Source organism: Peromyscus leucopus, chromosome 15, assembly GCF_004664715.2.
Source record: "Peromyscus leucopus breed LL Stock chromosome 15, UCI_PerLeu_2.1, whole genome shotgun sequence".
NCBI lineage: Eukaryota > Metazoa > Chordata > Mammalia > Rodentia > Cricetidae > Peromyscus > Peromyscus leucopus.
The window spans coordinates 43,003,628-43,147,806 of NC_051076.1; the positions used below are offsets into that span (position 1 = coordinate 43,003,628).

The 144,179-nt window shown below is 36.0% G+C and overlaps 1 pseudogene; it reads right to left on the minus strand.

The window, feature by feature from the left end:
- Window positions 1-67,198: 67,198 nt before the first annotated feature.
- LOC114696768 lies at window positions 67,199-68,523 on the minus strand (annotated as a pseudogene).
- Window positions 68,524-144,179: the final 75,656 nt, after the last annotated feature.

Sequence of the window (144,179 nt, forward strand, 5' to 3'; positions counted from 1 at the left end):
AATGATGTATTTGTGTGTGTGTGTGTCTGTGTATGGTTATAAGTACCTGTGTACAGGTATCAATGGAGGCCAGAGCCCTGGAGTTGGAGATGCAGCTTGTTATTAGATGACATATGTATGTGTTATGAACAGAGAGCTGGTCCTCTGGAAGAGTAGAAAGCAGTCTTTACTACTGAGCTTTCTCCCTGTGCATCTGGAGTGTTTTTTCTGGGTTCCCCCAAGCCACGGCAGTTCTTTAGCCCACTTACAAAATAAACATACTGACTCTTACATTATTTAAACTGTTTGGCCTACTGGCTCAGGCGTCTAACTATCTAGTTTTTTCATCTTAAATTAACCCATTTTTATAAATTTATACCTTGCCACATGGCTTGGAGCTTACCAGTACCTTACATGTTGGTACTCATGGCAGTGCTGGCAGTGTCTCCTGACTCAGCTTTCCTGTTCCCAGAATTTTCTTTTTTGCTTGTCCTGCCTATACTTTCTGCCTGGCTACTGGCCAATCAGCATTTTATTTATACAGAGCAATATCCACAGCACCCTAGTCTTCAATTCTGTAAGTTCCTAAGAAGGGTGTCTTTATTTTGACTAAATGGCTTCTTTTGAATGTTTCAGAAAACAATTTAAGTGGTAAATGAATTCTACAAATGAGGTGATAGTAATCAATTAAGACATATGTAAGTGACAACAATATGAGAAGCCAAGCTGTATCATACATAAGCAAGGAAATAGGCAGCAACACTGCATTGAGAATAAGTTCTGAGCAGCTTCCCTTTCCTTCAAATTCTATAAGATGTCAATTCTGAAAAGAAATATATTCTAGCGTCACTGAAGTTTAGTATGCTGGAAGTCACTTCTGATATATATATATACATATATATATATATATATATATATATATATATTTCTGTGGCTAATTGATTATAAAATTACTCATATTCTTTTATTTGTCAATTTATATTGTACAACTTCAAGAGAAGAGAATTAATTTTATGAAGTTCCATTAACATTGTAAGTATATTTCTCTAAAGATTCATTTCATGCTCTCTACCATTTTTAATTCTCTACCATTTTTGATTGATTGACATAATGGGCAACCAACTGACTAGTAATTAAGTAAGATGAAAGACACAAGTCACCACTGAAATAGAGGTTTGGAGAATGTCATCATCCAGTCTATGAAACACATAAGCTTTCAAGACATTACACTGTAATGAGGAGGGTTTTTTTATGATTGAAATGTACCCTTCCTCAGTGTCCCATTGTGTGATTATATTTATATAATATATATTATATTATATATATATTGTGTGATTTATAAATTAAAATGCCTCTTCTTCCCTTCTCTGATGCTGGAAGTCCTATAATCCCAAAGCTCATATATGTGAAGAAGACAAACTTGATATGGAGGCCAACCCTGGATACTTAAAAATTTCCACTACACTTGTGCAAATGGAGAAAGCCAACTTCAAGAACAAAGAAACAAAGAAAAAGGAAATACTTCTTTCAAGAGGAGACATAAATCTTAGTGACAAACAGCTCAACACACCTTATTTTCAGTCCTGGTTTGGCCAGAAATCATTTTCAACCTACTGAAAACATAAAGCGATGTGAAGAAGCACTTATTTTTTGAGGAGATAAATTGAGAGAAACAAGTCTATGTTTGGTGTAAGACAATGGGGCTCTTTGTAAGGAAAGAAAATAATGGATTTGACAATCAGAGTGCATCTCATAAAGACATAGTGTTCTTCTAAGTGCTTGGGGGAGAAATATTTTAAATGGGAGATTGTAAGGAGTCTCTTTGTCTGGTGAGCCAGCTCCCAAATAATGACATGGAGACTTCTTATTGAAAAAAAAATAGAGGACAATCATTTACTGTATCACGAAAGTGCCAAATTTGAAGAGAGTAGGGATAAGTAATTCATGTAATAGGAATCTAAGTCTACTCTTTACCAAGGGTAGAGGAAGATCTGTCTTTATATCTAGTTTATTTGCAATCTTGTCCAGAATATTGGAGAGAAACTCCCAGTTTGTCTGTGCCTTGGCTGTGGCGATGCTAAACCTTATAGAAGAGGTGGCACAGAAGGAAGAGCTGCATGTAGGTAGACTTGGGCTGTGAGAAGTCTCTCCTCCATGAGGAAGATCCTCCTCTAGGTCCAGGACTTTAGCCTGTTCTTGCCTCCAATGTGGAATTTTCTGGAATTATTCTGTTACTTTAGAGTTCCATTACTTTGTTAAATTACTGTTGCATAAAGATGAACAGTCCAGACACACTCTACTCAAGAAAGAACATATAGCAGACATAAAATACTTTCAAAAACAGCAGTGAAACAAAACAAAGTAGTTAAAGAAAGAGCACCATAGGGTGGCTATGGCTAAAGGGCTCCTTTCTGCTTTTAACAGAAGGAAGCTTCCTAGTGATAAGCACTGAATTCGTGATGTAATTGTGCTATTTTTTTCATGTCTGAAGATTCCTTTTACCAATTCTTTCTTGAACAATTTTTTAATAATACACCATCTACTATTTCCATTACTAGACTCTCAAATCCAGGTCACTATATCCATCCATATCATTATAGAGACAGGTGCTGAGCAAGCAGGAACCACATGCTTACCCATTAAAATTCACTAAATTACAGATGCGAAGAGCCATAAGTAAGGCCTGTGCTTGCCATGTATCAACTACACCTTAATGTTCAATTAAATGATAGTCTTAGATTATAGTCCAAGTTGAGCCCTTTCCCAAACACCTCTCAATTAGGGATCAATTAGGGAAGTGATGTGTTTCATGTCCACAATGGAGATAACCAGTCAATATGTTAAACTCTATGGATCCCCACAAGAGCATGCCCTGTCAGACATTTTCCAAGAGTAAAACACTAAGAAAGTCTGTGACAAACTTTAAAATGAGTGCTAAGCAGAGCCTTGGAGCATGAGAAACTGTTTCATGCTGTGAAATATTTGCAACAGGGAATACACTCCACGCTGCCACACAGAGTCACATATACATTCTAGAAATGAAGCAATGGAATTCAAAGCATCAGCAATAAAGTCAAGGGTTTTGTTTTCAACCATTTGTTCTAAATATGTTGAATTGTGTCTTTGAGAAAATGTCTGTTGGTATCTTAATTACAGTATCATTGAATGTATCTGGCCTTACTTCAAAATAAGGTCACTGTAGATATAGGATAGATATGGTTACACTAAAATATATGGACCCTCTGTCAAACATTTGTCCTGGTAGGCAGATAAAGGTATATGTGCAGAGATAGAGAGAAAACAGATACCATTATGAACAATCTAAAAAAAATAATAAAGTGTTGGTTGCCATACTAAAAATGAAGCTAAGAATGGGGAATATTCTATCAAAGGCCTTATTAGGAAACAACTCTGCTAATTTCTTCAATTTATGGTAGGAAAGAATTTACAGAAAGTAATTATTGTTGTTTTCAGAAACTTTATTTATGATACTTTGCTGAGGAAATTAAATGATCTCCAGGGTTATCAGTCCTTCTGCTAGCCCTGATATAAAAGAAAAAGTGAAGGAAGAATGGCAAAATTAAGGCTGGTACTTTCTAGGTACACAAGTGCTGGGCTCAGAGAAGGCTTTGGTCTGAATTTATGCAAAACTCAGATACTCATTTTGAGGCATTTCTGTGTTTCTGTTTGTACATGTCTCTATTAAAAAGGACATTTTCAGAAATTTTTATTAAAGGAAAACTTAAGTGTAGAGTAAATGACCATTATTAGACAATTTAATGTTTTCCATGTGTACTTAAATGACTTTTAGTGGTTAAAAAGCCTGAGATAGAGACTAGTCTGGGCATTACTGGGTTTTAATGGGTATTTTCAAGTAGCCATTCTTCAAAGGAATAATGTTCTTTTTGTTTAGCACAATCTTCAGAAAATGACTGCTAAGAAGCATGACTAAAGGGAAGAGGAAGAAAGGAGACATATTTTATACATTTTCACAATGATTTAACACTTTTAATATAATATATATTTTACTTTTTAGAGATTTCTATTTTTCCATGTTAACTGTGACTCTTATTCATATTTATTTTCATGTTGTCTCTTTGACCAAAACTTCTCTCAGTTTCTTCATACTCTAACACATATAAATTGTTGGTATTCTATTTAGCAAAATTAAAACTGTGTTAATCATTCCTTTTAAAAGAAACTGAGTAATTATTTACTGATTATAAACTCTACTTCTCAGTAGATGTAACAATGTGTTCATCCAAGTGTGCAGGCCTTATGAGTAACTGACATTTATATAAGCACAACATAATGAGTTTGTTTGTCTGGCTATGCAGTTTTACATACAAACATATATGTGTATGTATAAATATGTGTTTATATTTATATGTACACTTAAATATGTATATATACATATATTTATATGCATACATATACACATACACATACATATGCATATTATTTATCTGTTTATATGTAAGACCAAAAAATGAGATTAAAATTGACCTTCTACATCTTCCATCAACTCTATTTCACTTCAGAATTTAGTATCTTTTTGACTGCCAATCAGAAATTTTATGAGTGAGCTGTTTTTGATCATAATCTGTCCTGAAGGAAAAAAAAGAAATAAAATCTAACTTTAAGCAAACTATTTTTTAGTAACTTACACCTGTGCCATGGAAATTGTAAAATAGTGAAATACCTCCATTTCTCATTGCAATCATGTACAATCGTCTCATCTAGAGCACTTACCAAAATTGTTTGAGATTTAAGAATTGAATTACCATCTTCCAGCTGTTAAATTCAGGTGCCAAGGATCCTTAGTCCCACTAAGAGTACTTAGATGTAATGAGCATTCAAATGAACACTGACTTGGGACTATGTACTAAGGACAGAGTTGAAAGACTCACCTGGCAAGAATATAATTTATATTTGCACACAGGACCAATGCAAGGGTTTTCAGTAACACCCAAACACCCAATGAATATGAATCTCACTATACTAAGACCAAATAAGAAAATGAATCATTGAACTTTGACATTTGGAGTTTAGCTATAAACATAATTTAAATAGTAGACAAATAGGAGCAAAAACACATGAACATGGAATACTGTTTTGTCCTTATGGTACAGTTCCAAAAATAAATGGAGACATGAATAAAAAATTGGGTTAATGGACTTTATAGAATGATTTGAATATCTGCTAGTGAATATTTTACTTAATGTTTGTGGTGATATATTGTGTACCCCAATATAGTGTGTACCCTAATAAATTTATCTGGGGATCAGAGGACAGAGCCAGCCACTAGATTTGACATAGAGGCCCAACAGTGGTGTCACACATCTTTATTTCTATCACTTGAGATGCAGAGATGCATCAGGATCTCTGTGAGTTCAAGGCCACACTGGGAAAAGAGCCTTTAACCCAGCACTTCAGATCTCACGTCTTTGCTGGAGAAGCACACATGATTTTAATCCCAGGAAGTGACATGGCTGGGTGGTGAATGGTATATAAGAGATAGGAACTAAGCAGCAATTCAACTGAGACCCTCAGGGGTGAGGACTCAGAGGTTTTCAGTCTGAGGAATTTTGAAAACAGGTTCGGCTGAAGAATTGGCGAGGTGAGGTTGGCTGTGGCTTGTTCGGTTTCTCTTATCTTTCAGCTTTCACCCCAATAAATGGCTCTGTTTTTTTTTTTTTAATTAATAAGACTGGTTAACAGTTCATGTTACAAATGTTTAAGATATTTATTTTATAAATTAAAATAAATAAAATGAAGTTCATAATTGGCCAACTTATTGATTACTCATGTATTCTTATTTGCACTTACAGTATTATTTTTAATGCTCAATTATTTTTCTAAGCATATTGACAGACTTCAGCTTCCTCCTTTTTAGAGTAAAAGCTTTATTATTTAATATATTTTCAATCAAAGCATGCCTTCAAGGAAAAGACAATAGAAAGGCACCAAACAGAAATTAGCAAAGGAGAAATGAAAAGATAAAGCATTTATTTTCAGTAGACTAGCACTACTGAGTCTCACTAGACACATTGGCTTCCCTGGTAGCTGGAAAGTTCCAGCCACATTGTTACAGGTAAATAAGACTGCTGGGATTTCATGTTCAGGTTATAGAATTGTCTTGGTTTCCCACTAGACTGGTAGAGATCAGTTCCTAGAAGTGTCTGGTTCTGTAGCCAGTGGTGAATTCCATGGACATTGATTTCTCAGTTTTTCCAATAACTTATAAATGTCAAATTCCCATTAGCTACTATTCTGCATCAAAGTTTGGCTGGTAATGTTATCCTCAGAAGATGAACAAGAACTACTCATGACACCTGCTCACACTTAAAAGCTTAAACTCAAAGAACATGAATGGAACAAGGATAAAGTCTACTGAAGGGCATGAAACATCAGCTGTAAGCTACTGAAACTGCTACAAAATTAAACAATACGATTTTGATGCATTAGAAAGTGTAAAATTTTCTAGTTATGTCCCTTTTCTACAAGAAATAAGAACATTTTCACAGAGAATCTAAGATTTTGGTGAACAAACCTTGTTATAAATATGACTGGCTGATCAAAAAGACACCAATTAACCTTTAAATAATGAACTAAAAAGTCAAGATATATAGAAAAAATACCCAAATCTATTATTAAGGAATGAAAATAGCATTCAACATACCACAAGTTAACTTTATATTATGAAGAGGAGAAACCAGACAAAAACAAATTTAATCAAATAACTAAATAACTAAATGCTTAGTGTTATGTATGTTTCTGAATAGAACTAAATACCTTTGTTTGATGTAAAACACATATATCAATTCTCTTTTTAGGTAATGTGTTAGAATTCCATTAATTAAAAAAAAATACCTTAGAAACTTTACCTTAGAAGTATAAAATACATTTATTTGGGTTTTAGAGTTTTCAGTTCACAGCCTTGGCCCTATCATGACCTTGACCTGTGGTAAGGCAGAGCATCATGACTAAACTTCCCGGTAGAGGAAGCAATGAAGGAGGAGTGAGACTACCAATGCTTCATTAAGAATAGAGCCTCAAAGTAGCTGTACAAGCTTGCATTCCCACCAGCAGTGGAGGAAAGTTCCCCTTGCTCCACATCCTCTCCAGCATAAGCTGTCTTCAGTGTTTTTTATCTTAGCCATTCTGATGAGTGTAAAGTGGTATCTCAGAGTCATTTGAAACTGCATTTCCCTGATGATTAGGGATGATGAGCAATCCTTAAATGTCTTTCAGCCATTTGAGCTAGACTGCTACTCACAACTCCAGGGAGGCTACCTAGTAAAGAGGACCCTAAGAAAGACACAGGGATTGCCCAATGACAGAGAAAGGGATGAGATCTACATGAGCAAACTGGACGTGATATGGGGGTGGTAATGAAGGGCAAGGGTCGGGAGAAAGAGAACTTACAGGAGCAGGAGATCCCAGCCGGATATAGAACAGAGAGGGAGAACAAGGAAAGAGAGACCATGATAAATGAAGACCGCATGCTGTGGATATTGCTCTATATAAATAAAACACTGATGGCCAGTGACCAGGCAGGAAGTAGGTTGCCAGGCAGGAAGTAGGTGGGATAAGGAGAGAGGAGAATTCTGGGAAGCAGAAGGCTGAGGGGAGGAGACACTGCAGCCACTGCCAGGATAAGTAGCATGTAAAGACTCTGGTAAGCCACCAGCCACATGGCAAGGTATAGATTTATAAAAATGGGTTAATTTAAGATAAAAGAACAGTTAGCAAGAAGCCTGCCACGGCCATACAGTTTATAAGTGATATAAGCATCTGAGTGATTATTTTATAAGTGGATTGTGGGACTGCGGGGCTTGGGGAACCTGGAGAGAAGCCCTCCAGCAACAACTGCATGAGAATAGGAAGAAGCAAAGTGCTAGAGAGATCCCCAGAAATCCACAAAGATACCTCCACAATAGACTACTGGCAATGGTTGAGAGAAAGACTGAACTGATCTACTCTGGTGATTAGATGGACAAACACCCTAATTGTCATGGTAGAACTTTCATCCAATGTCTGATGGAAATGGATACAGAGATCCATAGCCAGGCCCCATGTGGAGCTCCAGGAGTCCAATTGGAGAATAAGAGGAGGGATTGCATGAGTGAGGGATGTAGAGGCCATGATTGGAAAAAGCACAAGGACAAATAGCCAAAGTAGTGGAAACACATGAACTATGAACCAATAGCTGAGGAGCCACAACTGGATCAGGCCCTCTGGATAAGTGAGACAGTTGATTAGCTTGAACTGTTTGGGAGGCCCCCAGGCAGTGGTACTGGGACCTGTCCTTAGTGCATGACCTGGCTGTTTGGAACCTGGGGCCTATGCAGGGACACTTTGCTCAGCCTGGTGAAGGAAGGAGGGGACTGGATCTGCCTAGACTGAATCTACCAGGCTGAGCTGAATCCCCAGGGGGGTGCTTGCCCTGGAGGAGATGGGAATGGGTGGTGGATTGGGGTGAAGGCAAGTGGGAAGAGGTGGGGGGTGGAAGGAGGGAGGACAGGGGAATCCATGGTTGATATGTAAAGTTAAATTAAGTTAGTCCAGTTAGTCCACACTGTTTCACTGGCACCTACCTCCTAAAGATTATGTTACCTATATTCCTGAGAGCTGGACTTTGAACCTATAGTGTGTGGCCATTGGAGATCTATTGAATTTCAAACTATGAACGATATATTCTTAAACAAATTCATTTCAAACTTTCCTGAGTATTATTTTTTGAAGCTGCATTCTCAGTGTTTGTTAAGAGCATTCAGTCTTGACAAATGAAAATCTACAATAGGCATTTCTCTTTAATCTGGTATTTCCATTTGGTAAAATTAAAAAATAACAAGTAAAAGGAATACAAACTCACACTTTGTATAATTAGCATATAAGAAAATGACTAACGTAATAGGTCTTCAAAATTTTCCATACAATCTCCCGATAGATAGAATAATATTCCTACTCTCATCCAGTCTTCATGACCTTATGTCCTAATACATGTTAGTCAAATTATGTATGTAAAAGATGTTCACAATGTCCTCCAACAATTAATGATTTCATATTTGAACAGTACCATAGTACTGTTCTATGTATCTAGCTGCCTAATGTTAAATAATTGATTCTATGTCAGACTATCATTACTTTCAGAATATAATTTGGAAAAAATCAGTATATTACAATATTCAAAACTCATTCTTTTCCTTTAGGATTAAAGCATACTTATATAACCAACTTGCTATTAAAAACCATTTTCATTTTCATTTTTTTCTCATCTTGTTATTGGCCACATATTGAGATAAATTTAAACCTGTCCCCTATTTAAAGTGTGAAATCATCCTGTCTGTTTTCTAACAATGTTACTACTCTTCCCTTTCTGTCTGATTCAACATAGAATGAAGGGGTGTACATGTGGCAAACTTGTTATTTATTTTGTTTGCACACGTATTTACTCACAAATGATATAATCTTTACTTTGGCAATTCATCTTTTGTTAAAGTGAAATCTTTCCAATAGAAACACCCAGTTAAATTACTTTCTCTGCCAAAGCACATTTCCTTCAGTACTTACAACATACACTTGGACTAACTGACTTAAGTCACTAGATTTAACATACTAACATGACATTGATTAACACTGAGGATAATTGAAAACACTTGTAACCATCAGTTCTCCAACTGTTCTTTGAATGCTTTTTTATTTCTTTATTGAGATTGTCGGTAATAAATATTTAGTGGTATAAATGAGACAGCAGCAACTCAGAGACATTGCTCTTCCTCACTGAAGCCAGAGTGTGCTTTGGAGTATAAGTATGGTCATGTCACTTGCCTTCAGATGCTTTAGTGGTAGCCTGTTCTTTAGGATAAAATCAGTCTTTTAGCAAAAGTTTCAGACATAGATGTTTAGTTTTCTTCTGTTGCATCTCTTTTCCCATTTCATAAACCACTTGTCCTAGCTTATTGTCTTAACTAAAAACAGTAACCCACTCAGGCTCATAGAAGAAAAGAAAAAAATCTGTTTTGGTTCATCTCCCACAGATGTATACACAAAATTTACTTGAAAAACAAATATAAAATAGCTGAACTACAATTCATTTACTATCATGAGAAAAAAATCAAAACAAGAAATGGAATATATATCTAAATATAAAAGCTAAAACCTCTTTTAAAAAGTACTTGAAAATTGTCACCTTCAAGTATACTAGATGCCGTAGACAAGACATTAAAGCAAAAAAAACTCAAAACAAAAACAACTATTATTTGACATTTTTAAAAGTTAAATAAAGAAAATTATTCTTAGAGCTCAGTGTAAAAGAGTGGAAAAAGAAGTACACAGAAAGAAAATATTTGTAAAAATATGCATCTGGCAAATATTGTGTACCAAATTCTATTGGTCTTTTAACACATTTGTAGGGTCCACCTTGACTTAAAAGAAGTTACAAATATCAAGATGCAGTTCATCAAAACATGAATATGTAATTTGTTTATAAACATTGCATGTGGATACATATATGTATATGTGTATACACACAATCACATATATGATGAATGTGAACATAAGTTATGAAAAGCTAATGGATATTATTAGTCATTAGAAATATGCAAACTAATATATTGTTACACTATCATATACCTGTTCAAGTGGCTAAAGACAAAGCTTGATAATATCTACTATTATTGGAACATACATCAATGGGATTTCTTATTTATTGTTGGTAGAAATAGAAAAAAACTCAGATCAACTGCTTTAATTAATTCTATAGTGATCTAATAGGAATAACGATGTTACAATCAACATTTTACCTTCAAGAGATTTATCTTACATGTATAACTGATAATATATAAATCATACTCAAAAATGTATATTCTACATAGTAAAAGTATTACCATTTTCAGCATGCTTGTCATAGAATATCTCTACAAATAATATATTTAATGGGAAACATTATTAGATATATGAAACAAATCATGCAAAGGTTTGGGACAAGCATTTCAAACTGACCTAGTAGCTAGCACGAAGTTTGTAAGGTAGGGTAAAATTTTGACCAGAAAAAAAGGCAAATAATTTTAGAGACAAATGATCTGGGATTGGAGAGTTGTTTCAGAAATTAATAGCACTTATTACTCTTTCAGAAGACCAGAGTTTAATTACAAACAAACCTGTTAGATGACTCATAAGAGCCAGAAATAATTGCTATAAAAGAATCAAAGCTTCTCTTCATGTGGATTCCACATAATTCAACACAGTTCAGCTACAGTTAATTGGTCTGCATAAGGAGTATTAAGATAAAGCTTTGCGATTCTCGTGTATATAGAAATGCTTCTACCATACTCTCACATAAAATTGAGTGATAGGTTTAGTCTTCTGCCTGGTGATAATGAAACATAGTTTCTTTCTATCGTATCTTGGCTCATTGTCAACTAACATACCTCTTGGCTTTAGAAAATTTAACTTTCACAGCAATAGTAAATGTTGTGTTGACTATACTATTCTTCATTGGGTTTTGTTTGCATCTATTGATGCTTCATAAGAAAAATACAAACAATAACCTTTTGTTGCCTGATCAAACTTAAGTTAAAAAGAATTATTAAAAGCAATATTAGAATGAAAATAATTGTGATATTTTCCTTGATCAAAGAAAGTTAACCAACTTAACCATACTTTACAAGGTACTGCTTTGTAATATATTCAGTTTTATCAAATAAAATTTCACAAAACAGATATTCTGTATTCCATAAAAACATAATGTTTTCTTCACAAACTCTTTCAAATTGGGCTGAGAATAAGCACATAATTGATTAAGGGCTAAATAGAAAGTTGAGTGTTAGAGGACTTGTCCATGTGTAAGGCTGCTTGTTCAGTCCTTTTCTCTATCCTGAGTGGTAGAGGAGGGTATTAATCACTGAAATGTAAACATGCATTGAATTTGAACTTATATTTGTTGATCAGAATGAACAACTCTCTTTTGATTCCTAGCCTTTTTTTAACTTTCTTTTTATTAAAATTTTTTATTCACTTTACCAGTCACAGATCCACCTCTCTTTCCTCTCCCACCCCCCTCCAAGTTCCCCCCAAACCAACACCCATCGGCCTCCATCAAAAAAGCAAGGTCTCCCATGGGGAGTCAACAGAGCCTGGTATGTTCAGTTGAGGCAGGTCCAAGCTCCTCCACCTGTGTAAAGGCTGTGCAAGTGTACCAGCATAGGTAATGGGCTCGATAAAGACAGCTCATGTACCAGGGATAGATCCTGATCCTACTGCCTGGGAGCCCCTTAAATCAAGTTGCACAATTATATCAATTTTGCAGAGGTCCTAGTCCAGTTCCATGGAGGCTCCCCAGCTGTTGGTCTAAAGTTCATGAGTTCCTACTAGTTTGGTTTGGTTGTCTCTGTAGGTTTCCCCATCATGATCTTAATACCCCTTGCTCATAGAATCCCTGTTCTCTTTCATTGACTGGAGTCCTGGAGCTTGGCCTGTGGCTTTGCTGTGGATCTCTGTACCTGCTTCTATCAGTTACTGGATGAAGGCTCTATGATGACAGTCAGAGTATTCACCAATCTGATTACCAGGGTAATCAAGCTCAGATACCCTCTCCACTATTGCTAATAGTCTCACCTGGGGTCATCCTTGTGGATTCCTGGGAACTTCCCTACCACCAGGTTTTTCCCTATCCCCATGATGTCTCCCTCTATCAAGGTATCTCTTTCATTTCTCTCCCATTCTGTCCCTGTTCCAGCTCAACCATCCCATTCCTTTATGTTCTTATTCCCTATTCCTCTAACCTCTATTCCTCCCCCCCCCACCAGTTTACTCAGAAGGTCTCACCTATTTCTCCTTCACAGGGAGATCCATGTGTCCCTATTAGGGACCTCCTTGTTAGCTAGCCTCTCTGGAGCTGTAGGTTGTAGTCTGGTTATCCGTAGCTTTATATCTAGTATCGATTTATGAGTGAGTACATACCATGTTTGTCTTTCTGAGTCTGGGTTACCTCATTCAGGATGATATTTTCTAGTTCCATCCATTTGCCTGCAAATTTTATGATGTCATTTTTTAACAGCTAAGTAGTACTTGATTGTGTGTATGTACCACATTTTCTTTATCCATTCTTTAGTTGAGGGGCATCTCATTATTTTCCAGGTTCTGGCTATTATCAATAATGCTCTTATGAACATAGTTGAGCAAGTGACCTTGTGGTAGGTTTGAATATTGCTTTGGTATATGCCCAAGAGTGGTATCGCTGAATCTTAAGATAGATTGATTACCAATTTTCTGAGAAACTGCCATACTGATTTCTAAAGTGGCTACACAAGTTTGCTCTCCCACCAATAGCGGAGGAGTGTTCCCTTTGCTCTGCATCCTCTCCAACATAAGCTGTCATCAGTGTTTTTGATCTTAGCTATTCTGAAAGGTGTAAGATAGAATCTCAGAGTCATTTTGATTTGCATTTCCCTGATGTCTAAGGATGTTGACCAATTCCTTAAAGGTGTTTTGGCCATTTAAGATCTATTGAGAATTCCCTGTTTAGCTATGTAGGCCATTTTATAATTCGATTGTTTGCTATTTTTGTGTCTAGTCTGTAGAGTTCTTAAAATATTTTGGAGATCAGTCCTCTAACAGATGTGGGGTTGGTGAAGGTATTTCTCCATTCCGTAGGCTGTTGTTTTGTCATATTTACTGCGTCCTTTGCCTTACAGAAGATTCTCAGTTTCAGGGAGTTCCATTCATTAATTTTTGCTCTCAATGTACTCCAGGTGTTATATTTAGGAAGTAGTCTCCTGTTCCAATGTATTCAAGACTACATCCTACTTTCTCTTCTATCAGGTTCAGTGTAACTGGATTTATGTCAAGGTCTTTGATCAAAAGGACTTGAGTTTTATGCATGGCGATAGACAAGAATCTATTTTCAATCTTCTACATGTTGACATCCAATTGTGCCAGCACCATCTGTTGAAGATGCTTTCTTATTTCCATTGTACAGTTTTGGCTTCTCTGTCAATATCAGGTTGTTTATAGGTGTGTGGATTACTGCTAGGGTCTTCAATTCATTTCCATTCATCCACATATCAGTTTTTATGACAATACCAAGCAGTTTTTATTACTATTGTTCTCTAATAGAGTTTGAAGTCAGGGATGGTAATGCCTCTAGAAGTTGCTTTAATGCATAGGATTGTTTTAGCTGACCTGGGTTTCTTATTTTTCCATGTGCAGTTGAATATTATTCTTTTGAGGTCTGTGAAGAACTGTGTTGGGATTGTGATGGGGATTGCATCAATTCTGTAGATTTCTTTTGATAAGATTGCCATTTTACTATGTTAATTCTACCTAACCATGAACATAGGAGATCTTTTCATTTTCTTATTTCTTCTTCAATTTCTTTCTTAAGAAACTTAAAGTTCTTATCATAAAGGTCTTTCACTTGCTTTATTAGAGTAATTCAAATTATTTTATATTATTTATGCGTATTGTAAAGAGTGAGGTTTCTCTGATTTCCTTCTTGACCTGTTTATTATGTGTATATAGGAGAGTTCCTGATTTTTTTTAGTTAATCTTGTATCCTGTCACTTTACTGAAGGTGTTTATCAGCTCTAGGAGTTCCCTGATAGAATTTTTGAAGTCAGTAATGTACACTATTATATTGTCTGCAAAGAGCAAAAGATTAATTTCTTCCTTTCCAATCTGTATCCCCTTGATCTCCTTTTGTTATCTTACTATTGCTCTAGCTAGAACTTTGAGTACTATATTAAATAGATATGAGGAGAGTGGAAAGCCTTGCATTGTTCCTGATTTTAATGGAATCACTTTGATTTCTCCATTTAATTTGATGTTGGCTGTTGGCTGGCTGTAAATTGACTTTTTGTGTTTGGGTATGTTCCTTGTATTTTTGATCCATCCAAGATCTTTATCATGAAGGAGTGTTGGATACTGTCAAAGGCTTTTTTAGCACCAGTGAGATGATTACGTGGCTTTTTTTTTCTTTCAATTGGCTTATATGGTAGATTACATTGACAGATTTTCATATATTGTACCATCCTTGCATCTCTGGGATGAAGCCTACTTGATCATGGTGGATAAGATTTGATGTGTTGTTGGATTTGGTTTGCCAGTATTTTATTCATTATTTTTGCATCAATATTGATGAGGGAGATTGGTCTACACTGCTCTTACTTTGTTGAATCTTTGTGTGGTTTGGGTATCAGGGTAACTGTAGCCTCATAAAAAGAGTTTGGTAATGTTCCTTTTGTTTCTATTGTGTGCAACAATTTGAGGAGTATTTCTATTAGCTCTTCTTTGAAATTTTGGTAGAATTCTGCACCAAAACATCCTGTTCTTGGGCTTTTTTTGTTATTGCTGTTGTTGAGAGACTTAATGATTGTTTCTATTTCCTTGGAGGTTATAGGTATACTTAAATTGTCAATCTGGTCTTGATTTAATTTTTGTATGTAGTACCTATTCAGAAAATTGTCCTTTTCTTATAGATTTTCCAATTTTGTGGCGTACAGGTCTGAATTATGACCTGATGATTCTCTGGATTTCCTCCTTGTTAGCTGTTAAGGCTCCCTTTTCACTTTTGATTTTGTTAATTTGAATGTGTTCTCTTTGCCTTCTGGTAAGTTTGGATTGGGGTTTGTCTATCTTGTTGATTTTCTCAAAGAACCAACTCTTTGTTTCATTGATTCTTTGTATTGTTCTCTTTGTTTCTATTTTTATTAATTTCAGCCCTCAATTTGATTATCTCCTGGCATCTATTCCTTCTGGTTGAGTTTTGTTGATGTAACCAACCATCTTATTAAATAAGAAACACAGAACCAATGTAAAAGAGAAAGCCAAGATGTCAGAGCTCAGAGATAAAATCTCACCCTTCCTCCTGCAGTGGTCCTAGCTCTCCAAAAGAGAGCTATTTCCTGTGTATAAGTCTTTTCATAGTCTTTTGTTCTGCCTTCTCATTGGTTGTAAACCCAAACATGTGACTGCCTCATCACTGTTTGTATGTACAGCCCCCCAGGTCTTAAGGGCATATGTCTCCAATGCTGGCGGTATCATTGAACACACAGAGATCTACCTAGCTCTTCTACCAAGTGCTGGGATTAAAGGCGTGTGCCACCACTGCCACACTCTTGCTATGGCTCTAATAGCTCTGACCCCCGGGCAACTTTATTTGTTAACATACAATCAAAATCACATTTCAGTACAATTAGAATACCACCACAGAGTTAGTTTCTTTTTGTTCTAGAGCTTTCAGGTGTGCTCTTAAGTAAGTAGTATGAGATTTTTCCAAGTCTTTATGTGGGCATTTAGTTCTATGAATTTTCCATTTAGCAATGCTTTCATGGTGTTTCAAAAGTTTGGGTATGTTATACATTCATTTTCTTTGAATTTTCTGAAGCCTTTAATTTCTTTATTTATTTCTTCCTTGGCCATTGGTGATTCAGTTGAGCACTAATTAGTTTCCATGAGATTGTAGGCTTCCTATAATTTTTGTTGTTGAAATCTAACTTTAAGCCATGGTGGTCTGATAGAATACAGGAAGTTATTCCAATATTTTGTATTTGTTGAGATTCACTTTGTGACCTAGTATGTGGTTGATTTTAGAGAAGGTTCTATAGAGTGCTGAGAAAAATGTACATACTTTTGTGTTAGGGTGCAATGTTTTATAGTTATCTATTAAGTCCATTTGAGTCATAACATCTGTTAGATCCATTATTTCTCTATTGAGTTTCTGTCTGGCAGACCTGTCCATTGGTGAGAGTGGGGTGTTGAAGTCTTCCATTATTAGTGTATGGGGTTTGATGTGTGATTTAATCTTTAGTAATGTTTCTTTTACATATGTCAGTGTCCTTGTACTTTGGGCATAAATGTTCAGAATTGAGACTTCATCTTGATGGACTTTTCCTCTGATGAATATGTAAGGTCCTTCCCAATCTTTTTTGATTGACTTTAGTTTGAAGTCTACTTTGTGAGATGTTTGGATAGCTATACCAGCTTGCTTCTTAAGTCCATTTGGTTGAAAATCTTTTTCTAGCCTTTTATTCTGAGGTAGTGCCTGTCTTTGAAGTTGAGGTGTGTTTTTTATACATAGCAGAATGATGGATCCTGTTTTTATACCCATTCTGTTAGCCTGTGTCTTTTTACAGGCAAAGTCCATTGATATTCAGGAATATTAATGACCAGTGGTTGTTAATTCCTGTTATCTGTTGATGGTAGTGTGTATATGTGTATTTCCCTTCTTGTGCTTTCTGTAGCACTGAATCTGTGGATAAGTATTGTTTAAATCTAGTTTTGTTTTGGAAAATCTTGTGCTCTCTGTCTATGGTGGTTGAAAATTTTGCTGGGTATAGAGTCTAGGCTGGCATCCATAGTCTCTTAGTGTCTACATTACATGTGTCCAGGACCTTCTGGCTTTCAGAGTCTCAAATGAGAATTCAGGTGTTAATTTGATGGGCCTGCCTTTATAAGTCACTTGTCATTTTTCCTTTGCTGCTCTTAATATTTTTTCATTATTCTGTATGTCTATAGGGTTGATTATTATGTGACAAGGGGTCTTTTGGGAGGGGTCTAGTCTATTTGGTTTTCTGTAAGCTTCTTGTATCTTCATAGGTAGTTCCTTCTATGAGTTGGGAAAGTTTTGTCCTATGATTTTGTTGAATGTATTTTCTGTGCCTTTGAGTTGGTCTTCTTTCTCATTCTCCTTCTACTTCTCATTCTCCTTCTTCTTCTATCTCTATTATTCTTAGGTTTGTTCTTTTCATGGTGTCCCAGATTTCCTGGATGTTTTGTGTTATGACTTATTTGGCTTTAGTGTTTTCTTTGACTGATGAATCTATTTCCTCTATTGTATCCTCCACTCCAGAGAGTCTCTCTTCCATCTTTTGTATTCTGTTGGTTATGCTTGCATCTGTAGTTCCTGTTTGTTTACTCAAATTTTCTGTTTCCAGCATTCCCTCTGTGTAGCTAGAGTTTTCCTGCTTTGCCCACAGTTAGGACAAATCTCTGTCACCTGCCAGTCCCACAGCCGCTCAGACTCAATCAAGTAAACACAGAAACTTATATTGCTTACAAACTGTATGGCTGTGGCAGGCTTCTTGCTAACTGTTCTTATAGCTTAAATTAATTCATTTCCATAAATCTATACCTTGCCATATGGCTCGTGGCTTACCGGCATCTTCATATGCTGCTTGTCATGGAGGCAACTGGCAATGACTCCCTGCCTCAGGCTTCTGCTTCCCAGAATTCTCCTCTCTCCTTGTCCTACTTCCTGTCTGGCCACTGGCTAATCAGTGTTTTATTTATTGACCAATCAGAGTAATTTGACATATAGACCATCCCACAGCACCTCTGTTTATGTCTTTATCTTTGCTTCTATTTCAATTTTCAGGTCTTAGTACTTGTTCCTTCACCTGTTTAGTTGCTTTTTCTTGGGTTTATAGATTTATTTTCTTTTCTTTAAGGGGTTTATAGATTTCTTCTAATTTTTTGTTTTCCTTTTCCTAAAATCTTTAAGGGAATTTTTCATTTCTTCTTTAAAGGATTGTCATCTTCATAGTTATTTTTAAGGTTGTTTTCTTCTGCTTCTTCTACATTGTGGTATTTGGGTCTCTCTATTGTAGAACCAAAAGTTCTGGTGGTGCAATATTGCTCTTTATGTTACTGTATGTATTTTTGCACTGGCATCTATTCAGCTCTTTCTCCAAGAGGTGCAAGAGGTGTTTATGTCTGAGGGAGCTGTTCTTGGTCCAATCTGTGCTTGCCCTGTCTGTGTCCTAGGGAACCACTCTTGGTCCAATTGGAACTCTTGTTCTAATTGGAGTTGGTCAATTCTATGTCTCTTGGTCCAGTCAGATCTGGCAAATTCTGTGTCTTAGGGAACTGCTGAAATTACAAGGATGGGTGGGCTTGGGGTAAGGAGTTGGTCTTGTACTTTGCAGGGTCTGATGGGGATTGTGTGTGGGCAGATCATAAACACACAATTGACATTGTTCCCATGTGAATGCTTACTCTTTTCTAATGTAGCAATTATAACAAAGTGCGAGTCCCTCACAAAATTATTTTGCAAAAATGGTCATAATGTGACCAAGGATTTTAGAGTCCTGGTCTTTCCACATTTTTTTTTTCAAAATTTTTACCTCTTAAATATGGGTATTAGTACTTAACATTAATTTACTAGTAAGAATATTTTTATAACATGCAAAATACAAGGTTAGACAGGCTGTAGCTCTGAGCATTTCTTAGTTGCTTGTAATTCTTGTAATGTTGAGACCACTTGGGTGTTCCCTCATCCAAATTAGCCTGTCTATTGCTTTTGTTCAGCTCATATTTGAGCAGTCATGATGGTGAGATTATAACCTCTAACATTACTAGGACATACTAACTCTAAGCAAACTCCCTGATCATCTGCATATTAAAATCTTTTCACCCATGGGGACAGGCACACCAAGTATTCACACAATACCAGTGGTCAGCCCTGAAAACATACATATAAGTAAAAAGATATAAACTGAGCAGGTTCATTTATCCATGTGGGAATATATATGCATATGCATATAACATACATATAAATACATCTATAAATATATGATGTTTGAAATAACTAATGAATGAAGAGGCCATGAATTTAAAAGATCAAGGAGTAGTATGTGGGAGGACTAGAGTGGAGAAAAGGAAGGAAGATATGGTATAAATATGTTGTAATCTCAAAACAAGAAAGAAATAATTATAATTAATTCTAATTATAATAATAAATAGGTTGTGGGAGTTCATACCTGTAATCCCAATGATTGAGAGACTGTAACAGGAAGATTGCCATAAGTTCAAAGAAAAAAATTGGCTACCCTGTGAGTTGCAGCACAGCCTGGGCTATGATGTGAAACCTTGTCTTGATCTTGACTTCCCAAAATACATCTAAATGTTTATCAAATTTTAAGCATTTTTCTGCATTTATTTATTTATTTATTTATTTATTTATTTATTTATTTATTCTGGAGCTGAGGACCGAACCCAGGAGCTTGTACTTGCTAGGCAAGCACTCCACCACTGGGCTAAATCCCCCACCCATTTTTCTGCAATTATTTTGAGCACACTTTATTTTGATATTTAATTTTCTAATAACAATTCTAATGATTTTATATCTCTTCAATTCCTTACACTCATTTAAAATGTATTATGAATACTTGGGCAATTGTCATTGGTATGCATCTACTGCCTTTTTTCTGACTTCATAGCTAAGTGGCTCAACAGTAGATGGCCATATACAGAAAGCAATGGTACACATTGGAACGCTACTTAGTTATAAAGAAAAATAAAATCCTATCATTGAAAAAAATGCATCTAACTAGAGATTATTAAGAGTAGTAAACTAGATCATAAAGATGATGGCTTTTATATGCGAAAAATGTAGCACAATGATAACAGTACAAAAAAATCAAAGTGAAGTTTGAGCAGTGATTACTAGGATGGGGAATTGAGTGGGGAGGATGAAAATTGTAGTGATGAGAGAAGTGAATCACTGTACAGTGCATGCTCTGTATGTGTTTGAAAATGTCAGCCTGAATTCCAATAATATCTAAAATAATTGTGTTAATATAAATCTTTCTTTAATGATTTTTCATTTTACTTTAATATCCCATTTTCATGAGTATCTCCATGACCTGAATGCATTCTAATAATCATTTACTCCTTTCATTACTGTTTCTAATGCAAACGTATTTTATTTTTCTATTTCTTCTGGATTTCCCTCGCCATACTATTTGAGGAGAATGTTTCAACATAAAGGTGAAATTCCAACCCCTTTTCTCACAACTCCCCGCTATACACACCATTTGTTGTTTTTACCTTTACAATAGTTGGTTTTAGTGTTTCTGTGATGCTCAGGATAAAAGGAAGGGACTTCTATGTGCTGGGAAGATCTCTAACAGAGTTATATCATCTGGCTCTAGATTTTTGTTTTTATTTAGATTTCCCTAAGCAAAGAGTTTAATATTTACCTAATGTTCATCTTTTTTTTGATCATATTAATTCACTCCTCATTTTCACTGTATATTTTAGGGTTGGTCAAGTACCCCCTATGATTTATGGATAGTTCCCTCTGTACTGTTGCATTTTAAATACTGAGAATTAGTTCTCTCTCTCTCTCTCTCTCTCTCTCTCTCTCTCTCTCTCTCTCTCCCTGTCATCATCATCATCATCATCTGTCACCTATATCTATATATTATATTCCAAAGTTCTACTTTATTCTTTTTTCCTAATTTCCCCAAACCTGTAGATCCACTTTTACAAATGATAATTAGAACAAAGATATTTCTTAATTATACTAAAATATAACTTTGGCAGAACTGATTAGCCAGCATTGTTGTAAAGATTGATGACCTGAGTTTGACCCTTGGTACCCATGTGATGGGGAAAATAGCCAACTCTTTCTCATTGTCCTCTAATCTCTACATGTTTACTGTGGCATGCGTACCCATACACAGACATACACAGAAACTCATAAACATAAGAAAAATTTAAAATTCATTTTGTCAATAATCTTTAGTTTTAGTTGGTATGAATCCTCAATCAATGTTTGCAAATTACAGGTGTTCATCTTCAGTTGCTTCAAATATTGCTCCTTTCAGACAATTATATTTTAATTCACTCTACCCTCTTTGAATCCACGTATATTTATAAAATGTTGGTATATATTTACATATTATAACACAAAATATCAATAGTATGTTTTGGAGTTTTTGAAGATTAATATATGATTTAGTTTTAAAATATGTTATAATTGGTGTTCAATAAAAAAATACATCTGTCCTAAGCTCTAAAAATAAATTGTTTTCATTATTATATAATTTCTTAAAAATATGAACTTGAAAAGAATTCTAATTGTTCCATAATCTTTATCTTCAGTCTACAGTTCCATATAGTTAGTCCTAACAGGTTACAGATGGGAAATACTTTTTTCTTTCAGGGTGAGAATGCATCTGATTTAATCATATCCTCATGCAATATGGACATTTTACTCTTTTCCTGTTACTTTAAATTTGATACCATCCAATTCTTACTCTCTCTCACTCTCTCTCACTCACTCTCTCTCTCTTGCATTAACACTCATATATATGCCCATGTTGACTGATTGGATTTCTTCTACTTTCTTTGAAAACTAAAAGATTTCAGAAAATATGAATAGGACAGAAAGATATAATATAGTTTGCAGAAAATAATAAAAACACACTTATACTAGTTCAAAAAATTCAATAGTAAGTGTCCCTATATACACAGAAAATGTACTAAAATATTCTTGATTTCATTTGATGTAAGAAAAATACATAGGATTCAAAAATCTTTGGACTAGTTGCTGAAAACTTGGTGGTCATATACCTACCATTTTATTTCTTAAAAAGGATAAGCATGCTTAATAATGTTAGAACTTAGCTTAACCACAGTAGTAACTTCAAACTGTCTTGCAATATATATTATATATATATATATATATATAATATATATATATATATATATATATATCTGTCTTAAATCAGATTCCCATTCGTTTTCTTTTTTTCCTCAACATATTTTTAAAGATTTCAGATTTTGCAATTGTATTTTCTTCAACACATTTAGAAAGCTTTCTCCTTCTTTCTAAAATTGGGAGAGTAATTTTCTTTAGTAAGCACAAAATTGGTACGAGTCTGTGCAGTAGAAGAAAGCTATGCCCTGAAGGCAGCAGTAAGTGTACGTTCAGTTAATATGCCATTAAGTGAAAGTGTTCGTTTACTTTTGCCTCCACTATTCCCCTCCCCTAGCTTCAATCACTTGTTTTCTCCATTTTAATATTCACTGTAACAGGCTATTAAATTGGATCCTTTTACTTAACTTTCATAAAGTTTTTTTTATAGGCCTATTTGTACAGGTGAGAGTAATTAGTAATCGCCAGTCTCCAATCAGCAATTAGCTCCAATTAAGGCTTGCCAGCTGCTCAGCCTTGCCTATGCTGGCTTCCTTCAGCTGCTTTCAATGCCAAAGCTGGATCACAAGTCAAGAAAAAATTTTCCAAATCATTCATATCTCATCACTCTGATGTATAAACTTTTTGATTACACTGTACCTCCCATTTTCAAATTTAATGGTGTACTGTGTGGGATCTCAAATGCACACAGCTGTAGATCCATCCCTATCCAGGTGCAAGAATTAGAGAATAAAGTATCTATTTCAGTTTGATGGGAACAATCTAGCAGAAAGAATTCAAAGAAAGGCAAAGGTCAAACCTTTGATAATTTAGCAAGAAAATTGGAAAGAATAAACATTGTCTGAGTTTCTAATGAAAATAACCCAAAGCAAACAATTTGTTACTTTTGTTATTGTGTTAAAATATCTAGGAAAATCAACTTAAGCATAGGGAAAGTCTGATTTGGCTCACTGTTTCAGAGTTTCAACATGTAGTCTTGGGATAGTCTTGTTAGTTTGATACTTGGTGAGTCATTATGTCATGGCAGCAATGTAGAGTAGACCAAAATTGTATACATCATGTCAACCTGGAAGCAGAGAAAGGAGAGGGAGGAACATGATTCCCATTATCACCTTGAAGAGCACATGCCCTTTAAATAGTGTACATCCTCCATCTAGGCCTGATCTCATAGAGGTTCCATCCCTTCCCAATAGCAATTGAGCCTTCAATCAATGTGTATGCCTTTGTGAGATACTTACGTATTATAGCACTGCGTAAGCGTAGAACACAGATTCATGCATAAAAGTAAATCACCACTACAAAAATTCATGTAAATATAAATAAATATCAACTGTTTTATTGCTATAGAGGTGAGCACACTAGTAGAAAGACAGAAGGCAAAGAAGAACAAATAAAAGAAAGCAGGAAGTCATTACACTTTAAGGTCAAAATATTTTGGCATAGTATTTTTTAAATATTTAGTTATCTATGATAAAAATCACATGAAAACAATAATGAACACCATTTTCAGTGAACTTTATATACCTCTGCACGTATTATATTATATTAGTATAAAAAAGGCCACAAGAAATTCAATAAATTTTTTGTAATTTTTACTAAGTGGCTACATTTGGGATGATTTAATGTTTTCCTCACTATATTTACTTCATTTTAAATATTAGGGATTTAGTTTTTATTATTTTTTCATTTATTGATATTTTACAGTGTTTAAAATAAAATGCAGACCTACATCGGTATGTCTCCATCAAAGCCCTCCCCTCAGGGCTCAGGATACTGCAGAAGGAAAGTCTGAAAGATTTTAAGAGGGAGGACACCAAGAAAACAAGGCATTCTAACTTGGCATTTCTAACCAAGAAAACAGGACTGAAGCACATATGAACTCACAGAGACTCTGGAAGCATTGCCAGGGCCTGAATAGATCTAAGAAAGGTGGGATCTCTGGTCTGCAAGCTGATTATGAATCTCCAATTCACAATCATTTGCAAAGGAAAACAGTTTTCTCCAATGGAGCCTCATTGGGTATACAAACAACTGTGAACAATGAATCACAGGCCACAACACAACTGAGTGACATTTTTTAGAGATTCTGTATCTCATAAAAGCTTTTGTTAGAGCATATATATCTGTCTTTTTTTCTTATTTGTGTGTATGTTAGTATGTGTGTCAACATGTGTGTGTTCCTTGTTCTTCTTCTTTGGCTCTTTATTCTGTTTTGTCCTATCCTTTAGCTTATTTTTTATTATATTATATTATACTATATTATGTTATGTTATGTTATGTTATAGTTACTTTTTAGATGCCTGTTTATTTTGCCCTATTCTATTTTTTATTATTTATTTTTAGATACCTGTTTTGGTCATTCTTTTTGTTGTTTTCATGTCATTATACTATATCATATTTCTTTTTTAGATGCCTGCTTATTTTAACAACAAAGAGAAAGAATGTGCAGCTTTGGTTGGTGGGGAGGTGAAAAGGATCTAAGAGGATCTGGTGAAGGAAAAACTGTGATCAGAGTATTTTTATGAAAAATAACAAATTTTAATACAAAATAAGTTATAAAAAGTAAAAATTAAATGAAATGCACTGCTCATATCAGGCCAGTGCCGTGCCACAGAGCTCCAGATCTCTAAAAGCCTGAGCCATGTGGTGTCACTCACTAGGTGGATAGGAACAGTCAGAGCTGAGTGTTTTTTTGGTAACCAAAATGAAATACAATTCCCACTTTCTTCACTAATATTTTACATTTTCTATTTATTGTCATTGTCAATAATTTTACTGTACAAATTAAAATATATGCAAAAAAAAACAATTTTTAGATGTTTAAAATAAAGACCTGTTTTAGTATTCCCATGATTCCCATTTGTAAATGCTGACAAAATCCAATTCTTTTAATTGTTTCCTAGACAAATATATTGTATCTAAATATTTTAACACTACTCATATACACTGTTTTTATTTCAACTTTTCAGGGGAAATGCTGTCATATCAACAAAATTTGTGAATGAGATGTTGAATGACTCCAGGTTATTAAAGATTCAATCAAACCTCCAAATCAAGAATCAAGCTAAACCTCTTTATTGATGTCCTCTCTTTGCATAAATAATAGATTCACTTCACAGACAAATAATAATTAGTCATTTATCATTGTTATGTGTGGATGAAATTATTCATGCAGAAAATATTAATACAATTGTGAGAAGATGATTCCCAAGCAGCAGTAAATCACTGGGAAATGTACTAGAATTGCATTATTTTATTCTAGCCCAGGCCTGTGAGTGGTGAGAACCATTCTCTTCTGTTTCTGTCAGTGGAAACCTGAGAATCATGAAACCACATTTATATTGAGATTGTTTATTGTTTATGCAAAATTTACAAGGATTAAGAATATTGTACCATAATCTAATCTAAAAACAATGTAAATCAAATTGCTTTGAAATCATTCCTCAAATGTCTATACATAATGGCATGTCCTCATCAGTGGAATAATGATCCATTAAAATTATTATGATATTTCCTATGATTGATTGGTTCACACAGTGATGGTGTATGTTCCATCTTTAAAGCAAAATGATGTAGTAAGATACAAACTTTTCTTCTGAAAAATCTAAGACAGAAAAAAATCTTTGAAAAAAATGAGGATATATCTATAAGAATGAGCTCATCTCTAGAAAAGGAAGAACACATCTGTCAGTAGTAGATTTGTTATGCAAGGCCACACAAGCAACAGACTGAAACTCTGCCCTTCTCTGGACTTCCCAAGGGCATGTATAAAAAACAAAGCATAAAGCACAGTCTTCACACAACTGGAAAGGGTTCTATGTAAATTAACATCTTGTCCAGGAAATCGGAGCTCCTAACCTTCTGTAGAGAACTAGGAATAGAGCAGTGCGTGTAAAATATTGGGTGATATAAGAGATGACAGCTCATGATTCCATATCCTGTTAGAACACCCTTCAAATTAAAAGAAAAAACACTGTCTCAGAAAAGCAAAATAGAATAAATGATAGTAAAAAACATCCAAACAAGGAAAACAAAACAAAATAGGACATTTATATTAACAAAACTATCTTTCAGTAAATTTGAAATAAACATTCAGAAAATGGCATAGACACTCAAAACTTTAAATATAAATTAAAATTATTATAAAAAAGAAGAGAGAATAAAAATTATTTTGCTAATTAATCTCAAAATATTACTGTAACTAAGTATTTAAGATTTATTACACAATTTTAGCATTTAGGGAAAAATGAATAATAGAAATTTTTTTTTTTGGGTTTTTTTTTTTTTTTTTTTTTGGTTTTTGGAGACAGGGTTTCTCTGTGTAGCTTTGTGCCTTTCCTGGGACTCACTTGGTAGTCCAGGCTGGCCTCGAACTCACAGAGATCCAATTGGCTCTGCCTCCTGAGTGCTGGGATTAAAGACGTGAGCCACCACCACCCGGCATAATAGAAATTTCTTAAACAAGTAATAAGAGTCTAAATATCTTGTAACATGTGAAGTAATATCACAAAACTTAAAGGTATCTTAAATTAGTTAAAATGTGTTCTACATACTCTAGGAAAGACACCGAAAAAAGCAATAAAAATAAATGTACAATATATGTAGGAACAGATCAGATGACATGAGGGAAACTTAATTAAAATAAGGTATGGCAAAGATATTATGAAAGAGAAATAACAGGAGCAGTAGGAAGAATATGAAGTATCTACTTAGAGTAATAATGATCAAACTACTATAAGAAAAGCATCATATGTATAAGTATGAATTATATAACAATTCAGATGTAAAAGGATTATCCAAAAATTTAAAAATGGATGTAGAAACTTATAAAAATCTAAATATAAAGTTTCAGATATTTAAAATATAAAGGGAAGTAAGCCATAAAATGCATAGAGTTAGTCAAAAGAACGTCTTAGGTGTTAAGGAAGACACAAAAGATTTTAGAGAGAAAAACATTATAGGTACTAAAAAAGGGAGTTAAAGAATTTAAAAGAGGTAAGTTTTAGAAAAAAAAAATATATATATTCTTCAAAATATAATCACTGTACTTGGGAGCCTGAGACAAGAACACTGAATTCTTTGTCATTCATGGGTACAGTGGGAGTTTGAAGCCAACATGGACTACTAAGTAAGATATAGATCTAAAAAATGAAAACCAGGCAAACAATATCAAACAACTTTTAAATATTGTGGTGATATTTTGATTGTATTATGACAGAAAGCTTACTTTGAGCTAGAGGGTGGAAAAACCACCAATGACCTTCTATCTGTCTTCTGTCCTCTGTAGATGTAATCATCTTATTAAATTGCAGTTAAAAGCCCAAGAGGTCAGTGCAATAGCTAAGAACTAAAAACCCTTTCATAGCCTACTGCCACTGCAGTCCTTCCTCTCAGCAAGAGGCCTACTTCCTGTGTGTCTGTCCTTTTATAGACTTTCTGTTCTGCTTTCTCATTGGTTGTAAACCCAACCACATGACCTCCTCATCACTGCCTGTCTATACAGACCTCCAGGTCATCTATGGTTGGTATTGAGATTAAAGGCCTGTGTCTCCATGCTGGCTGTATCCTTGAACACACAGAGATCTGCCTGTCATGTGATCAGGATTAAGGGCATGTGCTACTACTGCCAGACTTCTGCTACAGCTTGCTATTATCTCTGACCCCCAGGCAACTTTATTTATTAACATATGAATAAAATCACATTTCACTACAAATAAAATATCACCATAGTCCTCCATCCAAAAGAGATGAGAACCTCTTTCAGCCTCTCCTTTCTACTCCTGTCACCTATTTGTCCATAATCCTCCAATACTTCTATGGTTAATTTTGGTCAGCTAGTGACTAGCTCTGCCCTGTGAATCAAAGCAAGCTTTCTTGTCAGAATGCAATCAAAATATCACACATTTCCCCCTTTTATATAAATAAAAAAGGAAGGTTTTAAGTAACATTGTAAAACTATATACAATAAGTATAATAACTATATAAAAATGTATGCAGGTAAGAATTAAATTAACAACCAGTCCATTTGCATTTGGCAAACTCAGAGAAAATATCCCATTATATATCCTATCTTGGTGAGTCCAAAGTTTTGTACCTAATTCACTTTCTCTCCTGACTTGCATTACTAACTCAAAACTACATTTCTATCTCTCTCAGCCTCATTAACTTTACATCTATTTGTGAGTTTCTTTTCTGAATTTTGGTAACAAAGAAAACAACTCTAACTATCTAGTCTTCAACTCCATCAGAGATTTGAGAAGGATATAATATTATCTGAGTAAACAGGAAGTACAGAGGAAACAACATCCAAAGCTAAGTTTTGAAATGAAAGAAATGAAAGAAAAAGCTGGCTGCCTGGAGAGTCACCCAAGGTTCCTCTGTAATGTTGACACATCCATCTTCAGTCTACAGGCCTAGAATGTCTTACAAACTTTTCTGTGAAGCAAGAATTTTGAAGAAATATCCTTCCTTGTCTTGGCAAATTTCAACAGTCTCCTTCTCTCCTTCTTTTGTGTCCTGCTTGTCCAATTAAGACAGCATACTGTCATTGGTTGAGGCAAATGCAATTTCTTGCCCAGTTACTAACTTTGGCCACAAAGAAAGAAAACTCCATTTGGAGGGTTTTTTTTGTTGTTGTTGTTTTTTTAATGCCCCATCATCTTCTCTGAAGTAGATTGATGCCACCAGGAGCAGACTTGTCTCATTGTCATAAAAAGCATTACATTATTAAAACATTTTAAGTGTCACATTCTAGAGATCTTTGAAGTGTTTGATGACCATCTGTCTATTGAAAATATATGTATGATCTTGAAAACATACCTAACATGACTACAAGTTTTATTAAAATAGGCAACTAACTACTAACCAGCATTTATTGTTATCTTAAATAGTTTTTTAATAATAAATTTCAAATACTAGAAATATACATTGTTATATGAGCTGCATAGGGATAATTCCTTAAACAAGAGTAGAAATTTATATATAGTCTATTCAAAAATAGCCTTAAATTTGTATCAATACACAAAAATATCTTAAACAAAAGTACAAGCATATATACAGTATAATAAAAATAACCTAAAATTTATAACAATGTACAAATTCCATACCAATGAAAATATTTAAGAATGGTAGTTGCTTTTCTGGTTTAAAAGCAGATTCAATAATTAGCCTTTTATCCTATTATTTCTATATCTCTCCTTTTTCCTTTCAAAATGAGATCCCTGAATCTCCTTTATTCAGCTTTTTTTCCTGACCACGATCAATAACAACTTGTAACCAACACACCGAAACAATGAAAAATATCCATAACCCATTAAATGACTAAATATCATCAACCTTCACCTTTGGGAAATGTGAGTGTTGTTTTCTTAAAATTAGTTCTATTGCTTGGGCGTGTTGGCATCTTTGGTGTCCCCAGAGAAAATTGGGATAAATATTTAGTCTTGGGAAAGCTAGCTATATCATTTGTTATCCAGTCTTTGTGTAATGGGAAAGTGCAGGGCTTATCTCAAGCCTTGGCTTGAGTAGTCTGTGAAGCTGGACCATCTCAGCTAGCCACCTTGAAATTATCGTAAGCAATTTGTAGTCCAAGGCAAATTTTTGAGTGGTGTTTGTCAGCTTAGTAGCATTACCACAACCCAGGTAGAATCATTATTTTAGGACCCCCTCACCACTTTGGAAACTTCAAAAGACATTGTTAGGAATGACATGGTTAACTGCACAAAACATAAACATTTTAAATATCATATGCAGCAGATCTCAGAGAAGTTAAAGGACCACAATTTGTTAGGTACATCTGGAACACAAAAACTTAATTCCTGTTTGCCTGATAGAGACTCAAACCCAAAAGATAGATGAAGCCTTTTTCTAGAATTAGTTAGTACCCTACATGACCATTAATATCACAATAGAAAGTTTAATATATACTAAATATATGTATATATATATATTAATCTTAAATTTTGAGATAATATTTATATCTTAAAAAAAAGTTTTAAGGAGTCAAAATAAAACTAAAGAATTATGAGATTAGTGTCAATAGAATAGTCCCTTAATTTTGGTTTTTCTTCTATTCCATATCAGATGGCTCTTCTGATAAGAGACAGAAATTTTAAGTTTTCCTTTAGCCAGTATGATTGGGTTTAGAGAAGGAGAAAGTCATACTCCACTTCCAAAGCCAGTTTTAATTGAATTAGGATTACAAGCAGATCATTTGCCTAATATACCTGTAGAGAACAGCAGAAATAAACATATGGGAAGATTTATGAAATTTTATCCTGTTGGAAATATGACATAACATTAGGCCAATTTACTCTTTTTCTAGGGAAATTTTTTCTGGATGATTTGTCCCTTTTCTTCAGGTGTCTCGTTTCAAGTAGTATCTACTTTATCTTTTATCATAACTAAAGAAAACTATAACTATGGTACCCAGATATGGTGGTGACAACAAATGATATCTAGACTTGGTGGTAAGAGTTTATACCTAAAACCTAAGAGAGTTTAAGAAGAGATTATAAATGTAGCTAGAAGCAGCTGCCTACCTCAAGGGGGCCACTGTACAGAGATGCTGCTGGACAGAGACACTCTGGCATTCGAGCTTGAGCACAGCATGGTGGATTCCTGCTATGGTAAGCTGAGTAGCATGGTGTGTGGTGGATTTAGCTTTTTCTAGTAAGTAGAGACCAAAAACAAACAAACAAACAAACAAACAAACAAACAAACAAAAAAGGTTTCTGGGCTTGATGGAGGCATAGACCCACTGCTTTCCAGAGTTGGCATCTGTTTTACGTATGTGGAGTGTATCCCATACATAACTACTGCTTCCTTTATATTTTTAAAGTCCCTTGTTGAAATTGGTTGTAATGTATATGTCACATATGACTCGGGGTGTGTGTCATCTGCTGGCTTCTCATGGATGATAACAGGATAAGTCATTGTATGAGAGCCATTTGGAGATGTTACAACCTCTATGGTCTTGACCTTCTGCTTATTAGTTCCCTTGTCATGTTTACTGAGAGTTTCTTCTAGGACTTGCAAATGAGCACCTAGGGTCTGTTCTAGGGAGTGAACCTCCTCTCTTGCAAGGGACTCCAGATTTCTCATGGAATCATAGAAGTTTTTATGTTCCTCAGAAACACATGATTCCATGGACCTTATCTTATCAATTAATGATAATCTTTCTTCCTTATATACTGTTTGAGTAGCCACAACTTCACTCTGGAGAGTTAGTGTTCTATCCATTAAATATTCATAATTATTATCAATAAAATCAATTTTGGATACAAGCCTGTTTTGTAAATCTTGATTAGCAGATTCTAGAGAAAGAATCTTTTTCTGTAAGCCTTCATTGCTATCTTTTAAAGCCTGTATCAGTCCCAATAATGACTCATCTTTGTTCTTGTCATTAAACCAGTGTTTGAATACTATGTGAATTATTATGATGAATGTCAAAATGGTACAGGCCAGATATGCTTTGGGAAGTTCGTATATTTCCAGGAAGATGTCATTCATCATACAGGCAAAAAGGTTTTTAAATTCTGGTGAGGTACTGTTGTTGGCCATATTATAAGAATTACTCAAAATTTGCTAGTCAATTTTAAGGTGTAAAATTATCAAGTACTTTTACTTGAAATAATATGCTTGTTTGCCTCGCTTACCTTTTCGTGGTTTGGGGGGTGTAGTAGCACTTTTCAGCCAGCGGGTGCCATTGGTACAGCTCCAAAGCAGGGCCTGCTGGCGACCTTGGCTGACCTAACCAAGCCAGATCCAGCAGTCAGGAAGCAGGGGAATGTCTCATGCACTGCAGTTTTTCCTTGGTCTCAGGGCTAAGCTAGGGAACTGAGACCGGACTAGCTGCTCCCTTTTTCAGGAATGGAACCGTATAGGCGTCCCTGGTTATATGGAACTTTGCAGGCAGGTTTAGGTACCTACCAGCTGGGGAGGAGGCTGAGGGTGGGAGCTACCAAGGCCTTTGGAATTTGCCCCACGTGAGTGACAGATACTGATGAAATTATTAAGGCTACTCCACGTAGTTAAAAGGAGATTTATTTAATGGCATAACTTACAAATGAAGGGATAGGTAGGTTGAGGTTTCTGGCAAGGGCACAGCATAGTCCAGTAGTGTTCTCTGGAGGGCTCTGTCCATCCACCTCTAGTGTACGGTTTCCCAGCAGCAAGAGAGCATGGCAACATCCTGATCTAGGATATCCAGGGCCCTCCCTTGGCTCTGCCTAGTAGGTGTGACACTTACCGAAGCCTCAATGGGGGTTGGAACTTCCAGACCAAAGCTGGAATGGCTACCCACTACACTTATAGTCATGTTAGTTAAGTTTTCTAGGTGTATATAAATATATTTCAATTAGGTCAAACACTTCAAAGAACTATAGAATATGACATTTAAAATGTTGTAAGAATTTAGACTTTTCTGGGCATTGAGACATGTCTGTTCCTGGCAGCACCAACTACTTCAAAGAAGATGATGGGCATGGAAGAAACCCATTTTGGTGTTGGCTTTCCTTATTGCAAAAATTAGCCACTGGGCCAAAATGTGCCTTTGCACTGCTTGACAGGATGCTGTATAAATTGGAAATGCAGGACCTAGAGAGAGGTGACCATTGAACTTTGAAAAGTGAGATGGTCCTTCGGTTCCTGCTTTGTAGAAGAAATTGCTAAACACTCTAAAGGATGAAGTGACTGATGAACTTTGTCAGAATGGACAGAATAGTCCATAAAATTTCCTGCTTCACTGGAACCTATGCCAGAGACTCTAGGCCTTTAGACTGAAGATAGATGCCCAACTTTGGATGACTGTCCAGGCAGCCAGATGTCTTTGTCATTTCTAGAATTCTAGAACTTGTTTACAATACACTTCTTGTTTATTTAGGTAATATTACATACTTCTGGGGTCTTTGATGGATTTGAAGACTAGATTGTTATAATAATAGTTTTCCCTAGTCATTATAGAAGATAAATAAGATATATAAGACTTTAGACTCACAAAAATAGGCTAGATTGTAGAATATTTTCTTTAATTTTGCCAAATATAAGTAGACTAGATATTGTAATTGTAATTATTGCTTGATAACTATTTTGTTATATATAATTTTACTATGTTAAAGTTAAAACCTTCCTTTTTGATTAGACAGAAAAGGGGAAGTGCTATGGGATGCTTTTTGTATGCAGTGATTATGTGTGGTTTCCACTGGACAATAAATAAATAAAGCTGTTTTGGCATATGGCAGAAAGCTTACAGCAGGGCAGGAATCCAACCAGAGATACAGAGAGAAGAAGGGCAGAGTCGGGAGAGACGGCAGCTGCTGCCAAAAGAGCAATAAGATGCCAGCAGACTGGTAATGCATTAGCAAGCCAGAAGCTGAAACTATAGGCCATACAGCTTGTAATTAATATAAGCCTCTGTGTGATTATTATATAAGCAGCTGCAGGACCATGGGGCCAGGTGGTAATGACAAACTTCTGGCTACACTTTCTAAACCCTAACTTTGGGGAGTTTCCTTTTCAACAAGTTATATCTGACCAAATTAAAGAAATTTGTTTGTCTTATGTGTCAGTTTAGATTGAATGGCCACACTGCTTAATGAACTTCTGCCTATTCTAATCAAGAAATTTCTCCTGTTTGAATCTAGTCTTTATCAAATTTGATAGTATTCATTGCTTTTCTTGTCCCATGGAAACAAAAGCTAAACCTCTTCCCAATGTAACACATATCCTGCTTTCCATTCTGAGGTCAACATAACTTTAAAAAATACAGGCTGATTTAATTTAACAATTTTTTTTCTATTATCCAATGTCTCTCTGTAGCTGTCATACTTTCTCAATAGCATTTAAAACCTAAAATAATAAAACATTGTGCAATCTATTTCTGGTGAGTTTTGATGTTGTTGTTAATGGTGGTGGTGGTAGTGGTGGTGGTGGTGGAAATACAATGGGATTTACATCTAACTCACCATCAGAAGCCTTACTGATTCTCTTCTATATGAAACACCATACAACCTGTAAGAAAACATTAATATAAACAGAACAATCCATCAGTCTAATAAAACTAGGGTTTAAAGACTGCTTCTTCCAGCAACATAAGACTCAGTGGATCTAATGACCTGAGTTAGACCCAATGACCTTCTGAGGTGGAAGGAGAGAATTGATCCTGCAAATTGTCGCTTGACCTCCACTCTTGCACTGTGTACATATGTGTATGTACATATGCAAGCACACACATACTGTAAATAAGTATAGTGATATTTAAAATAAGAAATAAACAGTTCTCTTGGAGAGAGGGTCTATGGAAAAGCATATAACTGCCCAACAAACAAAAGCAAATTTTTTAAAAATCAGCAATAAGTAACTCTGCAAATCAAGAAGATACTCATCATCAAACCACACATAAGCAGTTATCAACACTGTTGTTGTCAAGTAGATTATAAACATCAATTTCACAAGCATAATGACATTAACTGGGCAATGTGGAAATAGCATAAATCATTCTAGCCAATAGTTTGATAGCTTTGGTAAAGTTAACTCTTTCTTTGAAAGATTAGCTATCAAAATTCATGTAAGAAGAAATTAATAATCTGTATAAATATCATCTTGGAAACTGTGTAAAAATTAATAACCTTTCAAAAAAGGAAATATAAATTTTTGAAGAGTTGAACTAAGCATTAAATGGTGATGAGATAATGAAGTTTTCAATCTCTTGTAAGGAAAAGAAATGGTTAAATAGTGTCTTAGTTACGGTTACTATTGCTGTGATGAAACAGTGTGAACAAAAGAAACAAAAATTAACCTAGAAACAAACATAATTTTCATTAAAATTATTATAAAATAGATAATTTTTTTCATTAAATCTATTTCACAAATTTTAAGGATTTTTAAATGAAGAATGGAAGTGGCTTTAAAGACAGATGAGTTTTTAAATTTGTTTCTATAAGGCAACTTATGACTGAAAATTGATAAGATAAATTTTAGTAAATTAATAGCTCACAGTATACAAAAGACACTAATGCCAGAAAACAAAAACAAAGAATCAGAGAAAAAATTTCAAACAAGTATCATATTGAAAACAAGCACAAAAACACTTAACAAGGAAGATCAAAACAGTATCTTTATGGAATAAGTATGATATACCCATAAAATCACATGTCAATTGGTAGGAAAGCTGAATGAGCCTCACAAAAAGACATGCATAAATTTTAAATGCATATTGGTAGGTGAACAACTAAAGCTCTTAGAGACTACATAACATATTATTTAACCTACATGATTTTTTCGGAAATGGAAAAATGGTAACACTGAAAAAATATATTAGTTGTTTCTGGAGGTGTAGAAGTGAAGAGAATGTTTGTCAGGTAAAGTATGGGTGACATTTTAAGGGTTCAAAACAATACATTATGGTGAAAATGGACACATAATGAGGATATCAAAACCCAAGAACAATGGAGCACAAAGATTGAGTATTAATATATACAAGGTTTTAAAACATTGAGAGCACTGAAAGTACTTAGAATAAATGAAAGCATTGACAAGAAATTATAGGTGGTTATAAATATATGAGAGTGCTGAACTTAGTAACCTTAGAACTAAGTGTATTCCTTAAAACTTAGAGAAAGTTCACAAGTGCACCAAAGCATTTCACTTCACATGATAGTGCTGTTTTCTGTAGGAATGCAGGTTAATGGTTCAGATATTGCTAAAAATAAATTCAACAATGAAGAAGATGAATGGTAAGTGGTGGAAACTGGGTTTCTTTTGATTGTGAGAGAGTTTGCAGCTACAGAAGTGAAAGAAATAAAACATCTGCTTTAAGACTTAGGGACAACAGAATAAACTCATATTTAACTTTTCTTTGCATTGTCATATTAGAGCTGCTTAGTGTAATAATACTATAATAGCAATGAGCATACTAGTAAAATATTTTGGCTGCTATAGCCATATACCAGTAGAAGGAAACATGACATATTGTAGAAATGGACAATTCTAGAATTGGACTAGAAATTAAACAAATGAGTGGAGCACTTTGCATCAAGTGAAAGGAGTAATAAGAAAAATACTAATGGAAGATCCAGACACCAATTGAAGGAGCAAGAAACAAAAGGCCAGTTTAGGTAATCACTGCTCAAAGTAGCATTAACTTCTAGCCTGCGCTGTAAATAAATATCCATGAATCCATGCTGGTGTGAATAAATTGTTGCTAACTAAATAAATGTGCGAGAAGTTATAAATTCATTCATTCTAAGCAATTTTGAATTATGTATTATTGCTTAAGCACCTCCCTAAAGGATCTGATGCATAACCTCTTATTTCTTGTGTGTAGAGTATGCAGACCACCCTTTCCAAATGTGAAGTGTATAAACAAGAAAAAATGGAAGCCAGAGAAACTCTGTGGAGGGAAATCTGACAAGCATTTCTTCTGCAAAGTGATCATACTTAATATCAGCAATGGCAAGTCACTAAAATACCTACAAAACACCTGTCATGTTGTCTTCAAAACTGTCAAATCTATAAACAACAAGGAAAATCTGAGAAACTGTCACAGCTGAGAGGAGTCTAAGGAGATGTCACAAATTTAATATGGCATCTGGTGTGGGATTCAGGAATGGAGATGGACATAATGTCAAAATTATTTAAAGAGTTAAAAAAACAGAATAATGTATGACCTTTGGCTAAGAAAAAATGTATGAATCAATTTCCACTAATTGTATCAAATGAACTACATGACCATGCAGAATAAATAAGACCATCTTGGTGTAGGAGATCTGATAACTCTCTGGGATGGCTAAATTGTTTTAAGTTTTTAGAAAATGCTTATGTCTTTAAAAAAAACTAGGATTATTCTCATGAAATAAAACTATGTGTTGAAAGCCTATGCCACATTTAAAGTTTCCCTTTAAATGGTATTCCAAACTGAATTTCAAAGCTCCATCAAAGCAATATTCTACCAAAGCAAGGACATTCTTTTTTTTCTCATTATCTTTTAATTAGCCTTTGCAGAAATGTAGCTAAGAACAAGGATAAATGGCTGCTTGAACAATGCCGCAATGCAGAATAAATGATACTCACTTTGTCCTCTTCTATACTGAACTGTTCCACATGTGCTGAATTAGTGTAAAAAACGTTATCTGGAACTCATTATAATAAAATGTTCACACTGTAAAAATAATTGTGGCTAAAAGAAAATCTTTTTTTAAATTACAAATAGAATGTGTAGTAGTACAATCACTATTGATACATGTATGAAAGCTTCTCAAATGATTGGATATAGGATTACATATAGCCATGCAATCCTCCTTCTTGTCTCACCAAAGGGTTCTGAAGTCAGCTCACCGGAGAAGTGCCCCCGCTGCCATATCTACTGTAGTGCTACTGACAATAGTGGTTGTGAAATTAACCCAGACGCCCAGCAATGGAGGAATGGATCGGAAAATGTAGTACAAGTACACACTGCAATATTTGTGGGCTGGAGAGGCCTTTTTCTGTTATTTGCATCAGAATATATCAAATTGGAGAACACTACCATATGTGAAATAACTAGGCACAGGCAGCCCCACATATTTTCATTCACAAGCAGAACTCAAAGGTCATAGGAGCAGACTTGCATGGAGGGGCTGATACAAATGGGAAGAGTATGTGTGTCAGATAAATAGTCTCCAGCAGGAGAGTTTCATTTGTGATGCATATCCACTGAATAGCACAGTGAATATTGAAGTGAGTAAAGGGTTTGATCCTAAACATTTGCAGGCATTGATGTATTGACTATTTGAAGACAATTAAGCACATTGTATCCATAAACCACAATATCAAGCTTTGTCTCAAAAATAAATATATAATAATAAATTGAAAATGTGGAGTAAATATTTTAAAACAGCGAATAAAGATACTGATATGCCATGTTTAGAAAAAACTTTCGAGATTTTTTTTTACATCTTGACCACAGTTTCTCCTCTTTCCTCTCCTCCCATTCCCTCATCCTGCCTCCCCTTTTGACACCATCTCTATTAACTCCTCTTGTGTTTCTGTTCAGAAAGGGGCAGACCTTCCATGGGTATCAACAAAGCATGGAATATCAAGTTGCTGTAAGACTAAGTACCTCCCCTCATATTAAGGCTGCACAAGGCAACCCAGTATGAGGAAGAGTTTCCCAAGAGCCAGCTAAAGCATTAGCAAGACCCCCTGCTGCCATTGTTAGGAGTCCCACAAGTAGACCAAGCTATACAACCATCACATATCTGTAGAGGACCTAGGTCAGTCCCAGGCAGGGAACATGGTTGTTGGTTCAGATTTTGTGAGTTCCTATCGGCCAGATTAGTTGTCTTTGTGGGTTTTCTTGTGATGTCCTTGACTGCTCTGACCCTACAATCCTTCTTCCCTCTCCTCAGCAGGATTCCCTGAGCTTGGCTTAATGTTTGACTGTGGGTCTCTGCATCTGTTTCTATCATGATTCAAAGAAAAAAGTTAATGTCCAGGAGGTAAAATATCAACAGAAAGCATTAGATATATTCACTATTTATTGTTGATACTGGTTATGATTCTCAGTGATACTGTTAGATCTTTTCACTGATTTTATTAACTACCAATGTGTTTTTTTCTCCAATACTTTTATTCTCATAAGACCTACACATATTGAAGTTCATAATTGTTAAAATTTTTCATAGTGAAAAATGCTACAAAATTCAAGCTTGAAATCACAATGTCCTGTTTTTTGGGAAGGTAATTTTGTGTTCATAACGAAAGAATTATTTTTTAGACAACTAATACAATTGATTTTTATGAGTGATGTTTCCATCTCTGATTGCTGCATCTCTGACCATGTGGTAGGTGTTCATCTACATTTGAGGGAAAGTTATTTTCCATCATAGTAGAGACTCCATTTAATAGTAACTACCAAAATTATAAAGACATTTAGCATAATTTTCAAAGTGTCATACTTCTGGACTATTATTGTGATCTGGTTATATTTTCTTAATTACATATTTTTTGTTCTGACAAAACTTCAATTATCTTTCTTTCTTCTATTATCTAAAAGATACATTCCATTTTCATTACCGTATAGCAACATACGCTTATGTGTAGACTCTATACATTGAATTATCTTGCATACCACAAATAATAATCAGTTTTACATATGTTTATTGATATATTTGTTGATACAATAATGAGGTTTTGTTGGTTGAAGAATAACATTTTAACAATCTACAATATTTACTTTGAGATATTGATATAATACTAATTTATATGCTATTTTTCTGAACTTCTGTATCTTCACCATAAAGAATAAACAGTTTAGAACTACTTAAAGTTCATTTTCCATTCAATGTCTAAATAGATCTTGAAATCAACTGTGATAGGATGAGGTTTGAGAAATTCCAACTATGGTTTAAAATATTCACTGAAGATTGTGTTGCCTCCAAAAAAATGCTGTAAATAATCTGTTTTTCTACATTTGATTATTCTGTTACAAAGAATTTCTAAGGGAGTAATATAATTCCACTTAAAGCTTTGGTTTCTATTAAGCTTTAAGTTTTCATAGAAAAGTAGAGTCCCTGACAAGTTAACATTCTAAAAAGCTAATATATTGTTTGAAAAGTGGCTGTTACAGTTAAAAATAAATTATTAAATTAAAATAATTTATTTATAAAGCTGGCTCACAATAATGTGACTCACTAACCCAGGCCTCTTTTCTGGAGTTTACCTGGCTTTCCTTTCCATTATTTCCTCTCTTTCACATGCTCTCCTCCTACTTACTTTCTGGAAAACCACTCCTTTGGGCTGTTTAATATGTTGTCACAGCCAAACAGCTAAAAATAATATAGAACACCATACAATGAAAAGACTTCCTTTAAGCATGATCTTACATGTGAAATAGAAAATTTGAATGGCATGAGTTATATTCAACTCATCCTGTCTACACATATCCAGTCATTTTTCTGAAATTTGGTCAGTTGTATCAAGCAGCTACTCTGAAGTTATTTATCTGAAGTGATGTTCTATGATGCTTCAGCCAGTCAATAGATGAATGGCCTTTAGCCCTCTCAGGATGTTCTTATGATAGGAAGACAAAAAGAAAAAGTAGAATCACATGTACTTTACCAAATGTATTAGTTATTTTTCCTCTTACTTGTGACAAAATTCATACCAAAGTGACTCAATGAAGGAAGGATTTATTTGGCTCACAGTTTAAAGGCATAGCATGTCTCAAAAGGAAGTGACCTGCAGATGTGAGAGAAGCTGTAGAAGTGGGAGCAGGAACATGAAGAGCATCTGATCATATTCCGTCTTCAATCAGGAAGCAGAAAGGGGTGAAAACCTTCTGTTCTCACATGTCCATGTTTTATTCAAATTATATGGTACTGCCACGTTCAGGGTGGGGTTTCCCTCCTCAGTTCTGGAAATACTCTCATAGTTGTTCCTAGAGGTGGGTGTCCTGGGTGATGCTTAATCTTGCCAAATTGATATTATAGAATAACTATCATGTCAAGCTTCTGGTAGGTCAAAGGAATTTACCAGGCAAAGAAATAAGTAGAGAGGATAATGTGAAAATGTGAAATATGAGGAAACAGTGAGAAAAATTAGATGATCAATGAGGTGAATTGATAATATCTATATGACTATGTGCGTCTTTATCCATATAAACATATACCCATATGTGAATAAAAACAAAATGATGACATTCTTCCCTAGGCCTTTCATAAAATTTTTAACATTTCAAATATGCATAATTCTATGCTAGCAAAATACCTAAAGAATAGACTTTGCACAATATGAAAACACTTATTTTTCTTCTGCATTCAAGTTTAGAAGTTTGTTGAACTTTGGCCTCTAGTTTCCCATGTACCACTTTAAACATCAAACATCTATCTCATACTTTAACTTTTAAACCTTCCTGAAAAATTATTTTTCTTCTCCATGGTTCATTTAAATTAAAGTATCTTCTAGTGCACTATAATTATTTGTTTAGAAAATATATCATCTTCATACTATCACTAGGCTGTATGCTTTGTAATTGTAAGTCAATACCTAATTAGTTTTTATGAAATTGCTCTTATGAATCATATTAACATCAATATTAGAAACTATTATTACTGCTATATAATTACAGATATGTTGTTATTTGTCATTAACACTGTAAAATGTTAGTGAGAATTATTCTCAATGTATAAGTATTTGTAGGTCTAAAATATAATAGAATTTTATGGTATTTCTAGAAGTGGTTATTAATCTGTTATAGAGTAGAATCTTTCACAATGCTTTGTAAATTCAGATTTCTGTTTCTGCATCTGATAGACCATCATATAGATATAGTAGTTGATATTCTAATTATAATATACTTAGTTTAAGAAGTAATGCAGTTGATTGGGAGGCAGCTGTGCGTTGGTGCCGGGTCCTGGGCTCGTTGCATGAGTTGGCTGTTTGAATCTTATGGGACTTATGCAGGGACGCTTGGCTCGGTCTGGGAGGGGGGGACTGGACCTGCCTGGACTGAGTCTACCAGGTCGATCCCGGTCCTCGGGGGAGACCTTGATCTGGAGGAGGTGGGAATGGGGGTGGGCTGGGGGGAGGGGGAGGGGGGCGAGAGGGGGAGAACAGGGGAATCTTTGGCTATTATGTTGAACTGAATGGTGTTGTAAAATAAATTTAAAAAAATTAAAATAAAAAAAAGAAGTAATGCAGTAATATCATGCTTTTAAATTCCATAGAACATAAGACATATTCATATGATGATGATGTGAATTCTAGCCTATTTTTAAGAAGAAAAAGATAGACAATTAAAAGCTGGAGAGTGTCATAGATGATCTAAATAGAAGTTTTCATATAGAGCTGAAGAGTACAATATTCTTAGTAGAAAGCTATTTATAAGGCTTATCCAACCCAAAGTCTACCATAGGTCCTCCTGAGACTTATGCAGTTCAGACATATTGAAATGCTATCCCAATGCTATACCTCCATATCTTACGTTTACTTATTCCACTTGTCTAACAACTCAGAATTGTTTGAATGGTTGAAGAGTGGCTATATGTCAACCAGAATAGGGAGATTTGGTTTCAAATTCAGTGACTCATTTGTTCATTGCAAATATTCAGGCTGTTGTCTAGAAGCTTAGCAGAGAATTTATGCATGCTTCTAGCTGTCTGTTGGACTCTGTGTCTCTGGGATATGATGATTTAGGCTTGCTCACAGCATATTTATAGTTCTTATGTTGTTGTTTGTTTCTAGGACTACAGAATCATAAGTGGGCAAAGGCCCAGAAGCAACACAAGGCTCGGTTAATGCAGATCACAGACCATCTGGATTGGGAAAGCCAGAGTTGAAGTGTTATAAACATGTAACTGCCAGGAAGTCTTGCTTGAGAGTCATTTCTTACGATAGGCTGCTCATTTGCCCCTCTTATTATGCAAAACACATTCAACATACAGCAAATCAATTCTTAATCTATCATCACAGAATTAAGTTCAGATTTAAAAGTCTGACATACTATGTAACTAAGGTTTATCTTTCTCTCCCATCCTCTCTCTTGTTTTCTTTTTTATCTATCCTGCCTCCCTCATCCTTCTTCCTCTCTATCATTACCTACTGCTTTTTTCCTTTCTTCTGCCTCTTTCTGCTTCTGGTCCCCATTAGGTTAGCAGCATTTGTCTACAACCTCTTTTGCCCCAATCTTCTACCTCTTCATAGATCCAAGGAGAAACCAAGACACCATGGCTGAGAATCCTTGAATATAAGCGCATCCTGTTCCCTGTGATTAAGTGCAGGATCAAATTGAACTAAGAACAGCCAGCTTTCTTCAGACTGCAGCTCACATGACCCTCCATCAGATTTGCAGCTCAACTTTCTCAGCAGTGAGGAATCTCTCTTTTGCCAGTGAAAAATACCATTAATGATCTGACCAATAAATGAGATATCGGGTTAAGATACTCACACATACTCCGCTAGGGCTCTATCAATAAAAACTCAGCTCCAGTGCCTAACGTCACTATAAAAGCCTGGGAAAAGGCAGCTATTGCAACATTTAGTATGAAAAGAAACACAATACTCCACCCAAATTTTCTCCACTGCTTGGACTATTTGTCCAAATTTCCCAGTTGTGTCTCTAATTCTTCAAGAAATACCTCAGGTCAAAATAGTGTGCAGTTGTCCTCTAATGAGACTGTGAATGTGAAGGTATTTATCTTCTGCCTTTTCTTCTTGGATGATATGGTTTGTGATACCCCCTCAATGTAATTTTCAAAAGTCTTTTTAGAATCAAAATACAGAGTTGTAGAGCACACTCCCCACAGGTACATCTACAAAGTAATGCCTAGACCCAACTCTTAGGGATTATTATGGAAGAAAGAGCAGAAAGATTGTAAGAGCTAGAGGAACAGAGAGTTTGCTATAAAATTGTGTCTCCTAGGAAGATCAAGAGCTTCATTTAGGTCCACAGTCCACTGATTCTGTAAAATGTTAACTTCTGATTGGGTGTAGTTGAAGGCTAAATTTCCTGCCAAGACAAACATGAGGACAGGCAGGGTTGAGGACTATATAGTCTCTGAGGTTTCATATAGCTGATGCTTAGGATGAACAGGTGAAGAGTTCACGCATTATAGAAATATAAGCATTGAATATTAAGTCTGATTGGGCCTTAGTATTAGACTCAGAAGCAGGCCAGAAGGGTATCTGGCAACAAGCTTAGGCCATAAGATTGTACACTTACCCCATGGTTTGTGTACTAGTCAATCTAAGCCTTAAGTTTATTATTTCTGTCTATCTGATCTCAAGTTTTTCCATAATAGAAGAGTTGTGGTCTCATAAAAATCACTTTGGCATTTGGAAAAGATTGATGTTGATCATATCATCTTTCTTTTACTACTAAAGAAACTGTTCAGCAAAATCTTGTTGACTACTTTATCAACATGGGAGAGTGTGGTGATATTGTGTTCCCCAATATATTGTGCACACTAATAAACTTATCTGGGGTCAGAGAAAAAACAGCTACTATATAGACATAGAGGCCAGAAAATGGTGGCACACACACACCTTTAATCCTAGCATTCTGGAGGTAGAGATCCACCCAGAACTCTGTGAGTTAAAAGCCACACTGGAAACAGCCAGGAGTGGAGATACATGCCTTTAATCCCAGGAAATGATGGTACAAAGCAGAAAGATATATAAGGCATGAGGACCAGGAATTAAGCCTGGTTAAGCTTGAGGCTTTTGAGCAGCAGTTCAGCTGAGATCCATTTGGATGAGGACACAGAGGCTTCCAGTTTGAGGAAACAAGATCGGCTGAGAAGTTAGCGAGGTGAGGCTAGTTGTGGCTTGTGTTCTGTCTCTCTGATCTTCCAGTGTTCACAACAACACTTGGCCCTGGGTTTGTTTATATTAATAAGACCTTCTAACAATTTGTGCTACAGGAGAGAGGTGATACTGTCACAGAGAGATCACACCTCCTATTCTATTAATACATAACAGATTAGATCAGTGGTTCCTCACCTGTAGGCTGCAACTCCTTCACTGGGGTCACATAACAGATATCCTGCATATCAAATATTTGCATTATGACTCATAACAGCAACAAAATTACAGTTATGAAATAGCAGCAAAAAATATTTTTATGGTTACGGTCTCTATAACATGAGGAACTGTATTAAATGGTCACAGCATTAGGATGGTTGATAAACACTTAGACAGACAGATAAAGTTTAAGTTCTATGGTCTACATGGTGCTTCAGGTTCATTCCTGAGTTTTGTATTTCCAGAAACTTGTTTTCACAAGTTAATAGTTGCTTGTTGTGTGAAGTTATGGGAAGGGAACTAGTAAGATGGTTCAACAAAGGTTCTCCTTGGAAAGAAGCATAAAGACCTGAGTTTGTTCTCCAGAAGCCACACAAAAAAAATCTGGCATGATAGTATGGCTTGTAATCCCAGTCCTAGGGAGGTGAAAACAAGCAGGTCCTTGGAGGGGAGAGGGGGTACTGGCTAGACAGCCAGCTGAGCTTCCTTGTTGAGTCCCAGCTCTCATTAAAAGACTATCTCAAAAGTAAAAATTAAAATAAAATAAAAATGGAAGAAACCTAAGGAATGACATCCAAGGTTAACTTCTGGAACATGCATGAAAAGGGACACAGACAGACAGAGAGACACACACACACACACACACACACACACACTTATTAAATTGCAATAGTTGCTGTTGTGTCTTCGGAGTAGAGCAAAAAGTTCAGACAAGAGCCTTCTCTATTATTTTACTGATATTCCAAATGGGATCCTAATTAGATTGTCTTCAATAAATATTCCAAACTATTCCAAACTAACTCAAGTTGCAAAATCCAAGTGAAAAAGTTTTATATCTATTTGTACGTAAATTGATTCTCTAGTTCAAGTCTACTCAACCATTTTCTGAAAATAAAGAAGTCTATAAATTTAGATTCTTAAATATATATATATAATATAGTCAGTAGCTCTATTTAGATACTAAAAATTAAAATGACCTGCTGTATTAAATGAACTAAAATATTGACTTATTGTTGTTATTTGAATTGCCAAGTATGCCCAGTTGCTATCTATATTAATTGTTGAAGTCATAATTTCTCAGATACAATCCATTAACATAGAGCAGAATGTAGATATTATCTTTGTAATTTTACCTGAGTGGCTACACATAGTTCATCAATGTACTGAGTAAACATAACATCTACCAAGTTAAAGGTATTGGTGAAATGTGTGTTTACTAGCTTCTATCACAAAGTATCCCAAAGTGAGCATATTAAAACATGGTGGGTTTATTTTCTCATGGTTCTGAAGGCTAGATGTCTAGAGAAAAGTGTTGACAAGATTATCCTTTTCCTCTGTTTTGTTTTAATTTTCACATTTCAGACTTTTGCCTGTGTCTCTTTAAGTAAGATTTAGTTTTAGTTTATTTATGTATCTGGGTGCCTGCTCAGACCAAAAGAGGATGCTGAATCTTCTAGAGCTGGCATTGTAGGGAGTTCTGAGCCACTCTATGTGGGTACTGGGAATTGAACTCTGGTTCTCTGTGACAGCAGTGCATTTCCTTACCCACTAAGCCTTCCCTCTGTACTTCTACCTTTGCGTGTGTGTGTGTGTGTGTGTGTGTGTGTGTGTGTTTTATTTATTGTGCATATGCTAATCAACTTGCCTGATTTTAAAAAAAATATCACCTTCCAAATTTGTTAGGGTCAGTTGGAGTACTCTTGTTTCACGAGAATGACCTTTCATAAAGGCCCTACCCTCAAATACAGTAGTAGTCAAAAAGTGAATTTTGAGAGGACACAGTTAAGCTCACTAAACAATCTGAGTCATTTAGGATTTTTTACACAGCACAAGCATCTCCAATGTGGCTGATAGGATAACCTTGCCTCACAACTTAGTTAATTGCTTCCAGTATATGAGGAACTCTTCTTTATTTTCCCTAAGCTGGAGATGTTAAAATTAATCTTCTTCCATCCTTCTATTAACAGAGGTGTCTTTAGAATGGAAATGTTTATTAGATTATTAAATATTAACATTCATGCAATGTGTAAATCAGGAAAGTTTCTTAGGCTTAGAATCAGAACATGTATACTTCCATTTCTGCCAATTAGTCATTAACCAAGGAAAACATAAAGAAAAAGATAAAGGTAGTTGAAGGGTGAAGTGACGGGCAATGTACTAGGTATATAAGATGAATTTCATCACTTCAGAGCAAGATAAGCTTTGGGGACTCCTCTTGTAACTGATCCATGGGGCTTCACATCCTGTGACTTGAGCATAATCAAATCAAAAGATAATTTCTCTCACCAATGGGAAAGGAAAGGTAGTGTATATGACTAAAATTCAGGCATCTCACTGTAGTATTTATAGTGATTGGAATGAAATTAAATAGTCTATGGAGCAATTTCTGTGAAATAATTAACAGAAAGTATATACATCTTACAATGCTTGTAGTGTCACAGAAGAAATAATATAATTAATGAAACCTAATTTTAGGAGGCCAAAAATAGCACTTTATTTGGTGGTATTAGTTGGGGTTCTGGTTTAGTTTCATCATTATTGTAAGTAAAGATTCTGCAGTAATGCTTACTGACAGATGTTTTTAGATAACTTCAGTTTTAGATTTTTTTTTGTAAAAATAAAAACATAAAATGGTTTGCTATTTTACATTAAAGAAAACAGCTACCATTGAAGTGTTTTGTAACCATGCACATCCCTACTCTTCATGAATTAGAGAGCAAAGAATATTTGCATAATACTCTACTTAGGATTCCTCCTTATGCCTATGTTTGTTTTTCATTAAATATGTAAGATCCTCTAAAACCAACATGCTGCAGGCTGAATTCCAAATTTTTATTTTATTCCTAAGGTGCATGCAGGTAAGCATGTTCTTAAGAGAAGTATTGAATTCAGTCACTACTGAATCAGAGAGCCTACTTCTCCCATTGTTACTACTTCACTATTGCTTATATATCAGTATTATTGTCTCCAAATCCAGTGTTCACTACCCGTTATTTGTAGCATATGTTCTATTAGAAATTAGAAAACAATGTATTATTGTGATTCTGTGAATTCCTTGATATCCACGACCCCCTGTGGATTTAATTTCATGCCATACATTTTACATATTATTGTGGAATGCATAGATTTTGCCATTATTCATTTATCCTTATTTGCTTTCTTGTTGGTAAATTATCTTTTGACTTGATTGTGTCCAATTCACAGAATGTGTAGCCCTTTGTATCAATCAGAAGAGGGGTCCCGATTTTTTGTCTTGCTCATGATATATATTAGTGTTTGATTTGTCAGAATGTCAAAAAGAATTTCTAGGAGAAAATAAACTGAGTTTGTAAGAGTAATTTCTTGATTTTCAAAACAAATACCTTTTCTGTGTCTGTGTATCCCTGTCTCTCCCTGTTTCTCTGTCTTTCTGTCTCTGTTCTCTCTCTCTCTCTCTCTCTCTGTCTCTCTCTCTCTCTCTCTCTCTCTCTCTCTGTGTGTGTGTGTGTGTGTTATCAGTAGTAATCTAAAATTCTCTATCTTCTACCACAAATTCACATAGCGAGGCATGCTTGGTTTTAACTTCGAAAATGTAGGATTGACTTCATAATTTAACACTCTCTGAGGACAATGTCTTGACTGAATTCTGTCCTCAGGATGCTCAGCTTCTTGACTGTTTTCACAAAAGAACAGCTTCGGGTACCCCTTTGGGTACTCAAGTCTGTTTGGACACTCAGCAGGGGTGCTCAGGAGACTATAGTGCCTGAGCCAATGTCCCTGTGACCTCTAATGCTGCTGTAGTTTCTCTCCCTGGCAGAAAGATGGCTGACTTTCTTCTTTTACAGCGTGGCTTGCTGACTGCTCAGTCATTGCAATGACTGCTGTTCTGCTAGCTCTGCCATTCAGCTGTCTCAGCTGCCACTGTGCTCTGTATATCTGATGTTTTTTGATCAGCTGGCACTACAGCAAGTGTTGAAGGAACAATCACACCAGAGAAGACTCTTTTTGAGACCTAGCATTGGAACACCAAGGGAGACAGCACTGGTAGTGTCTCTCAGCTGATTCCCTAAATGAGCATGGGCATCTGCTTATACAGCATGAAGTTTGAATACTCACAGCCATTTATCTGAGCCAGTCACAGCCTTGCCTCTTCACAACAGGCACAGGAGTCCCTTTCCTAGACCACCAGAGGAAGAGTTTTCCCTCTTGTCAAGATGGTAATGGTTTCAGAACCATCTGGATTTCATCCGAGCTTGACAGCAGAAGGTTTGCTGCAAATGTTTTCAGGCGGCCTGTGCTGAGGCTCTAGCTTCTCAAGCCAGGCAAGCAGCAGCAATCTTCTTTATGTGGTTGACTTAAGGTATCCATGGAGTGTTCAAGAAGGCTAGTGCTGGCAAAAGGGCAGTGCACTGGGTGCTAAGACTTTTTTTTGTTTGTTTTTTGTTTTTTTCACTCAAGGAAGCCTAAGTAGCAACAGAGAATCCAAGGGGTTATAATTGCCCATCTCTAACATATTAGCTTATTTACAGGCAAGTGAGAATCAAAGGAAGACTTACTATACAAATTTAAAGAACTCAGCATTAGTACCATTTGCCATTTTCACAAACCTTAACAGTGCTTAAACCTGTCCAGTATCTCAAGGACAACGACACTGATCCAAAAAACTAGCCTAAGAGACGATGCTTTATACAAAAGCTTCCCGAGGCTTGTTCAGTGCCTTGTGAATTAGTTGCACAGAACAAACTCCATGAAAACTGGTTATTACTAAATGTTTCTGTTTGTTTCTTGGTAATTTGAACTTCAAAATGAAAGTAGTTCACCTGTCAGTGTATAGGAATATTTTCATTTGAAAAGATACTTTAATAAGGTTGCAATATCTGTGGAGCAAAGGAAGTTGAAGCTATGAAGTGTTGAGATGACAGAAAGCAACCTTTGAGGGGAAATAAAGGGTGAAGATGATGAGAAATATAGTGAAGTGAAGGAGAAAGAAGAAGACAAGAAGGTGAAGTATAGGACAAAGAGGCAAAGGCAAGAAAAGAAGAGGGAGGAAAAGGATAAAAAATTTAGGTAGCAAAATTATGTATTAAGTCAACAGTATACTGTTGCTATGACACAGAAAGATGTTCTCGTGTCTGGTACTTGGGATTCATGGTTGTAGTGGATTGTTGTACCACTTTAACATTTGCTGCTGCTAAAAGAAGACTGAAAGACAGTGTGAACAAAACTTCAGTTATCTTTCTTTTCTACTCAATAATACCTACAAACCCAGGTACCGTGAAAGGAGGTGTATATTAAATAAATGTGTGTATACTAAATAATGTGTGCAGTTAAGACAAAGAGTATGGCTTAATTGGATATATAGTTCTGTACTGCCATTGTTTGGTTATGTATCAGGTTTCAACAACATTACGAGCACATGTGAGCTGAACAAGGATAACTTCAATGGACATGCCAACATGGATCTGGAAAGCCCATGAGACTTCAACCCTTAACAAAGAGCTATAGGTATCTGGGGGGCGTCAAGAAATGGGAGGAGAGGTCCTCTTCAGGGAAGAATACACCCATTGGTTGTGCAGTGTCAAACATCTCTGAAAACATTATAAGTAGCATTATATATACTGAACAGGTTATATTTAATATATATATATATATATATATATATATATATATATATATATATAAATACATACAGGTTTATATGCAATAAAAATACTAAAGAAAGACGCCATGAAAGAGTTCAGGAAGAAGTATATAAGAGGGTGTGGAAGGAAGAAATAGAAGGAGACATGTTATAATTACATTATAATATCAAAAAAAGGAATGGAAAGGAATTTCGAAAATCAAATGCAGAGGTATTGACAAATTATCGTACAAAACAATTCACCAATATTAGTATTATTATTTACATTGTAAGTGTGTGTGTGTGTGTGTGTGTGTGTGAAGAAGCCAGAGAATGATGTTAGATATCCTAATCTAATACTCCCCCATTTTAAATCTGGGAAATAGGGTCTCTGAACCTGGAACTAGAATATAAGCCAATAGGCCTAGGCATCCCTCTGCCTCTGTGACCCACAGGGTTGGAATTGTACCTGAACAATTCCCAACATTTCATGTGGGTATGGAAAATTAAACTCAGGTCCTTTATTTCTTTTTGTTTAGTTAGGTTTTTTTCCCTGAAACAGGGTTTCTTTGGGTGGCCCTGACTGTCCTAGAACTTGCTTTGTAGACCAGATTGATCTTGAACTAAGAGATCTTCCTGCCTCTGCCTCCTGAGTGTTGAGATTAAAGGTGTATGCTTACCCACTTGATTATACTGGGTAAGTGCTTTTACCCAGAAAGCAATTTCTCTGGCCTTAGTCTTTACACCTTTAAAGCCTCTTTCCCTCACTGTCATTAGGATGTAGTTGAAAAAACAAGTGATTCAGAGAAAATGAAGCCCTGGGTACTGTTACTGAAAATGTGAAATAGTAGAGTCCCTATGGAAATGAGTATCATGGCCTCAGATATATCAAACATAGAAGTTTCCTATGAAGATGCATCAGCAGGCAAACTAGCTGCCTAGTGAACCTGTTCTGAATTCAGTGGTAAAAGGATAAAACCAACATCTACGTATTTCTCTCTGACTTCTACATGGACACAATGGCACATGTATATGCCATATATGTACTATCTTGCATACAGATATATAAATGTGAATTACATACATATAAATACACACATATATGCATACACACATTAATATTAAAAAATAAAAACACTCATCATTCAGAAATTTTCTGTTTATACCTCAAATTATTGAAAACGGGGACTGGAAGAGGTATACCTATGTTCATAGCAGCATTATTACCAAGTGCTGAGGAATGGAAATAATACATTTGTGTACTAGCATATAAATGGCCAATTGGAACATGATCGGTATTTATAACAGAAAGTTATTCAGGTTTGAAAAAGGATATTCTGACACACATTACAACAGTGATGAGTCTTGACAGCACTGTGGTAACTCATAGAAGACTTTCACAAAAGGGCCACTGTAGCAGGGCCCAGTGTTGTTGTTCCCTTTGGGGGAGGGGGCCAAGTAGGCACAGAGTCAAACCACACAGACTGCAGGAGAATGTTCAAACAACAAGCTCAGTTTATTCCAGGAGAGGCAAGCCTTATATACCCTCCACCCCACCCTGGAGGGGAGGTCTGATGAATATACATCTGCTGGTGTGACGTGGCTGTCTCTCATTGGTCCAGGTCATCTCCAGATCATGTTTCAGCTGCTGTTGCTAAGGCCCTTAGGCAGACCCAGGTTGGCTCTCAGAAAGTATCTTTTTCATTTGTTTGGGCAGTCTGGCCCTCAAGCCTCTTAGGGATGAGTCATCTCACAGGCCACTTCATTATGGTATTTGCTACCTGCACCCAAATCCATATAACCAAACAAGAAAACAAAGAAGAACACAAAGATGACTAGAAGGTGGGAAACAAATGACACATTTGTAGCATTTCAAGATCATGGGACTACAGAAGTGACTCAAGTGTTTGAGAATGCATACTTCTTTTACATAGAATCCAAATTCAGTTCCCAGCACCCACATAGAACCAGTTGCTTAGAACTCTAGTTCTGGGACTCTGGTACCCTTTTAAAGTCTCTGAAGACATTTGCACTCATGCTTACACACACACACACACACACACACACACACACACACACACACACTGAAAAATAAAACAAATTTAAAAAAAAGATCAAAGTACTTCTAGAGGATCACAAACAGTAGTTGTAAGACACTATAAACGAACTCATTTCTTAGGAAAGATTAATGTGGTGAATATCAGGGTACATGTATTTTCCCACAATTTCCTTTTAAGAAGTAAGATTGAGAAGCTTCTTTTTACATAGGGTAGTGATTGAAGCAGAGACACATTTTCGTATAAAGTACTCAGAATAGGCAACTGTGAGTGCTCAGTCATAGACAGAACATTTCTATCAACCTCCCCAGCCAAAGCTCAAGGAAGACCCAGGAGGAAGAGGAGATTAGAAGATATGGAAGACAGGAAAGAATGCTGTGAAAGGCTGTCCTCTGAACTTCCATGGCTGTTATACACAGAACCCACACCATCTGTCATTACATGTGCAATATTAATTTGGTTAAAAATTTCATCACAGAATAGGGGGAGCTCCTGAGGTCCCACCACTAAATAAGGAGCATTTGGTCATTGATGACTGCTTAAGGAAAGGGAGTCCCTTTATTTTAACAGTAGGGTCACTAGTAATGTCTCCTTGACACAGTGGAAGATGCCACATCATGCACATATGGCTGGAATATTGGATTCAGTGTGGGCTAGTATAATTGATAAATTAGTTGATTCATTAATTGTGGAAGGAAGATATGGAGTTTGGAGGGCGCTGTACTGAGAGGTCTTGTAGGGAGTAGGAAACTAAGATTCAGGGGTGGGGTGAATATGATTGAAAGAAATTTTATACATTAATCAAATTATCAAAGAATACTTTTGTTTCAGAGTGTAGAAATAAGCCATAGGGCTATAAAAAAAATCCTACAGCATAGGCTGAATAGTTTTTATATTTCTAATTGATAGGTTCCTATAAAATCAGTGTAGTAATCATTTGTTCTATTTTTCAAAGTGCCACATGTTATATAACTATTAAAAGTGCTTCAGTGGTGGAAGGATACGTTACAAATTTGTGCAGCACATTTTGTTATCAAACACTGTTTCTAAGAAGAGCCAAAGCTAACTTTGGACAATATTTAGCAACAGACTGACATATCTGTTCATGGGCATGCCTTTTGGGGTTAATAATGCATAGATGTTAAAGACCAGGTGCTAAGATCATCACCCGTGCACAGTCTGCAAATCCAGATGAAAGCACACATCTGTCGCTTTGATCTTAACTGAGGGAGAAATGCCACACTGTTCAGACTCCAGCCACTCATTGGATAAAATGTCACTTCCTCTGTGGAGGCAATTTATTTATTACATTTATAATCCACAGACTATATGGAACCCACAATGTCTGCAAGACAATATAATCAAGTTTTTAGTTAGAAACACATTGTATAAACTTATGATGATAGTTTACATCTCATTTTCAATGTGCACCACAACACTTGAAGCTTTGTCTTCAACAGTTCATAAGGGAATATCCATTGTTTGTATTTAATTAAAAATGTTGCTCTTTCAAGTAAAATATTTCCTCAGTAGAAAAAATGTGAACTTTGTATGACTTATTTAGTATAGAAGTGCATCCAATTGTCATTGAATTGAATTATACTACTTATCAGTATAAGCTTTATATAGGTTTGGAATTTAATGAGTTATAACTAAAGGAGTTACTCATCGAACATTATAGTTGTATATACAATACTTCTCAAATATAAGCATGTAGTAAGATCCATCTTAGGTATAATGGGTTTATTCTCACAAGAAAAAATTGTATTGAATTGAATGATTTTTCCAATATAATTTAATGTGAGTTATACTTAGCAACATAATATTAACAACAAAATAAATAGAATTCACGATAATGATGACATATTTTATTTTATTATGTGAATACATTCCTGTGGGTGTTTATGTTGCTTATATTTATGTGTGTACACATATGTACATGTGTGCCAAATAGCCTACATATTTACTAACCTGATGCAGCATACCTTCCTCAGTCTTCATACCTTATTGTTTGACAATGAATCTTGCTTGAACCTAGAGTTCAATAATTTGGGCAGAGTAACTGGCCAACAAGTCTTCCGAATTTTCCTGTTTCTGCCTATGCTCTTTTGGGATGACAGACACATGCCACCACATTTAGTTTTATGTATGAGGAGTAGGGAGATGAACTTAGAGCTTTACATTTGCACAGTGAGCATTTTACTCATGGGGCCATCTCCCCAAACAAGTGAAACAGTTTGAATGCAATTTGACTGTCAGATTCACAAAGAAAAATCATAGCTACACTACCACATTGACTTTTAGTTATTAGACTAGAAATATTTTCAAATAATGGTCTTAGGACGCTGTGCTATAGTTTTGAGAAGAATATGTGTACAGCAGAAATTCTTTGTTATTTCAACTTATTCTTTCTTTGCCACTACAACCCTGACTTTGATCAGTTCATAGCCCCAGGCCTGAATTGGTTTTTAAAATTAATCATTATACTCTCATTCCTTTTTGTCATTTTGAGAATTTTCCCAGCCTGCTTTGCAACCACAGATGTCCAAGTCTATGTGTTCTAACCACTGGTTTGTAAAATTGGATTTCCTATGTGTTTCAAGTGTTAAAAGGATCTCAAAAAGTAGGGGGAGGGGTCATGTAAAAGGAGTTAGAACATAGGAAAAACTTTTATCCCAGTAGCTGTGTTCCTGATCACGAAACTTGTTAGTGAGAGGCAATGGCTAAGAGTGCTCAGTAAGGAGTCTTTTTTGGATACTGGAATCCAGGGAGAGGAACTATGCTGTGTTTTGTCTAAATAAATTGGAATTAAGCAATAACCTCAGCATATGATGCTCACAAGATTCGAATTTAAATACTGTAATTTTTCAAGTTTCATCATCTGTGTTTAATGAACCCTAAAGAACAAATATGTTAGCAAAAAGTCTAGTGAGCCTATCAGTATATGTTAAAAATACATGAATTAATGTTTTATGAAATTAATTCTAATTCATATGAAATTTAATGCAAATATCTTGTGGCTACTTTGATTTTGAAAAATGCATAATTAAAAACAGGATACATTTATAGAGAAAAATAAAATATAGTTTCAGTAGCCCTACCAGACTTGTTCAAGCATTATAAGCGAGAAAATATGAGGTTCAGTGGGATGTAACATGGTTTTAAAAGCTGCATTACTAAAATTAACACAGTCCTAAATGGAAATGGGATGTCTGCTCAGTTAGCAAAGGGTTTGGCTTACAACCATGAGCTCTGGAGTTTCATAACAAAACAGCAATGTAAAAAGCCAGGTGTGGAAGTATGTGTTGTCCTAGCCATGCACAAGTGTTTGACCAAGGAAACACTGTTGGGCTTCTTCCCTGACCTCCACACACATGCTTACATATGCACATTGGCACCTGTACACACATACATGGCCATGAATATAAATATACATACACACATACATTCTCTCTCTCTTTTTCACCATCTCTCTCTATTACACACACATGCACACACACATATATATATACACAAAAATCTCAAATTAATTCAAATACACCAGTGAAAAGCAATTAAATGGACAAATATTTGTGTATATGATATAGTTCATATTTAAGCTTTACATAATTCTGATAATCCTGAGCATGAAGTTATTCACTCCTAAAACTAGAAAAACCACAAACTTGTTTTCCAACATTATCTTAATGTAATACATTTGCCATGGTCAATGGTTGATTCTAATATGTAGAATAGTTTTATTTTTGAAATAGTATAATAAGACAATCTTTTTGTTTTTTCCCTAAATTTCTTACATCTGTCATAATGGGAAATATATTCTTCCATGAAACATATTTTAAAATATTTAAAGAAGACATCCACACTCTCCATCTTCCCTCTGTTTACCTAGAAGCAAGAAAGATCAGGGCTACAGAGAGATAACAAACACCATTGTGGCCCCTTCTTGCCTACACCCGGGATCTAAACTCTCTTTCACAGTCACTGGTTACCAGGACAGACTAAGGACAGCAGCAAATTCCTTGCCTCACTTTCCCTACATTTAGAATTGCTTTCCTCTTGTCCTACTATGTTCCTGACATGTATTGTTCTTCAATGAAAGTCTTCAAAAAGCCAGAATTCTAAATCAGTGTTTTGGGATACTTTATTTTCTTTTAATTTTTGAGATTATAATATAAGTAAATTATTTCCCCCTTTCCTCCCTCTAAGACCTGCTGTATAATCTCTCTTTGATCTCTTTTAAACTTGGATTAATTTTTTTCATTAATTCATATATATCTATATGAATATTTAAAGTTCATATATATACACATATATATGAATATTTAAAAACATAGATATTCCTAAATATAACTGCTCAGTATAAATAAATTTATTTTTTTTAATATTTATTCTGTAATTATTTAAGATATCAATTAACTTTTTTTTTTTTTTTTTTTTTTAGTATGATTTCACATATGTTATATAAAGAATGAGATTGTAAAATCATCATTTACTACAATAAAAATAAATCAAAAAAAAAAAAAAAAAAAAAAATATATAAAAAAAAAAAAATTATAATCAAGATATGCTCTTCAGTAGTTGAAGTCCACATTGGATATCATTAAAATCAATAAAACATTAAGATCAGATTAAAGGCAAAAATAATTTGGGAGAGTCCACTTTTTTAAATAAGTAAATTAATAAGTAAATAAGTCTTAAGTCACTTGCTGAGTATTTGTTTCAAACTGTCATATATATATTACAAGGACCTATAGTCATTCCTGTGACTATAGGAATTTTTTACTATATAACATATACCAGAAAGCATGGCATTAATGCATTTTTATAAAAATAACTTATTTAACATCCTCCCTCCTCTTATCCCAGTCCCCCTGCCAACACTTTTCTGTTTCTTCCCCAAATCCACTCTCCACACCCTTCCATTATGTTTAGAAAAGGGCAGATCTCCCATGAATATCAACAAAACATGGCATGTCAAGTTGCAGTAAAACTAAGCACCTCCCCATTTTAAAGGTGGGCAAAGCAATCCAATATGAGGAGCAGGGTCCAAGAAGCCAGTTAGAGTCAGAAACAGTACCTCTTCCTGTTGTTAGGAGTCCCACAAGAGGACCAAGCTTTACTAGAGTCTTTTCTAAATTCATCTTTACTCCTTTGTCATTTAATAATAGGAGATCACTTGAGAGCATCAGGGTCTCATGTTAGTCCTATTTTAAACTCAAGTTGGGTAGATGATCTTGTTTCCCCAAGGAACTTTTTTTTATGTATCATGAAAATTTTGCTCCTTCCAGATTTATTTAATGTATGTGTTTACCATTTGCCATGTGATATGGTATGATTTGCTTCCATACTGCAACAAAAATTATAACCTCCCGACTCTGATAATACATGAACCAAAGGCTGATATATTTGATCATAGGGGTCATTGGAAGGAATCCCATAATGGATGTCTTCTGCTATGTGGTTGGGATAGTTGACATATTTTCTTGATAAATGGGCTTCCATGAGAATAAAAAGAAGCATCCAAAACTACTGATAAATTAAAGTATTTATTGCAATCCCTGAACATATTATGTATATATGTGATGGGACTGAAAGTAAACTGTGGCAGAATGCACAGCCTTTGCTACCTTTGATGGGAGTTGAAATTGGAGATCAGCTATCAATAAACACAAACAACCAACAAAACATTCCAATCAATGTAAAAGAAGAATTACAGAGAGAAAATAATAATATACAAACACTGTCATTTGCATTAGCCACTGTTGGAAAATGTAGAACACAGGAGAGTGAAATAACTTATTTTGATAATTATTTCTGTTCTCAAAATCCACTTTTGGAAGCTTAAGATTTAGATCATGGGAAAAATCATGCAGTGAAGATGGAATAGGGAAAGTAGAAAGGATAGAAGTTAGCCACCAGGTCCAATCTTCAATAAGGGAAAATCCATTATGCAGCATTCAGATGTGGCCAAAAACTATGGAAAAGCATGAAAAAACATGATAGAAATACTGGTATTCATGAAATGGAGAAGATTTACATACAACAAAAAATCGTAAAGCTTGTTATAGTCTGACTCATCAAACTGTGGGACATGGGGAAAAAAGAAACAGTATGAGTACTGTGGAAACATAAAAATCCCTTATTAAGACAAAAGAGGCATAACAGAGGCAATATAAAAAAGTCAATACCTCTTGGGATGGCTCATAATAACCATTAGCAGCACTTGGCTGTTACTAGCTGAGATGCCTATTAATACCAGGGACTAGAAGACTACAGAGGAAAGACAGACTTAGTCAGCTTTATTGAGGGCACTGTGTGTGGAAGAGATGGTATTTGATGCCCAATTTACTGGGGCAGAGAGAATGACCTTCACAACTGTGAACTTAAGAAAAGAACTTAAGTAACTTGGGCCTTAAGGATTTACTAATTCTCATGGTTTGATGTGAAGTTTACTCCATTGGAAATGTTCAGACAAATATGTCAAGTAGGTTTGAATGGTAATAAAGTATTCAGTAAGGGTTGAAATAAAGGGAGACCAGATGATGGGACATATTCCAGATGTTGCAAAGCATGATGTGTGTTGAGCCAGAATTTTTAGTTACAGATTTGTCAAGAAGCTAAATTAAGTACTAGAGAAACTCTGGGGCACTTTGGCATTGATAAAAAAGACTCAATAAAAGGATGAAAGTAGGAGTGTCAGACAATATATTGCAAATGAAAAAAGGTAAGCATGTCCAGTGAGTAAGCAGTTACTCCCCACTCCCAAATAATGCTGTGAACATGCTTTGTCTTTTCTTTTTCTTATTTTCTTATGAAAGAAAGGAGGGATGAGAAGTGTTGGTTTTTATGTAAAAATGAATAAAAACATTCTTAATAAAGAAAAAATAAAGAAAGTAGACTGAGGGTCAATATTGCTTTCTCAGTAGGTGACCCTTTAAGTAGCCTGGTATGACTGATTAAGAGATACTGACACAGAACCATCTCACAGAATGTCAGAATAAATTTCTTGAGCAACAGGTACACCAAGCAGAAGTGTAGTCTTGCTTCTCCTTCAACAGACTTGCAGAGGCAAATGGTGGTGGAATATGTGTGGTAAGTTGTAATCACTGCTCTAGCCTAGCAATGAAGGAAGATAACTCATCCAGAATGGCCGAGGATTTCAGAGAACTAAGACAGGCTATGCCTACCATCCATGCCACTGCACACACCTTTGATTTTTCACTAAACTAATGGATAAAAGTGATGAGATGTATTTTTTATTTTTCACACTGCTCTAATCAAATAATATTTTATTTTTTTAATTTTAAATGCCACCCCACCCAGTCATCGAATCCCAGGGTAAAATCACACTTGCTCTGCAGACATGATGGTGGGCCTTCAGATAGGCTCCCTGCCCTGTGTCCTGGGGATTAGTTATATAATGTTCACCCATGAATGACTCACAAGCTTGGAAAAACATCTGAATAAAAAAAGAGCAAAACCAGACATTATAAAACTTTGACAGAGGAAACGCTCACTTTGGGTAGAAGACAGATATTTTCAGAAACCATAGAGTTGTTGGATATCATTCTCCTGTAAGTAATACTGCAGCAAACACCCCCAAACACATTTCCAACAGACTCACTGATTTGACCAAGGTAGACTTAAGTGAAAGCATCTCTTTGGTCTGTCATCAGTGCTCTCTGTGGGGTGTATACACATTTGTTCACCTTTCTCCAGGAAAACAATCATACAATGAAGTAGGTTGTCTTTGCATTTTAAATTAGCATTTCCTCCTCATAATAACATGTCTCTAGTCTTGTCTGTGCAAGAAAAATACCTTCTCTCTCCAAAAATGTAATCGTAGTGACATATTATTGTTACATTTAATGTAACCCAGTTGTGAGATGGATTGTTTTAATACAGTAAAAGTGACATCAACTACTGAAAATACCATTTGCAAAAAGGTTACAGACCATAAACTATTTGTGTCAGACAATGTCAGTATGTTGGCATTTGTGTCACAAACCGATTCACTAACACAGGAGGCACCCTCTGCCACGCTCCCCGCCATCCAACTATCATTCCACTCTCTTATTCCAGAGGACAGACATATAGATATTTACATGTCCCAGAAGGTGCTTTGGAAGCAGATGGCTGCAAATTGCACTGTTTATCCCCTTTCTCCCCTTGTAGCATCCAGTATCATTAGAACTAGGAAAAATCATGAGTCTGAGAATTCTGAGATTTTCTTAGACTATCATATGTTTTGTCCTCCACCTCACAACTAGGTTACATTAAAAATCTTAAAAGAAGCGGTTACTCTTCTCTCTCTTTCTCTGTCTCTCTGTCTCTGTCTCTCTCTGTCTCTCAGTCTCTGTCTCTAGTCTCTGTCTCTGTCTCTCTCTGTCTCTGTCTCTCTGTCTCTGTCTCTCTCTCTGTCTCTCTGTCTGTCTCTCTCTCTCTCTCTCTCTCTCTGTGTGTGTGTGTGTGTGTGTGTGTATGTGCATGGGTGCCCTATACATATATACATATATGACCTTAAATAAACTAAGGTATATGGTTTGGAAATTTAATAACAGTAATTGTTTTAGAAATTAAAGGCAATACACTTGAAGGTCTTGTGGCAAACATGAAGTAAAAGTCCATTTTAAACCCAGGACATAGAAAACTTACTGCAATCTATTAGACAATGGACAGTTATAAAACTACATACTACTCAACATACTCATTCTCCTTTCCTATGTGTTTGTTTCAAATCATCCTTTGTTATCTTTTCATATGTGCATATAATTTATAAAAGGGATGAAAAATAATTCATAAATAAATTCTCCTAGTTCTCATAATAGCTTTTATTGTTCTATTCAAAGACAATTTGCCTTCAAAGATAATTACAGAATCACATTCATTCTTGACTCAAAAATTTGGTTTTCTCTTAGTGAGTGATTAGCTTATTTGCACAGTTGTGTGTTAGGGGATATTTATTTCTTCTTGTTTTTATTCTCATTTTTTACTTTCCTTCCTGAAAGGCTGTGGAATATTTTATTTTGATTTGGCTTTGGGATTATGATGAATAAATATTTAAAACTCGATACTTCACTGGTGAATTTGTGCCCTGACACAAATTATTCTGCCTTCATTACAGACTCAATGCATTTTCACATGTATTATCTCAAAATAAACCTCATGTTCTGTTATAGTTGTGAACTTAATGTCTTCTTAATTTATCTATACCCTAATTCTGTGCTATAACTTCTTCAAGTTACCCTTTTATTTCTATGTGTTATTGCATTTCCTACATCAGGATTTTTGAAATCTGTGATATTTACCAGACTATGAAATTTATATACCTTGAGTCACCAATGTAGAAAACAAATTTAAAATAATTAAAATTTCAGGCCATCTAAATAGCTCAGCTTGTAAAGGAGCTTGTTGCTAAGCCTGACATCCTGAGTTCTATCTTGGCATCCCACACAGCGGGAGGAGGAAACAGACTCCCAGGAGTTTGTCTTTGGTCTCTATATGTGCATTATGGCATGCATGAATGTGCATATGTAGTCAAACATCAAATAAATTTAATGAAATGTTTAGTACATTATAAAATTTAATTATAAAATTCATTAAATAAAAAATGCTGGTTCATGGAAAATGGAGAATCAGGTCTCTTTAGTGATGTAGACCCTAAGATATTACCTATACTCCAGTAGATATTCCTACACCCTGATACATATTTAAAGCACTAAGTGGACTCAGTGAGTTAAAAGAAAAAACACAAGAAATTGTAAAGGAATGGTGGTAGACGGCACAGGGAAGGTATTGGGAGAATGGAATGGAGGGTTATATGTGGTCAAATCATGTTGTATGCATGTATGATATCCTCAAACCAAAAGAAACTAAAAGATCAAATAACTGAGGGTTGGTTTTCTTTTTTCTTCCTGTTGAACCCAATGACTGTCTAATAATCAATGAATTGTTAGCTTTTATAGAATGATTAAGAATGATATGCTTCATTTTATTCATATCAGTTATGAATTTCAATGTACTACTTATTTTGGTAAGAGATGAAGCCAAACGTGTTATCACTATTGGAAGTAGCTTAAACAACTTTTTAAAAGGTAACATGATTTATTTTTTGAATTCTAAAACATTCAGTTAAATTCAGTATGAAGGCATTACAGCTTATATCATCCTTTGCTTAAGGTAAATATGGGATAATAAATGTTCTACAATGACAAAGAAGCTTTCAAACCAGATATTTGTATATGAAATATAAGTATGTAGTAGTGGCAAGCAATGACGTGCTTTAAGTCTAACTATTAACTTTGTATACCCATTCAATGTATATCAGTAATAACAAAGTTCAATTCTGTCAATCTATACTTAAAAAAACTCCTTAATAACACCTTGCCAGTCTCCTGGAGAGACACAGTCGGGGTAGTGACCACAGGTGACAATAATACACTGTGGCCTGAAATCTTACCTTGACCTTGACATTTCAGTTTTCAATTGTAACAGAAGCAGTCAGTCATGTCAACATCATTCACCTGGATATGGAGTAATTTAATGGAAAGTAACAAATTCATTAAAAGTCTTGATGGCCGTTCTAGAAGCTTTTTCTGAAATAGGTTTGATAAAGGCCTTTTAACAATAAACTCACAAAGTAAGTAGGACATGTGAGAGGAAAGAAAACATTCTGTAGGGGATGATTGATGAGGTGGCTGTGAACATTATCCTTGGGAAACTAGGTACAGAATGGACAAATCATCAGACCCTGAAGTTCACAAACTAAAGGAGTTAAAACCTCTGTCTCTGCAAATTGGAGGTTACATGTTACCCAAACCTTATGAGCTGCAAAATTCAGTTTTCTTTTTGTCAACAGCAGAATTTGCTGTACATCCAGATTTTCCCTTTTGTAAGTAAGTGTGTAAAATCACATTATTCAGACTTCCATAGTACATTTATAATACAAAGTCTGAATGTATTATTTTGCCTTAATATTTAATTTTTTGTTTTAAAGAATGCCCAAAATATAGGAATTTAATATGAGAGTACAAATAATGGATTACTGTTTTGCTATTGAAAATTATAATAAAAAATGTTTTCAAAGAATATATTAGAGTTGTAAAAGTAAATAAAATATTTTCAAAATTCTACATCAGAATTCAGGAAATTACTTTGTTCTTTGGAATATATTCACAGTCATTGAATTTCCTACTTTGTGATTTCAGGCACATTTTTATTCAGTATGAGAGCAATGGAAAGAAGGGTCATTACAGTTTCACTACTACATTAAGATACAGTTGTGTTTATAAGTCTCTCTGTGTGTGTGTGTGTGTGTGTATGTGTGTGTGTGTGTGTGTGTGTGTGTGGTATTTGGCTGCTTAGCTACTCTAGGATAGCAAGATAGTTAAAATGGTGAATTTTTTTTAAATGATGACCAATAAAGTCATTTCAACAACTATTTTTGGCAGTCCTTATGAATCAGCAATTAACAGAAGTTTAAATGAATGCCATGAATATCAAACACATAATCATGGTGTCAATAAATACTCATTACTTTTTCATTTTGAAAACAATATAAAAAACTCAAATGTTATATTGATAGATTTTTCCAAAGCTGTTTTTGAATAATATCAAGTACAATTTGTTAAATTGGAACAAGACTATCAAATGAGGATTTCATATATATATATATATTATATATATATATATAATTTTTGTTTGTGTTTCCTCTTCTTGCCCCAACTCCTCCAATTAACCCCCTATTCCCCACTCAGCTTTGCATCCTCATTTTCATTAAATCCTTTGAGTTAACTCATGCTGGCTATAAACTCTCGAGTTCTGTATTAAATCACTGGAGCACAGTCAAAACACAGATAATGAAAGTAGAAAATGAAAGATTTTTTTTTTCAAATCATGTTCTAAGCGTGTAATAGAAACATTAAAAAAAAATCAGTGATTCCTCTTATTCCAAAGGAGTTGTATAATATTTAATCTTTTCTGTAAATACCTGGGAGTAATTTTAGATAAATGAACCATTGTAATAAATATAAGAGAAAATAGTCTTATAATTTCATCATTCTGATGTAGTATATTTCAGAGAGGTTAACATGACCAGATTTTAATCAACGAGCTGACAGGTAACACAATCTTGACTGTAATTTCAGTTCTAGCTGTGCAGTGAATCTGATGTATACCGTGCCATACAGTAACAGTAGCTAGACTTACACATTAAGTCATTACTTTAGTGAGATAGTTATGATACTTAATAATTCAGCATCAGTAGTAACTACTAAGTCTTCACTCCTGAGTATTTATAGCAGCTCAGTCCCTTAAAATTAATTTGTTCCTGGCCTTTAAATTTTGATAAAAATAATTATACATACATTCAATATCATCTTCAACTTAAATTGGAAGTATATCACACTTTTTCTTCATTGGGATTTGATTTCTTATTACTCTACACATGAAATATTCTTTTGTAGGCATATGTAACATTGTTCAAATGACAGAATTTAAATCTTTATGTTTTGATGATCAAAATCAGTAGATAAATTTATCCACTCTAACAGCTTCCCTCTTCAAGTATTGGGTAATATTTCAATTGCAAAAATTAGAAATTAACTCATAATGAAGTCATGAGTCATCATGAAACCTTCTTAGATTGATAACACAAAATCCTCTTTTGCTAATGTTATGGTAACTTGTTATTTCTCCTATTTTTGAGACCACAATATAATTCTATCATTTCCCATTTTTCTTTACTCCCTCTACACTCCCATATACCCCTATTTGTTTTCATTCAAAGTCATGGGCCTCTTTTTCCTGGTTTTACATTTTTTATTCATTTTTAATGCTTTTAGAAGTAAATTATCAATCTAGGCTATCTGTCATCCCCTCCATTACATTCTTCCACTACACCCCTTCACCACTATTCCCTTTCAAATCCATGTAACTTCTCTTTTTTTTCCACTTATGTACTCAGTCCAGTCTGTGCACAAATGGAGGAGCATAGAAGCCTCCTGGAGTATTAGAAATCTCTCAGGGCTAATCCATGAAGAAAACTAACTCTCCCTCTCCAAGCAGCCACCAATTGCCAATAATGCCTCAGCTAGGATGTACTTTTAAGAGTTCATCTCACTTTCCTGGTCTGTGAGAGAAAGTCATTTATTAAATAATACTGGGAAAATTGGTTTTCTAGTACGCAGTGGCCAGAACAACATCAATTGTTTGGTTACCTTCTATGCGTCCATCTGACAAACCCACCAAAGTACTCCACTGGTATGAGATATGTGCACGATGATACATGAGAATACATATATATTTGGCCATTGGGGTTTGTTAATGACAAAAAGATTGAAAAAAAAATCTACATTCCTCATTAGCAAGTAAAGTCCTGCAGGGAGAAAGCAGTGTTGAAATCTTGTGTTGTCAGTTTCTTTCTTCCACCTTTCCTTTGCTGTGGAGTCACCCAACTCAATACACAATAACCTGAAGGTGCTGTCTTAGCCATTATTACTTCAGTCCCTGAAATGAAACTCAATAAAATACTTAGGACAGTAGCAGACACAAAGAAATCTGCATTCCTTTCATATATCATAAACACCTCCAGTTACAGTTTAGCTTCTCTGTTGTTCACAAAAAAAAAAACCTCTATCAGAGGGAATCCCTAATAAGGGGGCACCAGGTATGAAATTTCATTCAAACATTTCCCTCAGTTGAACTGGATGCCTACATAGTTCCTTAGGAGTCATTCTGAGGGCCGAGGATGTCTCAGTTGGTAGAGCGCTTATCTACCCTTGGGTCCAATGCTCAGCACCACATAAATGGTGCTCGCCTAGCTCTGGGTTCAGTCCTCAGCATCATAGAAACCAAATGTAGTGGCACATATCTGTAATCCCAGCACTCAGAAGATAAAGGCAGAAAGATTAGGAGTTCAAGCTACATAGTTTTTAGCTACATAGTGAGTCTGAGATACATGAGCTCCTGCCTTGAAAAAAAAAAAAGCCATTCTTTATGTTCCTAGAAGGAATCCTATTTGGCACACTCTTTTATAAAGGAGTGCCTATGAAGATTTTTAAAAAGAGAAGCCTTTGCTGAATGAGCACTAGTAAAATCCTAATGGAGTATTAACTCATCTGGGGAATAGCTTTCTTTAATAATGGGGCCTTCTTCTTAGCCACAGTTTCTCATTTGAGAAAATATCCCATCTACTTTCACAGGTAAAGGTACCACAAGAGTCAGACTGTTTTCTGGGATGTTCTCATTGTTAGTAAGCAGTCACATCCTCTGACCAGTCCAGATGTGTCATGGTAGAGTTCAGATTAGAATGGAGAAACTCAATAATAACTCAAATAAAATGAGCAAAGCTGGAAATTCAGAGCCTCATTGAGGTAGCCTGAAGTTATTACAACTGACTTGTGTAGGAGGGTGATGAACTAAATAAACAGTGTCTAGTGCTGGTACCTGAACATAGTAATCAATCATAAAGAAGTAAAGCCTATTAGGAGGTCAGTCTTTCTTTTGATAGGCTTACTAGAAGAGTTGAGAAAATGATCCTGGGAGTACACTGTCTCCTTCAACTTCACAGTTGCTCTTGCCAACCCCAAACCTACCCTAAAATGTTCAGAAGAAAAAGAATCAGAGAATACTTTGTCTTGTTCCAGCCTCACAAGATGACTCTGAGGTCTTAGCCCTTGTGTGATGGTGTCTATGGCAGCAGAGGAGAAAGTCTATCACATTATGAATGAAGAGTGAGCGCAATGGGTGAAGGCACTGGAAGAAAACAGCATGAATCCAGTGGAAATCAGATAAGCAATGATAAGCTGCACATCAATCAAGGAATGGCTGTAATTCAGTAACACTTCGACTCCAAGGAACTGAAAAACCAAGACCATAATCACATTTTCTACCAATCTCACACTACTGTGCAGTCCCATATGTCCCCAGTTCTGACCTTTGTCAACAAGGTCTCTGTCTCTCAATTCCAACTTCATGACTGACCAGTAAAAGAAGTTGAAGCCAGTGTAGAAGATGGTGACAGAAATCTGTACCACCAGAGTGCCACCTGGCTGAAATTCTTCTCAATATTGTTTGGCATTTGGGCACCACTCCTCCAGAACTTAACCCAGGGCTTAAAGAGGATGATCAAGAAGTTGAGTACTAAGAAAGGCATGGCCTTCAAATTCGAGGTGGTTGAGAAGAGCACCAGAATCACAAGGCAAGAAGTGACTTCCAATGTCCTCCAGATGTTGATACAAAGTACTTCCAGTGGCCCAAGCTGAATCTTATAGTCACCGTACTGGATCTGGATAGCCAACGTATTGCAGAGAGTAGATCCAGAGGTGACAGATATCAGGGAGAAAAATCATTAGCATATCTCTACCCAGAGGGATCTCTGCAGAGATCAGAGTCACATAAAGCTGATAGGTCAGCTGGAGCACTGAGGCCAGGAAGGCTTGAATCTTTGACATACATTTGTAGGCATTATGGTGCATAGGCATGTCTGGATGGAGTGGCCCGCCTCACATTCTATCAGCACCCCTGGTCATCTATTAGCATCTTCTTTCTGGTGAGGCTGACACAGGGCTCCTCTTGCCCTCTTTATTCCACAGTGTAAGATACTTAATCATGGCCTCCAAACATCTAATAACAGTTTCCAAGATAATAATAACAATAGTGTTCTATCTTTGGCCAGGTGTTTGTGGTCAAAAATGAGGGCCAACTGAACCATAATGAGTGAAAACACAAAGAAGGAAAAGGTGTATTTCATCCAGAAGGTTTTGCTATTCTTTTGATAAATCCTATCCACACACAAGGCAGATGCAGCCTCCCACAGTACAGAAAGGTGGAGAAAAGGATACTGATTGGAAAGGCAAAGCGTGGGTTAGGTCCACGGATGACATCTCCAGAGATGAAACTGGAAGTTCATTTGGCTCCTCGGGAATTTCATAAACTCTGTCCATTGTGGAAAATCCCTTATGATCTGGAGTTCAGAACTCTTCCCCGTCCATCCCCAACAAAACCCGAAGCCACTGCTGTTCAAGGATCAGTCAGATGGACAGTGTCAAGTCAAGCTCCTGAATGAAGACCAGCGAGTCAGAACAGGAGTCTCCTCTCTTCTAGACTTAACTTGTGTCTGGAATAGGGAGTCCAGAAGTATCTCTTTGAACTTCACTCTTGATTAGTTGGATGCAATCATCAACATAGATGATGAGATACAGACAAGCATCCCAACACTGAGTCTGGTGTCCAACTTCAGTTGTGTGAAAAGTCAAGGAACAGCTGTTTCCACCGAGGCTCCTTTCACAGTTCCCCAGGCAAGGGAGTAACCCCTCTGGGGTGACACATCAGTCAGCAGCTTCCCCTGAGGAATTCTCATCAGTTTGGCCTCTCAAGTCAGCAGAAAACTGAACCAAGGCAGAAGGGGCACAGCCTGGAGGATTAAGTTCAGCCTCTGGAAGAATCAGTTCAGCACCTAGGTATCCAACTAACCATAACATAACCATCCATCCAACCGGCTGCTAGGTTGTGCTTATTAGCTTGCCTGCTCACACTGGCTCACCAGAGCACCCTCAGGACCTGCAGGGAGGCAAGGGTTCTCAGGAAGGTCCCCCAAGCCCCACCCCCAAGACCGCCTGGCTCGGGGCTGGAGTAATGCCACCACTTTGGGAAGAAGCAAAGTGAGAGCATTACAGAGTAGAAGAGGCAGTAGGGGTTTCTTCACCGAGACACTTTCCTACGAAAAGCACAGTTTGAGAAGTGCGGCGGATCCTGGGCTTTGCTACCTACGGCACCTGGATGACTTGGGCTTGGTGGAGGTGGCATGGGCCAGGCTAGTGGGAGAGACAGGTGGGGCTAAACAAAATGAGCCAGAGTTCCAAGAGGAATGGCCAAGGGATACTCCAGGTAGCTACATGCATCAAAAAGGAGTCTGACATTTAAAATGATTTTTTTTAAACTCCTGGTATTCTGACTTACATTTTATTTTTTTTTATAATTTAATTTAATTTTACATGGCAACCCTGGATTCCCTTGTTCTCCTCCCTCTGCCCCCCACTTCCTCCCAGCCCAGTCCTCATTCCCATCTCCTCCAGGGTCTCTGTAGGTCTTTGAAGTGTTTGAAGATGATCTGTCTATCTAAAATATATCTCTGCTTGACCTTGGAAACATAACTAATATGACTATAAGTGTGATTATCATGAATGACTACTTATTAGTATTTCTTAATTATACATTACAATTTCAAATGAGATGGGCAAACATAATACCTTAAACAAGATTAGAAATATATATACAATATAACAAAATTATCTTTAAATTTGTATCAATAAACTAAAGTCTATATCAATGTAAAAAAAAAAAAAAAGGAGCCTGAGCCAGTCTTTTGCAACATTTCTCACCATGACCTCGGGAGCAAGGAAGGAACCACGGCTTTCCTCTTTTCTGGGAGCAGCAGCAGGCACCTACTTAACGACTCCTTTCACAGCTAGGTGTGGCTTGCTCTCACACTTGCTCAACCCCCTTGGTTAGGCTCATGGCCTCTTTTTTCATCAACTAAGTAAGTACATATCCACATATTTAGGACAAAGTTCCCAGAGGCCCCTGGGATGTTACCTACATGATGGCCTCCTCCCTAAGGACAAGCTTTCAAGGTACCTGAAGAGGCCATAAAAGTCTCCAAATGAAAATTAAAAAAAAAAAATCAACCAATAGTTGTACCTGAGTATTATACCCAAGAACCCTAACAATGATCATCACTGTATAATAACTCTTAGGGCACAGTAGCTGCACACATACTTTGGTGGCAGTAACCAGCAGTTCTCTAGTTGGACTTAGGATTTGTTCAACAAGAGGGAAAGCCTACCAGGTACTGGAAATCTAGCTTGTCCAGGCCTAGTGAAGTCATGGATCTTGGAGGAGAACCTACAAGTGACACTTTACTAAATCAGCACACCACACTCTAAATGTTTGTCCTTATATCCACAAGGAAGTGGCTGTTGTGATGACTGAATTTGGTTGTCAATCTGTCTATATTTGGAAGAAAATAAAACCCAAGTAGATTGGACAACTTGTGAAAAATTTTTCTACATTGGATCATTTGAGCTGTGAAGCTCCACCCTAATCCTGGATTTGTGAACTTAGAAGATCAACGTCAAATTTGGGTCTGAAGGTCTGGTGGCAGCCTACATAAAAGGACATGTAAGAAAAAAGCTTTTGCTTTTTGTCTACTTTCCCACACCTCCTTCCTTGATTCTCTTCAGCATATCTGCTGTCCTGATACTGACGCATAGCTTCCCTGATATAAGAATCTACTTTTTTTTTTTTTTTTTTTGGTGATTCGATCATGGAATACAGATCAGCTGAGACATCCAGACTTGGTCTGTGGAGTAAATATCTACTGGGGTCTTTGCCTTTCTGCCAGGAGATCACAGCCTCTAAGCCATTCTAATAAATCCCAGGTATAAACTGGGATATATACTTGCACACACACACATACACACACACACACACACACACACACACACACACACACACATATGATAAGTAATGTAAGGTTTATATATGTGTGCACACATTATATATATATATGTACACACATTATATATATATATATATATATATGTGTGTGTGTGTGTGTGTGTGTGTGTGTGTGTGTGTGTGTATTCTGTAAGTTCTGTACTCTAGACAACTCTGGCTAATACAGAGCCCCAATTCAATTTCCCATCCAGTGAAGTCTCATGCTGTGACATAATTTTGGAAGATGGAAGGAATAAAGGCAAAAATGAGGATAAGACATTTGAGTTGCAGCCTCAAGCTAGCTAATAATCACCAGCAAAGAAATCCTGAAGGTTTAGCCCTTATGATTTAAAGAAATTAATCTTAATTTATTAATAGTTTGCAAACCTCAACTTTGAGACCACTTCCTATCTATTTTCTATGCTTTTTATGTTTGTTCATCTGCTGGCAGAATTTTTAACAACTTAGTTATTTGATCATTTGATAAGATAGTGTGTGTAACAGGATTCATACAATTAACCTGAAACCAATAACATTATTGACATACTCATGCACTTAAAGGATCACTTTATATTTCTACATGCTCAAGATACAATTTTAGCATTATCCTTGATCCATCTCTTTTATCACCCTGAAAACAATTTTGCTTCAGCATGTAAAGCATATACAAATAGGACTTTTCTGCTATGATTATCCTTCACCTTCTTGATTTCATATGATGATCTCAGAACTTACCTCTTTTCTATCCTGTCCTCTGAGGTTTAATGTTCTTTTCAAATGAAAGTTGATCACTTGAGTGTTCTAACAATTAGGCTGTATTGTCATTCCGTCTACATGGAAGATCAGAAATTTCAAAGGTAATTATATCATTGAAAGAGATTAAAGTCATCACATCTTATATTTATAGTGAAAAATTAAAAAAGAAATGAACAAACTGGAATTTCATTATGTCTTACTGGATTCACCAGATGAGTAACATTGTGAACAGAACACCACCTTTTATTTAGAGAGATTGGCAAATTCCATGAATCACAAGCAAAATAGGGTTCCTGAGGAAATATTGAATGTGGAGCAACATAATATTCAATATTGCACCCATGGACAGGGAAAAGCTAAAGTAAATAATGAACATTTCTGCATTTACTTGCTATGATTATAATACAATATCACAAAGTAGAAACAGGTTTATTGTTTTACCTATGAAAATATCCAAGGTCAATTTGGAATTGAATTCTTCTCAGACATCTTTGCTTCAAAGACAGTCTCCTATATGCAATATCTTCAAAGGTCTTTCCTGCCAGAAAGTTCATTCTTAGTTTTTAAAACTAAATTTACTTGTGCGTATGTGGCAGGGCTGGGAAAATTTTGCCCTATGGCACATGGTTAGAGTTCATTCTTTGGGGACATGGTTTTCTCCTTCCATCATGCCAGTCCCAGGCATAGAACTAAGATTGCCAGGCATTGTGGCAAGTACCTTCTTTACCCGCAATTATCTCACCAGCCCCAAAAGTTCATGATTAGTTTCTGTATGTGTTAATATTTCTTCTTTAAGGATGCCAGAAAGTAGTGATTAAGATTAATCGTTAAATATGTAATCTTTATCACTTAGCCACTACAAGGGCTCATTTCCATTTTGAGGCATGGGAATTAGAAGCTATAGCACATGAATTTAGGTAAAGGGGCACTGCTCATTAACATACAGCAGCTTCTATGTCCACTAATTCCACAATTCAGAAATAATGGAGTGATTCATCAAAAGAGATAAAATACTAAAGATCACACCAGGAAAGTTAAATAAACTGACTAGGTAAACTTTAATTACAAAATATGCAGCAATAACAACATTTAATAATAATGAAATAGCACCTTGTGTAATTATTCTCACTGTCACATTCCACCAAATATTTAAGAAATTGTGTCATAGTTTCTTCCAGACTATAGAAACAGGAAATACTGATCTCATAAGGATAGCATTCCCAAGATGTAAAGCTAGATGAACACCTTATAAAATAAAATTGTAGACCAGTGTCCTGTTTATTTTCTATTGTTTTAATAAACAGCATGATCAATAACATGTGAAGAAAATGATTTATATCGTATTATGGATTACCCTACATCATGAAAGGATGTCAAATCAGGGACTTAAGGCAGTCACTGAAACAGACTTCATGTACTCACTGGCTTTCTTCCCAATGCTTGCTCAGTCTGCTTTTCCATACAACTTAAGACTACTTGCCCAGGGATGTAACTGTTCACAGTGTGAAAGGGCCCTTCCACATCAGTCCTTAATGAAGAAAATGCCCCATAGACCTGTCTAGAGGCCAATATTATGGAGGAATTTTCTCAGTCAAGGTTCGCTTTCCTCAGATGACCTTAGCTTGTATCACACTGACAAGAAAACTCACTAGGACAAATGATGTATTTTAAGAAAAAAAATTAAAAATTTTCACAAAATAACAAATCAAATGAAATGTGTATTAAAAAGTATGAAATTTATATATAAAAATGAGGCTCATTCTAAGAATCCAAAATTGCTTTTACATATGATATGTCTATTTTAATCCCCTTGTCTAGAGGCTATATACAAATATACTCTCTGTAACCATACCATAATACCGCATTAGCTCAGTTTAGACAAAGATGGAAGAAAACCTATGATTTAGAGTCTTCTAAAGAAGTAAAAATGTCTGTCTATATTTTCAGGTGACATAATTTTTCGAGTATAAAATCCAAAATAATCATAAGAAGTCTAGAACCAAGTAGTGAAGGTCATGAGATACAAAATTGATGCACAATAATTTCTGTCTCATAAACAAGCAATGAAAAATGAGATTTGATATTAAATAATACTCATAGTAAAAATGCAAAACATTGAAAATATGAATATAATACAATACAAAAAATCTATTGGTTGAAAATACAAAATTCTGATTTAAGAAATCCAAGAATAAGAAAGTGCAGAAACTTAACTAAATGAAGATGTGTTCCAAATTTATGTCTGGGTAACTCAATAGTCCTCCAGCTTGGTCTACAGCCAGAACAATCATAATTAATTCGCCATAGCTCTTTTGCATATATTGGAAAATTAACTCCAAACTACAAGGAAATACAAAAGACCTAGAATAGCTTATGTATTGAAAACTGATGTAATCAAGACAATTTACCAATAACCTACAGGAATCTAGAAACCATATGTTGGTATATATTTTCAAAATTCATGTAGATTGATGGAACAAAATTGAGAAACTAGATATGAGATAAGACTGTTACTGGTGGTCATGGTGAAAATGTGGTGTAATTATAGCAACCAGCAACAGATGTGAGACTACCAGAGCCATTCAAAGACCTGTCTAGTCTACATTGTAAGTTCACTGACATGGATAGAGAATTAAAGCCCACCTCAAATTAAAATGGAAAAAAGTCACAGAAAAACATACAGACTTGGAGGAAGTATGTGCATATTACTTATTTAATAAAAGATAAGCATATGTGTGTGTGTGTGTGTGTGTGTGTGTTTCCAACTATTATAATGCAGCAATAACCAAACAATCTTATTTTAAAAGTAGACAGATATGAATACACTATGAAAAAAGACATACAAATATACTCAATATCATTTGTCATTAGAGATTAAAGCATCAATTAAACACAGTAATGTGTAGTTGAATAGCAAAGAGCAAAAATACCTCACAAATCACATCTAGGGTGAGGCTTAGGGCATCAATGAGTAGCATTCACTTGTGCAAATGGTAATAATGAAGTTAGTTTGCTGGGCATTGTAACACTCTGTCAGGATAACAACCATAATCCCTGAGGTCTTGCTCCTAACCAGTCATCTATTGAATTTTAAAGCTTATACCAATATAAAAACCACAACAAATATTTTAATTGCTTTATTCTAAATATCCTCATTTTGAACAAGTGTTAAAGACAAGCTATGCGATATCAGATATTTAAATGAGTAAAGATTGGAGGACAGGAAGAAGAGTAAAGGAAGTTAGTTTAATTTTGATTATAATCAGACTGTTAATGCTGGTTCCTTGATTTCATTCCCATCACCAAGCCCCAGGAATACCACCAGCCTTGCTTACTTGGGAACACTCCACACTCAACTGCAAGTGATTCAGAAATAATGAATATTTCTCCTATAGAATAGCCTCTTCAAAACTTTTCTGTTTTCATAATGCACCATTTCTGCTATCTATAATCAATGTAGGTTACAGACTCTTCATTCCCTAGTTTATTTCAAAGATCTGACCTCTGGGCAGTCATTTTCCAACTGCTGTCTGACCCGGCTGCTGGAAATTGTGGGAACTTATCTTACAACACAGCACTTTCTCCCTCTCTCCTCTTTCAGTAGTTTCTTTAAAGGGTGGATAACTCTTACTTTTAAGTCTTTCTCCTATTTTCATTTTCATACATTGCTCTTCCAAAATGAAAGTGATCGGGTATACTTAAATCCACTGTTTTCAAATGTTTTAATCTACTATAACTCACTGTTTCCAAAAAAATGTAAACAAATTAAAAACCTGTAATAATTATACCATAGAATTTTATTGAACAATAAGAAAAAATATACAATAAAGCTAAAACAACACAGAAATTCTTATTAATTTCTGAAAGATGTCAGTAAGAAAGAGCCTAAATAGTTGTTTTAAATATGAAGTATTCAGTTTGGCTTTGAACTAGAGAAGTTCTGAAAAAAATTGCAGTTGAAACATTCTTTAGTAACCTTAGCCACATGTGGTGGGCAGGAGAAGCTGGGACAGGAGATCTACCATATCCCACAAACAAAGGGAAGTTCTCACTTTTGTAAACTTTTAAAGGAAGGCTCTTTTTTATTTAAACCTTTAATGAAGATGCCATGTAGGTCATCTGTCCATAATTCATGCTGACTTAGACCCGGGGCAGATGAAAATTAATCCTATCTTTCACCTACTATGGAACTACTACATGTTAGAGTTTGAGCAGCATAGTGTAGGTACTAGATAGCATGGAAGGAACTCAGGTAGCCTCAGGCCGCCGATAAGAGAGAAGCTGTAAAGAGATTGAGCAAACGATATCTGCAGTAGCTGTACTTCTGGTGTAGCAATAATGATTATGTTAAGTGCTATGTTAGTAAAAAAATTAAAGAGAGAATAACTATTAGAAATTTCTTGATACATATGGGGAGGAAAAAGCATATGGGTGGGTAAAAATCATCTAAAGCATTAATACCATTTGGCATAATATTACATTAGTGGAAAATTGCATGTACCTTATTGAAATGGTGGGAAATATTACCAATTTTCCTTTAAGAATATAAGAAAATAGTTCATTTCATGACAAAAGAGTTAACTAGGCCAGAGATCACAGATTCAAGTTACTTAGAATGTCATGTTCCACTGGAAAAAAAAAAATTGTATGTTCTTTTGTAGTCAAAGAAAAGAAAGTCAAAGAGTCAATGTATATACAAAATACTGTGGAGAAGTCACAGGTAGGCAGGATACAGCAAATTTAGAAATCTGTACAGTTTTAGATGTTGTCTGTATCATATTTTAGCTTTAGAGTTGATGTAAATCAGGTGGTGTCACATTTAGCCATACATTCCAAGAGATGGATTTATACAGCAACGAAAGAAATATTGATTTAAAGGGTCTAATGCTTACTAAAGACAAGTTTTTCTCTTTACCTATAATACATTATCTCTACTCAAACATGGGATTCTACTCAGGCAAGGTCCAGTAATATGTAGGATCTTTAATATAGATGTAGCTTCTCCAGAGAACTGCACGAGATTTTTTAACTCTATGGACCTTATATTATGGCACAGAATACATTTTAATGCAAATAAATACAATTATTTAGAAGATTAACATCAGGAAGCAATGAAAACGTTGTCAAGAGAGTGCAATTGTATCCATAAATATATGAAATGTGTTTAAGAAAAGGATTTGAGGGAAGGTGTTGAGCTAATCCTCAAGGCACATGAGAGTTAGATGAAAATTAAGAAGCAAAAAAAAAAAAAAAAAACTTCTGTAAGTCTCTCTTGAGATTTTATATATTATTTTATTTGTTTGTGCATATGTACCTACTCTGGAATTGAGCTATGAAAGGAGAGTATGGTAAACAATGAGAGTCAAGTTTCTCTCCTTTTAGAATCAGAATTTATATAAAAGTTAGAAAAGGTTAGAGTAATCTATATTTGAGTAGAGTTGAGCTTGAAACATTAGTATGATGCATCAATATGCAATGGGATACTGTTAGGCCATAGATTATAAGCTTCATATAGAGATATGCTAATATCGATGTATAAGCTGTGTGATTATCAGAAAACTATAATCCCACCACCTGGGAAAATGGAGTAGTCAATATGAATTTGAGGTCAAATCTGGGCTACAAAAGTACTATGAGGTCAACCTTGGCTATGTAGCAAAATCTTTTTCAAGAAAAAATGTAGATGAAAGAATAAATAAAATTTCAAAAGGAGTAAAGAAAAAAACAAATTTTTACAGAAAAAAACATAGTATTTGTACTTTATTTCATCAATTAGTATAAAGACAGAGCAAAAAGAAGAAGAAAATCTTGTAATCTTTTGTGAGGAAATCATTTGAGTAAGGCAGGATTAGATGGTAACTAAAATGAAAAATTATAATCATGAGTGTAATGTTTTCTGTAGTTTGGATAACTGTTCCCAAAAGATTCACTTATCAAAGTCTTAACCTGAAGTCTGAGGCACCCTTGGGAGGTGGCACAACTTTAAAAGGTAGGGACTAACTTCAAGTTTTCCAGTCCTAAGAAGGGAAACTTTAATAATTATGTTAGAGCTCTAGTCAACCCTCCCTCTCTATTTCCCAGACACCATGAAATCACCAGCTTCCTTTGCCATGTCCTCATTCAGTGATGACCACCTTCCTATAGTCTCAAAGTCATGGAGTTAGCAATTGTGAGCTGATGTCCCTGAAGCCATGGGAAAAAAAAAAATAATTGTATCATTCCAAAATTTATTATTTCATGTATTTTGTCATAGTGAAAGAAAGCTGATGATCTCATAGACCTCTATAAACAAATAAATAGGAATGGAAAATGTACCTCTGGATTAGAATTCCAAATGATGTGTGTAGTTTGCCCATCATCAATCGAGAAGAGTAACAGTCTCCACTTCATGTCAGATAAATTTAAGAGATTCCATTCAGAATTCGGGGTGGGAAAAGAAGGGCTAAACAGAAACCATACAGGAGAAACCGACACAGCTGCTCAGTTCTGGCTTTCAGTGGCCACACAAATGGTCACTACTATGTTGATGACACGTTTACCTTCTATGGTGTGTTGAAATCTTCCTCCCTGAACAGAATCTCAGTTCATGAAAAATCATGAAAAAAGTAAACAAGATAAAGCTCATGAAAGACCTACCCAATGGACCTGAAAACACAGCCTGATCAAAAGTCTGAGAAGTTGAAATGGCTTATCAAGAAACTAAAAAGATATGATGATTGAATGTACTGTGATATTCTCAGTGGATTGCTTCTTTTTTAAAGATTAATATATTTATTTTATACACAGAAGAGGGTTCCGGATCTCATTACAGATGGTTGTGAGCCACCATGTGGGTGCTATGAATTGAACTCAGGACTTCTAGAAAAGCAGTCGGTATTCTTAACCTCTGAGCCATCATTCCAGCCCCTGGGTGGATTTCTGAAACAAAAATAACATTAGGTTACAGAATGAGATGTGAGGAACTGTGAATTAATTAAAAGATTTAATTAAAATACACAATTACCTGGTTAATTATTGTCATCAATGGGCTATGCTGACTATATATTTCATGAGTAGAATATATATATTAGGCATGTGGAAGTTTTCTAATATCCTGTACACTTTTCAAACTTTTCTAAACAAATGCCCTTGTAATTAAACACAATGTTCTACAAAATACATATACGATACCATCTTTATATTTTACTGCCCATCCTTTTTTCAGTCTTCCCTAGTCAGTCTGTCTCCACAGTGGTCCTTGTATACCCCATACCTGTTCAACTCACAGGAGCTTTTGAACAATTTTTCCACATGTGTCTGCTTGGCTCATATTATTAGTTCTCTGAGTCTTCCTCAACAATAATAAAATGTTTCCTTTTCAGAAAAATATCCTGATTACTACATACAAAATAAACATTCTCCACAATTGCATACTGGGAATACCCATATTTCTTGCTCAGTTTTACTATCCTAAATAAAATTTATCAGAATTTGACAAGTTGTGCATTTCTGTGTTTAACTTAAGTATGTCTGCTTCTGCTATATAATAAATAGCATGGAGAAAGGATGACTCATTATTCCTTACTCTATGTATGCCAAACTTAAACATAATCATGCCAATGGATAACCTTCTTCAGTCTTTAGAAAGCATAAGCCTGATGAGTTTGTATAGAATTTCTATTGATACACATTACCATGATATATATGTAGAAAGTGTTTCTTATAGCAAGACTTGTTCTTTTCTTTTCTTTTTTTCAACTTTTATTCTTGTCTCATACATTACATCCTGACTACAGTTTTCTCCTCTTTCCACTCTACCATTTCTTCCCTGCACCTCCCTCTCCCTCCCAAGGATACCACTGAATATGACTTAACAAAATACATTAAGATTGGGCACAAACTCTCATATCATGTCTGAATGTAGTAACCAAGTAGGAGGAAAAGGGTCCCAATCACAGGCAAAAGGGTAAGCTATATCTCCCATTCCCATTATTGGCAGTCCCACAAGAACACCAAATGACACAACTATAAGGCATAGGCAATGGTCCTAGATCAGACCCATCTAGGGTCTATGTATGTCACTTCGCTTTCTATGAGCCTCAATAAGTCCTTCTAAATGTTGGTCTAAACATTTGTGTAGAAAAACAAAACAAAAACTCTTTATCCCCAGTTTATATTCTGAACTCAAGAAGCTTATTTATTTATTTATTTATTTATTTATTTATTTATTTATTTATTTATTTATTTAAATGCTGAAGGTTGAGTCCAGGGTTGTGAGTGTACTTCTGTATGCTGTCTGAAAAGAGTACTTCTAGTGAGACTTCTAATGCTAATTTTCTCCTTGATTATCTTTAACTTCTACGAATTTTGCACAGTTTAAGTTTGCATTTTATGTCTGAGCAGCACTTTATAATACTTCCATTATGAAATCTGCATGAGGTATAATGCCACTTGCAGAATAGTGTGAATCACAATCTGGAATATGTAATGTTTAAGCCTGTGACTGAACTGGAATATTCAGTTTAGCAAAATGTTGCGAAAATGTTCATGAGCTTGACAATAAAATCACAATAAAATATTATTGTCAAGCAGACTTTTAGGATCCATCTCAGAAGCATCTTGAGTGTATGCTAGAAAGAAACATTTTACTAATACCCAGTTCATGAACTTTATCATGCACATACACACAAAAAAGACAATTGGGTTACATATTGGCATGGCAATTTGGATGTAATATAAAAGTCCTGGAGGATATGAGAGATGTGAAATAAAATAATATGTTTCCTACTGAGTACTTAAATGTGCTTTAAACACCAAATGAATCCATAAAATTTCATTTACATTTTTTTCCAACTGTATAAAGTTGGAGAAAAGCTGTGCTGTAGATTCATTGTTTTCCAATTAGCCAATGAACAGAATGAGATGTAAAATAAGTGACCCCAAAATACTTGTTGGGATTCAGACCTGGGTGATATCTTGAATATTCTCTTATATATTCATTCCTTGTAACTAAAATTGGCACTGTGAACAAACAGAGCTATCACAACCTTGTACTGCAATTCATGTGCTTTGTACATGTCAAAATCATCTTATATATCCTGAATATCCTTCAGTGTAGCTGAGTTTTTCTGGTCCTGCCCAGCTCCTGTGTCCCTGTGGCCACTTGGACCCAAGTAAACACAGGGAGGCTTATATTAATTAGAACTGCTTGGTCATTAGCTCAGCCTATCTTTTGACTGACTCTTACACTTAAATTAACCCATAACTCTTATTTACGTTTAGCCACGTGGCTTGGTACTTTTTCTCAGTTCTGCCTTCACATCTTGCTTCCTCTGTGTCTGGCTGGCGACTCCTGACTCTTTCCAGCATTCTCTTCTCAGTTTATCCCTCCTATACTTCCTGCCTGGCTACTGGCCAATCAGCATTTTATTTATTAACCAATTAGAGCAACACACTCACAGCATACAGAGCGATATCCACAGCACTTTGCTGGTGAGCTTTCCACAGAAATCCACAACTTTAGAGCTATCCAGGCATTTAGTGTTAACTTATGAATCTGAAGCCACTTACTTGGCTTTGGTGAAAATATAGGGCATTGGCAAATACTAGTTATTCAAGAAATACTGATGGAACACATGCATATGTTTAAAGAAATATTATTAGACAAGAAATATAAATAAGGTATGTACTCTATGAAACTAGATCTCTAAGTATCTATTTGGAAAATTATGAGGTAGATGAATTTCATTTAAAATATTAAGTGTTAACATACCCTTTGTAGTAGTTTGAATAGATTTGGCCCCTAGCAACTCAGGTGTTTGAATCCCTGGGCCATGGGAGTGGCATCATTAGGAGGTGTGGCCTTGTTGGAGAAGGTGTGGAGTTGTTGGAGAAACTGAGTCACTGTGAGAGTGAGCTTTGAGGTTTCATATGTTCAAGATACACCCAGTGTGACACACACAGTCTCCATCTGCTGCCTGTGAATCAAGATGCAGAACTTTCAGCTCCTTCTCCAGCACCATGTCTGCATGCATGCTACCCACCATGATGATAATAGACTAAACATCTGAACTGTAAGCCAGCCCCAATTAAGTCTCTTTACCACAATAAAACCCTAACTGAGACACCCTTTTAATACAATTGATAAAAGATCTGTCATTCTATACATGATAGATAACAAGTATAGATTTTTGGTAGGTCTTACTCTACCTATATTTAGGGATATTTTTAAAAGGAGAAGTAATTATCAAAATTTAAACCAGTACTTCACATCAGTAGAAAAGTTTTGGGGCCTCAGTCCATCAAGGAAAGACGGACAGACAGAAACACACACACACACACACACACACACACACACACACACCACACACGCGCGCATGCACACACACACACCCCACACACACATGCACGCACCCCCCACACAAACGCACACACACACACACACACACACACACACACACACACACACACACACACACACACAGTCTCTGAGGAGAATCCTAATGTAGGTTTCTAATTTTCAGATCCCATTTGCTTATTGAATTTGGAAGGCATCATAAATTATATGTAGGCTAAAGATAGTAATTTGTGTTCTAAACTAAATAGTAGTTATCCTAACTTATTTCTTTCTTTTGACTTTGCTCAAGTCATTTATTTTCATAAATCTTTAAAATTTTATTCTATTCAATATTCACATCTTTTATTTCAGAGATTCTATATAGAATGCAGCAGAAGTCAATAAAAACAATAGGGCAGGTTAAGTAACAGACAAAAACATAGTAAGTTATTTGTTATAATTCAGAATAATATTTGAGAAGAATGAATTGGTACATGCCAGTAAGTCCAGCATTTGGAAGTCTCTGCAGTATGATGGAAAATGTGAAGCCAGCCTGGACTACACAGTGTACTCTAGGGTAGCCTTAATTACAAATGAGATTCTCTGGGATTTTGTTTTTGTGTTGTTTTGTTTTAAAAATAAACTAAGGAAACGAGAGAGAGAGAGAGGAGAGAGAGAGAGAGAGAGAGAGAGAGAGAGAGAGAGAGAGAGAGAGAGAGAGATCTAATAATCTAATGCTCTTACATACTTATAGAAGTTACTAAGAACTTGTTGGAGATATGATTTTAGTTTTAGAAGTCTTGTCCAACAAAGACATTTCCATCTTTGGATTTAAAAAAATATTTATACTGATTTTTATGAATATGATCTGCATGTAGTCTGTACACAATATGCATGCCTGGCACCCATGCAGGACAGAAAAGTGAATTAGATTCTCTGGAACATAAGTGACATGTATGTGAGCCATAGCATAGGTTCTGGGAACTGAATTCAGGTTTTCTGAAGGACAGCAGTGGTCTTAAACATTGAGAAATCTCTCAAATCCCTCAGCATTGGACTTTTGTGACTATTTTTCCAGTACAAACAAACAATTCTTATTATGTCAATTACCTTAAAATTATGAGTTTACTTCTCAATTATATTTGTTAGATTTGGAATATTAAGTAGATGTGAGAGAGAGTTCTTAATATCTGGGCAGAAAAGAAGCATGTAACTCACCAGGATAATCGAGTTCTCAATGAATACATAAAATTTTTATAACAGAAGACAATGTGTAATAATTGATTTTTCAGATTATAGAGCAATGGCATTCCTCATTCCCTGTGAAAAGGTTTTAAAGGGATCACTCTTTTAAGAGATTTATTTTTAGTTTCAGTTTTGTGCAAATTATGTGTTTGTATGCATATTTGTTCATGTGACTCTAGGTGCCTACAAAGGCTATAAGAAGGCATTGAGTTCCCTCGAACTAGAGTTACAGGCAATTAGGAAATTCCCTATGTGTGTTCTGGAAGCTAAATTTGGGGTATCTGCAAGAGTAATTCAAGCACTTAATCATTGAATAATCTCTCAATCCTGAAGAGATCATTTTCAACAGTATATTTTTTCTTCAAACAACCAAACAAAACAGGACTGAGGAAAGTTATAATACATTTTTGCATCTTTGCATTATTTTAGAATGATTAAAATTTTCTTGTGATTTTTTCTGTAATTATTACAATTAATTCTATATATTTTCATAAAAATTGAGAGACAAATACCTCCTAAAAAGGAGTTTCAGTTTTATTTATTTTGAGACAGTGTAAATTCTTAACTCTGTAATTTTCATGTGATTCTACTCAATTACTATAGACTCAGGTCAAGAATGCTTATCAGAGTTACCATATTACTTTAGACTTTTTTTTTTTTTTTTGGTTTTTCTAGAAAGGGTTTCTCTGCATACTTTTGGTGCCTGTCCTGGATCTCACTCTATAGACCAGGCTAGCCTTGAACTCACAGAGATCCATCTGGCTCTGCCTCCTGAGTGCTGGGGTTAAAGGCACGCACCACCACCACCCAGCCTACTTTAGACTTCTTGTGTAAGAGTTTGTTGATTCCAAAAATTCAAGTATTTTCCCCTGCATTATAATTAATTTTTATTGAATTTAGAACAGAGAAGGGAAAACAAAAACTTTCCTCATCTTTTGTTCCACTATATACAGTTCAAATTATTGAAGGTTATCAGTAAAATCACTGGGTAAAATATTTAGATCAGGTCAGAGTATCATACCAATAAATGACAGAATGAATACAACCCAGAATTTAGAGGACTACACTCTGGACTCCTTTCATCTTTTTCTCCAGTTTTTATAGATTCTGGGAAAAACAGATTATTTTAGTGAGGACTTATTGGTAGAATGAGATAAGGGAAATAACCAGAGTTTGTGCTTCGTGCATCTGCTTAAAAGGCTCACATTTGAATTCCATACACCTTGAGTCTTGTATTGTTTCATTTATAGGCTTGAGGGGCAGAACTTAGTTGAGTTCTCTTGGGCAACTGAAGCCCAGGCAGCTCAGAAGATGGAGAAGCTCTCTGGTGAAAAAAATCAAGAAAGCCTCAGCTTTTGATATTACCTATACATGGGAGAAGGAGAATGTGGGCACCCGTCACACTGCAATGTATGAAAGACCATAGTGAAAAATAAAATGCCAGCATACATTAAAAAAAGTTTACAAAAACAGGAAAAGGAAGAGACATAATATGAAGATAACTTGACCTACATTCTACGTTATAGACCATAGACCAAACTACTGCAATATCAGTTACATATTCTTTGTAAAGATTTTATATTTTGAAAGACTTTGTTTTTCTTGCTTGTATTTCTCTTTATGGGTATCAACAAAAAGCTCTTGGGAAATTTGTGCTCTAAAGTATGGTTTTCTTATATATGAGACCTACTTTTATTTCAACTCTGAAGCTGTTTAATAAAAGCTTGTCTTGAAGAGACTTTTCACACTAACCAGGATTCAAGATGTATACAATATGGGTTTCTTAACCCGCTAGAGAAAACAAAACAAAACAAAACAAAACAAAAAAAGCATTTTATATCAGTTACCAGCTATTGTGAAGTCTATTTTCTTCTTGTTGCTTTGTTTGGTTCAGGTTTGGGTTCTTGCAAAGTATTTTTCTTTTCTTTTCTGGTCCTTGAATAGATATTTAGAAACGGAACCTGCATATAGGTTTCTACTAGCACCCAACCCTAGCTTCCATATCTGAGGCACAGCATTGGGAAAGACTAACTTTTCCTACACATCCTAGACATGTATTCACCAAGGTCAAGCAGCCAAGTGCGCTATTTGAAAAATAAAAAAAAAAAAAAGAATTTCTTGCCAGGTCAAAGAGATAAATTTCTGGACTACTCCAAACACAGCAACTTAAAGTTATAAACTCCTCTCAAAGGGACAGTTCAAATAATCATTATTTGTAACTAATAAAAGTGTATCTACTTTTTTAGTTGATGCCTGATTGCTAGCAGCATTTAAACACTGCCTTATTTCTCCTTCTGCCTGCGTCACTGATAATTGACAGAGTAGGACATTCATACAATATAGTCCTTATCCATAACCAGGATGCCTCACCTAAACCTTTTATCCCAACATCAATAAAACCTAAGTCTGCAATTCTCGCTTTGGGCTGGGGGAAGGGGGAGGGGGGCGAGAGGGGGAGAACAGGGGAAATCTGTGATTATTATGTTGAACTGAATGGTGCTGTAAAATAAATTAAAAAAAAACAAACCTAAGTCTGTCTTCTACTCTCTTGCCACAGTTTAAAGTGTCCCCCACAAGCTAACCTATTGGAGCAGTTCATCCTCAGATGCTGGCACTCTTCTATAAGTGTATACAACCTTAGATTTAATGGCTCAGTGTGGGTCAGGACTTTTATTTATAGTCAAAGCCCACTTCCTGCCCTATGGGCTTCCTGTCCAGTGAGATTTAAGCAATCAGTTGCATGACTGTTCAACTACATTAGAGTTTTAAGCTTCCAAGTCTTCTGTCTTCTGTACTATGGTGGAGTACATTCTCTCACACTATGAGCCTAAAAATGTCCTTCCCACAAATTGTTTTGTGATGGGTACCTTTTTTTTTTTTTTTTTTTTTTTTTAAAGAATAAGAATGTTAACTAATACATTGCTGAAGAAATTTTTTGGACCAACTTGGGAGATTTCATTTGTTTTTTTTTCTAAAAAAAAAAAACATTAAGTAGGTGATGAGCCTTTTGAAACCATTTCTCTCTCTATGTATGTGTGATATGCAGTCTCAAAATGTAATGCCAGTTCTTGAAGGTGATCCATTCTGCAACTACAATGTGGTTCCAATAGTAATTTTTAAAAGTTATTTCTTGTATTTAATTTCTTTAATATTAATGACTGTTTGCCTGTGTGTATATATGTGCACCCTGTGCATGCCTGCTGCCAATGGATGTCAGAAGAATATTTTCAAGCCAAATAAATTAGCATTTGGATGTTTCACGTGAAAAACCATATCAGGACTAAAATGTACTACTATGTTGTCTAAGATTGCAATAAGGGAGATGCAAAAGATCAGGTTAAGAATTCCCCAGGTTTCATCTTTGTCTTCGCAACAGCAAGAGTTTCTTTCATCGCTCACACTAAGATCGCTGAGCATGTTGACAGACTTGGTCTGCTTTCCCACTATTAACAAAGTATGTCATTAATCAAGAAAAGGTAATTCTACTAACCCTATCCAAATATTGGAGAAGGTTGTCTTGATGGTTTTGTATGTATTGCTAGTTCTTATGAGAAATTATAAAAATGTAATGAAAAATAGATTAAAATGATACACATGAGCATATATATACAGATATAGATACAAATGATATATACTATGTGGAGATTCATATTTTTATATTTAAATTCCTGAGAAGTATGAACATACATACATGATAATGCTTTTTGTAATTATTTTTAATAATTCTACTAATATTTCTAAATATTCTTTCTAGAATATAAAATAGTAACAATTAAATTTGGGATTATCTTTGAAATTAATACATTATTCATTTGTAGAAGTTACCAATTATTTCATTTGTATGAATAATTCCATGCATTCATAGAAGTACTTAGTGCTTTTCAGTTTTTAAATTGTTACTAGTTCAACTATTTTGGTATTGAATTGACTTTCATTTTTCTCTCTTGGTACCAGTGATTTTCATTATATCAAGATATATTTATTAACATTTGGTGTTTTATCTGATTTACAGTTTTATTTATTTATTTATTTATTTATTTTTGGTTTTTCGAGACAGAGTTTCTCTGTGTAGCTTTGCGCCTTTCCTGGAACTCACTTGTAGCCAGGTTGCTCGAATCAAGAGATCACTGCTCTGCTCCAAGTCTGATTAAGCGTGCGCCACCACCGCCCGGCTACAGTTTTATTTTTGATGAGTGCTCTCATCCTAAGTTTAGGCAACAGATGTTCAATTAGGTTCAAAAAGAAATACATAAATAAAGCGCATTACCTTAAATTCAGTGGTTATACTATTTAACAACATTGTCACATACTTTTAAAAGTTAGAAAATGTCTCATAAGATGGAAAGGCTTCTCTGTTTTCCTCCCAGAACAGATTCTAACCTTTAAATGGCAAAATTTCAGTTGTCAAAATACACAGTGCGATGGTGCCCTATTAACCTAGAGGGAAAATAATTGCCATTGGCTGGAGATCAGCAGCAGGAGTGTGGCTGCCCTTCCACCACCTTTGAGTTAGACCAGCATAAAGCCCATGTGGAAGTCCATGTGAAATGACTACCGTATTGATGTTTCACTTTTTAAGGGTACAGGGAAGACTTTAAAGTGCATTTTAAAATAGGTTTTGAGACACTATAATGGTATTCAATTAATACTTTTCTTCACATTTACAATTGCATTGCTAACTTTAGAAAAATATTTCCTAATAAAATCTGTCATGAAATTTATTACTAATGTGTACAAGAAACAGGATGAAATATTTTTTCTTTTAAATTTCAGACATGTGTATTTAGATATAATTAATATAACATTAGTTTATTCATTGATTAGCTTATTGAATTACTCAGGATTGTGTAGAGGATTAAACAATAGAAGGAGTTTCTATATATGCTAAAGAAAGGACAGAGTAAATCCTTGTACACTTCACATGCCAAGAACCTGGTATTTGCTCAATTCACAAGGATGGGACTCTCAGCATTCCTGATCTGATAGTGAAAGTCTGGATGATTTCTAGAGAATGCCTGGCCCTCTGTCAGTGTTGGAAGCCTAGAAAAGTTAGATTTGACACCTCTAAAGGAGGAAGCAGCAGCAGTAACAGGGATAGTGATATGGACAGCAACAAGGAAGGACAATAGAGCATGAAGCAAATATTTCCTTTGTCTGGATCCTTTCTAATCTGAACTGCTAAAACCCACTGGAAGTGGCTCCCACATGTAGGTTTGATCTTTCCAATCAACTAACGCCATCAAGTGAGTTCTCCACAGATGTACCTACAAACCAAACTGATGTAGACAATTCCTCAATTAAGGTTCCCTGCTTGGGTGATTTTACTTTATGAAGTTTTGATTCAAGTATGCATTACAAAATATTCGTATCATAAATTTATATGTTCCCTCAAGTACTTATTATTTCTTAGAGTAAAACATTCAACATGTTGTTAGCATTTTGAAAAAAAAAAGTTGATTATCATTGCCTGTAGATGATTAGCAAAATTACTTTGTGTTATTCCTGAATTCATAAGCAAGTAATATGTCTTCAATACATTGAAGTATTCCTTTTATATTTACACAACAGGCTGGTGACTTAATTGACTTGTTTTGTACAATAACAAGGTCAATGATTTTAAAGAGAAAAATGTTAACTCATCTTTTTTCTTCCAGCTGTAACCTTCTTGTTATTACCAGGTAGTTCTGTTTGAACCAAAAAAGGAGTTGTCACACCTGAAAGGTCTTTTGTCAATCCTGGACCATGTCTGGTTTATGTTATGAGTTATTACTTCTGCATTTAACAGCTATGTTAATATTTTTGTTAAAATTGAAAAACTGATAAATATAAATGTGTAAATGCCAATGGTATGGTTTTCATATGACTGCACACTTCTTCTTTGTTTTAAATGAAAATCATATTCCATAAAAGTGAAATTTTGTTAAAATTATTGAGATCTATATATTTCAGGAACCTAGAATAACACCTAAAACTGTAGATTTCAATGACTTGTTGCTTTAATGGAAAATATTGTAAACACAGGGCAAAGTTTCTGTTTCGTGTGTAAAGTGAATAAATATCAAATTGAAGATGAGAATGATTATACTTTTTCAACTGTTTATTCTCAATACAGGAGAAGCAGATTCAAAGCTAATTATGTACACTATTAATGTATAAACCCTTTCAGATATTAGAATTATATTAATTTATGGTAAATATTAATTTGTTACTTCCAAGGATAGCATGGCCACAGTGGAACAGGCATAATACTGATTCTGATTTAGTGGATAGAAGGATGAATTATGTTACTTACTAGTGGATTAAAAAAAAACAAACAAACAAACAAAAAAAGAACAAAAGAACACTGTTTACCTAGATGGGGGAGAATAGAAGGAAAGAGATCTTGATGTTTAAAAACAAAATTGAAGCCAGAAGACAATATTCCGAGTGAAACAAACCAGACATAAAAATAAAAATACTTCATGAATTCACCATTTATTTGAAATATAAGAGACATCAAAATCTCTCTCCCTTTCTTTATCTCTCTCTTTCCCTCACTCACAAGTAAAAGATCATGCAGCATAGAAAATAAATGAGGTTTTCATCTTGGGTATTCAAGTATAGGATTTAGAAGTTAAACAGGGCAATAAATAAGTTATTGAGTTTACAAATCCCAGTGTGCAGAACAATTGAAAGAATGTAGGCTTGGAGAATGATAGGAGAGGAAAATGGTCTGAGTTCTTGAAGCTCTTTCTCACTTTTTCTCTGCTGAACTGAATAAATCATTTAAGAAAATGTAGAAAGTTTAGCAAATGCCTTTAAATCTCTATGACACAATACATTGCAAGGTCATTGGGCTGATCACTCAGAAATATGTGGTTGGCAACTAGTTAATGGGATTGGGTTTAAAAATTAAAATCATGAGTCTTATGACTAAAGATTATATTCTAGCAAAATCCAGTGACCTAGGATTTAATATTGGTTTAGAAATGGCTGTCTTTTGTAGTAGTTTGAATGAGAAATGTCCTGCTTAGTCTTAGACACTTGAATACTTGGTTCCAGAGGGTGCTCTTGGACAGTTAAGATGAGAAAGTATGGTACTGGGGTTGTCGTCATGAGATTAAAGCCAAGAAAAATTTTCAGTTTTCTCTCTCTACCTCATGCTTGAAGTAAATGATGTAAGCACTCTGCTTCCTATTCTTATTGTCATGACTTGGTGCATTGTTGCCCCCACTGTGATGGACTTTTAATCCTTCTGGAATTATAACCCAAAATAGATCCTTTCTTCCTTAAGTTACCTAAGTCTTAGCATTTTGCCATAGCAACAAAAATAACCCATGTATTTATATACAGGAAAGCATCAAAACTGTGGGACAAAACTGAAAAGTTAACAATACAAAAGAATAAGACAAACACATGGTTTGAGATAAAGAAAGTATACAAGGTCTAAAGAGAACAAAATATTTAAGAAAATGGTTGGTCAAGGGTGGGGGAGATAGTTCAGTGGTATAAGGGTCTGCTGTGCAATGATGAGTTTCTATTTTCAGGTACACAGAGCTATGTAAAATTAAATACTATACCACACACCTATGACTGGGAGGATGGGGCAAGGAGGGTCCTGGAAACTCACTGGCCAGCCAGAATAGCTGGAATGATAAGCTCTAGGTTCAGTGGGAGAATCTTTCCCAATAATTGATATAGAAAATGATGGAAAGAGAAACGTGTTGCTAGTCTTTGGCCTCTATGTACACACACAGGCAAGAACACAGAGATATAGACACTCACCTATAGAGCACACATGCAAACACACACACACACACACACACACACACACACACCACTTTCTTAAAAAGGAAAGGAAGAAAATAGCTGTTATAAAATAAAAATCTGTTTTCAATTTCCTTGCCTAAACATTAGAGTTAGAAGAACAGGGAAGAATAAGATTCCCAAATATATATGAACCAATTTTGGTCCTGATGCTGGAGCTTGAAGTTGTCTTTCGGTAATTGTAGCAGCCTAACCTGCATGCAATGTGGAGGTATCACTGCGCAATAAACATCCCATGCCTGTGGGGCTGTGGGCATAAAACTCAGACATTACGGAATAGAACATGCAGAAGTATCACATAAAAAAGAAACTAAACTAAACTGAACAAAAACTTCCTTGGAATTATTCTGGTTTTAAATAACAAAAGTTGATTTTCACAGTTAGGGTTTGCATTGTTGTGATAAAGAACCATGGCCAAAGGAAACTTGGAAAGGGAAAGGTTTACTTTAGGTTACAGTTCCACAACACAGTCCATCATTCAAGGATGTCAGAGTAGAAACTCAAGGTAAGCACCTGGAGGCAGGAAGTAAAGCAGAAGCCATGGAGGACTGCTGATTACTTGGCATTCACAGCCTGTATTCTTATTACACCCAAGTTTCACCTGTCCAGGACTGGTATTACCTACAATGGCTAGGACCTCCCTCATCAATCACTAGTTAAGAAAAAGTCACAAGAGACCAGTTGTATGGAGGGATTTTTCTCAAATGTGGTTCCATTTTGTCAGATAACTCTAACTTATGTCAAGTTAAAAAACAGCAACAGGACACCATGAAAAGACCAAACCTAAGAATAATAGGGATAGAAGAAGGAGAAGAATACCAACTCAAAGGCACAGAAAATATATTCAACAAAATCATAGAAGAAAACTTTCCTAACCTAAAGAAAGAAATACCTATGAAGATACAAGAAACTTACCGAATACCGAATAGGCTGGATCAAAAAAAAAAGTCCCCTCGCAACATAATAATCAAAACACTAAACACGGGGGGCTGGAGAGATGGCTCAGAGGTTAAGAGCACTGACTGCTCTCCCAGAGGTCCTGAGTTCAATTCCCAGCACCCACATGGTGGCTCACAACCATCTGTAATGAGACCTGGCACCCTCTTCCATATACATAATAAATAAATAAATCTAAAAAAAAAAAAAAAAAACACTAAACACACAGAACAAAGAAAAAATATTAAGAGCCGCAAAGGAAAAAGACCAAGTAACATATAAGGCAAACCCATCAGAATAACACCAGACTTCTCAATAGAGACTATGAAAGCTAGAAGATCATGGACAAATCTTATGCAGACACTAAGAGACCAGGGATGCCAACCCAGACTATTATATCCAGCAAAACTCTCAATCACCATAGGCCGAGTAAACAAAATATTCCAGGATAAAACCAGATTTAATCAATACCTGTCTACAAATCCACCTCTACAGAAAGCACTAGAAGGGAAAATCCAACCCAAAGAAGCTAAACACATCCATGAAAAAACAAGCAATAGATAATCCCACACCAACATACACCAAAGAAGGACAACACAACACAACTACAAAACATAACAGGAATTAACATTCACTGGTCATTAATATTCATCAATATCAATGGTCTCAATTCACCTATAAAAAGATACAGACTAACAGAATGGATAAGAAAACAGGACCCATCCATCTGCTGCATACAAGAAACACACCTTAACTTCAAAGACAGACACTACCTCCAAGTAAAGGGCTGGGAAAAGGCTTTCCAAGAAAATGGACCTAAGAAACAAGCTGGTATAGCTATCCTAATATCTAATAAAATAGACTTCAAACTAAAATCAATCAAAAGGAATCAGAATTAACATTACATATTTATCACAGGAAAAAGCCACCAAGATGAAGTCTCGATTCTAAACATTTATGCTCCAAATACAAAAGCACCTACATTCATAAAAGAAACAATACTAAAGTTTAAAACACACATCAAACCCCACATATTAGTAGTGGGAGAATTTAACACACCACTCTCACCAAAAGACAGATCTACCAGACTGAATCTTAACAAAGAAATAAAGGACCTAATAGATGTTATGACTCAAATGGACTTAATAGATATCTGCAGAACATTCCATCCTAATACAAAAGAATATAACTTCTTCTCAGCACCCCATGGAACCTTCTCAAAAATTGATCACATGCTTGGCCACAAAACAAATCTCAACAGATACAAAAAAAAAAAAAAATGGGAATAACCTCCTGTATCTTATCAGACCACCATGCCTTAAAATTAGACCTCAACAACAACAAAAATTATAGAAAACCCACAAACTCATGGAAACTGAATAATGCCCACCTGAAACATCAATGGGTCAAGGAAGAAATAAAGAAATAAATTAAAGATTTCCTAGAATTCAATGAAAATGAAAGTACAACACACCCAAACTTATTGGACATCATGAAAGCAGTCCTAAGAGGAAAATTCATAGCTCTAAATGCACACATAAATAAGATGGAGCAATCCCATACCAATGAATTAACAGCACAACTGAAAGCTCTAGAACAAAAAGAAACAAACTCACCCTGGAGAAATAGATGCCAGGAAATAATCAAATTGAGGGCTGGAATCAACGAAATAGAAAACAAGAGAACAATACAAAAAAAAATAAATAAATGAAACAAAGAGTTGGTTCTTTGAAAAAATCAACAAGACAGACAAACCCCTAGCCAAATTAACGAAGAGGCAGAGAGCAACCAAATTAACAAAATCAGAAATGAAAAGGGAGACATAACAACAGACAACGAGGAAATCCAGAGAACCATCAGATCATACTTCAAAAACCTGTACTCCACAAAAATGGAAAACCAGGAAGAAATGGACAATTTTCTGGATAAATACCACATAGCAAAATTAAATCAAGACCAGATAAACCATATAAATAGACCAATAACCCCTAAAGAAATAGAAACAGTCATCAAAAGTCTCCCAACTAAAAAAAGCCCAGGACCAGATGGTTTCAGTGCAGAATTCTACCAGACTTTCAAAGAAGAAATAATACCAATACTCTTCAAAGTGTTCCACACAAGAGAAACAGAAGGAACACTACCAAACTCTTTTTATGAGGCTACAATTACCCTGATACACAAACCACACAAAGATGCAACAAAGAAAGAGAACTACAGACCGATCTCCCTCATGAACATTGATGCAAAAATACTCAACAAAATATTGGCAAAACTAATCCAAGAATACGTCAAAATAATTATCCATCACGACCAAGTAGGATTCATCCAAGGGATGCAAGGATGGTTCAAAATACAAAAATCAGTCAATTTAATACACCATATAAACAAACTGAAAAAAAAACCACATGATCATCTCATTAGATGCTGAAAAAGCCTTTGACAAAACCCAACACCCCTCCATGATAAAGGTCTTAGAAAGATCAGGAATACAAGGAACATTTCTAAACATAATAAAGGCAATTTATAGCAAGCCAACAGCAAACATCAAATTAAACAGAGAGAAACTCAAAGCAATACCACTAAATTCAGGAACAAGACAAGGCTGCCCACTCTCCCCATATTTATTCAATATAGTACTAGAAGCTCTAGCTAGAGCAATAAGACAACAAAAGGCGATCAAAGGGATACAAATTGGCAAGGAAGAAGTCAAACTTTCAGTATTTGTAGATGATATGATAGTATACATACGTGACCCCAAAAAATCTACCAGGGAACTCCTACAGCTGATAAATGCCTTCAGTAAAGTGGCAGGATACAAGATCAACTCAAAAAAATCATTAGCCCTCCTATACACAAATGATAAAAGGGCTGAGAAAAAAGTCAGAGAAACATCACCCTTTACAATAGCCACAGATAATATAAAATACCTTGGGATAACACTAACTAAACAAGTGAAGGACCTTTTTGACAAGAACTTTAAATCTCTAAAGAAAGAAGTTGAAGAAGATATCAGAAAAAGGAAGGATCTCCCATGCTCTTGGATAGGTAGGATTAACATAGTAAAAATGGCAATCTTACCAAAAGCAATCTACAGATTCAATGCAATCCCCATCAAAATCCCAACACAATTCTTCACAGACTTGGAAAGAAAAATACTCAACTTCATATGAAAAAACAAAAGACCCAGGATAGCCAAAAGAATTGTATACGATAAAGCAACCTTTGGAGGCATCAACCATCCCTGACCTCAAACTCTACTATAGAGCTATAGTAATAAAAACAGCTTGGTACTGGTATAAAAACCAACATATGGACCAATGAAATCGAATTGAAGACCTTGACATTAAACCATGCACATGTGAACACCTGGTTTTTGACAAAGGAGCCAAAACTATACAATGGAAAAAAGAAAGTATCTTCAACAAATGGTGCTGGCATAACTGGATGTCAATATGTAAAAGATTACAAATAGATCCATATCTGTCACCATGCACAAAACTCAAGTCCAAGTGGATCAAAGACCTAAACATAAATACAGTTACAGTAAACTTAATAGAAAAGAAAGTAGGAAGCACTCTTGAACGCATTGGCACCGGAGACCATTTCCTAAATAAAACATCAACAGCACAGACCCTGAGCACAACAATTAATAAATGGGACCTCTCAAAATTGAGAAGCTTTTGCAGGGCAAAAGACACAGTCAATAAGACAAAAAGACAGCCAACAGAATGGGAAAAGATCTTCACCAACCCCACATCAGACAGAGGATTGATGTCCACAGTATATAAAGAACTCAAGCACTCCGGGAAGACCTGCCCAACTTGGCACCAGGTTCTGGCCACCAGACAGCTCCCCTTCTAGCCCCACCAGGAGGGATCCCCTTTTCCAAGCTCCCCGGCAGCCCCTGCAATCTTCATGCCCTGCCCCCACGCCCATCTGCCCAAGACCACAGCCACTTCCTGAGACTTAGAGACCAGCCCCCAGCTCCCACCCTGTCCCCGACTGCCATTCTGGACCAGAGCCTGCCCCTGAATTCCCTTCTGGACCAGAGAGTTGGACAAGAGAACTCCCTTTTGGACAAGAGAGAGAGTCTTCCTGAATCTGTCAGCTCTTTCTGAAACAAGTACACTGATAAGACCAAGAAGGAACCACAAGGAGATGGGCAGACGTCAAGGCAGAAGTACATACAACAAAATGAAGAGCAATAAATACAGCATCACCAGAACCTAGCCCGCCTCCAACATCTAGACGTGAACACCAAAAATTGGAAGAAGCAGAAGAAAGTAGCTTTATGAGTAACTTCATGAAGAAGGTAGAGGCTTGTGTAGAGGAAAAGACAAGAAAATTGGAAGAACGCTGTAAACAACTAGAGGAAAGGGCAAACAAATTAGAAGAAAACAATAAAGCCTCCAAGAAAACAATAAAGTCCTGGAAGAAAACAATAAAGCACTGAAAGGAAATCATGAAAAAGCAATGAAACAAACAAAGGAAACAGTCCAAGAACTGAAAAGGGAAATTGAAAAAATAAAGAAGACACAAACAGAGGGAATGCTGGAAATAGAAAACCTGAGTAAAAGATCAGGAACTTCGGATGCAAGTATAACCAACAGAATGCAAGAGATGGAAGAGAGGATTTCTGGCATTGAAGATACAGTAGAAGAAATAGTTTCATCAGTCGAAGGAAACACTAAAGCCAACAAAGTCATGAACCAAAATGTCCAAGAAATCTGGGACACCATAAAAAGGCCAAACCTACGAATTATAGGGATAGAAGAAGGTGAAGAATACCAACTCAAAGGCACAGAAAATATATTCAACAAAATTATAGAAGAAAACTTTCCCAACTGAAAGAAGGAAATGCCTATGAAGATACAAGAAGCCTATAGAACACCAAACAGACTAGACCCCCCAAAAAAGTCCCCTCGACACATAATAATTAAACAACTAAATGTACAGAATAAAGAAAGAATATTAAGAGCAGCCAAGGAAAAAGGCCAAGTGACCTATAAAGGTAAACCCATCAGAATAACACCCAATTTCTCAATGGAGACTTTGAAAGCCAGAAGGACCTGGACAGATGTAATGCAGACACTAAGAGACCATGGATGTCAGCCCAGACTAATATACCCAGCAAAACTTTCAATCATCATAGATGGAAGGAACAAGACATTTGAAGACAAAGCCAGATTTAAACAATACCTATCCACAAACCCAGCCCTACAGAAAGCACTAGAAGGAAAATTCCAACCGAAGGAAGTCAGATACACACTCGAAAACACAGGCAATAGATAAAGCCACAACAGTAAACCCCAAAGAAGGGAAGTACACACACACTACCACCAAAAATAACAGGGATGAAGAATCACAGGTCATTAATATCCCTTAATATCAACGGACTTAATTCACCTATAAAAAGACATAGACTTACAGAATGGATACAAAAGCAGAACCCAACTTTCTGCTGCATACAAGAAACACATCTCAAATTCAAAGACAGACACTACCTAAGAATAAAAGGCTGGGAAAAGACTTTCCAATCAAATGGTCTTAAGAAACATGCAGGGGTAGCCATCCTGATATCCAACAAAATAGACTTCAAACTAAAATCAATCAAAAGAGATAAAGAGGGACATTACATACTCATCACAGGAAAGATCCACCAAGATGAAGTTTCAATTCTGAACATTTATGCCCCAAACACAAGGGCAACCACATATGTAAAAGAAACATTACTAAAGCTTAAACCACATATAAAACCCCACACATTAATAGTGGGAGATCTCAACACCCCACTTTCACCACTGGACAGATCTCCCAAATCGAAACTTAACAGAGAAATAAAGGACTTAACTGATGTCATGACCCAATTGGACCTAATAGATATCTACAGAACATTCCATCCTAACAAGAAAGAATATACCTTCTTCTCAGCACCCCATGGAACTTTCTCTAAAATCGACCACATACTTGGCCACAAAGCAAATCTCAACAGATACAAAACAATCAGAATAACCTCCTGTGTTCTATCAGACCACCATGGTTTAAAGCTAGATTTCAACAACAACAAAAACTACAGAAAAGCTACAATCTCATGGAAACTGAATAATGCTCAACTGAATCACCAATGGGTTAAGGAAGAAATAAAGAAAGAAATTAAAGACTTCCTAGAGATCAATGAAAATGAAGACACCATATACCCAAACTTATGGGACACTATGAAAGCAGTGTTAAGAGGGAAATTCATAGCACTAAATGCCCACATAAAGAAGTTGGAGAAATCCCACACTAGTGAATTAACAGCACATCTGAAAGCTCTAGAACAAGAAGAAGCAAAGTCTCCCAGGAAGAATAGACGCCAGGAAATTATCAAAGTGAGAGGTGAAATTAATAAATTAGAAACTAAGAGAATAATACCAAAAATTAATGAAACAAAGAGTTGGTTCTTTGAGAAAATCAACAAGATAGACAAGCCCTTATCCAAACTAACCAAAAGACAGAGAGAGAGAATCGAAATCAACAAAATCAGAAATGAAAAGGGGGACATAACAACAGACATTGAGGAAATCCAGAGAATTATAAGGTCATATTTCAAAAACCTCTACTCCACAAAACTGGAAAACCTAAAAGAAATGGACATTTTTCTGGATAAGTACCACATACCTAAGTTAAATCAAGACCAGATAAACTATTTAAATAGCCCAATAACCCCTAAGGAAATAGAAACAGTCATTAAAAGTCTCCCAACCAAAAAAAGCCCAGGACCAGATGGTTTCAGCGCAGAATTCTACCAGATCTTCAAAGAAGAGTTAATTCCAATACTCTCTAAATTGTTCCACATAATAAAAACAGAAGGAACATTACCAAACTCCTTCTATGAGGCTACAATTACACTGATTCCTAAACCAAACAAGGATACAACAAAGAAAGAGAACTACAGACCTCATGAACATTGATGTAAAAAATACTCAATAAAATATTGGCAAACAGACTCCAAGATCACATCAGAACAATTATTCACCATGATCAAGTAGGCTTCATCCCAGGGATGCAAGGGTGGTTCAACATACGAAAGTCCATCAACGTAATACACCATATAAACAAACTCAAAGAAAAAAAACCACATGATCATCTCACTAGATGCAGAAAAGGCATTTGACAAAATCCAACACCCCTTCATGATAAAAGACTTGGAGCGATCAAGAATACGGGGAACATACCTAAACATAATAAAGGCAATATATAGCAAACCAACAGCCAACATCAAATTAAATGGAGAGAAACTCAAAGCAATTACACTAAAATCAGGAACGAGGCAAGGCTGTCCACTCTCCCCATACTTATTCAATATAGTACTTGAAGTTCTAGCCAGAGCAATAAGACAACATAAGGAGATTAAGGGGATACAAATTGGAAAGGAAGAAGTCAAGCATTCCCTATTTGCAGATGACATGATAGTATACTTGAGTGAGCCCAAAGATTCCACCCAGGAATTGATAAAGCTTATAAACACCTTCAGCAACATAGCAGGATACAAGATCAACTCAAAAAAATCAGTAGCCCTCCTATATACAATGGACAAAGAAGCTGAGAAGACAATTATAGATGCATCACCCTTTACAATAGCCAAAAATGACATAAAATACCTTGGGGTAACACTAACCAAGCAAGTGAAGGACCTATATGACAAGAACTTTAAGTCCCTGAAAAAAGAAATTGAAGATGTCAGAAAATGGAAAGATCTCCCATGCCCATGGATAGGCAGGGTTAACATAGTAAAAATGGCAATCTTACCAAAAGCAATCTACAGATTCAATGCAATCCCCATCAAAATACCAACACAATTCTTCACAGACCTGGAAAGAATAATACTCAACTTCATATGGAAAAACAAAAAACCCAGGATAGCTAAAAGAAACCTGTACAATAAAACAACTTCTGGAGGCATCACAATCCCTGACTTCAAGCTCTACTATAGAGCTACAGTAATAAAAACAGCTTGGTATTGGCATAAAAACCGACATGTGGACCAATGGAATCGAATTGAAGACCCTGACATTAACCCACACACCTATGGACATAAAATTTTTGACAAAGAAGCCAAAAGTGTACAATGGAAAAAAGAAAGCATTTTCAACAAATGGTGCTGGCATAACTGGATATCAACGTGTAAAAGGCTGCAAATAGATCCATATCTGTCACTGTGCACAAAACTTAAGTCCAAGTGGATCAAAGACCTCAACATAAATCCAGCTACTCTAAACCTGCTAGAAGAGAAAGTAGGAAGTAGTCTTGAACGCTTTGGCATAGGAGATCACTTCCTAAATATAACACCAGTAGCGCAGACACTGAGACAAACAATCAATCAATGGGACCTCTTGAAACTGAGAAGCTTTTGTAGAGCAAAGGATATGGTCAACAAGGCAAAGCGACAGCCTACAAAATGGGAAAAGATCTTCACCAACCCCACAGGTGACAGAGGACTGATATCCAGAATATATAAGGAACTCAAGAAATTAGACATCAAAACAACCAACAGTCCAATTGAGAAATGGGCTTTAGAACTAAACAGAGAATTCTCAACAGAGGAAACCCAAATGGCTGAAAGACATTTAAGGAATTGCTCAACATCCCTAATCATCAGGGAAATGCAAATCAAAACAACTCTGAGATACCACCTTATGCCTGTCAGAGAGGCTAAGATCAAATCACTGAAGACACTTTATGCTGGAGAGGTTGTGGAACTAGGGGAACTCTCCTCCACTGCTGGTGGGAAAGCAAGCTTGTACAACCACTTTGGAAATCAATATGGCGCTTTCTTAGAAAATTGGGAATCAATCTCCCCCAAGATCCAGCTATACCACTTTTGGGCATATACCCAAGAAATGCTCAATCATACCACAAAAGCACTTGCTCAGCTATGTTCATATCAGCATTGTTTGTAATAGCCAAAACCTGGAAACAACCTAGATGCCCTTCAGCTGAAGAATGGATAAATAAATTGTGGCACATATACACAATGGAATACTACTCAGCAGAGAAAAACAATGATATCATACGGTTTGCAGACAAATGGATCGATCTAGAAAAAAATCATCCTGAGTGAGGTGACCCAGACTCAGAAAGACAAATATGGTATATACTCACTCATAGGAAGATGCTAGATGTGGAACAAGGATGACTGGACTGCTACTCACATCACCAGTGAGGCTACCTGGAAAATGAGACCCCAAAAAGACACGGAGAAATGGATGAGATCTACATGAACAACCTGGTCATGTGTGGGAACAATGAAGGGCGACGGTCGAGGGAAAGAGAGTGGGAGATCCTAGCTGGATCAAGAAAAGAGAGGGAGAACAAGAAATAGGAGACCATGTTAAATGAAGACCACATGAGAAGGGGAGGAAGCAGAGAGCTAGGGAGGCCCACGGAGATCCACAAAGATACCCCCACAAAAGACTGCTGGCAATTGTCGAGAGATGGCAGGAACTGACCTACTCTGGTGATTGGATGGCCAGACACCCTGTTAGTTGTGCCATAAACCCCATCCACGGACGGTCTGATGAATCTGGATGCAGACATCCACGGCTGGGCCCCTGGTGGAGCACTTGGATTCTAATTAGTGAGAAAGAAGAGGGTTTATATGAGCGAGAATTGTTGAAGCCAAGGTTGGATAAAGCACAGGGACAAATAACCAAATGAATGGAAGCACAGGATCTATGAACCAAAGGCTGAGGGGCCCCCAACTGGATCAGGCACCCTGAAAGGGTGAGATAGTCATTTGGCTTGATCTGTTTGGGAGGCAGCTGTGTGTTGGTGCCGGGTCCTGGGCTCGTTGCATGAGTTGACTGTTTGAATCCTGGGACCTATGCAGGGACGCTTGGCTCGGTCTGGGATGGGGGGACTGGACCTGGCTGGACTGAGTCTAACAGGTCGATCCCGGTCCTCGGGGGAGACCTTCATCTGGAAGAGGTGGGAATGAGGGGTGGGTTGGGGGGAGGGGGAGGGCACGAGAGTGGGAGAACAGGGGAATCTGTGGCTATTATGTTGAACTAAATGATGTTGTAAAATAAATTTACTAAAAAAAAATAAAAAAATATAAAAAAAGGAACTCAAGAAACTAGACATCAAAATACTAAACAGTCCAATTAAAAATGGGCTTAAAAGCTAAACAGAGAATTCACAAAACAATAACTACAAATGGCTGAAAGACATTTAAAGAAATGCTCAACATCCTTAATCATCAGAGAAATGCAAATCAAAAAGACTCTGAGATACCACCTTACACCTATCAGAATGGCTATGATCAAAAACACCAATGACAGTCAATGTTGGAGAGGATGTGGAGCAAAGGGAACACTCCTCCACTGTTGGTGGGAATGTAAGCTTGTACAACCACTGTGGAATTCAGTATGGTGTTTTCTCAGAAAATTAGGAATCGAACTACCTCAAGACCCAGCCATCCCACTCATGGGCATAATCCCAAGGAATGCTGATTCATACCATAAAGATACATGCTCAGCTATGTTCATAGCAGCACTATTTGTAATAGCCAGAACCTGTAAACAACCTAGATGCCCTTCAACTGAAGAATGGATGAAAAAAATGTGGTACATATACACAATGGAGTACTACTCAGCAGAGAAAAACAATGAAAGCATGAAATTTGCAGGCAAATGGATGGAACCCAAAAAAATCATCCTGAATGAGGTAACCCAAACCCAGAAAGACAGTCATGGTATGTACTCACTCATAAGTGGATTCTAGATAGAAAATAAAGAACAATCAGACCACAACCCATAGAACCATAGAGGCTATATATATATAGCATGGAGGTCCCTAGGACGACTGTGGCTTATAATAAATTTCGATTTTATTCAATTACTGAAAAAAAATAGCCAAACGAATGGAAACACATGAACTATGAACCAAAGGCTGAGGGGCCCCCAACTGGATCAGGCCCTCTGAATAGGTGAGACAGTTGATTGGCTTGATCTGTTTGGGAGGCATCTAGGCAGTGGGACTGAGTCCAGTGCTCATTTCATGAGTTGGCTCTTTGAAACCTGGGGCTTATGCAGGGACACTTGGCTCAGTCTGGGAGGAGGGGACTTGACCTGCCTGGACTGAGTCTACCATGTTGATCTCAGTCCTCGGGGGAGACCTTGATCTGGAGGATGTAGGAATGGGGAGTGGGCTGGGGGGAAGGGGAGGTGTGGGGGGGGAGAACAGCGGAACCAGTGGCTGATATGTAGAACTGAGTGGTATTGTAAAATAAAATAAAAAGAAAAAAGAAAAAGAAAAAAATGCTAGTTACGTAAATCCTTAGCAGTCAAAAAAACAACAACAAAAGACAGTTGAATCCTTGCTAATTTGAAACAAACACATACCTCTTCAACAACAGACTTTCCTTTCATTTTCATCCCCCAAATCTATTATTAATAGTAATATTTCATTATAAAACACATTCCAAACTATAAAAGTCACACAAACTTTAAAAATTCTCAGACTTTAAAAGTTAAGTCTCTTGTAAATATGCAAACACTCTCTCAAATATCTACAGTCTCTTTAAAATTCAGTCTCTATAAAATTCCAAAATCTCTAAAATGTAGGCTCCAATAAATTCAAGAATAAGTTACACAATCCTTATTTTACAAAGGAAGAGCCAGGGCACAATTACAGTCAGATAGAAGGAAAAACAGTCTAATTATGTAAAAATAGTCATTGTAGGATGTTGGGATTCACTCACAATCTTCTGAACTCCTCCAGTGAGCTGATTGCTTCAGCTCTACCCTTGGTCTTACACACAGCTTGTCTCATAGGTTCAGGCAAGCTCCTCTCTACTGATGCTGCTGCCTTTACTAAGCATCCCATGGTACTGGCATCTCTGAAATACTGGGTTCTCTGCTGCAACTGAGCAGCATCTTCACAAAGAGCCTCTCCAGGGCTCTCTTCAGGGAAGGTAACCCTGCCCACAGGGGCCATAGCTTCAACCTCTCACCATGATGCCAGCAATTCTGGGGCTTCTGCTACAAATGAGACTATAACTACATCATTGTCTTCTGATCTCTCACAACATGAAGCCTCATGAGCTTTTTAAAACCCCTTCATGTCTTTAAAACCAGTATAACCTTGGAGACTTTTACATATTACTCAGTTACAATGCCAGCACAAGGTACAGGTTTGAAGCTCACTGTGACACAGCTTGTGTATGGGTAAACATTCCTCAGATTTTGAATCAATGAGGCTTGTATATTCATAATCAATTTCTGTCTTAGTTTGGATTTCTATTGCTGTGATAAAATAGTGTGTTTGAATGTAACTCAGGGAGGAAAGGTTATATTTCAGATTAGAGTTCTACATCACTTATCAAGGAAGATAAGACAGGGAATCAAGACAGCAACTAGGAGGTAGGACCAACTAGGAGAGGTAGGCCGTGCAAGCATGATAATGTTTAGTGCCTTACTCCACTTTCTTAGTCTGGTCTCTTACAAGACATAGGTACAAGAAAAATTGCCACAGAGAGGCACCATCCATGATGGCCTGGGCCCTCCCACACCAATCACTAAAGAAGAAAATGTCACATAGGCTTGTCCACAGACCCATCATATGGAGGCATTTTCTCGATTGTGATTCATTCTTCTTAGATAATTCTAGTTTGTTTCAATTTGAAAACAAACAACAGCTGCAAAACACAACCAGCATTTTGATTTTCTTAAAAAAAAAAAGAAAAAGAAAGAAAGGAAGAAAATATTTTTTTTAAATATTAGACTATCATATTGTTGACAAAACTGTAAATTAGTAAAACCATTATAGAAATCTTTATAAAGTTTAACAGAATAAATTAAAACAGAATTATGTAATGGTATGACAAGTCTACAAATGAGTAAATGATCCAAAGAGATGAAATCAGCTTATCAGGTACAACAGAACCCCCACATTTTCTGTATAATTGACCACAATTGCCAGGAAATGGTAGCAATTTAAATATATACTAGATAATGTGTAGATAAAGAAAAGTAATGAACATATGAAGTAAAATAATATTCAAACATCTAAAGAATAAATTCTGTTATTTGTGATCATATTAAAACAACCTGGAAATCATCATGTCATAAAAAGGCATATAAAGAAAAAATGCCACAATATAGCTATGTATAAAAAAGTGATCACATATAAATTGTGGCTATGGGTGTCTGGGGTGGGTAGGAGGGAAGACAAGATGAAAAGGGTCTTTGTTGTTGGTTGTTTTATTGCTCTTTACTCTTTTCTCTTTGGGAAGCTGCCACACTGTCCCAAATAAATTAGAGTCGTATTCTTCTTATAAATGCCCAGCCTTATCTTGATTTGTTTCTTGCCACCTTTTCTTAACTTAAAATTATCCTGTCTACCTTTTACTTGTGGACTATTACCTTTATCTATTTCTGTATCTTCTTATTCCATTTCTGGCTGTGTGGTTGGGTGGCTGGCCCATAGAGTCCTCCTGTCCTCCTTTTCTTGTTCCTTGATTTTTCTCTTGCTCCTTCTTGATCCCTTTCTCTCTTTATTTCTTTCTATTTATTCTCTCTGCCTGTCAGCCCCACCTATCCTTTCCGATGCTTAGCTATTAGCTGTTCACCTCTTTATTAGACCAATCAGGTGTTTTAGACAGGCAACTAACACAGCTTCACAGAGTTAAACAAATGCAACAGAAAAGAATGCAACATATCTTTGATTCATTAAAACAAATGTTCCATAGTAAAAACCAATGTAATACATCTTAAAATAATAGTCTAAAAAACAGACCTTTATAATAGGCATTAAAATAGAAATAATTTCCAGAATGCTACTGTACCATAATGTGATCATAGATTAAATACACTTTATTTTTCTGAACGATGGAAGAAAGGGATTTGAAAAATTTTAACCACAAAGAAACTATAAATACTTGAGGAGATAGTTATTTTAAGCTCATTTAAATGTTGTACAATGTATTCACATATCAAACAGCTCATGTACTGATAACTATCTTGGGACTACCCAGTTTCCTACTCTGTAAGCTATTCAAATGAACTCCTTCACACGCATCTATTATATTGGTTCTGTTTCTCTAGGTAACCCACTAATACACTACCTTATCTTATATTAAAAAGTCAGATCTAAATGAATTTAAGACAGCATGAATGTTAAAATGGGGGAATAACAAAGAACTCCTCTTTGCTTTATGTAGGCATTTTAAAAAGGAAACACTGCAGAAAATCCCAAATGAGAATTGATGATCCCATTGATTAAATGATGACTTTGGTTTAAGTTTTACTAAAATAATGAAAGGAAAGTTATATGATGGTAAGTGACAGCTTTATTGTGTAAAAAACAATGAAGACTATTTTATAGAATATATCCTTTGTAGAAGGAAAAGACTAAAAGTCAACATGGACTGAGAGAGAAGACAGCTCTACTATTAATCACAAGGCAGGAGCACACGCAGATAAAGCTTGCTGCAATTTAATTCTGTTTGTCTCAATGCTACACAACAGCTGTGAAGTGTCCCTTTCTTTAATGATTATTGCTTTTTTTGTCAGCGACACCCCAGAGACATTTTGCCCATTCATCTATTACTAGTGATGCCTAATCAGTAAGCTGCCTTTGCCTGGGGACAGAGCCTCATTTCTTGTTTCTCTCTCTTCTAAACCCACTTTTGAGATAGATGCTGATCAGAATTGACTCACAAGTCCATTACCATCATCTTCGAAATATACCAGGAGATGCTCAACTTTATAGGAGATGGTTCACTAACTGTTCTTTTTTTTTTTTTTTTGGTTTTTTTTTTGAGACAGGGTTTCTCTGTGTAGCTTTGCGCCTTTCCTGGGACTCACTTGGTAGTCCAGGCTGGCCTCGAACTCACAGAGATCCACCTGGCTCTGCCTCCCGAGTGCTGGGATTAAAGGCGTGCGCCACCACCGCCCGGCTCACTAACTGTTCTTATAGAGTGTTATTTTATGCTACCTATGGAGTACTTTCTCTTATATTATCAATTCAATAAATCTGTCTTTGTTGAACTATGTGTTTCTATCTAGTACTCTTTGATTCATTGGGTTCTTGCAAATAACAATCACTAAAATTTAGCAGTAAACATATACACAACAAAAGAATATTACCTAAGAAAATGTGGCTCATATTGGATAACCAAGTATGAGGATCATCACCAAGAAAGAGTTACTTCTCCTCTCTTGACAGTCATCATTTGATGTCATCTATAGATCTTTATCAAATTTGAGCCCTTAATGATATTTTTTCTAATCCATATGGATATTGGAAATATGGTAACATAGCAACGTGAACATCCATGTTAACATTTGTAGCAATATCGTTCAGGTATTGTTGAGATTCTCAATTGTATTCTGTGCTATATATCTGTATTCCACTGAGATTATTTACTATTGATCACATGTACATGTGTATGTAGTTTGTAAAACTGACTACATGAGTTGTAAGAGAAAAATAATTAAACAGGAAGAGACCGTGATTTTGATAGGGAATCAGTAGGAAGGACACAAGAGGAGTTAGATGGAGGAGAGGTAGGGGATAACATGTAAATACAGCACTCCTCTAAATTAAATAAATAAATAAAAAATTAAAGAAAAAAGTGTAAGTATCCACCTTAAGATAAGATAGGCATATAATCTCCAAATGCTTAATATTCAAATAGATCTGTGAAGATATATAGAATAAGCTTGTCTTCCACCTGATCAGTGAAAGGCTGAAAGTTTTAACCATGTTTGCATTATGCTATTTAGCAGTATATTCACATCTACCCTTTACTTGGTCATATAAATCAATATGTGTGTCACTAACATTTTACATCTACATTGCTAACCCCACAGGTAGAAATAGCATGTGACATAACCTTGGCCAGGGCTGTGTTGGTCTAGTAAGGGAGAACCCTGGTTTTATCTTTTCTTTATCATAGATATGATTGTACTCAAATGAGTTCCTTCAAGGATTTTGAAACCAAAAGTTGAGTTTATTCATATTAGCAGAGAGAAAACCTAGACCTCTGAATCCATGCTATGTATATAGCATGCAGGACAAGAATAGATACAAGAGTAATATAAAATTCTATTAAAATGTTGACAATGCATATTAGGAAAAGAAAATAGATTCTTAGTTGTAATGACCTCACAAATAGATTACTGGACTTTTTCTATATCCTGTGTTATTTTCTCTCTGTAAGTTACAGCTGCCAATATGAAAGATATGATAGGAAATAATTAATACAATCCAGTGGTGGATAATGTAGGTGTGATAATTTTGTTCATACACTTTGATTTTGTTTGTTTTCACATTAAATATCACAAACAGTTTTTGAATAAAAAAAATCACAAAGGCTATTTGACAGATACAAATCATATGGCTTCCATTCTCAAGTGCATACTTTTGTAGAATAAAAGAAACTATAATGGAGCTTGTATTAATCAGACTCTCTTCTTTGCCATGGGAATCTACCTTGACAATAAAATCACCAGTTTCTCATTTGAAAAACAAGAATAAATCCTAACAGGAAAGATGAGAAACATAGATAATGCATATGATTCAGCTGCTTAGACCTGGTTAGATCATGGTGAATATATATGTTAACTGGACTAAGTGATTCTTATCATAAATATCGTATGATTAAGTGAATACATTTTAGGAAATGAAAGAAATGATAAGACTCCCAAGCAGTACAGATTTCAAATAAAAAGAAGCTGTAAAATAGATGAGGACATTTTGATTCCTGGACTTTTCATGTAATTCCACATGGAACTTTTCTTCTTAGATATAGCAATATATTTCAGGTAATAGATTGAAGTCCTAATAATACTTAATTTTAGTTTCAAATATCATTTTAAATAATGTATGTTCCATATTATCAAATTAATAGGATTCAAAATTGAGTACTAGCTCACATCACACAATTCATCTTATATCGGTAACATATAAATATACTTCTCATCATGGTATTCTGTTTGGAATCAGCAATAATCACTGACAGTACTGTCCCTTCAAGCATATGGGTTAGGTTGTATAGTATTGTACTTTTATTATGGCAGTTATTAAGGCCTTTATTATTTCTCAAATTTAGAAAATTTACTATTGTACTATTTCTTAAGAATAATATGTATGACACATGGAAAGCTTAAGAAACACTTTCTTTTTAATTTTCTTGCAATATAAAAGAAACCAGGGGCACTGAATAAAAGACTTGGTACTTAACAGCATTTGTTCTGGAATGGTACCCAAGCTCAGTTCTCAGCACACACATGTGGCTTGCTGCTTTCTGTAACTCCAGTTCCTGGGGATCCAACACCCTCCCCTGACACCTTCAGGAATCAGGCAAGCATTATCTTCTTAAAAGTAGTTATGAATTGTTGGGACACAGTCCAGGAATGGAGTCCAGTAAAGAGAATTCTGAGTGCTTTTGAGCACACTCGAAGAAATCAATACAAGAATACGTGACCTCGGCTTCTTGAAAACAGGAAATTATGTTGGGAATGTGTTTCATGCTCCTCCCAGGTATAGCAGATAGGAGTGTGATTACTTCAGATTAGTTGTTATTGCATGCTGTTGTTATTTAATTAAGTGTTTAAACTATCCTTTGCATGTCCTTGTTATTCTAAACAGCTTTAACTCACAAAAACTTTATTCCTGTGATCTTTCTTAAAACTCAGAGTATAAATTGCTAACCTAAGAGTTAAGTTGGCTATTGAATGAGACTAATCTGCCCCTTATCAGCTCCATTTTCTGAAGTCCCACTGCCTCTAGAGTGGAGAGTGGAGACAATAAACTTCCTCAAATTATGTAGATCCTCAAATTATAAAATATTTAATATATTCTTCAATATATGGGGGAAATCATCTAGCTTGTCAAACAAAGGAACTGATAAAATACTTTGTTGTCAGTTATTGACAAGGAAGACACAATCATTTCCACCCCTGCTTGACTCCCACCTAATCTTCTGAGTATTCTTTGGGAACAACTAATTCCTTCTCTATTTCTAAGCTTGTTATTCCAAGAACACTGGTAGTGAAATTATCTAAAAAGTAATCTTTGAGGATTGACCTTTTATACTTACTGTAATTCTATGACAGTTCATTCAGATTTCTGCCTGTATCAGTCAACAGCCTCTTGTAGTATTCTATGAAGACAGAGTTAGAGAACTAACTACCCTGTTTAGTCATTAACCCATTGAATGACATTTCAGTGTTTTCAGATTTGGATTATTAGATGTGACTGTATTTTAATATTTCTATGCACAGATATGCCTATAGTTCTTTATTTCTCCAGAATAAATCCCCAACTTTTGATTTTTAATTGTAAAAAGCAAAACAAAAACCATTTCAAATTGCTATGTAAACCTTTGCTTCATTACCAGTATTCTTTTGGAAAAGAAAGATAACATTTCTGTTTTCTTCATTAGAAAAATTCAATATATTAGATACGATATTTGAAGGATTTGTTATTCATCTTCTATATTACAATGAGGTTGGTTATATCAAAAAACAATACCATGTGGATAGACAAATGATTCACTGAGCAAGAACATCCACTTAATAAAAAAGATTATAAACATCCGAAACTATGTATCACCTCAAATTTTAAAATAACCTTTTATATAGTAATTTATGCATTTTTCATTCACACTTAGTCATAGAATAAAATATAAGGGTAAATAATAACCCAGTAAACAGTGACTAAAAGATTCCATCAGAATCTACTGTTCAATTCTAGTTTATTCAAATTTTAAGCACTTGTCTACTAAATGTACTTTTACACGTAAAAAGGTGGACAGGATTACTTTTACAGAAATGAGATGATGGCCATTAAGGTAAATTACTTTGTTCATTAATTTTACATTCCATGAATTGTCACTGATTTCTAATATTAAAAGTGCTGTATTGTAACTGAAACTTTTTTTCTGTATATTAGTTTTATTTTGATTGCATCATTTGAAGAGCGACAATGTAGCTTACAAAGCAGCACACTTTCCATTATAGGCTTTAAAAAGATCTTTTTCTGGATAAACACCTACAACAATTAATAATTGCACTAAATACAACACATCTTACTGAGAAGATTGCTTGCCAACGCCTCCCTTAGATTTTACCTTATGAGGTGCTCTAATAAAATTTTCATGGTTCAGATTTGTTTTTCAAAATCCTAACTGACAATATCACCCTGGCTTAAATAACAAAAAATATGGAGATACAAAAGGAATTATTTGTATTTATAACACACACAGTACTTTTTCTTTTATAAATATTTGCTTGACTGATCTGGCTTTCCAAAGCCTACACTTTGTCTGGAATTGCCTCTGGTGCTGGATCCTCTGTCATCTGACCTTTATCTCTAAGAACACAGTGAAATTTCCCTGAACAGCAAGAAATAAAGCCACCTTTCACTCAGACAAATATTAGTTTCAAGCATGCTTTTCTGGTAAAATTTGGGGCAGTGATAAAACTAGGAGAGGTCAGTAGGTGACCTCTTTGCTCCCAGAGTGCTTTGTTAAGGTGCAGTTTGGAGCTAAAAAGCTCCCAGGTATATTGACATTTCACCTTGGAAATTCCAAGCTTCTTTTGTAAAAATACTTCTCTAAATATCAATTAATTCACAGATACCTAAGGTGTGAGGACCAGAAACTAGAAGCATTTGACCTATTCAAGCATAGCAAATAAATTTTCGAAGTAATTGTTGGTGACCTAAACTTAATGATAAAATAACCCATTAAGATTACTGTCACAGTTGTAATAGACCATTAAATTTTTTGAAGGATTTACAACTACAGGTGATGTAGAAAATCTCCAAAATTTCTAAGGAAAAATGTCTTTTAATATTAAAGGAAATTGTCTTTGTAAAACTAAGTCATTTTCTCTTTAAAGTTAAAGTTATAATCTACCAGCTTTGGCCACTGAAGCATTCTTTCTGCATTGGTCAGTAGTTGATATGGAGATCTGTAACTCTTTAAAATGCTGAGAATAATTCATTAATGATGCCATATATGATACACACACACACACACACACACACACACACACACACACACACACACCACCTCTCCTATACGCCACCCAGTTTCAGGTAACATCGAAGAGTCAAAGAGGGAGTGGAAACAATGTAAGAAAGTGTATGGTGATATGTTTTTCAGTATGACATAATACTTGCTTTCATGATGTCTTTGCAGCTCTGGTTATGCAAACAAGACTTACACAAGTTTAACTTCACAATCTTCCATCAGACAGCATTAGCTGACATCAGGAGTTACTGAAATCAAAAGAGGACATAGTATACTAGAGAAGGACATGTTAGGGAGTCTGTAAGGTAAAAGGGAGGGGAGAGTTGGAGATGGGGTGTGACAAACATGTAATACATATATATATATATATATATATACATATACATATATATGTATATGTATATATTGAGTGTACATATTTAATAGTGGAAAAGAATAAGCAAAAACTTGCTTGAGGAAGTAAAAAAATAAAGCTAAAATATTTTATGATTTGAAATGAAGTCAGAGTAGGGCTATGCTACAGAATGCTTACAAACTCCAGTCCTCTTTTTATATGTTAAATTCAGTTAGTGATGCAGGAAAGAACTTACAATGGATGAAGCATTTTCATCTTATGCTGGGCTTTCTGAACAACAGCTACAATGGGGCAGGGTTGAGTGGTGGTCCTCAGATGAACCACTGATGGGAAGCATGCCAGGTGTCTTGCTGCCCAGAGAAGGCTAATGAAATGTATCAGCACCTGCAGCATCCATCTGCAGAGCACATTTCATTCTACCCCAGAGTCCTCCTGGAGAAGAGCTCTGGAGGTCACATATGTTGGCCTGTCTGACTGCTACAGCTTCACTGATGCTCTTTCGGGGTTATCCACACTAGGTACAAAGAGGATGCTGAGCATTCGTATATGTTCTGCATATTGATTCTGCATCATTATTTTGCAACAGAAATGTGGCAATAGTTGCTTGAATTCCAAAAGTAATTTTGTAGTCACAAAAGCCCCAGTGTCACAATATTTCAACAAAGGAAAAGTATAAATACTTAAAAAAAAAAAAAGTTCAACCTTAGTTCATATTTGATGAAAAGTATTCCATCATGTTCTGTGAACAAACGGTAACAGACATAATTCTAGCAGACCTTGTATGTTTGGCCCAATAACTATGAAGGTTCACAGCTGTGTCTCTCATAGAAAATGACACTCTGAGGCTGGGAATAACCTTACAAAAAAGACTGCCATCTTTTAGGAAGCCTCTGGATTACAGTTAATGGGGAGTGCAATAGTACCAAAGCACTCTAAGGTTTTCTTCAATCTTCAGAGTCCCCTGGAAGAGAAGAACCTTCATAGACTTCCAGACTACAAGTCAAACCTTCCTACTCAACTTTGTTTTCTTCCTTTACTTTGATTATTATTATTTTTTGGAAATTGTTCCCCTATGAAATTTCCAAGTCACTATTATTTTTGCCAGATTGATAGCTATCTGCTCACTAATATAAAAATATAAAATGTTTATTAATTAAAAACAATAACCTTGCTTAAGAGATTTGACAGATATCCAAATAAAAAATAGCTTAGTGCTGTGGTAGTGTGTATTTGGATTTTATAGTAACTCTTGTCTTATTTAATTACCAATACCATATCCTGTCTATCAAAAACATAAGAAGATATACTTCTCCAAACATTTCTTTTAGCCAAGTAAATTAATGGCTACTTGGTTTACCTGTGCTTGAGTTCTTGATAGAAGAAAGTTATTGATAGATGAAAGAGTTTATTTTAGAAACTATTCTGTTGGCAGAAGTGAATGAAAGTGGATCATGTTTCTTTAAGAAATGGTGTTGCCTAGCAACTTTTTAAAATCAAGCCACATCTTCAAATATTTTTACCACCTTAATTGAAACTTAATTATTTGCCTGCTTCATTACTTCTCAGAAAGTTTCTGTAGCTATTTTATATCATTTCAACAAAACTTTTAACATTTTACTATTATAAGACATCTGCTATTACTGTCAAATAAAAACTTATTTATAGCTTTGCTTTTTTATAAACATCATATTCATGGTATGATTACCTGTCTTACTACTAGTAATATTGCAATTTTTCACTATGGAATGTAGCATGAATCTTAAAAAGTTCTTATATATAAAATCAAACCCGGGCCAGGTATTGGGGCAAACTGGAAGATCAGAGAGCCAGAACAAGCCACAGCTACCTCAACTCACTGGATCCTCAGCTGGTCTTGTTTCCTCAAACTAGAGGCCTCTGAATCCTCATCCAGAATGGGTCTCAGGTGAACTGTGCTGCTCAAAACCTAAAAACTTAACCAGCCAAATGCTTCTAGTTTCTGGTCCTCATGCCTTGTATACCTTTCTGCTTTCTACCACCACTCCCTGGGATTAAAGGCTTGTTTTATGGGATTAATTGCGTGATGAGTCACCATGTCTGTCTGTATCCTTGAACACATGGATTTCTGCCTCTGGAATGCTAGAACTAAAGGTGTGTGCTACCACTGCCTCTCCTTTATGTTTAATATTATGGCTTTTCTGTTCTCTGACCCCAGATAAGTTTATTAGGATACACAATATTTTGAGGAACAATGGAAACATAGTATAATGTCCAATGTTTGAATTGCTTTTATGACTAAGAGCATTTTCCTGGAACAATAACCTAAATTTATTCAATTCTGTAACTTTGACAAGTCTGAATATAATTATCAATAATTAACTTGTAAGAGTTACAACTATGCATTTGCTCTTAATTTAAGTTTCTCCAAATATTTAATAGTGTATAGGCAACCAAAATGTCCAAGTATGTGATGCAGTTATAGGCAACCAAATGCAGTGGAATTTATCTATATGTTGAAAATATTTTAGCAATCAAAGGCCTGGGTAAGATATATAAATATTCATTGTAGTTTTAATATAAACCTTTTCCAGATGCTATTTCATAGTAACTTACTTTAATCATGCTGTAGATTGCATAGAATGACAAATCTTGTTCTTAAAGGTGTTAAATAAACTCAGGTGTACTAATAACGACAAAATTTTCTAGATGTTACATTTTAAATCAAAGCACATTGATTTACTTAATTATTGTGTCAAACAGTGTCTCCTCTGTCTGAAGCATCAGTATAGTCATTTGGAGTGGTGCATAGAAGAGAACTGTCAAGCTGTCTTACAGAGGAAACAATTGCAGTGGTCAGAAACTGGTCAAAATGTAGATGGTAAGTGGCTAGAAGATCATGATGCCTAAAGCTGGGTAATGTCTCTTAGACATGAGAAAAGAAATGTGCCCACAAAATCTTAATGATTGGGTGCATGTGTTGCTGTATCCTAATGGCTCCCTCAGGGGAGGGGATGAGAAGGTGTGGCATCCATGACACAGACACCGGTAGTCAGGTGAAGGCAAACAACAAACTCATTTATTCAATAATGGGGAAGGCCTTATATAGCCTCCTCCCAGCACCCAAACTGTGTTGCAATCGAGTGGCATTGCCTTGTCATCCCTCATTGGCTGGGCAAAGTCAGGTACTCTGGCAGCAATCAGGAACTCTGATAGTGCCCTCAGGCACACTTCAGGTTGGCTCATGAGGAAGTATATTATGTGCATGTCTTGGCTTTTTTTTATTATTATTATAAAAGCTTGGTCCATAGCTTAGAATTGTTCTGAACCAGCTCTTAAAACTTACATCAATCCATTTCTATTAACCTATAATCCATCATGTGGCATTACCTTTATTCTATCTTGTACCTTCTATTTCTGCTCCTTGTCTCCTGGCTTATCCTATTCCTTGATTCCTCCTTCTCTTTCTTTCTCCCCATTTGCCCAGTTATTGCCTATTCAGCTCTTTACTTAACCAATCACAGCAATATATCTTCACATAGTGTACAAATATTCCATAACCCCATAGAACCAGACATAACACTTGGCAGCAAATTGGGCCCAGAGGTTACCATGACTCTGAGGCAGCACAGGCCACCAAGCTTGGTATGGCCAGGTGGCAGCATGGTCCTCAGGCAGCAACATGGTCTCAGGTGACTGACCAGACCCTGGGCATCCATACAGACCTTGGTGGTAACAGGAGCCACAGACCTCAACTCAGATGCAGGTCACTTCAGGTCCACAGATACTTTTAGAATACATAAGTGTTGCATTCACATAATAGCCTCACATCTGTCTATATCATTATTTGGGAGAAGGCTGGTGGTCCTATGAGAAACTACTACTACATATGGCATTCACTGTAGAGGTTTGAATATCCAAACATAGAGTCTGAGATATCTAAGAAAATTCTGGACAAGGAAGCAGATGTGGTATCCTAGTCCTGCAGTCTCTCAGGCAGGCCAGTGATCGGCAGCATACAGAGATGTGACTTTTGGTTGTTGTCTGCAAGATGGAGCCAGTTGCCAGATCCATGCACCGGCCCCATGTGCTAAGCTGAGCCACAAGGTGACAGTTTATCTCAGAATCAGAGAATGCTACAGGCACTTAATAGACCCAGGTTCAGACATAGAAAAACTCTAAAAAAGGTACAGTATGTTTAAAAATGTGCTTAGATGCTGAAGAATGAAAAGAAAATGGCTATAGAAGGACAGAAAAAAAATAGATTAAATAATAAAGTTAAGTCTTTAAAGAGAGAGTAAAGTAAGATAAAAACAAGAAGTCATGTAAAGGTTGGAAATGTACAAGGTGTCAGGATCATGTATGGTGCTTTGTTGACTTTGAATTTTTAAAATGCTAATGTACAAAAAATGATAGCTGCTGAGAGATACTGGATAATTTAAATTGCTAAATTAAACCAACCTATATATTTTAATAATGTTTTAACTTCAAAATGAAAGTCAGAGAATATGTTGCTTTGGGAAAGAGGTTATGCTTTTTTTCCCCAATAGGAAACAAAAAAAAAATGTGGTCCTCTTCAAAATTAATGAAGATCAGAATTTACTGGGGGAGACCTTCTGAAAATCTTGACTACGAACTTAAAAAAAAAAAGAAAGACTGCAAGACAGATAACATGTATGCTGTTCCATCTACTGTGAGAAAATCTCTGAGACTTGATGAAACATGGTAAATCTTGTTGGCTACAAAATCCTTATGACTATTACATGCCATACTTTCATACAACATGGATTGAGGTTAAGTTATACAGTTCAAAGTATTATAAAGTTAACAGATGCCCTTTGTCTGCTCAAACATAGAACAAAAAATCTTTAGCTAACTTGTGCACACTGTACATCCCATACTTGCATTAATGCAAATATATGTTACCTGTAAGCATTTATATGTTTTCAGAAAAAAAAGACCAGACATCAATAAAATAAGTAGCTCAAGTGACCCAGCCTCTCAGAATACCTCTGTTGCAGTTTCTTCAAAAGTCTGCTCTAGAACAACTTCAAAGCTGATAACTGAGATGTTCCACACTCACATACTATCCAGCAAGAACTTCAGATAAGCCTTGCACTTTTCCATTACACTGTGACTGGACAACAACTAGCTCTTTCAGGATTTGAACATTGTTTCATTTTTCTCAGGATCCCTTAAAGATGCCATCATCCTCAGACAGCAGGAAGTAATTTTAAGAACACAATGACCACATTGCCAAGAGGTTGGGTGAGTAGTTTTGGGTCATTCAGTGGATTATGAATATTTGTCATCATTGGGGGGGGGTGGTTGCAAATTGTTACTGACCATGGTAAGAGAGGAAACTAAGCAATGAAATTTGGGTTCAAAGATCTCTTTCTGAAAAGAAAACAGGAAGATATGGAAGTAATAGGCTAAAAGGGTAAATTGCTGAATACACTTTTAGACTAAAAAGCAACTACTAACAAAAATTTTACATTGGTATGGATTTTTGTATATTGACACAAATTTAAGATTTTTGTTATAATGTACTGTATATATGTGTCTACTCTTGTTCAAGGTAATTTTTGTATATTGATACTAATTTAAGGTTATTTTTGTTTAACTGTATATATGTTTCTACTATGGATTAAGGTATTGTACCTATGTAGTTCATTTAAAAAATGTAATGGAAATTTCTACTCCTTGAACACTATTATTATAAACTGCTTAGTATAATTAAGAAACATACATAGTTAGTCATCAATAACAAACTTGTGAGATGTGTCTGCTCCTGACAGCACCAATCTACTTAAAAAAAAAAAAAAAAAAAAAAAAAAAAAAAAAAAAAAAATGATGGGCATCAAAGAACCTCCATGTGGAGTTTGCTTTCTTTGTTGCAAAGTTAGTCACTGGGCAAAGAAACCGCCCTTGCCATGACTGCTGACAGTATGCTGTCCAAATTAGGGAAGCAGTATACAAAAGAAGGAAACTGCTAAACTTTGCTAAGACAAAGTCAGACAGTTCTTCAAAATTCCTGCTTCACAGAAAAGTCTGTCAGATATTCTAGGTCTGTAGGTTGAGGATGGATGCCCCAGGGTTGCAGAAGAAATTTGAGTGGCTGTCCAGGCAGCCAGCTGTCTCTGTCATTTCTACTGTTTTGGAAGTTGTTTGCCCTGCACTTCCTGTTTACTCGGGTAACATTATATCTTTCTCTGGTCTCCAATGGAATTGAAGATGAGATAGTTATAGTTACAGTTTTTCTTGTTATCAAATTCAGAAAAGAACATTACATAAGAGATATAAAGTATATTAGGTTGAGAGAGATAAAAGCTTAATTTTTTTTAACCTGGGAAAATGTTTTGAGGTCTAAAAAGATGGTTTTGAGTTGGTAATACAAGTTAGGATAGCAATTGAATTAGGTACAAAAATTTGACTCACTAACAATGGATAATACAGTACTTTCTCTTAATTTGCCAAATATAAATGAACTCAACATTGCCAATGTAATTCTTATGTGTTAATTGTTCTCATTGCATATAGTTTTACTATGTTAGAGTTAAAACCTTTCCTTTTTATTTAGAAAAATGTGAGGAATGCTGTTGGATATGTGTACACTGTGTGAAGATATATAGCTGTGATTGGTTTAATAAAGAGATGAATGGCCAAAAGCTAGGCAGGAGGTATAGGCGAGATTTTTAGGGAGAGAAAGGAAGTAAGGAGAAGTTAAGGGACAGGAGAAACTAGGACACACAGAGAAAAAACAGTAGGTGCAAGATTGAAGAGTGGTAACACCACATGATAGAACACAGATTAATGTAAATGGGCTAATTTAAATTATAAGAGCTAGATAAGAACAAGTCTAAATTATAGGCAGAGTTTTCATAATTAATAAGAAGTCTCCATGCCATTATTTGGGAGCTGGCTGGTGGGACAGAGAAAGAGTCATTACACCATTGTCCTGTTGCAGCTGGTGACTGTGTTGATGTCCATGGTCTGTGTTACCACAAGGTGTCATAGGATTCATGCATACTAAAATCCAAGGACTGTGCTAAACCAGCCCCACCCTTCGCTGGTCCTGAACACTGCAGCAGGAGAGCTGGTCTCACCCCTCATGGGAGAGTTGGCCCCACTTCACACTGCCAGCTATAGAGAATTGGCAACAATGCCATGGGCCGAGTAGAGCTACCTCCACACTTCATCAGAGGGTGTGGATCACAGGAGCCCAGATTGTCCAGCTCAGCTTTCACTCAGACCCATCTTGGGTTGGTCCACCCAAACATCTATCCCATCTATGACCTGCTGGAGAACATTAAGGAACTTGTCCTGCAGAACAATAGTCAAGCTAATCACGAGCTCCATTACTTTGGAAAGCAGCAAGATGTCTAAGAAGAGTTTTGATGAGGGTCCAGGGATGATGGTGTGCTAGAGGCATAGACACAGACCAATGACTCATTGCAATGAAGATTTCCCAGTGGGGCTGATTGGAAAAGGGTATAATATGTGATGCATCAAAGTTCCCAATGTCACTAGGGCAGATAAAGTGATGTTGGAGAGACAAGAAAAACAGAGGACCAAGAGATTTTTGTTTGTTTGCTTTTGTTTTGAATTAATTTGTGAGGGATTTTTCTTTTGAGGGGTTGCTGTAGTTGTGAAGGGTAGGTATAGAGGGATAGTGAGGTGAGATTGGGGTGCATGATGTGAAAATCCCAAAGAATCAATAGAGAATTGTGTTACTAAAAGAATTCTAAAAATTATAAAATAAATAAAGGTATCTTATGTACTTACTGTTTAATGAGTTGAAGGAAACAATACAAAATAAAATATGTATAGAAGTGTTGATAATTTATATGGAGAGAGATTAGTCTGTCAAATGAAAAGGAACTGACAAAAAATATATAACTGACAAAAGAAAATAATTTCATTAAAGTTCATAGTCAAAGAGAGAAATCACTGATGGAGTTTGAGTAATTTGAGTGCTAGTAATCTATGAAAAACCAAAACTTATAAGATATGCAAAGCTTCTTAAATCTAGAGAGACCAATGCTTGGGGAAATGATGATCAGCACCCATAGAAAACAGTAAGTGATGAAAAGTTGGACAGGAAGATATGGTAGTTAATGAGGATTCACATGACTGAGACCTTGGAAGGCAAGATAAGATTTTAAATTTAATTTGACTATCAAGTAAGTCCAATATTTTTATAAAGGTTTTCAAAGTGACATAGTAGAAAATAAATTTCCCATCATGACTGCCACAAAATATTTTTTGTTAGTGTCATTTAAAGAATCTACTACTTTACCTTAAGCACCATCAGAAAGATGCCAATTTTTATTTTTCTATGACCTTACTAAATGTAATATTTAATTTAATTTAGGTTCATTTTGGAGAGAATAATGTTGTGACACTTTATACTTTAATTCCTATTTCTCCAGTGATAAAGGGGGTTAGCAAATCTTCAAGTGCATTTCAGCTATCTGCATATTTTTCACTGTGAAGTATCCCTCAGCTGTTCTTCACATTATTCTCATTTTTACTTTGTCCTTTAGCAGGAAAGACTAATTACATATTGAAGATACGACTATCACATCTATTTAGGTTGCTATATCTATTCACTTTCTCTCTGTCTTAATGTTCTCCTTCTTACTTTTGTATAGTTGATTCTCATTCCACAACATGCAATTATTTCTAGATAAAAATACTATTCTATCTTCAAAAGACTCTATTCTTGCTATAGAAATACTTTTTCATTCATTGTTGTGGTTTGCATGAGTGTAGTCCCCCGTAGATTTATATCTTTGAATGCTTGGTTCTCCACTTGGCGAATGGTTCAAGAAGAATTGGGAGATGTGGCCCTCTTGGATCACGCATATCACTGAGAGTGGACTTTGCCTTTTCAAACTCCATAGGATCCCCAGTCTGGTTTTCTCTGACTCTTGCTTTTGAATCTTATGTAGGCTCTCAGGTACAGTTCCAGTTCCATGCTTGCCTGCTTGCTGCTGCTTTCTTTGATAAGTTACCTTGGTCATAGTCTCTCATCATGGCAATAGAATAGTAATTAAGATATCCATGTTTTGCTGCTCTATTTACAATAGACTGAAAATGAAAACTGTCTAGCTGTCCATCAGTGCATGAATGGATAATGATTATGTGCTATATTTATACAATGGGAAATAAAATTATGAAATTCACAGGCCAATAGATGTAAGTTGAAACATTCATTCTAAGTGAGGATATTCAGACGGAGAAACAAGCATCACATGTTTTGGCTTATTTGAGGATGTTAGCTTGTAATCTTTACATACGTCTGTCTCATTTGGAATACCTACATAATTCAGGAAATTAGTAAAACCATGTGGAGTAGTGACTTTCAAGGGAAAGAAGATAAAACACAATGGTACAAGCAGATAAGTGAATAGCAGAAGAGAAAGGATGTAATGAAGTGGGTGGTTGGAGAGTCAAGTAGAAGAGGGGATACGGAATGAATAACTAACACAAAAGACCTTCGGAAAATGTCATACAAAAGACTAATGCTGCAAAAGCTTCCTAAAATGCATCACAAATAGACTTCAGACAGGACTGATTCTACAAATCACTACAGAAAAACAAGTAAGAAGACCAATTTCAGGAGTGATTTTGTTGGCCAGTGAAGTCCCACAGGCCTCCAAATATTATAGACTATGGACATTACTTCTGGTTACCTCTAAAAAGTTAATGATAATAACCATATTGAAAAAGATAATGGCATGCCTGATTCGTAGAATATGAAGAAATCAGACTGGTACTGACCTGGAAGCTTCAGATCTCCTGGCTGGGTGGCTTTTACAGTACTTAAAGGCACAATTCATGTTACCAAAGCTGTAAAGAAATCATCAATCTTACCCAGTAATGAACTCTGTGAGATATAATAAAAAACTGCATGAGTGACATGAATGCCACAGAAGTACCCAAACACCTTCAAGGCGTATTTCACAAGATGTACCTTAAATTTCATAGCTCTTGGATGAAGAACCTATGACTGGACAGGTCTTTGGATCTAGAGAAGAACCACCCAATATTACTTTCTTAATGAAACATTGTATTAAAACGACTCATTACAACTTTCAGTTATAGCCATAGGTTAATGGATCTCAAAAACCTCATCAGACAAGCTACTCATTGCAGTAGATGATGATGAAAACAGAACTATAACTGGTCAAGGCACTGAGAATATATTAATCAAGAGTTCTTAACCTTATATGTGCATCACACACAACTACTCCCAAGACTCAGGGATCATTGAGGAATAGGGAGAAGAAATGTTGTAGTCAGAAGCAGTGGAAAAATATAAGAAAACTGTTTTCTGCACAAAATTGCATAATTACACATATGAAAAACTTACATTAGATACAAAATGTATCTGTGCAAGCTCAAGTTGGACAGAATGTCAGCATGAAGGAGGGAGGTGGGCACATAGTTCCTTCCCTAGCTATGGAGGTTTTAGTAATAATCATTAGCTGCCAGGAGAAGGAGTATTTTAAGGGTGTGATCCCTGTTAGGATTAACATGGTCTAGTGGGTGGTGCTGTGGGATGGTCTGTATGTCAAATCTGTTGCTCTGATTGGTCAATAAATAAAACACTGATTGGCCAGTGGCCAGGCAGGAAGTAGGTGGGACAAGGAGAGAGGAGAATTCTGGGAAGCAGAAGGCTGAGGCAGAGACACTGCCAGCTGCCGCCATGACCAGCAGCATGTGAAGACGCCAGTAAGCCACCAGCCACATGGCAAGGTATAGATTTATGGAAATGGATTAATTTAAGCTATAAGAACAGTTAGCAAGAAGCCTGCCACGGCCATACAGTTTGTAAGCAATATAAGTCTCTGTGTTTACTTGGTTGGGTCTGAGCGGCTGTGGGATTGGAGGGTGACAAAGATTTGTCCTGACTGTGGGCAAGGCAGGAAAACTCTAGCTACAAATGGCGCCCAACGAGAGGGCAAGAGTTTCCACCTAAAACCTGAGAAAAGATTCTAAAACGGAGCTAAAAACAGCTTCCTAATTGTCTCTCTCAAATGAGCAGCAGCTGCCGGTTTGAGTTACTGGCGGGTTCCTGGCGTGTGTGCTCGATCTGCAGTATGGCAGGAATGAGGCCTCTGCAAGTGGCACATTAAGCTGCATGGTGGATTTAGCCTTTGCTAGTACAAAACAAAAAGAGGTTTCTGGGCTACATGCTGCTTTGATAAGAAGCATAGACCCACTATTTCTGAGAGTTGATGGCTCCCAGAGCTGGCGGAAAACGTACCACCGCCATGTTGGGAAGCTGAAGTGGGCGGAGCCAGCAGCCACAGTGCTAAGAAAGCTGCAGTTTAAAGCAATAGGCTCAAGGTAATATAAAACATAAGCCACATAAAGATGGCTACCACACAGAGAATCTGGATTATGTTCTCTTTGATATTCATAACTGAAGAAAAACATTTGATTGCAAAAGCTGTTGAGTTATGCCAAAACGTATATTTTAAAGGTAACTTGACTTCAAATTTTGGCTATAAGGATATGTTGCTTTGGAAAAGAGGCTCTGCTTTTGTTTCTACAGAAAGCCAGAGGCTATTGTTCCAGATTAAGATACATCAGGTTTGACCAGCCAAGACCACCTGAAAGGTCTCCGATGACACCATGGCCCAGATGATCCAACATCCAGAATCGTTTCAAGGCATATTGCTCAGATGATACAGTCTCACGGACTACTCCATGATCCTAAAATTTTCTTTGTGTCCCCATAAGATACAGCGCCCCCCTCCAGCAGGAAGTAGTAAGAGAAGCTACGCCCAAATTCCCAAATATACCAAGCTGGCTTTGGAGATGTATAAAAGTTAAAACCTTCCTTTTTAAAAAAAAGAAAAGGGGAAGTGCTGTGGGATGGTCTGTATGTCAAATCTGTTGCTCTGATTGGTCAATAAATAAAACACTGATTGGCCAGTGGCCAGGCAGGAAGTAGGTGGGACAAGGAGAGAGGAGAATTCTGGGAAACAGAAGGCTGAGGCAGAGACACTGCCAGCTGCCGCCATGACCAGCAGCATGTGAAGACGCCAGTAAGCCACCAGCCACATGGCAAGGTATAGATTTATGGAAATGGATTAATTTAAGCTATAAGAACAGTTAGCAAGAAGCCTGCCACGGCCATACAGTTTGTAAGCAATATAAGTCTCTGTGTTTACTTGGTTGGGTCTGAGCGACTGTGGGATTGGAGGGTGACAAAGATTTGTCCTGACTGTGGGCAAGGCAGGAAAACTCTAGCTACAGGGTGGCACACACTCTAGTATAGAAGCAGCACTAATGCAACTTCTTGGTTTAAAAAAATGAAAATGCAAAGTTGAATGGCTCTGGAATGTGGAGTGGATCTGGGAAGTAATGGAGGAGAGAAATGGATATGTTTGAAATATCATTCATACCATTCTCAAATAATGAATAAAATATTTTTAAAAAATTAGTGTGCTCAGTCTATATAATTTTTTGTCAATTTTTGCTTTCATTTTCTAACCTTTTAAGTCAACACAGGTAAAATGAAATGAAATGTAACTTTTTATGAAATTATTTTTTATTTGTTTTCTTCTAGTTCTTCAAAGTTTCAAGTCTTACCACAGGTATGTGAGAGATTTTTTTACTCAATATTTTGGCTTTTTGTTTTGTTTTATTTGTAAGGAGAGATATTTCTGTCAAGTTTCAATTTCTGCATAAGGATATCCTCCTTTCTAGGTACTGTTTTGAAGGCCACTAAACTCCAACAGGTGTCTTTAATACCATGTAATAAGGACTAAACCATAGATAAATTCACTTATTTATTGGATCTATATTATGTCCTATTGATAGTGTGTATGTTTTGATGACAGTACCAAAAACCAACAACATACAAAATGGGAAAAAATTGGAAGTATTATAATCATAAATAAGTGTCTCTACTCTTTGAACTTCAGTTCAATATTATGCTCGAGGTTTTAGTAAAAAACTGGCAGAGGAAACATACAAAAAATAGGAAGTACTGTAAATAGCTATTTACTCTGCTCATAAAATGACTAAGACCATTATAGATCAGGGGTGGCCACGGCAACATGCTGAGCACTGTATCTCCACATTCATTTCCAAGAAGCAAAACAGTGTAGTGATAGAATATAGAAAATAGGATCAGTGGAGGAGTGTCTCCAGAACCTCCATTCCTGTCTCCCAGGAGTATGTGGTCTTGGGAAATTCTAGACTATTTAGGAACTAGAAGAAAGACTGACATGGAGGATAGCAGGGGTTAGCTTTCATGAGTCATCATTTATCTTGGGATGGGAATGCTGGAAGGTGAGATGATTCATCAAGTAACATCAATAACTTTACTGAATGTACACCAAGCTGTTTTTGTATGTTCTACATGTCCAGTACTGTCCTATTAGAATCTAACACATTCTTTCTCATGCCTTCCCAGGAAAACTCATGCAATGGGAAATTGAGTTACTCTTGTTAATTTTTTTTAATTTTCTACATGTGGAAAAACCCAAATAACCCACAAAAATGCTGATAGAATAGGTGGGAGAACTGAGAAAAGTAGGGCACAGTATCAATCTTCAAAACCACTATTCTTTCTACATACTAAAAATAAAAAATAGAATTCCTGTTTAATGTAACTACCTGAAAGAATTCTAGACAAAAACTCAACTAAGGCAGCTAAACACCTCTGGAAGACATTTTTTTTTTTGAGACAGGGATTCTTTGTGTATACTTGGTTGTCCTCAAACTACATCTATAGTCCAGGCTTGCCTCAAACTCACAGAGGTCTGCCTGCTTCTGCCCCCAGAGTGCTGGGGATAAGGGTGTGTGTAACCACTGCCCAGCATATAATATATGTTTAAACACTAATGAAGAACACACACACACACACACAGAGAGAGACAGAGAGACAGAGAGAGAGAGAGAGAGAGAGAGAGAGAGAGAGAGAGAGAGAGAGAGAGACTGCTCATGTTCGTGGATTAGAATTCCTGAAATGTTGAAAATGTGAGAATTACTATTGTGAAAATACCTGCATCTCCCAGTGTATTCTATGAATTCAATGTATTTGCCAACAAAAATGTCATATTTTACATGAGGAGAGAACAATTTAAAGCTCATTCAGAAGCACAAAAGGTCCTGAATAGCTAAAGCAATCTTAACAAAACAAAGCTGGAAGCATCAGAAAATAGTATTTATCTTTTTAAATGAGGGGATGGAGCTTTAGCAGCTCAGTGGTAAAGCACTTGCTTAGAATGTGAAGAACGCTGAGCTTGAGCCTACACAATGAAATAAAAAATAAAGAAATATATAAAATTGAATCAATATAATTTATTTATTTTCTTTTTTGAATTGAGTAGCAGGCTGAAAACACAATTTAGAGCTGAAATACTTTGTAAAATATGAAGGAAACATTAAATAGAACATGGCTAAATATATCTGTCCTCTACTAAATATGAATGACACAAAAGAACATATGTTAATATACGTTGATATTGAGAATATGCATACATAAGTAAATAGTTGTGTAGATAACAATAAATATGAATGTTTAAGTAATGGAAAGGTTTTTCTGTGAATTCTAGCTCATTCAAATTACTATGGAATGCCTGGAGAGAGATGTCAGGGGTTAAGATCACTTTTTCTACAAGAGTTCATATCTCAACACTCCTATAACAAGTCAGGAATATCTGTAAATGTCTGTCAGCATAACTCTGGAGCAAGCAGAGGCAGGAGGATCCCTGGGGCTTGAAGGCTTCCAGGCAAGCTATAATGTGAGCATCAGATTAAAGGGGGAAACAATGTCTAAGTATGTACAGAAAGTAATGGATATGGATCCTGGAAGATCTCCTCACAAAACAGGAATGGCACACATACACACACACACACACACACACACACACACACACACACACTCATAAATAAAAATAAATATTTAAGCAATTAAGGAAAATTACCATAGCTAAAACTTATCTGTTTAATAAGCTTAATTTTATCAGAACTTTCTGTTCCTACCACCCCAAACAGTACAAGTCACCCTTCTTTTATTGAGAAGTGTTACCACACCTGAAAAAAATTCAAAATTTGCAATATAAAGTAAATTTTAAGTGATAGAAACAATAAAATGATAGACAACTTTATCACAAGGTCAATGAAACTATATCAGCAAATCACTGAACACTAAATTAATGCTCAGTCATGCATATAGATATATGAAAACTTAAGTAAACTATATGATGTTCAATTTCAGAAAAAAAGAGCATGATTTTACTTTTTCAGAAAATGAGTTAAGTAGCATATATGGTTTGAAAGTATATGATAAGAAAAACAGATGGGAAATCCATGTTTTCAGTAGACACAGATGAAGATACACACCAAATTTTAAATATTGTTAGCCTGAGACTTGTTCAGATCGACAATTAATTTCAGTGATTTTGTGTGTTTTTTTCCCCTTTCCCTACTCGCACCATAAGTTTCTTTGCACTCTGATTACATCCACAGGTTCTGAAGAGACGTAAGATCACTTTTTTATGTTTTCTTTTTTTTCCTTATTTTATTTTACAATACTATCCAGTTCCACATAACAGCCACAGATTTCCCCATTCACTTTTTTATCCTTACCCTTGAAATGTAAGCTCTCAACACCTTTGCTTTATCTCTATTTGTTCCATTACAATAAATTTTGTGTAAAATATAACTACAATTTGATACCTAAACATAGAGTGTAGTATTTGAAGGGTAGGTGTGTTTTGTGTGCTTTGGTTTTGTTTTAGTTTTAACATTCATCCTGGTTAGTGTTTTCTGAGCATTGGAAATCTGTGTTTTGATGTCTGACACCAAGTTGGAGAAATTGGAAGTCACTGTTGCTTCTAGTATTGCTTTTGTCTGTTATCTTCTTATATTCCTGTTACAGACACATTCTATCCTATGTAGCTGAGTCATAGACTGCAGTTTTCATCTTGTCTTTAACCATAATAATGCATTTCTTAAAAGTTTGATCTTCTGCCTCCACTGTTACATGTGATAGAAGTCTTAGGATTTGGGACCAAAGGAATAACGTTATTGGATATTGTGATTTGAAGAAGATGTTAGGATTCCACCACTATTTCCCCTGTTTTTTAGCTATTAAACTCTGTTAGTGGAACACTCTTCAGCCTGCACTTATTGTCTGCTCTAATGTTCATCCTTATACTTAAACACAATAACCCCAAATGATCATGGACTAGGTTCAGAAACAATGATATAAAACTCAACTTTTGTTCTTGGGGCTGGGAACATGGCTCAGCCGGCATCCTGCCTGCCTAGGGTGTACAAAGCCCTGGGTTTGGTCTCCAGCACCATGCAGACTTAGCATGGTTCCTGTCTTGTTCTCCATGTTCCACTCAGGCTGCTTTCATATATCACCAGGGTATTGGAGAAATTATTTTGGCCACTCCACGTAGTTAAAAAAATATTTATTTAATGGCGTAACTCACAAATTAAGTGAAAGGTAGGTTGTGGGGTCTGGGGAAGGTGTATTGCAGTCCAGTGGTGTTCTCTGGAGCTCTGCACAGTCCACCTTCACCGTTCAGCGTCCTGGCACAGAGAGAGCGCACAGAGAGAGTGCGGGCCCATCCAGCTCTTGGGTCTCCACGCGCCTCCCCTGGCCCTGCCTCATAGGCATGACAGTTGCCAGAGTCTCAATGGGGGTTGGAACTTCCAGATCCAAGCTGGAATGGCTACCCACTACAGCAGGGTCACATGTCGGGAATGGCAGCTCTATCCATGGGATCAAAGCTCCCATATTAATTAATAATGAAGAAAATGCAAACAGACTTCATTACAAGCAATCTGATGGAGGCATTTTCTCAGTTGAGATTCCTTTTCTCAAAAAACTCTGGCTTGTGTCAGATTGACAAAATACTAACCACAACAACCAGTTTTTTTAAAAAGTTGATTTTTTTCCTCAGTCATATTTTCACAATATCGTAAGATTGACTTTTTACAGAGAAATTGTGTACTTTGGGGGTGGGAGTAATGTATATATGTATGTATATGTGTATGTTTGTCAATACATTTTGTTACTTTTAACTTTCAGGATATTCTATTGAAATACTGTCATAGCTAGTTTTATGTCTACTTGACACAAGCTAAAGTAATTTTGGAAGAGGAACCTTGATCAAGAAAATAGCCCACCAGATTGACCTTGGAAGAATCATGTGGTGCATTTTTTCTTTTCCTTTCTTCCTTGCTTCTTTCATTCCATATCTTTACGCTATTTTATTATTTAAAACAATCTTTAAACTTTAATATATTTTGATCATATTGCTCCCTTACCCCAAGTCCTTCTAGATTTTCTCCTCTTCCCTACCCACCCAACTTAACTCTCCTATTTACAAATGATAAATGGGATGAGAAAGAAATCAGAGAAACATCACCATTTACAATAGCCACAAACAATATAAAATACCTTGGGGTAACTCTAACTAAACAAGTGAAAGACTTGTATGACAAGAACTTTAAGTCTCTGAAGAAAAAAATTGAAGAAGAAATTATAAAATAGAAAGATCTCCCATGCTCATGGACAAGTAGGATTAGCATAATAAAAATGGCAATCTTATGAAAAGCAATCTACAGATTCAATGCAATTCTCATCAAATCTCAACACAATTCTTCACAAAGCTACAATGAAAAACACTCGACTTCATATGGAAAAACGAAAAACCCAGGATAGCTAAAACAATCCTTTACAATAAAGCTACTTCAGGGGGCATCACCATCCCTGACCTCAAGCTCTGCCATAGAGCAATGGTAATAAAAAACAGCTTGGTATTTGCATAAAAAGTGACATGTGGACGAAGGAAATCTAACTGAAGACCCAGACATTAATCAACACTTCTATGAACACCTGATTTTGACAAAGAAGCCAAAACTCTACAGTGGAAAAAAGAAAGCATCTTCAACAAACGTGCTGGCATAACTGGATATCACCATGTAGAAGGTTGCAAATAGATCCATACCTAAGGCCATGCACAAAACTCAAGTCCATGTGGATCAAAAACCTCAACATAAATCCAGTTACAATGAACCTGATAGAAGAGAAAGTAGGAAGTAGCCTTGAACACATTGGCACAGGAGACCTCTTCCTAAATATAATACCAGTAGCATGCACACTAAGAGCAACAATTAATAAATGGGATCTGTTGAAATTGAGAAGCTTCTATAAGGCAAGGGACATGGTTAATAAGACAAAACAAGAGCCTACAGAATGGGAAAAGATCTTAATCAACTCCACATGTAACAGAGGGCTGATCTCCAAAATATATAAAGAACTCAAGAAACTAGAAATTGATATACCAAACAACCCAATTAAAAAATTGGCTACAGAGCTAAACAGAGAATTCTCAGCAGAAGATTCTGAAGTGGCCATTAGACATTTAAGGGATTGCTCAACATACTTAGGTCATCAGGGAAATGGAAATCAAAATGACTCTGAGATACCATCTTACACCTGTCAGAATGCCTAAGATAAAAAACACTGATGACAATGTATGTTGGAAAATATGTGGAACAAGGGAACACTACTTCTCTCTTGGTGGGAGTAAAAACTTGGAACAGCTGCTTTGGAAATGAGTATGGCAGTTTCTCAGAAAATGGGAATCAATCTTACTCAAGACCCAGCTGTACCACTCTTTGGCATATACCCAAGGAATGTTCAATCATACCATAAGGACACTTGCTTAACTGTATTCATAGAAGCATTATTTGTAATAGACAAAATGTAGAAACAACCTAGTTGTCCCACAACTGAAGGATTGTGGAAATGGATTGAGAAAATAAGATACATATACACAATGGAATACTACTCAGCATCAAAAAAACAATGACATCATGAAATTTGCAGGCAAATAGAAGGAACTAGAAAATATCATCTTTAGTGAGATAACCCAGACTCAGAAAGACAAACATGGTATGTACTCACTTATAAGTGGATACTATGTGTAAAGCAATGTATAATCAGACCACAACCCACAACTCCAGAGAAGCTAGTTAACAAGGAAGATCTTTAGTGGGATGCATGGATTGCCCTGAGGAGGGGATATAGATGAGATCTCCATGAGTAAATTGGGGGTGAGAAGGGGCAATAAAGGGTAGGGGATGAGGGATGAGAACATAAGCGAACAAGACAGTTAAGCTGGAACAGGGACAGAGTAGAAGAGCAATAAAAGAGATACCTTGATAGAGGGAGACATCATGGGGATAGGGAGAACCCTACTGCTAGGGAAGTTCCTAGGAATCCACAAGGATGAGCCTAGCTTAGACTATTAGCAATAGTGGAGAGAGGGCCTGAGCTGCTTTATGCCAGTAATCATATTGGTGAATACCCTAACTGTCACCATAGAGCCCTCATCTGTAACTGATGGAAGCTGATGCAGAGATGCATAGCAAAGCACCAGGCTGAGCTCTAGGAATCCAGTCTAAGAGAGGGAAGAGGGATTCTGTGAGCAAGGGTCATCAAGGTCATGATGAGGAAACCTACAAAGATAACCAAACCAAACTAGGAGGAACTCATGAACATTAGACCAACAGCTGTGGAGCCTCCATGGGAGTGGACTAAGCCCTCTGCATAAGCAAGACAATTATGTAGCTTGGTCTTCTTAAGAGGCCTTCTGGCAGTAGGAAATTGATCCATCCCTGGTGCATGAGCAGGCTTTTTGGAGACCATTACCTATGGTGGAGCACCTTACACAATCTTGATGCAGGGGGAGGGGCTTGGACCTGCCTCAACTGAACATACCAGGCTTTGTTGACTCCTCATGGGAGGCCTTACCTTTTTTGAGGAGGGAATGGGTATTGGTTTGGGGGGATAAGCTGGGAAGGCAGAAGGAGGAAAGACAGGGGAATCTGTGTTTGGTATGTAAAATGAATAAAAAATTTCTTAATAAATAAAAATAAATAAATAAATACATAACCAAAAACACAATATGGCAAGCCCCTCCTTAAACCAATCAAACAAATCAATGCCTAAAATAAAAACAAACTAACATATCCCACCAAACTATTACAAAATAAAACCATAAAATAAAACTGTGGAGTCCATTATATATTAGTGAACTACTCTTGAAGATGAAGTCTGTAGGGAGAGGGGGCTGGCTAAAGAAACCCACCATGACCCCAGAGCCCAGAATTAGGGAAAGAAACACAGCCTGTGTCTGGGACCTGAGCCAGAGAAAGGAACATTTATCCCTAAACTCAGAACCAAGGAAATACGCCCTGACTCTGAAAATAGTACCAAAGGAACACTCGTTGTCCCTAGAATTAGAGCCAGTGAAAGCAATATGCCCTGGCTTTAGAATTAGGGTCAAAAAACTAAGAAAGGTCAGTGAAAGATACATAGTTTGTCCTGAGATCAGAGCCATCTCTGCTGCTGGCCAACTGAAGAGTAAAACCAACTAATCACAGAACAGAAAAAGTAGCACCCTGGCCCTGGAGCCCAGAACCAGAAATACAGCCTGGGTCTGGGACTGGAGCCAGAGAAATGAACACTTTATCCTCAAAGCCAGAACCAAGGAAACATGCCCTGACGGAAACCAGTACCAAAGAAACACACTTGGTCCCAAGAATCAGAGTCAGTGAAAGAAATATACCTTGGCTTTAGAATTAGTGTCAAAAAGCCAAGAAAGGTCAGTGAAAGAAACACAGTTTGGCTCTGAAATCAGGCCCATTTCTGCCCCTAACCCACAAAACTAACCAATCCCTGAGCAGAAAACAAAAACAAAAACAAACAAAATAAATAGACAGACAGACAGACAGATAGATAGATGATAGATAGATAGATAGATAGATAGATAGATAGATAGATAGATAGATAGATAAACCTATACAATCCCTGGTTGACTCTGCCCCAAGACATCCAATAAAAACTGCCCTGCCTGGTGAGTTGTGGGTTGTTCTCTCCACTCTCGGAGAGGCAGTCACTCTCCTGGACTCCTTCTTCCCAAATAAATCTCTTTCTCAAAAGAGTTTTGGATGTGAAAATCTTCATTCACTGGCACAGAGAAGAACCTCTCTGAGACGTCCCATAGTGGACTGAGCAAGAGGGGGCTGAAAAAGTAACACTTTTCTCTTGAGCTAGAGGAGATAGCTACTGTTTCTGCAGGGGTTTACCCCTTTGCAGTGTGAAGCAAAAAGAAGCAACGTGTTAGGCAGGAGAAGAAACAGAGTTTTGCTAGGAGGTTCCCCTTAAGTGGGGGCTGAGCAAGACTCAGCTGTAGCAGCTCCTCAGGAGAGGAACAGGATTGCTTTATCCTGTGGAGAGACCATCCCCTACCTCATCAGTTACAGCCTGACCCCAAACAGTCAGGATACCCTTCCCTGCTGAGCTCTCCTAGCAGCTCCAGGCCTGACTCTCCCAAGCAGGCATAACACCTTCCCTTCCAGGGCTGAGCTGTCCTAGTAGCTCCAGTCATTAGAGCTGTCCTAGCAGCTGGAGGTATCTGGGATACCTTGCCCACCAGGGCTGAGCTGTCTCATCACAGCTCCAGGCATCAGAGCCATCCTAGCAGCTCAAGATTTTTGGGATACCGCCAGTGCTGAGCTGTACTAGCAGCTGGAGATATCTGGGATAACTCACCCACCAGAGCTGAGCTGTCTCATTGCAGCTCCAGCCATCAGTGCTGCCCTAGCAGCTCAATGTGTTGCCTGAATTCCCCAGTAGTCCGGATACCTTGCTCCAGAGTTGCAAAACTCACATTTTGGTGCCAAAAACCAGGACCAAACCCACAGAGTTGCAACACGGTTACTTACAATGTCTTTAGTGGAGTGGTTGATATACTCAGTGTCACTCTATTGGAAAAAAAAACTGATTTTTCTCTCCACTAGATGATATAAATGATAACTCAGCTGTTAATCTTTACCCTAGTGCCTAGGTTTTCACTCACTTACTCACTCACTCATTCATTCTTAAAAATATAACAAAGTAAAATATAATAAGATAAAGCAAAAGCTATCACATCAAAGTATAACACAAATTGCTAAAGGGTCTTATTAGTAAAAAAAACCCAGAGCCAGATATTGGAATAAATTCTGAAAGCTCAGAGAGGCAGCAAACAAGCCACTAGTTCTTACCCCTATGAAATCCTTTTCTTTTTCATTCTTTTTTTTTTTTTAATTTTACAATACCATTCAGTTCTACATATCAGCCACAGTTTCCCTTGTTCTCCCCCCTCGAAAAACCTAAATAAATAAAAAATAAGCAGGGTTGAGACTGTGATAGACTACGGGGACTTTTGAAGTTGGATGAAATCCTTTTCTAAAAGGAGTGAGTTCCTGTTTCCTCACGCCTTATATACCTTTCTGTGTCCTGCCATATTACTCCCTGGGATTAAAGGCATGTGTCCTTCCTAAGCAAAGACATGAGATCTCAAGCACTGGGATTAAAGGTGTGTGTCACCATGCCTGGCTCTGTTCTCAGTGAGGCCTTGAATTCAGAGATACAGACAGATCTCTGTCGTCCTGAAGTGTTATGATTAAGGGTGTGCCACCAGTGTCTGGCCTCTATGTCTAATCTAGTGGCTGGCTCTGTCCTCTGATCCCCAGATAAGTTTATTTGGATAAACAATATATTGGGGTACATAATATATCACCACATCAAAGTTGGACAAGACAAACCAATGTATTACTGATTGAAGTGGGAGGCTCCAGGCAGCTATGGACAATGCCACCCATGGGCTGGTGGTCATGCATTCAATAAGAAAGCCAGCTGAACAAGCCATAAGTAGCAAACTAGCAAGCACTTCTCCATGGCCTCTTCATCAGCTCCTACATTCAGTTTTCTACCCAGTGTGAGTTCCTGTCCTGACTTCCTTCAGTGATGACCTATTATGTAAGCCAAATAAACACTTTACTCTCAAATTGTTTTTGGTCATGATATTTGATCATAGCAATAGAAACCATACCAATGACAGACACATTCAAGACTATGAATTTTTATTCTGTCGTGTCTGATCTACCAAGATCATTATATTCATTCTTACCTATTGCTATGTTTAATCTGTAAAATTTCTTTGGACTTTTTTCTACAATTCCATATCCTTGATGATAGTTTTCACCTGACTTTACATATTGTATACTTTATCTATTCCATCATTTCACATGTTCTTCATAGTTGTTTAAAATAATTCACCAAGTCTGACAATCACTGACATGCCTGAGTCTGGCTCTGGTTCTGACTTGTTCTCTTTCATCTATTTTCTGCAGGTTAGTGTGTCTCATACATTTTTCTTATTATCAGGCCATGGTTTCCTGAGAAAAAGAAACTTCTTTCTAGAGGTCTAAAGTGCACTAGGATGAAATAGAGCATAAGGAAGCATCCTAGAGCTCTGTGATTCAGTTAGTAATTCTAAAGAGCCTTTGCTTAAACTTCACATATCCTTTTCAGTTTTCTTCATACCTAAAACATATGAGACAGGATGGATAAAGTAGCTCTTCTCTCATATCAATTAGTTATGTTTTGATAGCTGTCCAGTAAGATATGTTTTGCTTAAAATCTTATGTTTTACCTTGTTATGTTTCCTAAAAATAGGCTTTGTTAAGAACCAACACATGCCTTAATATATTTTAAAGTGATTCCAATTTTCCTTCCTCTTGATTGAAATAAGGGATTATATTTCTCTAGAATTTGTTACAATAACCAGATCAATTTCCTCAACATAAAACTTAGAAAAGTATGGGTCCAGCCTGAACAACCTTCCGACTGAAGATTTTATTTCTCAGACATGTTCCTAGTGAACTTCTAGAGAGTCATGAACTATTTACATGGAACATGTTTCTACAGGGAATTATAATGGGTGTAGTGTTGTGAACTGTTTTCATTTGTTTGTTTTAATTTTCAGCTATAATCTTTTCCATGACCTCACTTTTCTAATATCTAAACAGTGTTGCTAAATTGTCATTATTTTTAGCTTTGTATTTTTTTGTGAAAAAGTGGGAACCACACAGCTCCTAAACATACAAGTCAGACAAAGGGAACTATAAGTTAAAACTTGCAATGAAGCTGCGTATTTAATCATGGGAATGACTGTCAAAGAGCATCATAAATAAATGTACCAAAACTTAACTAAATTATGTTAATTGGCGTGTCCACTGATGTCAGAAAAAATAAGTTTGTTGTTTTTTTTTTTCTTTTTTTTTTCTTTTTCTTTTTTTTTTTCTTCTTTTTCGAGACAGGGTTTCTCTGTGTAGCTTTGCGCCTTTCCTTGAGCTCACTTGGTAGCCCAGGCTGGCCTCGAACTCACAGAGATCCGCCTGGCTCTGCCTCCCGAGTGCTGGGATTAAAGGCGTGCGCCACCACCGCCCGGCTAAGTTTGTTGTTTTGTTTAATTTCCTGAAAGTAAAATTCTTCAAAGTGTGAGCCTTGACTTGAGGGCTAGATTACTTTTACCTCTCGTTAATCACTTCAGATCAAAGTACAATAAAAAATAAGTTAAAATATCAAATTAATGTTGTTTTTTTATCTATGAAGAGAGATATGGGTACAAGGAATTAGTCAACATTATATGATAATTCATGTAGCATCCCTGATGGGAAGAATTATGAGGCCATAATATCAAATAAATAAGTTTTCATTTTCTGGATTTTTTTGTTTATATTCCTGATAATGTTTTACATCCAAGAACATGCTAAAAGCTAGTTGTAATTTTATTGCTTTAATAAAATGTTGTCTTCAGTTTGTCCCATTTTTATTTTATATTGTAAGGAGTTAGGAATGAACAGGGCACTAGCAATTTAGTCTCTCTGTTGTTCATGAAAGTAGAAAATGGTGGGTGGCTGCTGAAAGATAGATTTGCAATTATATTAATAACAATGACAATAATAGATCTATACCACATTAGGCAGTTAGTTAAAATATGAACCTTTAAGTAGATAGATAATGAAGAATATGGTGATATGGAATTCAGAGGATCATTTTCATAAATGTGGAACAGATTAAAGAACTGATGTCTGAAATATATATTTACAAAATAACTACAATTGCAAAGGTACTTAGGATATTATGCTAAGAATTTTTAAAGAACAATAAATCAAAAAGAGATCATTTTTGTTTGAATGGATATATTACTTTTAAATGAACTATATTCAACTATAAAACATCATTATCAATTAACAAACATATCATATTTTAATTTATGCATAAATCATTACAGGGATATAATTTTAGAATTTTAGGAAAATGTTTATCAGAGGGTCCTTTATTTTGAGAAATAATTTAATTCCTTATTTTCTTCAAACATATACAATGGGGGTTGCTATGTGTTTTCACTCTATTCTTATATAAGCTATTACTTTTCTAAATTTTAATAATAATTTACTCTAGAAATATAGTGTGTTAGGTGTCCATCTAAGTTTTTCAATAAAACTAATTACAATATGCTGAAAACTCTAATAAAAATTCATCAGAAATCAGTGTCTGTGCATGGATTTTAATGAAAAGAGGTCCTACTGAATTTTACTCTATTTCCATGTAAATGTATTCTAATTCATACTTGTGCTGAGAATATAAAGTATTATTCAAGTACATGCAGCAGCTTCAAGCATGGTGTACAGGAGAGACAGATCTTGTAATGTAAATGAATACTGTACACTTTGGGTCTCACAGAGAAATAGAGTTTCAAATTTTGATGAAACTTCTTAAGAACACAGTGATTCAATTTAAGAACACAGTGATAAAATTGGGATAGCATGAAATGGATGATTAAAACACGAAAGGGAAGCAGCATTACAGAATATCATGAAAATTTCTTATGGATAGAGCTATGCTAGCATAAATATTTTTAACAAAATATGTTATCTATTACTCAGAAGAAATGCAGACATGACAGCAGTCCTGTTAAAAACATGGTGGTTCACCGTTAAACACTATAATCTGTCTATCTATCTACTTACCTGACCGCCTACTTACTTGCTTACCTTCTTAGCATGTAGCTTTCATTTTTCTCTATTTCCACATATACATCCATTTTAAGCTTATCTGGATAGTTTTTTTTTAAATAAATTTATTTACACATTTATCTATACATTTATTTTACATATGACCACAATTTCCCTTCTCTCTCCTCCTCTAAGTCCCTCCCTCTACTCCCCTCAACACATCTAATCCTCCTCCATTTCTATTCAGAAAAAGAAAGTCCTCCCATGGATAGCAACAAGACAGAAATCATAGTACCATTCCTCACAGATGATATGATAGTATGCATAAACAACCCCAAAAACACTACCAGGGAACTCCTAAAGTTGATAAACACCTTTATGCAAGTGGCTGGATACAAGATTAACTAAAAAAAAAAAAAAAGTCAATAGCCCTCATATATACAAAGAATAATCAGGCAGAGAAAAAAAAATTAGAGAGTGAGTACCCTTTAAAATATCCTCAAATATTATAAAATGTCTTGGTGCTACTCTAATCAAGCAAGTGAAAAATTATATGACAACAACTTCAAGGCTTTGAGAAAAAGAAATTGAAGATGACATCATGAGATGGAAAGATTGGTAGGATTAACACAGTAAAAATGTCCATCTTACCAAAGCTATCCCCAGATTCAATGCAATCCCCATTAAAATTCCAATACAACTCTTTACAGACCTTGAAACAATAATACTTAACTTCACATGAAAAAAACAAAAAACAAACAAAAAAAATCCAAATAGCTTAAAAAAACTCCTGTACAACAGAAGAACTTAGAGGGATATTACCATCCCTGATTTCAAGCTATACTATAGAGCTATAGTAATAAAAACCACCTGGTATTGGTATAAAAACAGACCGGCCAATCAATGGAATCCAAATGAAGAACCAGATGTAAATCCACACACCTGTGGACAACTGATTTTTGACAAAGAAGTCAAAAATATACAATGGAAAAAAAGAAAGGATCTTCAACAAATAGTGCTGACATAACTGTATGTCAGCATGTAGAAGATGCAAATAGATCCATACTTGTCACCCTGCACAAAACTCGAGTCCAAGTGGATCAAAGACTTCAACATAAATCCAGATACACTAAATCTGATAGAAGAGAAAGTGGGAAATAAGCTCAAATGCACTGGCACAGGAGAAAGTGGGGAATAAGCTCAAATGCACTGGCACAGGAGACAACTTCTTGAACAGAACACCAATCATGCAGGCACTAATATCAACAACTAATAAATGGGACCTCACAAAATTAAAAAAATTTCTGTAAGGCAAAGGACCCCATTAATAGGACAAAAAAGCTGCCTACAGAATGGGAAAAGATCTTCACAAACCCCAATCTGACAGAGGGCTGATGTCCAAAATATATAAAGAACTCAAAAAACTAGATAAGAAACTAAATAATCCAATTAAAAACGGGGTGCAGATCTGAACAGAATTCTCAATAGAAGACTCAGAAACAGTCAAGAGAGACTTACGGAGATGCTTAACATCCTTATTCATCAGGGAAATGCAAGTCAAAGTGACTCTGAGATTCCATCTTAAACATGTTGGAATGGTTAGGATCAAAAACACAAGTGACAGTTCCTGCTGGAGAGGATGTGGAGCAAGGAGAACATCCTGCATTGCTGGTGGGATTCAAACTTTTACAGCCACTTTGAAAGTCAGTGTGGTGGTTTTTCAGAAAACTGGGAAGCAGTCTACCACAAGACCCAGCAATAACACTTGGTCATAATCCAAAGGATGCTCAACCATACCACAAGGATACTTTCTCAACTATGTTCATAGCAGCTTTATTTGTAATAACTAGAACCTGAAAACAACCTAGATGCCCCTCAACTGAGTAATGGATTAAAAAAAAAAAAAGAGCAGCACATTTACACAATGGAGTATTACTCAGCTGTCAGGGAAAAAAGTACACAAGGAAATCTGAAGGCACATAGATGGAACAAGAAAAAGAAATCATTCTGAGTGAGGTAACCCAAGCCAAGAAAGACAAACACAGTGTTTTCTCACTCATAAGTGGATATGGGCTGTAAAACAAAGGATAACTATGCTTCAATCACAGACCCAGAGAGACTAAGTAACAAGTAGGGTTCATGGGAGAACACTCAGATATCCTTGAGAAGAGGAAATAGAATAGATTTCTTCAGTGGACTGAGCATGGGTGGGGATGGGAACATAAATGATCAGGTTGGTGGTGGCAGAGGGGGAGAGAACTGAAAGGGATTACTAGAAAGATGGGGCACTTAGGGATCAGGTAAAAACCTGGCACAAGGGAATCTCTCAGGAATCTACAAGAATGACCTCCAGTCCTAGCAATAGAAGACATGTAGCCTGAACTGGCCATCTCATGTGACCAGATTGGTGCCTAGCCCCTTTGTCATCAGAGAAGCTTGACCAAGCAGCTGATGGAAACGGATGTAGATCCACAGCCAAACATTAGGTGGAGTTCATGGAATCCTGTAAAAGAGGGGGTGGAAGGACTGTAGGTGCCAGAGGGGTCCAGGACAGTATAAGAAAGCCCACAGAATAAACTAACCTGAGCTCGTAGAGGCTCGTGGAGACTGGACGTACAACCAGGGAGCTTGAGTGGGACTGACCTAGGCCCTCTGCATATGTTACAGTTGTGTAGCTAGTCCTCTTGTGGGAATCCTAACAGTGGAAGCAGGGGCGGTCTCTGACTCTTTTACTGCCTTTTGGGACCTTATTCCTAGGTAGCTAGTCTAAAGATGATAAGAAGAAAACATTCATTTCTGCTCTGTGGGGTGTATGTGTGTGTGTGTGTGTTGAACTATTTTCAAACTTCATTTGTGCCTGTTGACTGTATCCTATCTCTTTTGAAACATTATAAAAGAGAGTCCTACCAAACCTCTGCTTTATTCTGGATGATAATTAATAAATACTTACTTTAAAGTGCACTGGAGTCCCACGAATGCCATATTATAACAAATGGACACAAATGTAATGTACTACCTCAGCGTTTCAGAGTTAAAAAGTCTCAAGTCATTGCCACTGAGAAGATATTGTGGAGTGCCATATTTTCTCTCAAGTCTGTAAGAGAGTTTCTTCCAGGTTTCTAGGCTTCTTTCAGGGTCTGTTAGCTTCTAGGAATACTTGGCTTCTGGATACATAATTTCAATCTGTCCATATTTAAACTATTTACTTCTATTCTGCATGTTTAATCTCCATCTTCCTGCTATAAATATCTGAAAATAAAGTAATAGCCTATACTGGAAAAATAGGGTAATCTATAAATTGAAAGCGTTTTACTAGTATACATTTTCTTTATTAGGAAACTTTTAGTGGTATCCAGAATTAGAACACAACATTGAAGAGCTAGTGTTTTTTTGTTCCCGAGCACAAAGAAAAATGTTGTGAACTAATAAAACAAGACAACGAAAAGTCTAAACATGAGACAGACCATTTTGAACCATCTTAAGGACAAAGGAACACAGAAACACACAAAGTGACTCACAAGCCAGTGGGAGCATCAGTGTGGCCACTATGTAGAGAGATGATTCTTTGCATCTGATTTAACCAGGTAAAGGAACATTCTCTCATGTTTGATTTCCTTATAAAGGAAAGAAGAAAAATGTTTAAAGTGTTGTGATTTCCAATTAACCAAGCCATATCAAATCACACCAGTATAAGTTAGAATTTATAGTCAAGAGTAAAATAATATAGTCAATAGAAAGCTTCATTAAGCGCTACCACTCTCTTTTTAGAGTTCAATATGTCAACCTTTAAAAAATAATGTTCCTATTAATGTGTATTTATTATTCATAATAATGGATTTCATTGTGCCATTTCCATGCAAGAACATGATGCACTTTGATCATATTCATTCCCAATACCACAGACACACACACTCTCTCTAATCTCTCATTCTTGCTAATCCCATTCCTCTTCATTCTTAAATCACATGGCAATGAGTTAAATAAATTAATTGAAACAGAAATATCATCCTAACAAAAACATAATGATATGTGAGTAGCTTTGCAACTGAGTAAAACTGTTGAAATTACCTCTGTATCCCATCAGACCACCATGGATTAAAGCTGGAAATCAACAAATAAAAACAGAAATAATAGAAAGCCTGCAAACACATGAAAACTGAACACCCTACTGAACATCTATTGTGTTAAGGCAAAACCAAAAAAAGAAGAAGAAGAAGAAAAGACATTAAACACTTCCTAGAATTTAATGAAATGAAGTCACAGCATACCGAAATTTATGGGACACAATGACAGTGGAATCAAGAGGAAAGTTCATAGGGGTAAGTACTTTCATGAAGAAATTACAGAGACCTCTTTTTAGCACCTTAATGGCATACCTGAAATCTCTAGAACAAAAATAAGCAAATGTACCCAAGAGGAGTTCATGGCAGGAAAAAAATGAAACTGAGGGCTGAAATAAAATAGCAACAAAAAGAACAACACAGTAAATCAATGAAACAAAGGGTTGGATCTTGAAGAAAATCAACAAGATAGAAAAATACTTATCCAAACAACCTAAAAGACAAAGAGAGAATATCCAAATTAACAAAATCAGAAACAGCAAAGGTGACATAACAACAGACAACAATAAAATATGAATAATAATTAGATCATGTAACATGCGTCCTAAAAGGTCTTATTAATAAAAACACACCTGGGGCCAGGTATTGGGGTGAATGCCTAATGATCAGAGAAACAGAACAGGCCACAGCCAGCCTCATCTCACCAATTCCTTGGCTGATCATGTTTCCTCAAACTGGAAGCCTCTATGTCCTTATCCGAATGTATTTCAGCTGAACTGCTGTTCAAAAGCTAAAAGCTTAAAAGGGCCCTAGTTCTTGGTCCTCATGCCTTATCTACCTTTCTGCTCCCTGCTATCACTTCCTGAGATTAAAGGCATGTGTTGCAATGCCTGGCTGTTTCCAGTGTGGCCTTGAACACACAGAGATCCAGATGAATCTTTGCCTCTGGAGTGCTAGGATTAAAGGCGTGTGTGCCAACATTTTCTGGCCTCTATGTCTAATCCGGTGGCTGTTCTATTCTCTGACCCCAGATAAGTTTATTAGGGTGTACAATATATTGAGGAACACAATATCACCACAAGATCAAATTTAAAAAACCTATACTCCACAAAATGGAAAAATCTAAAATAAATGAACAATTTTTCTAGACACATACCATTTATTAAAGTTGAATCAAGATCCAATAAACAATTCAAATACACCTATCATGGCTAAGGAAATAGGAGTAGTCATTGAGAGTCTCTGAAATAAAAAAATAAATAAATAAATAAATAAAGCTCAAGGCCAGACAGTTTTAGTGCATACTACTACCAGAAATTAAAAAAAAATCTAATATCAATACTACTCAAATTATTCCTCAAAATAGAAACAGAAGGATCATTGCCAAATTCATTTTATGAGGCCACAATCACCCTGATACCTCAACCACACAAATATTAAAAAAGAAAGAGAATTATAAATCAATTTCCCCTCTGAACATTGATACAAAAATATTCTGTAAAATACTTGCAAACTGAATCTGAGAACACATGAAAAATGTCATCCACCATGATCAAGTGGGCTTCATCTGAGAAATTGTTCAATCTAGAAAATTTTTCAATCTAGAAAAATCTGTCAATGTAATCTATCTTATAAACAAACTGAAAGAACAAAAACCACATAATCATCTTATTAGATGCTGAAAAAGCCTTTGAAAAAAAAGCCAGCACCCCTTCATGGTA